The sequence below is a fragment of the Mytilus galloprovincialis genome, chromosome 2 (genome assembly GCF_965363235.1).
Source record: "Mytilus galloprovincialis chromosome 2, xbMytGall1.hap1.1, whole genome shotgun sequence".
NCBI lineage: Eukaryota > Metazoa > Mollusca > Bivalvia > Mytilida > Mytilidae > Mytilus > Mytilus galloprovincialis.
In genome coordinates, this window is record NC_134839.1 from 78,208,199 (window position 1) to 78,352,377 (window position 144,179).

Below are 144,179 nucleotides of genomic sequence, written 5' to 3' on the forward strand. Positions count from 1 at the left end.
ATTTCCTTTCTCAATTTTATTATTTTATAAAACAAATGAAGGATTTTTAATCTGTTTGTTTTAAATAAATTTATTATATTATATATATATGCTGGGTTTTTAAGAACACATTTATTAGAAACGCTGAAGTGATTGTATGTTACACTAGGAACTGATTTCCTTGTACTATGACTTAGAATTGATGAGCTTTGATATGGTTGAACTTCTCTCAAGTAAAATATTCTTTGAAAAGGGTGAAGTCTGTTGTACGCTAAATAATCCAGTGCTGCAAGATTACTCTCACAAAGCCATTTTGTCACTGGCTTGATTTACCCTAACAGTGCAGTGAGATGACCATTCCTACCCTTGTCAAGCAATTTATTAATATTATATAATCAGATATTCAAGTTATAAAGGATGTGTATGTGAATAACCAAACTTGTAAAAGAAAATTAATATATTTATAATTGCATAAGTTGCAGAAATAGTGCATGGAGTATAAATTTATCTGTTGAACAGAGGAAAAAACTCCAATTCTATATTTTGCTTAACATTTAAAAAAAAAAAGGCTAATATTAATACAATGCAAGCTGGGGAACCGTAGCTCTTAGATCCTTATATTATTTTTGACTATTTACGGACCATAGACTATACAAATGAAAGCAATTTTACCCCCAAGTGCTCAGTTCTAGACTGAATGGTCAAAACTTTCTTTTAATTTGTTAAACGTCAGAGATTATGGTATGCCACAGATATTTAAAATCATTGTCAGAAGAATGAATGAAGTGAAAACCTTTGAACTTTTATGTATGAATTAGGTGAGGAGTGGAAAAGATAGTAAGTTTTCTCTATTCAGGCTCGAATTTACAATAATATGGTAAATCTAACACATGGAATATGCCACTAAAGATCAAGATTTGCCCTCCAAAATTCAAGTTATGTGGTAACATTAATATTAGTAGCTCCCTTAGGTAGGAATAGGTAATGTAACTGTAGCAAACATTGTATAAGTAGTTCAACATCTAGGTCAATCTTAAGAACTAATCATATAAACCTCTTCCTTTCGTTGATTATAAAAAATAGATTTGATATACTCCATGGGCCATGGGGATTAAAACCAGTACAAGTATTTATAATTGAGTACAAAAGATTGCAAATGTCCAATTAATAGTAAAAAGGAAGACATGCTAATTTTCGATTTGATATAAAAAAAAGTTCATTTCTTTTCTATTTCTTCAATGTTTTAAGTAAGAAATAGAATTTGGTTTGATGTATGTAACTTATAAAGAGTATATATAGATCCAATGGATAAATCTGTTGTAGAGTTGTCACTGCTTCAGACATAGTTATATATATAGACATGTATATAATGTCTATATATACTGTGTGAAAAGATGACATTCAAACATTCTGTCCTTTAAAATGAACATTTCCTTATGTATTTACTGATTTACTGGTTAGAAAAATTATGATGTGGATTTCTGCTGTTGAGGCTCTTAACAAAATTTGAAATATGTTTGTTTAGGGTAAAGATAGAATGATATGTAATCAACACCCTGTAGTACTGACTATTTTAGTTGAGGTTATCTTATTTTGTTCATGATTGTTCATTTGTAGTTAAACTTATGGTACAAGAATACAAATACCTTTAGATGATTATTGTCATATCTTCTAAGAATCAATTGTAATATAATTATGGTATTTAAAGAAGTTAATTTTATACATTTGTAGTATACTGTAAGTTATTGTCAGACAACTGTAGTATACTATAAAGTTATTGTCATACATTTGTAGTATACTATAAAGTAATTGTCATACATTTGTAGTATACTATAAAGTAATTGTCATACATTTGCTATAAAGTAATTGTCATACATTTGTAGTATACTGTAAGTTATTGTCATACATTTGTAGTATACTATAAAGTAATTGTCATACATTTGTAGCATACTATAAAGTAATTGTCATACATTTGTAGTATACTATAAAGTAATTGTCATACATTTGCTATAAAGTAATTGTCATACATTTGTAGTATACTGTAAGTTATTGTCATACATTTGTAGTATACTATAAAGTAATTGTCATACATTTGCTATAAAGTAATTGTCATACATTTGTAGTATACTATAAAGTAATTGTCATACATTTGTAGTATACTATAAAGTAATTGTCATACATTTGCTATAAAGTAATTGTCATACATTTGTAGTATACTATAAAGTAATTGTCATACATTTGTAGTATACTATAAAGTAATTGTCATACATTTGTAGTATACTATAAAGTAATTGTCATACATTTGCTATAAAGTAATAGTCATACATTTGTAGTATACTATAAAGTAATTGTCATACATTTGTAGTATACTATAAAGTAATTGTCATACATTTGCTATAAAGTAATTGTCATACATTTGTAGTATACTGTAAGTTATTGTCATACATTTGTAGTATACTATAAAGTAATTGTCATACATTTGTAGTATACTTTGAAGTTATTGTCATACATTTGTAGTATACTATAAAGTAATTGTCATACATTTGTAGTATACTATGAAGTTATTGTCATACATTTGTAGTATACTATGAAGTTATTGTCATACATTTGTAGTATACTGAGAGTTATTGTCATACATTTGTAGTATACTGTAAGTTATTGTCATACATTTGTAGTATACTATAAAGTTATTGTCATACATTTTAAGTATACTTTGAAGTTATTGTCATACATATGTTAGTTACTATGAAGTTATTGTCATACATTTTAAGTATACTAAAAAGTTCCTCGTTTTATTTTAAGCAGCAGCAGCCAGTGCCTCTCCCACCTTAGCTAGAGCTTTAGCTGCAGTTCAGCAAACACAGAAACGACCAAGAAGTGAAAAGAAAGCTATACCAGATGAGCAGAAAGACGGCAAGTATTTTGAAAGAAGAAAAAGAAACAATAATGCGGCCAAAAAATCTAGAGATGCCAGAAAATCAAGAGAAGATGAAATTGCAATAAGAGCAAGCTTTTTGGAAAAGGAGAATGCCATTTTACGAGCTCAAGTGGGAACATTACGAGAAGAGGCATCATCATTAAAACATCTGTTACTACAGAAACGTGGAAGAACATAACATATGTATTAAAACATTCTATCTAAGAAGAATGTGTTCTGATATTCCGGTGTTCTTATATATTATTGTATTTTTATTGATTTCAATATATTAGAATTTTTTTGTTATTAATTTTTGGTATATTAGCCAGACTAAGAATTACAAATTTTTAATTCAAAAATAGAAATGTATTTGAAAAAACAATATAGTGTGTATAAACCAATGTTATTAAATATTTATGAATCAAAATAATATGCAATGGAAAGAAAGTAAGGTATTTTTATTCTTTATTTACTAAATTAACTACTGTCTATGGACTATGAGTTATGTAATGAGTTGAAAACTTGATATATGTTTTAAGAAAAAACATTTCTTGTCGGTTTTTAAATCTTCTTTTGTCAAATGTAACAAAGAATTGGCATCTGACTGATAAAATGGTAATATATTTAAAGAGCTCCTCTCCAAAACTTAACGCTCAGTAATATTGAAACAACCAATTTACAAAAGATTTTTCTTGACAGGGGAAACACATTTTTTAAATGATGTTAAAAAACGGAAGATATAACATACAATGTAGGACTTTTAATTAAGTTTTATTACGGTTTCCCCTTTGAAATCAGAGAATACTGTTTTATTTGACATTAAAAGTAACTTCAACCAATAAATATAATGTTGAGATCTACTAATACAACATCCTTGCTGCAAATTTCTGTTTACAAACATAAAAGTAATTTGTACATTTTGAACAGGGTATTTATATATGCTTTTAGGTCATATTGTCTGTGATGACATTACTTTACAACAAATAACCTAATATAAAAAAAAAATACAAAACCATTTTTTTTTTAATTGAATAATTTACATTCATTATTATAAAGAAACCTTGATTCATAGACATTTAAAACTTATATAGCTCAAAAGATGATATGCATGAACTTTATTAAATGTTAAAGTATCCTAAAATACTAAAAGATTTCTCGTCTTCCTGAAACTATGTCCAAAAAATTAATTGCTGCTAAAATAAATTGAGGATTGTGATGAAGGATTGTTTACCACTGGTTTTACTGTGGGTTTAATGCTGAGAGACAGTGATGAAGGATTGTTTACCACTGGTTGTGGGTTTATTGCTGAGAGACAGTGATGAAGGATTGTTTACCACTGGTTTTACTGTGGGTTTAATGCTGAGAGACAGTGATGAAGGATTGTTTACTACTGGTTTTACTGTGGGTTTAATGCTGAGAGACAGTGATGAAGGATTGTTTACCACTGGTTTTACTGTGGGTTTAATGCTGAGAGACAGTTTTCACATTGGATCTCACAATGGTATTCTCCAATTAAAAATTTAAAAAGGGGTGTTTATAAACCGCCCCAAAAAAGAAGAACATTCTGAAACTTTGAAATAAATATATAATAATAATCAAAATGGTGTTACTTAGTCTACTGTCTTATAAGTTTTATCTATGTATGTGAGAAGTATCTAATCATGAAAAATTGAATTAAGCTATGCAACAAAAAGTCAATATTAAAACCAATCAAAATAAAAATGCACTCCATGCAAACTTATTTCCTAATACTATAAGTTATCATTATCTGTTTTATAATGTTATAAAGTTAAAAGCAAAAGCAATATTTGTTATGCATTATATGAGTAATAAAAAATAGTCCTAGGTTTTATCAAATGTTTATTGTTTTGTTTTTGATCTCGGTGATATCATTTCATGTTTTGTTACAATTTAGTGATAGGAATTGTTAATATTTTACAGTTTGTATTGTTATACTGTGTAAAGAAGTTTCCATGGTTACTACTTCTATTATACAATGTAAAATGGTTTCCATAGTTACTTGTTCTGTTATTCAGTTTTAAGCAGTTTCCATGGTTACTAGTTCTATTAAACAATGTAAAATCGTTTCCATGGTTACTTGTTCTGTTATTCAGTTTTAAGCAGTTTCCATAGTTACTAAATGCTATACTGTCTAAAGCAGATACGTTGGTGATTATTTGTGTCAAATTGTTTAAATCAATTCCCATAGTATCAGATTTATTACATAGTAAGGTTGTCACCTACTTTCTAAAATGAGGGTGATTGAAGGTTTCCGCTCCAATTATTCAGTTTGTTTGTTTAAAAGAGCACTTTTCCTGTCAGGGCTTGCAAGTGCTTTATTTTGGTCTTCTCTTAAAGAGGGTGAATTGTCATTAACCTTAAATTGCCCCAAGCAGTCTACTGGTGAAACATTGAAAAAAAGTGTTTTGATAAACATTCAAGCACATGAAAAAAAAATATTAACAATAATCTGATACTGTATGCAGTTTTGGTGAAAACAAAAACGTTGGCTTGAATGTTTTTTTCAGTAAATATGTTAAATTGTATATTTTTATGTAGATTTGTAGTTTGAAATAACTTAGTTATATATATTCTTTAGTAATTGTGTTAATTTACATTTATTGTACTTTGTTTTTGATATGTAGTTTGTCCCTGCTGTTTGATTTTTCACCTATAAATTGACAGAAAAGATTTGATATGTTAACAGTATCTTCAAATAATCATTTTACAGATAAGATAAGATGTGCAATGATAATTTCCGGTGATTTTTATATCTAACAGGGCATTTTATATTATACTTAATAAGATAATGATTATTTTGAAAATAAGATAAGTAATACAGGTTATATTTTTTTGTTATATAGTGTCAATTTTGTAATGGGAAATTTTTTGGTTTAAATAATTGCTCAATTTACCATCAGGTCATATAAACATAAAAAAAAACTAAATTCATAGTTGGGTTATGGTTGAAAAACCAATAACTGAAAATTAAAATTTAAAATTATAGTACATGGATAGCTTGTTTTGGTCCTATAGACAGCATCTTTTTATAAATGTGTATTATAGTGTCCTTTATTGTGTGTGTGGGATTTTTGGTCAGTGTTTTAGATTGAGATTGTGTTTTTCATGTTTGTTAAATGATTTTGTTAATACTGTTATATTTCAAGATTGAAATAATAGTGAATTGTTGATTTTATTGCATTTAGCTATATAATGTAAAACCTTAGAGGTATAAAGCCTCAAAATAATCGGTATAAGGTCAAATATGTACATCAAAATTGTTAGCTGAACTGGCCCTTTGGACCAGTGTAAAATATTGCCATTTAATTTTAATTTAAGTTGTCACATTGGAAAATTTAGAGTACTGGAAAAGCACAATAGTGCTGCTAAATGTTTTGTGCTAATTCAAATTGTATGATATTTTAAATGTATTTATCAAAAATCAGAAACATGTTGGTTTTATCCTGAATGTACATATACTCTTTAATCCTTTTTTGGAAATTAACATCTTTTTAATTTAAGTAAATTATTGTGGTATTAAAAATTGAGTTATGTGGGGGGATGGACATAAAAATGCCTGATTTCACTTGAATTCATATGTTTAAAGTATTTTTTATGCATATAGTTTGTTATAACCTTGACATAGTTTGTGATCTTGAAAATTTTATTTTGAAGGGGAGATATTTTTACCTAAAGAAATGGCCAAAATCTATCTTTCAGTAATAATAATGATGCAAGTAAGTAATTAGTGTTTATTGATATCTGAAAAGTGAATTTAGAAAGTCACATGTTTATTGAGCAGTAGAAAATACAAAAAACTATCATCTGTTTTATTGATTTTAATATAACAATAAACCAGATCTGCATAAACCATACATAAGTAAGACATTTTTTTTAATGAGAATTTCCGAATTTAACTATTTTCAAAGGAGATGGAATAAAATTTTATACAACTTTAGAATATATGCTTACTTTGCAAGTTCAATAATATTAAATTTATTTTTTGCTTTAAGATGTCTAAGTATTATATGTTATTCAGGTCTCAGACAGGGTATATACTGTGACATTCCCGGCTTAGAGTTTATATCCCCTGAGCCGAAGGCGAAGGGGATAAAAGCCTTAAGCCGGGAATGTCACAGTATATACCCTTTCTGAGACCTGAATTACACATATATTACGGATTACCCAGTGCAGGTATTTGTTGACAACACATATATATTGAAAAACCCAACCTGATATATTCGGCATACGTGAAGGATTTTCTAATTTGCTGTGAACATAATTTTATCGTGTATGTAATAATTTATAATAACACTTTTAACATCAAATTAAAGTATTAAAAGTGTTAATTGCGTGATTTTGTATCAAAAATGTATTATTGACTGAAGCACGTCATTATTTTCCCTCTGGGAACCTCTGACAGTCTGATAGCTTATGACTACGTCACATAGTAACCGGTGTTATGATGACGTTTTTGAGGTTCCAATTGGGGATAAAAACGTCGTATATACCCCGGCAGTTTCCTGAATATATACTGACATCTCTGTGTTGTTATCCAATCAGAAACCTAGACACATTTGTAATCCGTAATATTTAATGTTATACCAAGGGCACATATAATTTAGCCCACATTTTTCTTTACCAATGCAGGAACATATCAGTTATTTTATCTTGAAGAATTAGTGTTTCATCTTTTTTACTATAACCTCACAATATTCAGTGACAAAATCTTCAATATCACAAACTTCATATATTTCTTTTACATAGGTGTTAAACATATATTTCATGATTATTCAAGATCATTAAAATCAAGTTCAGATTACGGGTAAAGATGTAAAATCCATAGGAGTGATTACATTTGTTGATTCCTGCCTTGTAAATATGTTAATGTTTTGTACAATAATGATATTTTTATTATATATCGAATCAATGATCCATCAAGTTCTTATACAGCTTGAAATACATCTTTTATACAGAAATTTTGAAAGAATTTTACAAGATAAAATGCATAAAGAACTATAATGTTCATTTAATTTCTATCAGAAAAAAATTGTGCATTGCAACATTTAAAACTTTATATTAACAATATTACGGGAAAGTTTATGCAATTATTTACTCATATTGCAGCGTAATGATAAAAATTAAGTTGCTTTAATCCTAAGTATTAAAGGGAGATAATTAAAATTGTTTCCCTTTCTTCACATGGTTAAAATAAATAAATGACAATTATATCTTACTATAAACTTAATTTTATAATGGTAAATAGATTAGTACGTGTCATTTTTCCAAGATTTCTGTATAATAGATGTAAAAGGATTTATGATTCGTTGATTATACAAGTTCTACCTCAGGGATATGATGTATAAATTTCTACCTCAGTTTGACCATTTATGTGCATGTTGATAATAAACAAACTGCAGGTCAATGTATTTGTTGTTATTATATTTTACAAATAATCTATCTGCAATGACCAAATATAAGATGCTTAGAAGAACAGTTACTAGAGGCTTTACTGAACATCAATTGCTCAACTGAATCTATACCCAATAGAGACTATCAAACTCATTAAACTGAATCTATACCCAATAGAGACTATCAAACTCATTAAACTGAATCTATACCCAATAGACACTATCAAACTCATTAAACTGAATCTATACCCAATAGAGACTATCAAACTCATTAAACTGAATTTATACCCAATAGCCACTATCAAACTCACTAAACTGAATCTATACCCAATAGTCACTATCAAACTCATTAAACTGAATCTATACCCAATAGCCACTATCAAACTCATTAAACTGAATCTATACCCAATAGACACTATCAAACTCATTAAACTGAATCTATACCCAATAGACACTATCAAACTCATTAAACTGAATCTATACCCAATAGACACTATCAAACTCATTAAACTGAATCTATACCCAATAGACACTATCAAACTCATTAAAACTGAATCTATACCCAATAGACACTATCAAACTCATTAAACTGAATCTATACCCAATAGACACTATCAAACTCATTAAACTGAATCTATACCCAATAGACACTATCAAACTCATTAAACTGAATCTATACCCAATAGACACTATCAAACTCATTAAACTGAATCTATATCCAATAGACACTATCAAACTCATTAAACTGAATCTATACCCAATAGCCACTATCAAACTCATTAATCTGAATCTATACCCAATAGCCACTATCAAACTCATTAAACTGAATCTATACCCAATAGACACTATCAAACTCATTAAAACAACTGAATCTATACCCAATAGCCACTATCAAACTCATTAAACTGAATCTATACCCAATAGCCACTATCAAACTCATTAAACTGAATCTATACCCAATAGCCACTATCAAACTCATTAAACTGAATCTATACCCAATAGCCACTATCAAACTCATTAAACTGAATCTATACCCAATAGCCACTATCAAACTCATTAAACTGAATCTATACCCAATAGCCACTATCAAACTCAGTGCTCAACTGAATCTATACCCAAAAGACACTATCAAACTCATTAAACTGAATCTATACCCAATAGACACTATCAAACTCATTAAACTGAATCTATACCCAATAGCCACTATCAAACTCATTAAACTGAATCTATACCCAATAGACACTATCAAACTAATTAAAACAACTGAATCTATACCCAATAGACACTATCAAACTCATTAAAACAACTGAATCTATACCCAATAGCCACTATCAAACTCATTGAAAAAACTGAATCTATACCCAATAGCCACTATCAAACTCATTTAAACTCAAAATTTAGTAGAAACAAACATCTATAATACTAAAATAACGAGGTCCAATTTGTCAGCCGTCATGGGGTAAAAACGACAAATCAAAGAATTTAACTTTATATATAGCTAATATAGGACAATTGTATAATTCGGACGTACATTATCACTGAACTAGTACATATTTGTTTAGGGGCCAGCTGAAGGACGCCTCTTGTCCTAAAAAAATACACCACTCCAGATCCTTTTGTTTTCTACATAATTAATATTGCCAATAATTAACAAGTTCTTGGTCGAATCTGATACCGATACCAATAGTATATTCACATGTTACCTATTACCTTATCTGTATGTTCTGCATCTGACAGGCGCACCACCAAACGATGTATTTAGGATTTTTGTCGCGCCTGCAACTTTTGTTGCAGAAAGCTCGACATAGGGATAGTGATCCGGCGGCGGCGGCGTTAGCTCACTTCTTAAAAGCTTTATATTTTAGAAGGTGGAAGACCTGGATGCTTCATACTTTGTATACAGATGCTTCATGTTACGAAGTTTCCGTCAGTCACATGTCCAATGTCCTTGACCTCATTTTCATGGTTCAGTGACCACTTGAAAAAAAAGTTCAATTTTTTTGTAATGTTGAATTCTCTCTTGTTATAAGTCATAGGATAACTATATTTGTTATGTGCGTAGCTTGCAAGGTCCTCATGTCCATCAGACAGTTTTCACTTGACCTCGACCTCATTTCATGGATCAGTGAACAAGGTTAAGTTTTGGTGGTCAAGTCCATATCTCAGATTCTATAAGCAATAGGGCTAGTATATTCGGTGTATGGAAGGACTGTAAGGTGTACATGTCCAACTGGCAGGTGTCATCTGACCTTGATCTCATTTTCATGGTTCAGTGGTTATAGTTAAATTTTTTTGTTTTGGTCTGTTTTTATATGCCCGTCGTCTTTTAGACGGGACGTATTATTGTATACCGTTGTCCGTCCGTCCGTCGTCCACACTTCGGACAATAACTCAAAAACACTTTCACCAATTTCCATGAAACTTAAGTGAATTGTTTATATCTATTGACGTAAGCTCCCTTTCGTTTTTTTTTTAATTTCAGATTTTAAGAGACATTCTCTGTAAGCATCAAAGGATAAGGAATATTGATGGCCACTAATATTTTCAGATTTAAGTAATTTTTGTTTTATATGTTGGTCTTAACCTAAATATAAAAAAAATAAATTAAATTTGAACACATTCTATGTTGTTGCCATGGTTACGCATGTTCATAAATTTTGCCCTTTAAGCTTGCTTAGAAATGGTCAAAAAAGAAAAAAAACTGGTATTTCTGTGATGAAATTATCATATTTTATTGATCTGAAATATTAATATACTGTTTGCACATGAAAAGAATAAGATAAGGTCTACTCAAATATGCAAAAACAACAAAAAATATGAAAAGCTAAAAATGGGAAATTATTCAGTCAATTTTGCATATTTTCCAAAAGTATAAAGAACCTCCAAATTCCAAAAATAACACATTTTCAAATTAAAAAAAAAAATTTTCACGATTTTTCCAGCCAAATTGTTAATAACCCAGTAAAAATTAAGATATTCAACAATTATATGTTAAAAATTTAGAATGAGTAAATTTACTGATTTTTTTTTTACAAAAATTTGAAAATTTGAATTTTTCATGAAATGTGAGAAAATTAAGTCAAATTTTATCTCTCATACCCCATAGATTGTCTTAAATTACAGTAAGCATTGACATGCATACTATTATAACTTGTGAAACATAAGCAGTTTAAAACATTATGCAATTAGAATGAATGAAAGCAATTTATAAAAAAAAATATTTCAAGGATATTGTCTTTAATTCAAGGTCATTTAGCATAAAACTTCATGCATTGATTTTTTTTCATATTGTAGGATATAAACGTTATAAGCTAAAACGTGTCTTATTTTTGTGAAAATATGAAATATTTAATTAGCATTATTTAAAAAATAACAGTATTACTTAGAAAAACAAGAAAAACATATATCTGCTTTTCTGAGGAAAATTAGTTTTACCACCAACGTACACAATACAAACTTCCCCGATGCTTTTCCTTAAAAACCACAATTTTTTTTAAGAAAAAAAAAACCAATTTAAATCTAAATAATCATTAAATGAATAACTTTTTCTTTCTATTAACATTTGCTTGTTTATTCCAATGCCTTAATTAGTTTTGGATAACTGAAGGTCCCCTCCATCTTTATTGCAAATACTTTATGGACCAATCAAAACGTATGGTTTATATGAAATGTTGTCAAATTTAAGTTTATACAGACATGACAGATCGAAGGGACATTTAAGTGCAATTAAGATTAGCAAAATATACTGACATAGTGAGGACATTAAAAAAAAGTTTTTGATTTATGGGGCTTTATTCATAAAAAAGGGGGGATTTTCAACACTTCGGACAATAACTCAAAAAGGCTTTCACCAATGTCCATGAAACTTTGGTGAATTGTTTATATCTATTGATGTAAGCTCCCTTTCAATTTTTATAAATTTCAGATTTTAAGTTTTGGATTTATGGGGCTTTATTCATAAAAAAAAAGGGGGATTTTCAACACTTCGGACAATAACTCAAAAAGGCTTTCACCAATGTCCATGAAACTTTGGTGAATTGTTTATATCTATTGATGTAAGCTCCCTTTCAATTTTTATAAATTTCAGATTTTAAGTTTTGGATTTATGGGGCTTTATTCATAAAAAAAAGGGGGATTTTCAACACTTCGGACAATAACTCAAAAAGGCTTTCACCAATGTCCATGAAACTTTGGTGAATTGTTTATATCTATTGATGTAAGCTCCATTTCAATTTTTATAAATTTCAGATTTTACATTTCCGTGTTATGAATTTTTATGCTTAAAAAAGGGGGGATTTTCCAATTTTGGGACAATAACGAACACTTTCACAAAATTTTATGCAACTTTGATAATTTGTTTATATCTATTGACATAAGCTCCCTTTCCATTTTTATAAATTTTAGATTTTACGTTTTCTTAAGTAATACATTTTTTTACTTAAAAAAGGGGGATTTTATGAAACTTTGGTGAATATATTAATGTAACATCCCTTTTGATTTGTATATATATTTCTAGTTGATCATATAAATTCATTTAAAGCATAAAAGACGAGTTAAAAGAGCAACGGGCGTATCATGCGCTAAAGCGCAGCCCTTTATTCTCATACTATATGCAATAGGTCTACTATATTTGTTGTATGGAATGATTGTAAGGTGTACATGTCTAGCGGGCAGATGTCATGTGACCTTGACCTCATTTTCATGGTTCAGTGGTCAAAGTTAAGTTTTTAAGTTTCGATCTTTTTATCTAATACTATATGCCATAGGTCAACTATATTTGGGGTATGGAAATATTTTATGATCTTTATGTCAGTCACACAGGTTTTATTTTACCGTGACCTCTTTTTCACGGTTCATTGCACAGTGTTAAGTTTTTGTGTTTTGGTCTATTTTTCTTAAACTATAAGTAATGGGTCAACTATATATGTTGTATAGAAGCATTGTTAGCTGTACATGTCTGTCTGGCATGGTTCATCTGACCTTGACCTCATTTTCAAGGTTCATTGGTCTTTGTTTAGTTATCTTGGTTAATGTTAAGTTTATGTGACAGTTGTAATAAAGCTTAGCTTTATACTTAGGACTATCAACATAATATCAATGATAGTATAGAAGGCGAGACATTTCAGCGTGTGCACTCTTGTGCTATATACACGGGTCATAATCATAGGGTTGACACTACTACATTCAATCATTGTCAAATTGTTCCCTATTGTAGTATTTTAATTAAACATGTTAAAGTATGACTTTCTAAGATGACCATATCAATACTAAAAATCTGGACTTAAAATAATGCGTATAGATACAGTTTTCAATTTTTTTGGCATGACATAAAACATTGAATCAAAGAATTCAACTTTATTTATAACTAATACAGGACAATACTGTTGATTAAAAAATACTCCATTCCAGGCCCTTTTGTTTTCCAAATAATTAATATTACCAATATTTGATAAGTTCCAGGTTGTCGGGTTCAAACAGAAAGATTTTGAAAGAAGAGAAAACTGTACATCTTATAATCGGCATGACTTTATCAGATGTCAATACCAATACTAAAATAAGGCTTGCACATATTTATATTCTTTAATTCAGTCACAGACCTGTGATATCACGGGTGTGTTCTAGTATCACTTATAAGTATAATAGAATAATATCTTGTTATAATAATTGTGAATTGTTTTTTTTCTGATTGGAATGAAAAGAGTATTATTGTAATAAGACAATGTGTTAGTCCTGCCAAGTTCTGTCAACACAATCCATAGGTTCAGAGAAAAAGATGAAAAAGTTATTTTCATTTGGTTCAATAATCTGTCAGGCATAATTAGAACTCCCCATGGTTTTCTTTGCTTCAGAATAAAATGAAATTATTCTGATTAATGACCTTTCATAGTCCATTTAATATTTCTGGTAGGATTGAATCTCAGATTGAATTGGTCATTAAGTTGCAGAAAAAAATGAAAAAGGTACTCCCTGAAGGTTCAATGGAACCTTTATGGCATCATTGCCTTTCTGATAAATACAAAGTCAGGTTCCTATAGAGGATCTCGCAGACATTGTTGCCTCCATACATGCCTTTAGGTCAAAACAAAGTTGAGTTTCTATATAGAGGATCTCCAAGTCATCATTCCCATGCAATTTAAAAAAATCAACCTATCATAATGAAGAATTTCCTAGTGTGAGAGAGGATGTTCTTGTTTTTGTCCAATCATGGGATTGATACATATATATATATGTATGAATTACTTTCCATGCATTTATGATACAGATCTGATTGGTCATGTAGTAAATTGTTACCATAGGGTTCTGTAGAACTTATGTGGCACCAAAGCCATAATCTATGCCATCCAATCTGTATATTATTAAAAAAAGATGAATCAATTTAAAACATTAAAACACCATGGAAAAAATGACTAAAAGAATAACAACAGCCAAGATAAACTACATGGAAACCTGACTGTTTGAGCAATAGAGACACACCGAAACACTGGGTATGAACTCAGGTGTTTAAGAGGTGAACAGAAAATTGAAAAGAGAAAATATGTATTATGCATTTCAAAGTTTTGGTGTGTATTGCTGTATACCTTAAATGGAACAGACCAATAACTCTATTCCATTCATAGCAAAATAGGACAGAAACAGTTACCAGTCATAAAATAGTGGTAGGGAAAGAATCAATCACAAGTTTCTGTGTTATATTACCAATGTCATTTCAACTGATCGGGCGGAGCTTACGTTTTAATTTGCATAAGGACAGCCCATTTGAAGATGTGTGTGATAAGGATGATAGCCGTTATAATTATTACTGATTTCTAATCACCTATAAGTGTCATCAAAGGAATTTAAAAAACAATGACTGGACACTTCATTGATGAGTTTATCCTAAAACACCTATCTATAGATGGACTGGTTTATTGTGAGCGAATCGGTTAAACCCGCCCAGTCAATTGCAAGTGAAATAAATTGAGTAATAGATGAATAGGACTAGGAAAATTGTTACCTTATATGGTATGGTGTATACTTAAACATGACAGAGAATGATGAATTTTAAGTAACAAGTCAGAAACCTAGGTGGCTTGTTCAGTGACTGCTTGAATTTTTAGGTAAAGATTGCATGAAATGCAATCAAAACCTTATGGGACTGACTTGATAACTAAATGTTCCAAGGCTGATCACTACCTTTTTGATACAAAAAATATAGTGCATTGATCATAACATTCTAAACATACTGTAAATGAACATTTCCAGAAATTAATTGATGTTATATATGCTCAGATATTCAAGGCACAAAATGAAGCTTCACTTGTCAAGAAAAATCTTTTGCAAGGTGAAGGAATCTAATATCTGTTCTAAAAATATAAATTATGTCATTGTTAACCATGTTAACCACATCTTTAAAACTGAAGTTATCTTTCTTTGTCTAGAATAGCTGTTAAATCAACAACCAATGCAATATGTATCTTTACCGTGCAGTGCTTTCAAGCACTTTGAATTTTATGGTGTGTGTCACATTTTCATACTTTATGAATAATAAAAGGATAACTGACTTTATTATTTATTTGTGATATGGGTTCCTAGCAAGGTTTGCATGTCTGTCAAACATGGATCAGTGATCAGTTTGTTGTCAAGTCCGTATCTCAGATATTGTAAGCAATAGGTCAACTATATTTGGCATATGAAATGATTATAAGGCGAACATGTCTATCTGACAGGTTTCTTATAGCCCCGACTTAATTGTCATGGTGTCTTAAATTTTAAAGGTTTTGTCACTTTTGGATACATATAATAATATATCCTCTATTTTTGGTATATGACATGATTGTACATGTCACTGTAGCAGGGTTCATATGACCATGACCTCATTTTCATGGTTCATTGGACAATTTTTAGTCTTCGTGGTTTGGTCTCTTTCTCAAGTATTATAAGCAATAAGCATATGACATGATTGTACATGTCACTCTAGCAGGGTTCATATGTCAAGGACCTCATTTTCATGGTTCATTGGACAATGTTTAGTTTTCGTGGTTTGGTCTCTTTCTCGAGTATTATAAGCAACAGGATCACTATATTTTGTGTATGGACTGATTTTAAGGTGGACATGTCTGCCTGCCATGGTTCATTTGACCTTGAACTCATTTTCATTGATCTTTAATAATGATTTGTGTATGTAATACTTGTAGTAGAACCTTCATATGACCAGACTTATAGTATTATTTCACTCAAGAAAAGTAAGGCTGGGCGAGACATTTCAGAGTGTGAACCATTGTTTTCATATTAAAACCATGATTGCTTATGAATGTGTATTGGATCATTTTAAAAATCAACTTCTAGAAACTTTACATCTACGTAATTTGGTTTAATATATGTTAAATTGTGCTGTCGAGCAGATTTATAAATTCACAAAATAATGAAAAAATTCAATCATTTTCAATTTAGGGAGCTACCATTTGATTTTTATGGGGGGGGCTAGGATGAAATTTGAAAAAAATAGGCAGGACAGGAGTTTTGAGTGAAAAAAAAGGCAGGATGTGACACTTGCAAAAAAAAAGTCAGGACGACAATTTAGGTAAAAAAAAGTCATAAAAATCAAATGGTAGCTCCCTTAATTCTGAATTAAATCATCAAATTGTGACAGCTAAGCAGGATATGTCATTGTATGTTATACATGGTAGTTCACAACATAGGCGGATCCGGGATGGGCACCTTTTTGTTGGAAACATTTGGTTGGTTATATAGGTCAATCATTGCCCCCATTATAAAATGTTCTTAATCCGCCACTGCACAAAACTAAAAGCTTTTACAAGTATAAGCTGAATAGGAGTCATATTGAAAGTCATATTTCTGATAGACCCTGCTAAGGCTCTAGGGTGTTAGCAACTATAAATAGTCACAATACGGCTTCAACGATAATTGTGATACTTGTAGTAAATCTTTATATTTAAGGCTAGCAAAATAAAAATGTAATCAATAATAGTAAAGACAGTAGGCAAGACATTTCATCGTATGCACTCTTGTTCTTAAATTAATTACCAAAAACTGTATATTAATGACAGACCGTAACCAACCACAACTACCACAGGCACTTGTCTGAGATTTTTTTCTCCTATATACCTTTATATTAAGGTATATAGGAAATTTTTTTCTGAGACAAGTGCCTGTGACAACTACTCCAGTACAGGCTACTGATAAATAGATATATGAAAGAAGAAGTGGTATCAACAAATTGGTGCCGATGAGACCACTCTATCCAAGCCACAATTTTTCAAAGTGAACCATTATAGTTCAAACTACAATCTTCAACACGGAGCCTTGGCTCATAACGGACAGCAAGCTAATAAAGGGCCCAAAAAAATACTAGTGGAAAACCATTCAAACGGGAAAATCAACGGTCTAATCTACATAAAAAAAACTAGAAGAATATGCAAATTTTGGGTTTTAATTTGTTTTTGAGCGCAGAACCATCCCATAACATTGGACAGTTGTGGTTCGGAACAACATAAGATCAAACTGTAAAAATCAGGTAGAAAAGTGTTGACCCATTGGTACCTAGCACAAAAGCAACAAATGAATAGATGAAGGACAAAGTACCTTATATGTATATACATATATGTTACAGATGTAAATATACCGTCAGTTTACAGCATAGTGTATACTATAAAGCAGATGAATGAATAAATATTTATTTAGAGTTGGTATGGTTGGTGTATTAAGAGTTAAGATTCATACAAAATTATAAGATAATATAATCTTGATTTATCTCAAAACTCAAAAGGGCAATACATATATATATAAATACATAACACGAATTTTTCTGTCTAAACAGGATAAAAGGTTCAAATATTTACATTATCAATAATAAACAAAAGGTATACATGAATGTTTTGATAAAAAACGGGGGTCATTTTTTTGTTTATTTTTTAAAATTGTAATTGCCGTTTTTGTCGAGCCTGTAACTTATGTTGCAGAAAGCTCGACATAGGCGGCGGTGGTGGTGTTAGCTAACGTCTTAAAAGCTAAATATATTTTAGAAGATGGAAGACCTGGGTGCCTTATACTTTGTAAATAGATGCCGTATTTTACAAAGTATCCGTCTGTCACATGTCCGTTGTCCTTGACCTCATTTTCAGGGTTCAGTGACTACTTGATAAAAAGTTAAAAATTCTTGGTGATGTTAATTTCTCTCTTATTATGAGTAATAGGATAACTATATTTGGTATGTGCGTACCTTGCAAGGTTCTCATTCACGTCACACAGTTTTTACTTGAATCTCGACCTCATTTCATGGATCAGTGAACATGGTTAAGTTTGGTGGTCAAGTTCATTTTCAGATTCTATAAGCAATATGTCTAGTATATTTTGTGTATGGAAGGATTGTAAGGTGTACATGCCCAACTGGCAGGTGTCAGCTGACCTTGACCTCATTTTCATGGTTCAGTGGTCAAAGTTGAGTTTTTAAGGTTTTGTCTTTTTTCTAATACGATATGCAATAGGTCAACTATATTCGGTGTATGGGAATATTTTATGATGTACATGTCAGTCTCGCAGGTCATTTGACCTTGATCCAATTTTCACGGTTCATTGCTCAATGTTAGGGGACGACATTTGATATTCTGGCGGGGGCTAGGAGGATTTGTTTTGGATCGGTTATTTATTTTTGTAAACTAAGAGGATAGATTATTTATTTTCTGCACTGTTGAAGCAAGATTTCTTATTTTCACTAAAACAAGGGACTGATTATTTATTTTCACAACTATATTTATAATATTTGAAAAAATACAATTTTTTAATAAAAAAAAATTATAAATATAATACATGTATAGTCAAGTCATTATGTACCATTTAATCAGAATTAATCCTCCTCCTCTACGGAAATAAATTTTATGCATTCCCAACTGCATATATACATGTATTGCATACATACATTGTATTCAAGTAAGGCAGTAACTGGCATCTTTTAAAGGCATTGCCAAAATAAATTCGCCGAGCGGAGCGAGGCAAAATTTGGATTTTGGAGCCACTGGAGGCCCAAGAAGCTATAGAACAAATGATGCAAAATCATGCCTTCTGGGTGTTTCCTTTACCCTTTTTTAATCTGAAAATGCAAGTTCTGTTTTAATCATTTTTTGACAATATTTTGGTCTCAAAGCAAAATGTATAGATTCAGTGTAAGACTTATGTTTCTAGGGACAACATCAAAATACCAATATGTATAGGATAAAGCAAAAATGTAATTCACATAGTTAAGTATGGGGTTGCTGTTTTTATCTAAACTCATGATCAAGTCAATAACAAAATCACTAAACAGGGGCTACGTCCGAGAGAGAACAGAACTTTCTTCTTGCAAGACACTCGCCGTGAACACAATTTGATATGAACATGATGAAGACAAGAGTTTGGTTTTGAAATTTCTTTCATGAGGCATTTGCCTCAAAGTTAAGTTACGGCCCTGTTAAATAAAAGTAAGTTAAGTGTTCCTGAGACAATATACCTCAAGTTAAATGAAACCCATTTCAGATATTTTAAGTATATCTAAAAAATATTTGTACTTTTATTATTAAAAGATTATGGAAGTGTTTCCCGAATTTTTTGGAAAAAGGATGAATTTATGAAGAATCTGGTGCCATCTTCTACTTTCGATTACACCTGCCGAGTAATTCATTTTCAATACATTGCAAGCGAGATTGCAAGTCAGATTATATATTTTCAAACTACCACAGAACAAACCATTTATTTTTGTGATTGTCAAGGCTGAGTTATTTATTTTCAAAATCCTCCTGCCACCCCACCCACCCCCCCAGCATATCAAATGGTCGTCCCCTTAATTGTATGGGTCTGTTTTTCTTATACTATAAGCAATAAGTCAACTCGATTTGTTGTATGGAATGATTGTAAGCTGTACATGTCTGCCTGGCATGGTTCATCTGTCCTTAATCTCATTTTCATATTTCATTGGTCAATGTTTAGTTTTCTTGGTTAAGTCTGTTTCTTGGTAATAGTTCAACTATATTCAGTGTATCAAGTTAGATGATTATAAGGTGTACATATATATTTCTCGTTTGGTTTATATGACCTTGACCTCATTTTACTGGATCATGTTTTAAAAGTTTATGTAATACTATAAGTTGTAGATAAGCTTTCTTTTTAGGACTATCAACATAACATTATGGGTATTAAAGAAGGCGAGACATTTTAGCGTTAACACTCTTGTTCCCTATTTTTTTTATGGATCCAATGATTAATTTTCTATAAATCTATTGACTTTGTTTTCAGGAAAACATAAAATTTTGTCCAAAAAGTTTCCGTCAACCCTGTTCATTTAATTTAATAGAAAATGAGCTTCAGTTTATTCTAGAGTGCCCTCTATATAGGCTAGGTATTGATCCGGTTTTTTTTTTAAATCCAGATCAATCAAACAGGAAAACGAGACAAAAGTTAAGACAAATAAATGGAGTTATTCCTCTTTGTACTAGCTCTCTCCTATCCTATGTACATATTTTTTTATAATCATGTTTACATATTTGTTCTAAAACACATGTATTTATTAACAATCAGTATAGATTGCATGAGTTGTTTGTGTGGATATTGTATTCATGAACTTTGTGATTTGTGTTGATGTATATATGGGCCCATTGATTAGGAATAAAGTACCGACCGTGCGAGGGCTGTATACTTTAGAAGCCAGTCAAGTTCGTTAAAAACTTCCATTTGTAATAAAGATATTTGAATTTGAATATTGTTTTGATAGAAAATAAACTTTCTTGTCGTGCTAATATTTTTCTTCTTGTCGCTTCTTTACGCTTCTTGTACCTATTATCTAATTAGTGAGACCGGTACGAGTTGGTAAAAATAAGGTACGCGTTTGTTGAGTACGAGTTGGTGAAGTTACGAGTTGTCGTGTAACTTTTTATGGTTTTCTCTATCTTTTACCTTAAAATGAAGAAGTAATCCGAAAGGCTACGAATGGACAAATAAGAGATGGAATCTCCATCTGTTAATTTTCGGTCGTCTATTCATTCTGTCATAAATAACCTACCACAAGGCCATGATAAGGCATTTAAACAAGCCATTTATACAACAGCAGCTAACATTTTTGTTCTTTTAGCAGGTGCTGCAGCTATTGCAGTATACTTTATCCTTGAACCGTTTCTTGGACCATTATTATGGTCGGTGCTATGTGGTACATTTTTGTACCCCTTCAAGCGCTCCTTGACGAATTCTTTGAGGAATTGGTTGTCAGGGCTTCGTAATTCTGGCACCCCTATCGTTGTCGGAATAGTAACGTTACCTTTCAGCTCAGCAAATCAGGCGTACGAGTCCGTATACTCTAAGATTGTTGACCATCTGAAGGTGTTGGGAGGAGGACTGTTGGCTATTTTCTCTGCCTACTTATTATGGCACTTTGGTCCAGTATATTCTATATTTGGTGCTTTACAGTCCATTTTGTATTTTGTTTATGATGCACTGGGATATTTTACATCCTTTTGGGTAAGTTTTGCTTGAAATGAAGTCTATTATTAATAGTAATATGTTAGTCCAAATAATTATGACGTCTGGCAAGGCTATTTTATTTTTTTCTGGGATGCTTCCTACGATGGAATCATAGAAAAATTGGTCTGAACTAACCTCCAAACCATCAATAATTCTGTAATGAGGAGTACCCAAATTGCATCCATACTTAAATTCGTGTCGTCAAAAGTCTAATAATAGAGCTTTTGTTTAATTTCTTCAAATATTTTGAATAATTGGATATTAGTCCATGCTTACTCTTCATTTTTTTAAGAAATCGATACTTTTAACATATTGTATTTGCTAATTTTAAAAAGATGACGTTTTGATGACGTTGCATGGCGATGTTTCCATACATTTTGCTTTGTCAGTAAACAGTCCATCTATTGATAAATACTGTGAAAGTTTTGTGTATATCTAAGTATTTTTACCTATGTTGAAAGACATGTATTGTATCAAATCATAAAAATACAAATTGTTTAGTCTGTAGGGTATCCTGTAAGATTTCCGTTGCTATTTTTGATAAATAGGTGCAATTTGGGTACCCTCACGTTACCCCCGAAACCCTCCCCATGATCTGCTACTGATTATGAACCTACTATTAAGCTGTGTTTACTGACTATCACTACCCATGTCTGTCTCATAGTCATACGGTGGGTTAATTCAGTTCTTGCTTACTGCATTTGGAACATTAACAATCTGACAATGTAATAAATTTTATTTTTTTATATGGTATTTATTTCTAATTTAGAGACAAAAATATAAAAAATAAATAAGTAAATCAAGAAAAAAAACAAGAAATAAATTTAATGATGATTAATAGATTAAATAAATGTACAAAAGTGTAAACTATATAAATAAAAAGTCAAACAACAATGAAGCAACAGGGACGTTGCTATACACCAGCAGTGAAGTAAAGAGTTTATCCCTTCAGTATTTTATTACTTTTTATATGGAGAAGACATTCTAAGTTGCAAAACTTGTGTCTTATCCTATTGTCAATGTTTTTGGACAATAAAATGTGTTTAAACTAAACTATCACTTAATATGCATGAAGGTTCAAAAACATCTTGCTACTTAACTGAAACAATTTACATTATATTTCATGTACAGTATCAAGGGATTGAATTTTGTTTAAACAAATTCTAATTCTGTATTTTTCAGGTATGGACTATTGTAGTGGCATACTTGCTGGCTGTAGGATTTCTGTGGTCCCCAGAATCCAAACGTTACTTGCGGTACCTGTCAATGCCAGTGTGGTTTGTTCTAATTCTTCATACAGCGACAGTTGCTGGATCTTTGAGAGTTCCTCTATTTATTCTCCTGCTGATACTCATCATTGTAGGTTTTGTGGCAGAAGTTAGAGAAGTCAGGAAACCAAGAAAAATAGAGGGTAAATTTGTTAATTCATTTTTGATTCAATTTATATTTCAAAGTAATAAATTTAAAAACAAGAAAATGTGATATAACTGCTAGTGAGACAAATTTATTCATCAAGGAACAAAATACAAGGATATTGACAGAATGGTTTAATGATAATAGATAGTGTTTAATGGACAAATATTTAATGAATGGCCATGCAATGTACATAGTAGAACAGAAGGGAAAATAACAATCACTGCATTAGATACATTTGTAGACACAGCTAAGACTTGAAAATTTAGTACATAATACTCATTTATTCTTGCAGGAAATATTTCATGATGATTTATATATAGAATAACCATACATTGTCTCGAAATATCAATGTTATTTGTACAACACTTAGAAACAGGTAGAAGGCGAGGCTGTGCCGAGCATTTCTACCTGTTTCCAGCCGAGTACAAATAACATTGATATTTCGAGACAATGTATGGTTATTCTTTATAGACTACAACTCTTATAACTGATCTAAATGAATTATTTAGGGTAAAAACCATCGATTTTTAATTTAGAGTGGACGACGTTAAATTTCTGCGAACCTGTATGTTTTATTGACGTCATAAATAAAACTCTACGGAAACATATTGTCAATGTCATAAAGAAGGTGATATACGGTCAGTGACTGTATATCACATATGAATATACGGTCAATGCAATTTGACTGCTCAAATAGCACAGCTGCAGTATATAATGTAATATATATATATATATATACAATTTAATTATTTATGGTTTGTCAAAGCTAAGCTAGTTATTGTAAAACCAGTACTGACTAAGTTATAGGTAAACCATCGCTGACTGAATTATAAGTAAACTTATGACTATCTTTGACTGAATTGTAGGATAACTATTGACTCCAGTACTGACTGAATTATAGGTAAACTGGTGACTCCATCTCTGACCGAAGTAAAGGTAAACTTGTGACTCCATTACTGACAATGACCGATAGATAAACTTGTGACTCCTTCACTGACTGAAGAATGAATTGTAGGTAAACTGGTGACTCAATCACTGATTGAATCATAGGTAAACTTAAGTTACTTTATTACTGACTGAATTGTAGGTAAACTTAAGTTACTTTATTACTGACTGAATTGTAGGTAAACTTAAGTTACTTTATTACTGACTGAATTGTAGGTAAACTAGTTACTTTATTACTGACTGAATTGTAGGTAAACTAGTTACTTTATTACTGACTGAATTGTAGGTAAACTTGTGACTTCTTCTCTGATTGAATTGTAGGTAAACTTGTGACTCCATCACCAGTAGAAACAGCTTGGATTGTAATTACTGGTGACTATGACAGTTTAAATACAGAGAAACAATCAGAAGAATTAGCTACCACTTCAGAACAAAATGTAGCTGGTGGGGATAGTCAAAAGAAAGAAAATAAAACAGGTAAAACGTAGCTGGTGGGGAAATCAAAAGACAGTGTACTATATGTACATTTTGACTAATAACATCTCTTTAGTGGTACTTAACATGCTTAAGGCATCAGAGTTTTATAATTTGAAAACTGACAAAAATTTGGAAAAGTTCAAAACAAACAAAAAGGCTGGGCATAGTAAGCTGAAATTAAACCTTTTCCAATGCACAATATCGGTACTAACTATAAAGTACACCTTTTGTAAACCATCAGATCAACACTAACTATAAAGTACACCTTTTGTAAAGCATCAGATCAGCACTAACTATAAAGTACACCTTTTGTAAAGCATCAGATCAACACTAACTATAAAGTATACCCTTTGTAAAGCATCAGATACATATTTCAACAAATCACATATTTTTTTTAAAATTTTGGTGAAAGATTTGCATTTTATCATTGAATTAGAAATGTTGTCATAAGTATAAATAAATTTACCTGGGGTATTGATGCAGAGTATTAATTTTTTGTTAGTTTGTAGAAACAGAACTAAAGAAACCAAGTAGTCTACCAGTAAAATTAATTAGCACTGCCCCGCCACAACCAAAGTATGAAAAGCAGATAACATCCAAACTGAATGTGTCTTGGAAAAAAGATTTAAAAGAAACACCAGAACCTGTAGCAACCAAACCTCAGACATCTGAAACAACAACAAAACAAGCACCGCCTTCCAAGGAACCAAACAAACCTAAACCTACTGTTTCTGTGGAGGCAACAGGTTCTGATAGTGACAAATTCTTTCTGATATTATTTTGGATGTTGATCTTGACTAGACTATGGATGAACATGTGGATATTACAGTTACTTTTACCCATTGGCTTCATTATGTGGTTGTTCAAATTTTTAGGTATTATAAACATTGATAAATGAACATTTCAAAATTTGTGTGGAGAATTTTCTGATTTGTATGGCTGTAAATTTTTCAGATGCTATTGAATTTGTATAGCAAGAAGATGTAGGATAGATACATGTATGAATGTAACAAATTTTATTGTTAGAAAATATATGATCTTGTTTATTCTCAGAAACAACTGAAACAAATTCAACCGCAAAATGCTTTTTTTGCAATTGCATTATGTACCTAAAAACCAATTAAAGACAGAGAGTAACTGTAAGAAAAAAGTACTGACAAGATCTGCAAATAAATGAACTTGAAATAATCATCAATTGCTATATACATGTAAGATTTATGAAAAGGCATATGTATCTGATTGCAATACATGTAAAGATTGCCTGGTTAAGATTAAGGCAGTTTGGAGTCACTTGTTAAAATTATAAGGAGCCATATTCGAGCTGGATGTATTGAATTTGTTTTGCAGGATACCATTTAAGTAGTGAAGGTATCTTGGGTGATAAGGTGAAACCATTGAAAGGTAAAGCAGAGGAATGGTTGATGAAGAGAAAGGATGCTTTGGCACCTAGATGGATTTGTGGGCTCTTCCTTTTGATGAAAAGGGGTGATGCTAAGGTAAATAATGAGTGAGTGTCAGGAGATCTTAAAACACAGCTTCTAAAAATGAACAAGCTACAATTTGTTAAGGATGTTTCAGAAATGTATGCTATAAATTCAAACTAAAAGCAAATTTTATTATTTAAAAAAATGAATAGTATTTTTGGTTACACTTTTTATAAAGGATGCTTTTTTTTCCTTATGAAAATTTTAGTAAATAAGAATGTAAGAGTCCTATTCATTAGGACACAAGTGGTTCACAATATCAAGTGTACAAATATATATAGACCTACTTTTTGGGGTAGAGATTCATGAATCTAGTAACTGTTCTAAACATTTCTGACAGTGAAGTAGTTTAGAATTGGAGTTATCTTCTTTTGTCCATAATTGTATTTAATTCAAATACTTTGATAGAATTTCTCTCTAATGCTTAGTTTAAGGTTTAAGAAAATAATTAAAATCTTAATCCTTCAGTGCTCATAAGCAATTTTAATATAACTTTTGTTGAATTTGATAACAAACAACTTCAACAGTAATGTTCATTTTGATCAACAAGGTCGTTTGAAATACAACACTCTTAAATTCAATTGGGACCTCAACCATGTAAACCTGGGAGATAAATGTATCTTTATGCGCCCAAAAAGTAACTCATTTGTGCCACAACGTAATTGCGCCAATACTTCTTTTGCACCACCTAATTTTCTAAACTATAGGTATCATTTGCGCCAATAAAATAATCATCTAATTGCGCCAATTTTATTTATTTTTATTTATATATAACAACTAAATGGTTGACTTCCCTTTTCCTTTATCTGGGCTTGGGACTGACAGTTCATGCAACTTTCGACAAGTCAGGAAAACATTTTCTTGTAACAAGCTTCTGATTTTGACGGCAACAGACAAAATACTAAGGGAATATAAGTCCATTCTTAAAGTCATGTATAGTATAAAGTTGTTTGAAAATATTTTGGACAACATTTATATACCATCAGCAAAAAATTCCTCTGACATTGTACATAGAAATTTTAAATAAGCCTTGCATATGCATCCTAATAAAATTATAGTGCTTTCAAGATCGTTACACTATACAAAGTCATCATCTTTGTTTGTAACAACACCAATATCATCCAATATTCTGTGAAATTCTGCTTGAATTTTAAGTTGACACAGATGCAGTTTTCTTCTCTCTCTATAAGTTGACTGACGCACATATTTTAAATCTTTCTTTTCTAAACTTTCTTCTTCAAATTTGAAGAGCTCTGAATTTATTATTTTTGAAGGTCGCTCTGACAACATATCGGTTACTTTTTTTTTTCAGACATCTTGAATTGTGAAAAAATATTCTATTACTAAACAATTTATTTGTTGGTGAGTTTTTAACCGGATTTTTGTGACAAAAATGTAGGTTATTGATTTGGGGATGTACGGCGGGCGGGCGGTTGGGCGGCAACCAAATGTTGTCCGTGCATTTACTCATGAACGTTCATCCAAAGCTTTTAAAATTTTAATATGATGTTACTGACAACAAAATGAAGGTCAAGTTCAAGAATGATGATTTTGACTTATACCGTTCAGGAGTTATGGTTCTTGAAAGATTGAAAAATGGCGTTTCCAGTCGTGTCCGTGCATTTACTCATGAACTGTTCAAACAAAGCTTCCCAAATTTTAATATGTTGAAACTGATGACAAAATGGAGGTCAAGTTCAAGAATGACGATTTTGACTTTTACCGTTCAGGAGTTATGGTTCTTGAAAGATTGAAAAATGACATTTCCAGTCGTGTCCGTGCATTTACACATGAACTGTTCAACCAAAGCTTTTCAAATTTTGATATGGTGTTACTGATGACAAAATGGAGGTCAAGTTCAATAATGTCGATTTTGACTTTTACCTTTCAGGAGTTATGGTTCTTGAAAGATAAAAAAATGGCATTTCCATTCATGTTGTTGCATTACCTCATGAACCATTCAACCTAAGCTCTTTCAAATTTTAATATGTTGATACTGATGACAAAATGGAGGTCAAATTTGATATTGACGATTTTGACTTTTACCGTTCATCAGTTATGGTTCTTGTGATATTGCCAGGACACAAATAAATGTTAATAAATCCGGTTTGCTGTCGTTGTGACAGCCTCCTCTTGTCTTAAATTTGAAATGAGTGTTCAGTTTAATCTCAAGTGGATAGGTTAATTATAGTACATGTATAATATAGGTAAAACATGTACAGGTATGATATAGGTAAAAAATATTTACAGGTAAAAGTGGCGCAATTTCATTTCATTTATTGGCGCAATTAATACCATCAAAATAAAAGAGAGTGGTCTTTTTTAAAACTGCCATTGGCACAAGTGGATTCTGCCCGTGTACCTTATGTTATGTCGAAATATAAATATGGCTTCATTTACAAAGAAGAGTGTCATATATTAGAAAACATATTTTGCAGATCATAAGAATTTTGGAATTGTCCTTGGATAAAGCTACTAGTATCCTGTTTATACTGTTACTGTTAGTAGGAACCATTCTAGTAACTGTGTTCTGTGCGGCACAGGTAAGTTACCAATATGTTATTAGAATTGTTTATAAGATTGCTGAATTTAAATAAATACTGTAAACCAACTAGATTTTGGTATTGATTTATTCACAGTTAATCTTACCTGAGTTATTGATGCAGGGTTTCCCCTAGATCTATTTTCTTTTGTTGTCTAATCAATTATAATCTTCATATCTCTATCTTAATTTTAGTGTACATTGTTATAACAGTCATTAGCAACATTTACTTTTTAAAAGAAACTGTACAATTGCAATATAGATCAGGAAATCATCATATTCAACTTCTGGGGACTACACAGGATTCATCTTCATAAGTTTATCAGGTTCTTCCTGTCTAATTGAACAACAAAGGCTTAAGTCAGATGATTTTCTTTTCAACATTTCAAAACAACAGTTTTTGTTTCCTAAACCATTGTTAAATATTGAGATGTAAATCTATGCTCCAAACATATGCTTGTTAAAATGTACCCACTTTAAAATATTATCTATATTTCTAAGTTGAAAAAATTCTTAAGGTGAAGCCATTTAACCAGACAAGTTTTTTAAACAATACCATCAACTACTTACGGTAATTAATAAATCCATTGTTGTCGATAGATATATAAAAATACAATATTATTATTATTATCTATCAAAATTGTTATGTGTGATGAATTATAGGTGAAATCCCAGTATTGTCTTATCAGAGAAACGTGAAAAATATAAACATGATGAACCGTTGTATTTCTTTTGCCATAATATTTTTTTGTAAAACATTAAAATGGCAAGAGTCAGCAGAAACCCTGTGATGTAAGCCTCTTCTTATCTACTTTTTAGGTTCAACAAGAAAGCATGCACCTGGCACAAATGACAAGTAATTTATTCAACAACACTCTTCATCCTGAAATCACAAGGTAATATTAGCAATTATATGTTGAATGATCATTATTGAAAACTAAGTCTCAGCCTTTGAATATTGTGATGGTTCGCTAAAAAAAAATGTAGCCTTTCATATCTTTAGCAGTCCATATAATTTCATTGGTCAATAAAACATGTATAGATGGCACCACTTTAAATGGATAATACGTTTTCATAATTTGTCTTCTTCTTCAGTATGATTATATTCAAAATATTTTAGCTCACCGGTAAAACGTAACAAATGTATGAACCATTTCTACTATATTATATATCTTACAGAAATAATATGTCATTGAATGCATATCAGTAAGTGTGAATATACACCAACTTACATATCCTATCACTATCCATTTGAAAATATATTATTTACAGTTCAAAATGTATAATATCCCATCACTATCTATTTGAAAATATATCAACTACAAACTAAAAAAAATCAAAATATTCCATTTCATTTTTTTGTACTAATACTATTCTTATAAAGATTTTTGATTTGTATTCACATGAGATTGTTGATAAATTGCATTCGAATATTAGAGAGAACATTGTTGAAGGACATACAGTGACCTATAGTTGTTAATTTCTGTGTCATTTGGTCTCTTGTGGAGAGTTGTCTCATTGGCAATTACACCCCATCTTCTTTTTTATATAAAAGTTATCATGATAACTGTTGACTAATTAAATTGAAAACGATACATATATTTCTGAAATTTCAATTTGAAAATGACAAACTAAACTTGCTTTGGAGGAATTTATATAAGTTTATAATATTGTACATATATAGAAGTTTCTTATGCTTTCACTTTTGCACAGATATGAAATTGTTACACAATTATAATAATTGCTATGTATAAAAGAGCTTTACAGAACTTTTAAATTGCCACCATGGGAGGACATTTCACATGTTTTTTCCTATTAAATGTTTTACTCATGATAGAACATATTTGACATTACAGGTGAAAAGTTATTGTCTTTCGGGGGTCATCGGTGAAAACTTAAGTGCATTTTTAAAAAATGATAAAAAAATGTGAAGTTCTTCAAGTCTATAAATTTTGTAAATGTTTTATGGTTACTAATACACTGCTTAATATATGAGTTTGATTCTAGATATTTTTTTTAATTAAAAAGGTTCAGTAGTTCTACTGGTTATTAATATAGTCTTGTGTTGGGTACAAATGGTGCAAATGTATTCTAACATCATTCATAGTTAAAACTGACAATAATAGAATTGCACCAATGGATAAAAAGTAAACATTTTTCTTGTGTAGTTAGGTTGCTGTTTCATTTGCATATCTGACATCTCCTTTGATTCATACCCTTATACACAAGTGAATGAACTAGTTTTTGTTGAGCCTGCAACTTTTGTTGCAGAAAGCTCGACATAGGGATAGTGATCCGGCGGCGGCAGCGTTAGCTAACTTCTTAAAAGGTTTATATTTTAGAAGATGAAAGCCCTGGATGCTTCATACTTTGTATATAGATGCCTCATTGTACGAAGTTTCCTTCAGTCACATGTCCAATGTCCTTGACCTCATTTTCATGGTTCAGTGACCACTTGAAAAACAAGTTCAGAATTTTTGTAATTTTGAATTCTCTCTTATTATAAGTAATAGGATAACTATATTTGGTATGTGCGTACCTTGCAAGGTCCTCATGCCCGTCAGACAGTTTTCACTTGACCTCGACCTCATTTCATGGATCAGTGAACAAGGTTAAGTTTTGGTGGTCAAGTCCATATCTCAGATACTATAAGCAATAGGGCTAATATATTTGGTGTATGGAAGGACTGCAAGGTGTACATGTCCAACTGGCAGGTGTCATCTGACCTTGTCCTCATTTTCATGGTTCAGTGGTTATAGTTAAGTTTTTGTGTTTTGGTCTGTTTTTCTCATACTTTATGCAATAGGTCTACTATATTTGTTGTATGGCATGATTGTAAGGTGTACATGTCTAGCGGGCAGATGTCATCTGACCTATTTTAAGTTTTTGTCTTTTTATCTAATTGTATATGCCAAAGGTCAACTATATTTGGTGTATGGAAATATATTATGATCTATATGTCAGTCTTGCAGGTTTTATTTGACCATGACCTCAATTGCACGGTTCATTGCACAGTGTTAAGTTTTTATACGACCGCAAAATTTGAAAAATTTTTCGTCGTATATTGCTATCACGTTTTAGTTTTCGCACTCTAACTTTAGTAAAAGTGAATGGAAATCTATGAAATTTTAACACAAGGTTTATGACCACAAAAGGAAGGTTGGTATTGATTTTGGGAGTTTTGGTCCCAACATTTTAGGAATTAGGGGCCAAAAAGGGCCCAAATAAGCATTTTCTTGGTTTTCGCACTATAACTTTAGTTTAAGTTAATAGAAATCTATGAAATTTTGACACAAGGTTTATGACCACAAAAGAACGGTTGGGATTGATTTTGGGAGTTTAGGTTTCAACATTTTAGGAATTAGGGGCCAAAAAAGGGCCCAAATAAGCATTATTCTTGGTTTTCGCACAATAACTTTAGTTTAAGTAAATAGAAATCAATGAAATTTAAACACAATGTTAATGACTACAAAAGGAAGGTTGGTATTGATTTTGGGAGTTTAGGTCCCAACAGTTTAGGAATTAGGGGCCAAAAAGGGACCCAAATAAGCATTTTTCTTGGTTTTCGCACCATAACGTTAGTATAAGTAAATAGAAATCTATGAAATTTAAACACAAGGTTTATGACCATAAAAGGAAGGTTGGTATTGATTTTGGGAGTTTTGGTCCCAACAGAATAAGGGGCCCAAAGGGTCCAAAATTAAACTTTGTTTGATTTCATCAAAATTGACTAATTGGGTTTTTTTTGATATGTCGAATCTAACTGTCATGACTGTGTATGTAGATTCTTAACTTTTGGTCCCGTTTTCAAATTGGTCTACATTAAGGTCCAAAGGGTCCAAAATTAAACTTAGTTTGATTTTGACAAAAAATGAATCAGTTAGGTTCTTTGATATGCTGAATCTAAAAATGTACTTAGATTCTTGATTATTGGCCCAGTTTTCAAGTTGGTCCAAATCGGGGTCCAAAATTAAACTTTGTTTGATTTCATCAAAAATTGAATAAATGGGGTTCTTTGATATACCAAATCTAACTGTGTATGTAGATTCTTCATTTTTGGTCCTGTTTTCAAATTGGTCTACACTAAAGTCCAAAGGGTCCAAAATTAAACTTAGTCTGATTTCAACAAAAATTGAAATCTTGGGGTTCTTTGATATGCTGAATCCAAAAATGTACTTAGATTTTTTATTATGGGCCCAGTTTTCAAGTTGGTCCAAATCAGGATCTAAAATTATTATATTAAGTGTTGTGCAATAGCAAGTCTTTTCAATTGCACAGTATTGCGCAATGGCAAGAAATATCTAATTGCACAATATTGTGAAATAGCAAATTTTTTTTTAATTAGAGTTATCTTTCTTTGTCCAGAATAGTAAGCAAGAAATATCTAATTGCAAAATATTGTGCAATAGCAAGATTTTTTTTTAATTGGAGTTATCTTTCTTTGTCCAGAATCAACTTAAATCTTTGTTATATACAATATACAATGTATATTCACTTTTTACTACCAACTGATAAATTATAATAAATAACATTCAGTGATAACAAGCAGTTTTTTTTACATCTTAATATTTTATGATGTATTTAAATGAGTAGTTATTGTTGCAAACTCCATTAGAAATTTTAATTGAGATTAGTTTTGGAATAAGGGAAAGGGGGATGTGATTAAAAAAATTGGGTTCAATTTTTCTCATTTGAAATTTCATAAATAAAAAAGAAAATTTCTTCAAACATTTTTATGCCCCACCTACGATAGTAGAGGGGCATTATGTTTTCTGGTCTGTGCGTCCGTCCGTCCGTCCGTCTGTCCGTTCGTTCGTCCGTTCGTCCGTCCGTCTGTCCCGCTTCAGGTTAAAGTTTTTGGTCAAGGTAGTTTTTGATGAAGTTTAAGTCCAATCGACTTCAAACTTAGTACACATGTCCCCTATGATATGATCTTTCTAATTTTAATGCCAAATTAGAGTTTTTACCCCAATTTTACGGTCCACTGAACATGGAAAATGATAGTGCGAGTGGGGCATTCGTGTACTGACGACACATTCTTGTTTTGAGAGGATTAATATTCAACAGCATAGTGAATTGCTCTAAGAGAAAACAAAAATTTTAAGTTCATTAGAACACATTCATTCTGTGTCAGAAACCTATGCTGTGTCAACTATTTAATCACAATCCAAATTTAGAGCTGAATCCAGCTTGAATGTTGTGTCCATACTTGCCCCAACCGTTCAGGGTTCAACCTCTGCGGTCGTATAAAGCTACGCCCTGCGGAGCATCTGGTTGTGTTTTGGTCTATTTTTCTTAAACTATTAGTAATAGGTCAACTATATTTGTTGTATGGAAGCTTTGTTAGCTGTACATGTCTGCCTGGCATGGTTCATCTGACCTTGACCTCATTTTCATGGTTCATTGGTCTTTGTTTAGCTATCTTGGTTAATGTTAAGTTTATGTGACAGTTGAAATAAAGCTTTATACTTAGGACTATCAACATAATATCAATGATTAATAAAGAAGGCGAGACATTTCAGTGTGTGCACTTTTGTTAAGATTAGTTTGAGTTCCATACCACAACTCTTATTCTTGGAGGATCAAAAGGTTTAAAAAACAGATGATGCACTTATTTTAAAAGATAATTTATTGTCCATACATATACATTCCAGCAGTTTTATTTTATATTCAAGATACTAATTTAAAGTAAATCATAGCTTAATGTCTCCATAACAATAATGAACACAGCCATTAGTTTTGAAAACAATTAACAAGAAATTTCCATATGGAAATTAGATTTGTGTAAACATACAATGAAATGTTCATGAGGCCGTAAGAAAAATGTCCCTAGATGTTTTACCATGTTTTATGATTGAAGCTGGTTGCCAGATGGAGAAGAAATGCAAAAAGCTATGGACTCAATGGTAGGGAATGCTTATCTGTATGGAAGGAACTGGATAGCATCTAAGGTAAGCTATGGACTCGATGGTAGGGCATACTTATCTAATATGGAAGGAACTGGATAGCATCGAAGGTGGGAATTTGTAAAAATTTATCTTGCTATTGCAAAAGGGAATTCTGAAAAAACTTGTTCAGTTATAAACAAACAAAACTTTTCAGGTTCTTGTTCCTAACATATTAAGTTAAATTCAAATCTTTTATATAGTTAAATATTTAGCTTGTTAATTGTAAAGATTGAAATAGCCAGCTGTATGCTGCACTCAATTTTCCAGAGATTCAGATAAAAGATCACTCAATTATTTGTGTCGGTTCCATTGTATTAATGTAAAATTAAACATCACAGCTTACGACCATAAATATCTGTATCAATTTCTGAAAGTTACCAATAGTGCTTTTTTAAACATTTTTTAGCTGAAATATAAGATATTAGTGCATCATTAATTTAGAAATTAGTATATTTATATTTTAGGTTCGTGACCTTGTAGATGGTGAAAAAGCCACAAGTAATAATACACAGTTAGAGAACCAAGTGTTGGAAGTATGGGACAACTTGTATGAGAACTGGCTGGCCAGGGTATGTATTTATAACATTGTACAGGTTATACATTGTATATCAATTGTTTTGAAGCTGTTTTAGTCTTGAATTTTGAGAATTCTAATTATTATCTTAAAAAATTATGAATTTCTACAATTATTTATTTGAGTTTGCTCCTGTACTTACTTCAGAATAGTTGGTGAATTTAGATTTAGTTAAGTTATTTACTTTTGTAATAATGGTCCAAATAAGGGTTATGGACATATGATATCAGAGTTCAATGGAGGAAGATATATAATCAATTATACAGAAGAATGGAAGAAGAGGGTGTGATTATTTTTATCCTTAGATAAATTAGTTAACTATGAAAGACTGATTAATATGTTCTATGTCGTATGTTCATAAATGACCATATCACTGTAGTTTTTCTCTTGTAAATCTTTGCCATAAATTTTTTATTCAATAAATGATTCAATATTTGTAAAACTTAATGGTAACTGCTTTTCTACATTTGTACAAATATTTATTTATAGTTTGATGTAAGATCATGAAATTGATGTACAGATATACATAGAATTTTGTAAATATTTCGAATGATCTTTAGATCAGCAAGTATAAACTTTGTGCAAGTACAAAAAATGTACCAATTAAATAATTTAGCAAGGTGTTTGTCTGTATGAACATGAAGACGTGCAGCTCTCATCTAAATATTTTTGGAACTTTCTTGTCTTCCATCTTTTATTTGCACAAATATGTTTCATAATTAATGATTTTTGTCATATTCGTAGCAAATTAAATTTTTCTTATCTTTTAACCAGTTATTTAATCCCTAGGATGTAATTTGCATGTGTGTATGCAAAGTTTTCATTAGCTTTATGGTTGGTTGTTACAGGTTTATATCATAATGTTGTTAGAACCCATTGATAGTGTCTTCAGTCTAAAATCCCAATGTTTTAGATTATGCTACATATTTTTATGTATTATTTATCTTAATGTTAAGGAATAATCTATTAAGTTATGTTTGATGTATTTTTATTTTAGAATAGCTCAAATGTAAGTTTGAAATATATCTTGTGGTGATTTTGTCTATATGGATTTTCTTAGATTTTACTGCAAAAGTATTAGTTTACGTATAACCTTGATAATAATTCAAATATTTTGTTTGTTTTCAAATTAGCATTGATTTATCTTTAAAAGTAAAAACAAATTACCCTCAGTGTTCCACAAATTTGTATTTCATTTCCGCATTTAGTTTCCTTTCTATGATTCTTTTACTCATATGTAATTCATTTGAATAGATTGGGGATTTTTTTTGCACACATATTTTAAATTCTCCTAATATATATATATATATGCAGGGGTCGAATTTAAGCTTTCTTTTGTACTGGCCAGCCGGACCAGTGGACTGAAAACTCTACTGGTCCGGCTCCAAATCTACTGGTCCTGCAAACATTCCGATCTACTATATAATTCCACCATTTGCGATCTTTTTCCCATGATTTTTGGTATTTGCGTTTCCTTTTGTCAATTTCATATACTTAATTTCGATCTTCCTCTTGATTTTCACTTATTTAAGTCCTTCCAAAAATTGTTGTGAAGGACGCTCACCCGAGATATTAATTAACTTGATCAATTGTAATACCCCTCAATACTGTGTAATTGATTTCACAGGTAAATTGTTTTGTAAACAAACGGAGATTGCGATGCAATCAGTGATTTTTATCGACAAATTTCTACTGGTCCGCCGGACCACCAGCTGACAAAATCTACTGGTCCAACGCACATTCTACTGGTCCCGGACCATCGCTAATTTCGACCCCTGTATATATGTAAGAATTTACATATAACTCGTATATTAACTCAAGCTTAAATTAGTTTATGTAATGGGTGTTAAAAATGATGATTCCAACAAAATGAATTCCTTTAAAGTACACCTTTCATATCAACCCTTTCTGTGGTCTTGTTTCATAGAGAGGAAATATTTCAAAACCAACCATTAACCTTGAAAGTAGAAGGGAAGAAAATTGTTTAAGCTGAATTTCATGTTTGTATTGTATGATAGGTATGTAACAGACTTCCCTCCCTTTGGTTACTCTACTTAGTGGATGTAGAAAATACTTTAAGGTGTTATCTAAAACCTTAAAAACAATGTTACAAAAAGCTGTCACCATAAAATTTTGAGTTGAAGCATAGACCTTTCCTTGTCTAATCTTAGTTTTTACTGATTAACATAAAAACCAAATGATGAAATGAAATACTAATATGCTGTGAAAATGAACTATTAAATTATTTTCATTTTTTTATGTAAATAAAATGAACATGGACATTATAAATTCTTACAATATTTTAAAAATGTGAAAAAAATGTATACTTTGTTGCAGTACTTGATGTTTAGCTTCAATGTAGTGAAATTGTATTCTTTATTAAAGTTTAACAGTCACAATATAGAGGCTTATTTCCTAATGCTTGTAGATTTAGACTTTGGTTGGCTTGCTTGCTTTTTATGTATAAATGTTTACTCAAGCATTGTGTTTTTAGGATGACATATGCAAACACTAAAGTATGCACAATTGGGTGTTCCTAACCCCAGGATCACATCCAATCAAATTTGAATATAAAGTATACAGGTTTTAATTGGCCTATATATATTGTTTGCAGATGTCAATCTTGATTACAATGCATGAGCAAATGTTTATTCAAACATGGTAAGCATGCCAACCAAAGACTTAATCTACAAGCATTAGGAAATTAGCTCTAACTACAAACACTTATAAATAGTTGTAGATATTTGTAACTTGGTAGTTGTAGGTAGTTGCATGTATCTTCACATATCTATATTTATAATGGCTCTAACTTTGTCCTTATATATGATAACAGATTTCCTATACAAGACTTTGGTTATGGCGAGCGGTAAGATTTGAAAGTTTGTGGTGAGATGTGGTGAAAACATCATGTCCAGTGTGTAGTGTAGTATTCTTAACCTTTCTTTTCTTCATGTCTAAAACACTTGTCATTATTAGCACTTTATACAGCTGTGACCTGTCTAAATAATAATCTGTCATTTCTGTTCTTTAAAGAAGACTTTGTAATTTAAAGTATATATATAGAGCCATAGAAGATCATGTTTTAACATTCATTATCAATCTCATTGCTCTTTAACTTCATACTTTATTTGTTCTGTTTAATTGTTTTGATTCGAGCTTCCCTGATGAGTCCTTTTGACAACAAAAAGCCTGTCTGTCACTCAAAATTTTAATCCCGATATCTATGATGAGATTATTGCTTGGGGTTAATATAGTATCCATTCCAAACAGAATGTTCCCACAAACACTTTTCTATTGAAGAAATTAAAAAGAAATGAAAAATAAAAAATAAAAAGATTTTGATATAGTAATAAAATGTTTAATATGTATATGAAAATAAGACAGGACAGTCATTTTGGTAAATTAAATCAAATCAAAATATTATGGCATGGCATTGGTATAAATTGGTACCATTAAAAAATAAATATGAACTGTTATTTACTACCAACACTGGACAAGGATGTATGATGGTAATGGGGAATGATTTAACGTTGGAGAGTATTCTTCAATATCTTTTTTTATATATATAAACAAGAAGAGCTTAATCTATTTGAAGAATTTATTGGTAGACAAGGGCAGAATGAAGCAATGTATTCCAAGATAGATTTTTTTAGATAACAGGTTATGTAATTGTTTATACAAGACAAAGTGAAGGATATTTATAGTTGATCAGAAACATACTAATAGTGCTACCTCTCTGAAAATGACAGAAGAAACTCCTCCCTTACAGTTTATTATTAATTCTAATATGACGTTCTTCTTTAGCTTTGGGTACAAAGCCATGTTCTAATTCGAATAGAACATGGGCTGCACGTGACTGTTGTCACAATTGAAATTGCAACGTCAGATGAATTTTGAACAACGCCAGAGATCAAAATGGACATTTTTGTTGGTGTTGCTCGCTAGGAAATTACATAAAAACATTCTAAAAGTAATTTTAAATGTTTCTGTTCTTTTTTTATTGATAAACTTGATTTTTCTATGAGGTTTTTGTTCATCAAATCAAAATGGCAACATTTTGAGCATCTACTATAGGTCCGCTTCGAAGTACAAAAGTTCAAAATATTCCTATTAGAATTGAAATAATTCTATCATGCCATGCTCTATGCTCATTTTAACATGGGTAGGCATTATATTTGTAAACATTTAATACCTTGCTAACGCTCGGTATTAAGATATTAACAAATATAATGCCTACCCATGTTAAAATGAGTGTAGAGCATGGCATGAAAGAATTATTTCTTAATTATTACATATTTTTAACACTTAGCTGTGAGATTTTATGGCCCTACCACTCATTGGCAGGGTTGCCGCGATATAACCTTTTTGTGCTGATGCTGTGTAAAGCAATCTACAATCAATCAAGCTCATCGGCGGGGACATTTAGGGATACTTATATCTGCACTTTCATCTTTTCAACTGGTCACTTCATCATTGTCAAATCAACAGTTCTCAGGACTTTTTTTATAATTGATATTGAGCAGATTTTTTCTGCATAAATGTACAATGATTTTATGATTCTTTTTTTATGTACTACTTTTCACTGAATTTAAGTTCTTAAACTAACAATATTTTATTAACAGTGTACATCACTTATTTTGCTATGCCTGTCCAATTCCACTTGGAAGCATATGGTAGTATTTGAAAGAATCTGTACATGAAATATTGATATATGGAAGGGTTTAATGTTGTGTAGTTTCAGTTCAGTAATATTTGTATTTTGATGGTACAAAATGTACCAAAGAATCAGCTACTAAATAAAATCAGTATGCCAGCAACCTTCATGTAAAAGAAAAAAAAACATTTTCAAAATAGTAATTTTTTTTACAGATACCTTCATCAATACTTTTTTAAACATTCATGTGGAACAAAATCTTATGATTTATGAAAATAGTTGACGCCAGCATACCATTGATTGTTAAGTTATGTCCCTTAACTAATATTAACAGTAAAATGATTGTGTTTTACAGAATGCTAGTAGTAACACACAGGAGATTACAACTGGAATCCAGACAGCAGACTTCATGAATCTACAGTCACTATGGGAATTTGTTACCAATGGTGACCGTTTCAATCTTGGACAAGTTATTCCTTTTGTCAAGGAAAATATTGGTACTTTTATGTCCGTGAGTTAAATTTCAACACTTTTATCTTTTTAAGATTGATAAACCAATGAATTGAAAGCTTGTCAATTTTCATTTTGTCATATTCATCAAATTTGTCCTTTTTTGCTGAATCTGTTTTAAATGGAAACATTATATTATAACTATGAGTAGGTACACTATAAAATTCTATTACATGTAAACTGAAAAGCTTTCTTTACTATTTTGTAAACGGGTTGCTGTCTCAATGTTTATATCCCACATAATTTGTTCATATGAATAGAAATAGAAGACATTAAAAAGAACCCAGATACTGCATATTTTTGCTAATTATCACAACAAAATTCCTCCAAAACGGATACTTTTTTTGGTATGTTTATTGACTCACGAAAACGTGTATTCAGGGAATAAGAGTTCATAACATAAGACACATTAATGTAATAAGCCGTATTGGCTATCAGACAGATGATGTTGGTTGATATTTTATTACACCAGGTCTATATACAGGGTTTAAAACAGAATACAAATCATGGGTAGCAAAGAGATGTCAGTAATTCTCAATGGACATGAAGGATGTGTCGTGTTCAACATTTCAACAGTTTGGATTGTTTATGATGTTTTAGCAAACATGGTCAGCAAAATAGATCTATTTTAAGTCAACATAGCTGAAATGGTCAATTAACCTCAGAACTATCATGGATACCCTTGGAAATATAATTGATATGGAAAATTTACATTATAAGCTCTCTTGCCAACATTTCTCTTGAGAACAAATTGTATCAAATCTCTATATAAATATTGTTCATAATATTGCAAATACCTCCAATTTTATGTGTGAAAAGAAATTTAAGTTTTTTAATTTTGCAAAATATAATTTTCTCAATAATAAAACCTTCCATATATGTAATGTTTTCTTGTTTTTTATATTGTAGGTATTGGAATCAATATGGTTAGTCCTGAAAGGTAACATGAACCTGGTATTTAACCTTTTAACAGCTACTTTGTCATTGGTTTTTGGAGGAGGAACTGCAATTCTCAATTTCGTACTGTCTTCTGTATGTATTAACACATTACAAATTTTTCATATTTCTAATTTAAAAGAATGTTATATATTTGTGTTTTCTACCACTTATTAGATATATATAGAATAACCATACATTGTCTCGAAATATCAATGTTTATTTGTACAAGTTTTAGAAACAGGAAGAAAGCGAGGCTGTGCCGAGCATTTCTACCTGTTTCGAGCCGAGTACAAATAACATTGATATTTCGAGACAATGTATGGTTATTCTTTATATACTGCAACTCTTATAACTGTTCTAAATGTAGTATTTCGGGGAAAAACCATATTTTAATTTGGAGCAGACAACGTTAAATTTCCGTGAACCTGTATGTTTTATTGACGTCATAAATAAAACTCTATGGACATGCATTGTTAACTTTATAAACAAGGCAATATACGGTCAGTGACTGTATATTACATATAGAATAACCATACATTGTCTCAAAATATCAATGTTATTTGTACAAGGCTTAGAAACAGGTAGAAAGCGAGGCTGTGCCGAGCATTTCTACCTGTTTTGAGCCAAGTATTAATAACATTGATATTTCGAGACAATGTATGGTTATTCTTAATATACTGCAACTGTTATAACTGTTCTAAATGTAGTATTTAGGGTAAAAATCATCATTTCTTAATTTTGAGTGGAAGACACAAAATTTCCGCGAACCTGTATGTTTTATTGACGTCATAAATAAAACTCTACGGAAACACATTGTCAACGTCATAAACAAGGTATTTATGTAATAATACTGTCATTGACTGTATATCACATATGAATATACAGTCAATGCAATTTGACTGCTCAAATAGCACAGATGCAGTATATATATGAATATACAGTCAATGCAATTTGACTGCTCAAATAGCACAGATGCAGTATATATATGAATATACAGTCAATGCAATTTGACTGCTCAAATAGCACAGATGCAGTATATATTAACTATAAAAAACTTTTGGATTACCTTCAGTTAGCACATATTTTTGCATCTTGACCCACATCTCAAAAACTCTTTAAGAACATGGATTAACTTTTTTTATGCACACACAATTTGCAATAAAGTTATGTTCCATACAAAATAAAGCTAAGAATAGCATTTCAAGAATAACAAATAATTTAAGTAAAGCATTTCAATTTTTTTCAAATAGGCCATTTTCCTTACAACCCTTTTCTACCTGCTGGCATCAAGTGGAGATCAGTATAAACCAGTAGAATGGTTTTCTAGTATCAGTGTAACACACCAAGGAAACAGTTTTGGACAAGCTGTACAAGAAGCAGTAGGGTAAGTTATATTAAAAGAATGTATAAATTCTTCTGAAAGGGAGATATTTGTGTCACATATATCTGATTATGTTGTAGTTAACAGCTTATTGCCTAATACAATAATGCTACCATAACAATAATTATTGTAACATGACTTCTGACAAACTGCATTATCCACACTAATATTACTTCACTGTTTGTTTGCATATGTATACTTGTCCTGAAGACACCAACCTTGATGGGGATACATGTCAACCAATAAAACAATTAAAATGCTGTAATTTAAGAGTTTTGTTGTCTTTAATGTTGGTTAGTGCTTACTGGTACTTTTTCAAAGAAAACTGTGAATACCTCATGACGACCACTTATTTTTACTCTACTACACAACTACTACCTTAGGTTTTGAATCACCTTATAATTACAAAGAATGATAATGTTAATTTTTAAATCAGTTATGTTTCTGTCCTATCTACTGTGGATTCATTTTTATTCGTGGTATACCAATTTTCGTGGGTTTCGTGGGTCACAGTGAACCACGAATTTAAGAATTCAACGAAGAATAATCCCGAGAAATGTGTATGGAGTCGGATGTTTATTTCCGGTTATGTTATGCAGTTCTGGTATAGTGTTGACTAGCGATAAACATTGTAACATAACACATGTTTTTTTTTATTGAAAGAAGATACAAGTATTTTAATTAAATCAATAATAAATATATCGAATATCAGTGATAATTTACTTTTTAAAATCGATTAAAACTGTTCATGGAAAATAACTGCAAGTTGTTAATTACCGTGTCATAGTTTGGTTTACTAATGATTAAAAATCATTAGGATTAAGTACGTGGATATTGCCCGTAGGTAATATTGTTTATGACAGGAACATTTATTTTCACACCTTTTACTTATATGACTGTTTATTATATCGTGATTAGGGAAATGAGCTTTCAATCATAAAGTTTTGAATGCCTTATAGAATTCCGACAAGAATTTATAAATTGTAAAACAAACAAATAATTAGTTGTCTTTGTCCATTATTGAAATAGAAGTTTTCAATGAACACGTTAACCTAGAATGACCAAGCGAGGATTTTGACAATTCAAAACTATTTCAATGAATTCCTTCTTTTTTGTTTGTTTTATTATTGATCAAACCAAGGAGGTTATATGATCTAAATCAAAAAGAAATCCACAAATTATGTATCTGATTTTTTTTTGTAATCAGCGATCCACGAATTTACATATACCACGAAACGTCTTTTTTTCTCTATCCACGAAAATTGATATCCACGAAAATAAATGAATCCACAGTATTATAGTATCACCTGTAGCGATACACTTTTTTCACCTTTATGCATTCGTCTGTCAGTTCTTCACTCCCACTTCAGCTTAAGTTTTTGTAAACTTACCATGGAGCTTTGGTCACATAAACTTAAAACAGAGTTTCTGTTTAAGTGCCAAAAAAATTGAAACTTTTTTTCTTGTGCTTTACTAAACAGTCCTTTCCAGTTGATTCATTTTCTTGCTCTATCCACAAAGTCTACTTATACTATTAGATGTATTTTGCTAGGAAAAATAATCCAGCAAATAATAATTTCAAATTGGTCATATAATATTTTTGATAAATAGGCTTTGAAAATAAATTTGGTCCATAAATAATTCTGTTGAAACTTATTTACTTATTGGTGTGTCATGGTATCAATGAATACATATTCTTGTTACAACTATATTTTATAGATATTTATGTAAATTTTTTGCTTCTATTTTAGTGGTGTGTTCATGGCTTCATTAAAAATGGCAGTGTTCTATGGTCTGTACACATGGTTAACACATTCTGTCTTTGGTGTGAATATTGTCTTCATACCATCAGGTAAGCTGATTTGTTTTAATTAAATTCGCCATGAAATTTGGTATCAAGCATTATTCGAGCATGCTATGTAGTTTAATTTATTGTCATATCCATGGCTTAATAACTTTCTGTTAACTGTATTCCTATAGAGGGAGTGTTATTAGTGGTCAATAGCACCTGGTTCAACTAGTTACATATCTGTATTTTTAATTTACTTGTATATTATGTTTGAAAATTATATTGTAATTATTCTGCTCAATTTTGGGCATCCAGGAGTGGCAAATAAAATATTTGAGTATTTTTCAATTGTTTTGTTTTCAGCTCTTGCAGCAATATTTGCAGCAGTGCCATTTCTTGGAACATATTGGGCTGCAATTCCAGCCGTCCTTGAACTGTGGCTAGTAAAAGGTCAAGGAGTATTATCTATATTGCTGTTTGTACTTCACATGTTACCAACATATGTTGTAGATACTACAATACTCAGTGAAATTAAAGGGTAAAATCTCTAAGAAGGATCGAATACATTGGAAATAAGGCAACACTCTGTGAATAAAACGGGTTTTAACATCCTATAAATACTATATTCATGGCCAAAATGTAATGTTGGTTCTTATAAATAAAGCTCTACAAATTTACTATCCAAATATAAAATATAATATGTCTGACCATAGGGCCATGGTCATAGATTTGCTTTAGAAAATGTTACAAAGGTTTCAGTAATTTCATCACTGTACAAATGTTATCAAGATTTGCTTTTATTATTATATAAAGAGTCATCTTTAACCATTTATATTCTTGAATAGATATAAAAAAGATGTGATATGAGTGCCAATGAGACAACTCTCCATCCAAGTCACAATCTGTAAAAGTAAACCATTATAGGTCAAAGTACGGTCTTTAATAAAGAGTTTTGGCTCACACTGAACAGCAAGCTATAAATGGCCCCAAAAATTACTTGTGTAAAACCCTGCAACAGGAAAACCAACGGTCAAATCTATAAATAAAAAAAAAGAGAATGGAGATACACTTATGAACCACATAAAAAAAAAAACCACTGAACATCAGGTTCCTGACTTCGAAAAAGTGCAGTGGGTTTAAATGGTTTAGTAGGTACCAACCTTCACTCTCACCTGAAACAATAGTGTAACATCACAACATAGAAAGAAGTCTGAAAAGTCCATTGAGCTCTAAATGAACAGCACCTGGTATATGATTTATTCTGTTTTCAGTGGTCATCCATACATAACTGGTCTTGCCATTGCTGGTGGTATATTTTGGTTGGGACTGGAAGGTGCTATTATTGGTCCCATACTTCTTTGTTGCCTAATTGTAGCCATTAATGTATACAGCAACATGCTACAGCCTGACACCCCTACAGCTGGTAAGTAGGATAGAATGGTCCACTATTTTAAGAAAGGTGAAGGAAAATGCTTACTTGGCATATCTTGATTCTATATTTAAGAATGATATTAGGTAATTGTTTTGATACAATGGTTTCGCATTGTTTGGATATGTAAAAGAAGACTGTTTTAAATTCATTATGAGTTTTTATGTTTTAATTTTGCATGACAGATATTTTGCTAAAGTAATAGCTTTGCTTTATATGTCTGTTGGTTTTTTTTGTATTAATTGTGGTTTGCATGCTTGTTATAATTTTTTAAAAAGACGTTAGACTTGATTTTCCTTAATAAAACAATGCACTTATGCTAAAAATCACGCATTACCACATTGAATAACATGAAGAATTTAAGGAAACACTGGAAAACAGTTTATATTAAAAATCATGAATTTAGGACTTTATAAAAAAAATATCATTTTAAAACTTACATTAGGCCTAATAAAAATACAGAACTATAAAGCGTTAAGTACTTAACTAATCGCTAAAAGCATAATAAACTTTTGTTAATATGAATGGGTGTGCTTGTGTTTATGAGATGAAAGAATGATATAGACAAAAGTCTTGATCTAATTAATGAGTAGAGATCTCTCTGTGAATAACAATATCTGATTAAATAACGTAGCTGTTGTTACTATAATTAGGCTATAACACACAAGAACCAAGAGTACACAGAGTAAGCCTTCCATCATTGTTTCAGAGGTATGTTACAAGTTATCTCCCTTACAATTCAAATTTCTCTGTATAGTAAAATACTCTGTTTAGTACAACAAAAGCATTCCTCAATTTTTTATTGCAAAATTATAAAGGAGTATATGTAGTTGTGTTCTAATGAGGTCTGACACAATAAATATGATGTCATGAAAAAGACCTTTCTATGTGTTTTAGTGAAAAATAATATCAACTCACCTATCAAAGACAAAAGGTATGATGGTTAAATCTGTCTGTCTGTCAATCAACATAGCATTTAACTTGTAATGTGTAAAAAAGAGTTTTCTCTCTTTAAGCATAACAATCACTTATTTTTGTGCATACTGATGATGGTGCATGATATTTGTAATGTTGTCAAAAGGAAATTAGCAAGGGACACGAAAGCGTATTATTTTCTAAAGTACCGGTAGCAATACATCTTCTTGTTTTCAATTTTGAAGAAGTCAAACATGTTGAAATATCTACTTTAATTTCATTAAACATCAAAGATTGAAGATATTTCAAATACAATGTAGATACATATATACACAAAAGAAAATTATATATTAATTCATCTTAATCAAAGTGGCACACTTTTTATATTAGAAACCTATCTTAATAGAATATGATAGACATAACTTTAAGTCCATCGGAAAATCACATGTGTTGTAGAGTTGTAAATAATTCACTGTAAATATCAAACCGTTAACGGAGAAAACAGATATCCATAAAATAAATGTAATATGCAAATGTAAATTATACTAATAATGATGAATATACAGTATCGTCCAAGTCAATTCCCTGTTCATTTCATGATTAACACACAGGGATAAACCTATATATGATAGTTTGTACTATATAGGGTAGACTGATTAACACACAGGGATAAACCTATATATAATAGTTTGTACTATATAGGGCAGATGTTAACAACTAGATACTAGTGCAATCAAGAATTTGTAAATGTTAAAAACAAAAATAAAAAAATAAATTTCTATGTGTTTTAGTGAAAAATAAAAAAGATGTTTGTCATATCAACTCACCCATCAAAGATGAAAGGTATGATGGTTAAATCTGTCTGTCTGTCAATCAACTCTTCAAAAGATAAATCAATAGAAAACCAATTGTCATGAAATTTTAACACAGCATTAGGATGAAAACTCACTTTCCATTTTGAGTTTTTTCTATTATGTTCTTTAGGAGTAAAGGTACTTAACCAAGACATTTTTTCACATATTGTGCGCTTTTTCAATTATGCTTATTTGATTTCCTCAAAACTTTTCACTATTGTTTGGATTTATAAAAGAAATTGCCTTCTTAATTTAGAATTTCTCTGTTTGTCTTGCCAGATTTACAGGACTTTAACTGTCAGATAAAGCAAATTTTTAGATGATGCACCATAACTAAAGCATGCTAAGAATCATATACAAGAAACTTTATATAATTATTGGAATTGGTGAAAGTAAGACAGGATATGTTTTTGGAAATTTTTTGTTTTCATTCCAGAGTTTTGGAACTTTGACTGAAAATGGCCCTGAGCACCCCTCCCTCTTTCTCCAATTATATTCATATTGCTATGCTTAAGCTATATCACACCCATTTGCTGAAACGCATTGAATTAGCCTTCTACCAACTGAGCAGACTTTTTAGATTTTGTCTCTCAAAGAATTTTGCAAAAATATTTGATGATTCGTTGTCAATTTCCTAAATTATACTTTAAAACTTCTTTCAGGTATAGGTGAGTAAACTGCAAATCTTAGATGGTGTTTAATGAAAAAGGAATTGTATGCTATAATTAATTGCATGTAGGATAATGGTGGAAATTGAATATGTACTTGTCTTAAAACTATCATTCATTAGTAAAACATGGTGGAAAGAATGTGTAATGTCATTTTCAGTAATGTTGCATGTGTTTATTTACCACTTAACATAAACAGTTGAACAACTAAAATAAAGAAGTTAAAGCATAATTAAATTGGTCTCTCAGTTGTAAGTCATGCTCAGTACACTGCACACAGAAAGCAGGAATGATTTTAACAGCTAGTTATCAAATTGGATCCTCATACAATCATTAAACAAGTTTCATCATGAATCATAAATTTTGAAATTTTTAATGAGAATTGTTTATATAAACAGTAATTTCTATATTTTTACTTTTCTCTACTTGTTGTTCAATACTATAAAAATCAAAAGTCTTTAGATAAGTTGTGCAATAAAGGAACTTGTGAGGTTTGAATGCTGCAATAGGGAGTACAATTTATTTGTTGTATATGGATGGGTTATAAGGAATAGGACTAATGTTGCTAAGGAATTATAGGCTACAATGTTTTTGATGAAATTGAAGTCCAATCAACTTGAAACTTAGAACACATGTTTTCTATGATATCATCTTTCTAATTTCAATGCCAAATTAGAGTTTTAACCCCTTGAAACTTAGTACACATGTTCCCTATGATATGTTCTTTCTTATTATAATGTCAAATTAGAGTTTTTAGTTCAATTTCACAATCCACTAAACATAGAAAATGATAGTGTGAGTGGGGCATCCCTGTACTATGGACACATTCTTGTTTTTTTATAGGATAGAGAGTAAAGTTCTGCAATCTAAATCCCTGCATTTGTCATTTCAGGTCCGTTAGCAGTACAGATGTGATGAGGCGGTGATTCAGTGCAATACTTATACTCAAGTTAGCCATATTGGAGAGTTACAAGGCTTCATGATCTCAGTTATTGATTGTTTTGCTTGTTTATGGCATGAAATGCTATTTGTATTGTCTTATTAGTTGATATTGTATGTGTCTTGCTTCAGATTGTATGAAATAATACAACTATGAATAATCTATGCAGTTTATGATGTGATAACTATATACTGGTAGTTAGTTTTATGTGTAGTCATGTTTATGTATAATGATATTAAATAGGAGATAACTGTGATGAGAGACCAAGTTGTGTCTTGAGATAAATTCAACTTTACAAATTATTACTTCTGGGACATGTTTATTTATAGAAAACCTTTATCAGTAGAAGGCTTTTTTTTACACCATTTGGGATAATAAAAAATGATAACTAAAATTCAATCATAAAGAAGGTTTATTATGAAGGTGCAAGATTTTGCAATTTCGTTTTTGTCAGTTTGTTTATGTACTGTTACAATTATTATCACCTGCATGTTTGATAATAAATGCATTCATAGAAGGTACCATCAAAAATGATGTGGACTTTAATTTTAATGATTTTCGCTGAGCTTTTGTAGTAAGTCAAAATGTGCACCTTCTAATAAACCTACCTGCAATGTTGATAAAAGAAAAATGTTTTGTATTATATGACCTTTTTACTTGATAATTGATATTTTTTATATTAACTGATAACTGGACGGGTGTTGGTTTATTCTAAAATAATACCAATACATTAATTTTAATTTTTTTTAAATAGAAAGAACACTAAATTCAAGTTTTCAAGCTTATTTGATGGTGAAATTTTGTATAACTACTAGTAGGTTTAACAATTTATATCATAAAATCTTTTACAGGAACTGAAACATCTTCTTTATAGAATGAAAATAACAATACATAAACTTTCAATACACGTATATGACATGTTAGAGGATAATAGGAGATAAGATCAGATGTAGTTACTAATACGAATGAAAACTTGTCATCTCTTCTCTTGGAACTTTGATAGGCATTGTGATTCAAATAGAAAATTATTGGTAAATATTTTATACCTTTTTTTATTTGGTGAAATTATTATCTCTTACTCAAAAATTGTTTATTTTTGCAGTGTTTAATTTTCACTTATTTTTGTCTGTTAGATTACAAATAAGATGTGATTAAAATAGCAATGGTAGTCAGCTCTTTTTTCCTCCATCATATCAAAGTCCAAATATTGGTAGGCAAAGGAAATCTGTGCACCAAAATAGCATACAAAAAATGTGACAGAATTATTGAAATAATTTGTATTTAGAAACTGGGTTAATATTTATTTGTTCATTAATTAATAGGTGAGAGGAAGAAAACTCAATACCTCTTTTTTCAGTTTCTTGTTTACAATTGATGAGTGTAATAATTGTATTTAATTGTCTCATACTCTATAGGAAATATTCTGACAAATTCATCTCTCATCTATTTTGCACGAACTGGCATCCTCTTCCTTGATATAAATCTAATTAAGAAATGTATTATAGATTGTGTTATGAAAGACTGTTATTGTGAAGAAAATATTATTTTTAACATTTTAAAATTTACTGATTATTGTCTTTTAAAAGTAAATATCACTTATTGTTACTGGTAGACTAAAAGTGCTTTCTGTATTATGTGCAATTTATAGATGTTGTCAGTCATTTGTTGTAAGTGTCTTATTGTTTTAATCTCTTTAACTTTTTGCAGTTGCTCTGATAGTATCTTTCTATCTTTGTCAATTGTTATTTGTATCTTTTGTTAAAGTAGGAATAGTGGATTATGCAAGATAACCATTTCTTAAAGATTTGTAAGGAAAGTGAATTTGTCAAATAAAGATTGGAGACACATGATATGAAGACTTGCCAACATAAATTGTGATGTGATGGTCACAAGTGCAGTTCTGCGTCAGTTCTAATTACTAAACAGAGCAAAACCAATAAAATTAAAAGATTTTTTCATCTCAAACTGACAATGATGACTTCAAATACAGTACTCCCTGTCTTAAAATAACATGCAAAATATGATTTATAAATATCTTTGAAAAACTGACTTAGATTTCATAACATTGTGGAGTATGCCTCTTACTGTCTACAATGAAAGTGATGAAAGATGCCTTTAAATCAAAAGGGGAATTACACATTATATTGCATTAGAATGAGTAATTGATATTTATGCAAAGTATTCAATGACTTTATTAAGCTGCCTTCACCAATTCAGAACGGTTGATCTATGCATACCTGTTTATTTCTGTGAGGTTGTTGTAGTATCTATAAATATTCACAAACAACTTCCAATGATTATTTTCTTTTACTGCTTTGGGTTGATAGGCATTGGTAAATGAACATCTAAATTAGATGTAATTGGATGGAAAGTGGCATATGTTTTTATTTCATTAGTTTTCAATGTTTTTAAATAGTCAAAATTAGAAATTGTTGTTGCCTTAAGATAATAAAACAATTGTTTTAAACTTGTAACTGTGTTATATAGATGTAAAATCTAAGAATTTTTCTGATTTGGCCAGAGATTTTACATTTGCAAAATTATATCAATTCAGGGGAGATAATGTTTGCAATTTCAAAATTCAGGGAAGATAATTGTTATTGTACAAGTCAAACAAATTTTCTATTATTGTATAATTTAATTTTGGATGTAACACGTCTTCTGATTGGCTGAAGTAGTTTTGTTTATCAGCTCATAGACATAATTTTGTCATGTGACCGTGATGTCATCAATGTTTTTTCATGATTTTCATGATTTACTCCGGTTTAAAATGGAATTAAGAATTAAATTATAAGAAATGACTGTAATATTTTTTCTGTCTATTTGAAATAACATTAAAAAAAATGTGGCTACGCGGGTTATTCAGTGTGCACCACATTTTTGATGTTATTTCTTCATAGACAGAAAAAATATTACAGTCATTCCTTAAATAGAATGGAAAGAAAACAAAAATATTTACTTAATATTTGCTTTAAGTAATTGATATGAATTATGGGGAAACTAAAAATGATCAATTATTTTGGATAAGTTATTCACCCAAAATTGTCCCTCAATTAAATAATTAAGTTTAGAAACCAAAGTTTCTCAAACCCAGGTTTTATAATAGTGTCTATAATTGAATTTTTAGTTTATATATACATTTATCTTTCCTTTAGATAATAGAAAAAATTAATCATGAAAATGGAAAGAGCTATCGACTTTGACTATTTAAAAATATGTTTTTCATATTACATTATGTTATATCATTATTATGCTTGGATTGTTATGATTTTTTAAGCGTCATATATATTACTTGTTATTTATATTTTATTTGCCTTTTATTTATTTTTACAATTTTAATAAAGACTGAATAAAAGAGTTTTTGTGTGTACTTTATTATCTCTAATCCAAGCTGTGAGAGAATGTCTAGACATTTTTAGTTACTGTGGGTCCATTATTATTCAGGGGATACCAATTTATGTGTTTTTTTTTGGTACAGATTTACCACAAATTCAAATGTTCAACAAAAGCACATTTTCCATACTTGATAGGCTTTGTATATAGAGATTGGCAAAACCACGAAATCAGTTTATCCACGAAAATGTCAGTTTTCCTCAATCTAAGAAAATTGATAGCCACAAAAATAAATGAATCCAGTTTCTGAATTAGAAGGATATCGCTTGGTCTGTACCTCATACAAAACAAACTGTAAGGATTTATTTTAGTTGATTATACCATCTTATAGACTACTTCTAGTATAATTGTAGTAAGCCAACCCACTAAGGTCCATACCAAAGTGACAATTTATCATAGTGAATATTTCTGCCATTTTATATTTTTAGTCCCCTATCAACAAGGTCGAAAGGGACTTTAAGTTTTCACTCCATCTGTCTCTTTGTCTAATTGTCAGTCCAGCAAATCAATTTTCCACTTTTTCTTGGTGCTTGAAGATATTAATTTGATATTTGGTGTATTGTTTTATCATGACAAGTTGCAGATCAAGTTTTAATCACAGGGACTCGGTTAGCAGATTAAAATTTTGTAAATCAATGTTTTTAATTTATTTTTTATTATTTCTTGTCTATTTGCATTACTTTATTAATGTATTTAACGTTGCCATCACTATTTCTTTGTTTTCTGGCAATGTGCAGTTTACTATCCATATCCGGATACTGAAAAAACCTTTCAGCAGAATTAAGCAGTTATAGGTCACTAAATGGCTTTTAACAATGAGCAAAGCCCATACTGTATAGTCAGCTATAAAGGGTTCTGACATGACAAAATGTGACACTATTCAAACTAAGAAGAAAAGGAAATCTAGTTTATGACAAATCAATAAAGAACAGTTTCCAACGAACCATAAAACCATAACCACTGAATTGCAGGCTCTTGATTTGGGACAGACACCTAAAGAATGTGGTACATGTATATATTTGTAGGCATTCCACCCTCCTTTAAACTGTGACAGTGAAATTAAACATAAACTTAAGATTACTACAGACCACAAAAAATAACTCGTGAAGACAAGACACAATTGGTATTACTATCTGTCTGCACCGCTGTAATCAATTTGTATAAAGCTTCAGAAGTTCCCCTGAATATTTGTACCTTGTACGCAGATACCTTAGTTTCTGTCTGTCATCTGTTCATTGTCCTTGACCTAATTTTCATGGTTTAGCAAATGCTTGAAAATAAATTAAGGGTTTTTTTGTCATGTGAATTTTTTACTTATGAATTTATGAGTACATAAGATAAAGATAAGATAAAGATATTTTATTTCCTAATCATAGGGCTCATAACAAGCATGTAATCACATAAAGTAAAAATAAAAAGCTTTCTCCCCCACTCGCGTACACTCACACATACAACTATTGTTCAGATTAAGGATGATTGATTTAACGTACAGTACAACATGTAAATGAAAAATAAAATACAGATAAAAATACAGACACAAATGTATTTTTATTTTTTTATGAGGAGAGTTGCCTACATTGTATATGTGGAACGAAGGATAATGTAGTAGGATAATGTAGTACATGTAGTAGGATAACAATATTTGGTATATGGATTCCTTGTAACGCCCATGTGTCCACTAGACAGATTTCACCTGACCTCGACCTCATTTCATGCACAAGTGTTCAATGTCAAAGTCAAATGATTAATACAGTTACTCAGATCCTATAAGCAGTAGGTCAACTATATGTGGTGTATGGAATGATTGTTAGGGTACATGTCAGTCTGGCAGCTTTCATCTGACCGTGACCTCATTTTCATGGTTCATTGGTCAAACTTAAGTTTTTGTGTTTTGGTCTGTTTTTCAAGTGCTATAAGCAATAAGTCAATTGTACCTGGTGTATGGAATGAATGTAAAGCAAACATGTCGGTCTAGTCCGTATCATCTGACCTTGATCTCATTTTCAAGGTTCATTGGTCAATGTTTTTCCAAATACTAATAGCAATAGTTCAGCTATGATTGGTACATGGGACAACTAGAGGCTCTAAAGAGCCTGTGTCGCTCACCTTGGTCTATGTGACTATTAAACAAAGGAAGCAGATGGATTCATGACAAAATTGTATTTTGGTGATGGTGATGTGTTTGTACATCTTACTTTACTGAACATCCTTGCAGCTTACAATTATCTCTATCTATAATGAACTTGGCCCAGTAGTTTCAGTGGAAAATTTTAGTAAAAATTTACAATTTTATAAAAATTGTTGAAAATTGACTATAAAGGACAATAACTCCTTAGGGGGTCAATTGACCATTTCGGTCATGTTGACTTATTTGTAAATCTTACTTTGCTGAACATTATTGCTGTTTACAGTTTATCTCTATCTATAATAATATTCAAGACAATAACCAAAAACAGCAAAATTTCCTTAAAATTACCAATTCAGGGGCAGCAACCCAACAACGGGTTGTCCGATTCATTTGAAAATTTCGGGGCAGATAGATCTTGACCTGATAAACAATTTAACCCCTGTCAGATTTGCTCTAAACGCTTTGGTTTTTGAGTTATAAGCCAAAAACTGCATTTTACCCCTATGTTCTATTTTTAGCCATGGCGGCCATCTTGGTTGGATGGCCAGGTCATCGGACACATTTTTTAAACTAGATACCCCAAAGATGATTGTGGATAAGTTTGGATTAATTTGGCCCATCAGTTTCAGAGGAGAAGATTTTTGTAAAAGATTACTAAGATTTACGAAAAATGGTTAAAAATTGACTATAAAGGGCAATAACTCCTATATGGGTCAACTGACCATTTCGGTCATGTTGACTTATTTGTAAATCTTACTTTGCTGAACATTATTGCTGTTTACAGTTTATTTCTATCTATAATAATTTTCAAGATAATAACCAAAAACAGTAAAATTTCCTTAAAATTACCAATTCAGGGGCAGCAACCCAACAACGGGTTGTCCGATTTATCTGAAAATTTCAGGGCAGATAGATCTTGACCTGATAAACAATTTGACCCCCGTGTCAGATTTGCTCTAAAGGCTTTGGTTTTTGAGTTATAAGCCAAAAACTGCATTTTACCCCTATGTTCTATTTTTAGCCATGGCGGCCATCTTGGTTGGATGGCCGGGTCATCAGACACATTTTTTAAACTAGATAACCAAAAGATGATTGTGGATAAGTTTGGATTAATTTGGCCCAGTAGTTTCAGAGGAGAAGATTTTTGTAAAAGATTACTAAGATTTACGAAAAATGGTTAAAAATTGACTATAAAGGGCAATAACTCCTATATTGGTCAACTGACCATTTCGGTCATGTTGACTTATTTGTAAATCTTACTTTGCTGAACATTATTGCTGTTTACAGTTTATTTTTATCTATAATAATTTTCAAGATAATAACCAAAAACAGTAAAATTTCCTTAAAATTACCAATTCAGGGGCAGCAACCCAACAACAGGTTGTCAGATTCATCTGAAAATTTCAGGGTAAATAGATCTTGACCTGATAAACAATTTTACCAATTGTCAGATTTGCTTTAAATGCTTTGGTTTTTAAGTTATAAGCCAAAAACTGCATTTTACCCCTATGTTCTATTTTTAGCCGTGGCGGCCATCTTGGTTGGTTGGCCGGGTCACCGGACACATTTTTTAAACTAGATACCCCAAAGATAATTGTGGCCAAGTTTGGATAAATTTGGCCTAGTAGTTTCAGAGGAGAAGATTTTTGTAAAAGATTACTAAGATTTACGAAAAATGGTTAAAAATTGACTATAAAGGGCAATAACTCCTATATGGGTCAACTGACCATTTCGGTCACGTTGACTTATTTGTAGATTTTACTTTGCTGAACATTATTGCTGTTTACAGTTTATCTCTATCTATAATAATATTCAAGATAATAACCATATAACGGCAAAATTTCCTTAAAATTGCCAATTCAGGGGCAGCAACCCAACAACCGGTTGTCCGATTCGTCTGAAAATTTCAGGGCAGATAGATCTTGACTTAATAAACAATTTAACCCCTGTCAGATTTGCTCTAAATGGTTCGGTTTCAGAGTTATAAGCCAAAAACTGCATTTTACCCCTATGTTCTATTTTTAGCCATGGCGGCCATCTTGGTTGGTTGGCCGGGTAACCGAACACATTTTTTAAACTAGATACCCCAATGATGATTGTGGCCAAGTTTGGTTAAATTTGGCCCAGTAGTTTCAGAGGAGAAGATTTTTGTAAAAGTTAACGACGACGGACGACGGACGACGCCGGACGACGACGGACGCCAAGTGATGAGAAAAGCTCACTTGGCCCTTCGGGCCAGGTGAGCTAATAATAAGGTGTACATGGCCATCTGAAAGGTATTATAGACCTTGACTTCATTTCATGGTTCATTCATCAATGATAAGTTTTGGTAATTTTGTCAGTTCATCAGATACTATAAACAACAGGCCAACTATATTATGGAATGATTGTAAGGTGTACATATCTGTCTGACCTGGTCCATCTGACCATTACTTCATTATCATAGAACATTGCTAATGTTAAGCTTAGGTGATACATGTAGTAAAGTCTTCATAGTGAAACTGTGTATCAGGATTTTTTCTAATTTTTCCTAAAAATTTATAAGAGACACAAGTTTTTTGTATTCAACTCCTCCTAGTTTTCATACCAGACTCCTGAAGCTTCACATGACCAAATCGCAAATATGTTGAAGGTGTACACCTGCTATTATGGAATGGTTTAAAAGAATTTTTACATTTCAAATCAAATATTTAAATGTTTAATTTAGAGCATTCCTTATTGTTTAAGAAACATTGACATTCTAAGACTGGATTTTGTGTTTCAGAACAAATTTTTTACTCCCCTACACTGATTTAAGTTTTAAAACCAGGAACCAGATCATGACAAAGATGTTAGGTTGTTGTCTCATCGACATACATACTAACCAGGAACCAGATCATGACAAAGATGTTAGGTTGTTGTCTCATCAACATACATACTAACCAGGAACCAGATCATGACAAAGATGTTAGGTTGTTGTCTCATCAACATACATAGGAACCAGATCACAGTGGCGGATCCAGAAATTTTCATAAGTGGGGGCCCACTGACTGACCTAAGAGGGGGCCCGCTCCAGTCACGCTTCAATGATTCCCTATATAAGCAACCAAATTTTTTCCCAAAAAGGGGGGGCCCGGGCCCCCTGGGCCCCCCCTCTAAATCCGCCTCTGGATCATGACAAAGATGTTAGGTTGTTGTCTCATCGACATACATACTAACCAGGAACCAGATCATGACAAAGATGTTAGGTTGTTGTCTCATGGACATACATACTAACCAGATCATGACAAAGATGTTAGGTTGTTGTCTCATCGACATACATACTAACCAGGAACCAGATCATGACAAAGATGTTAGGTTGTTGTCTCATCGACATACATACTAACCAGGAACCAGATCATGACAAAAATGTTAGGTTGTTGTCTCATCGACATACATAGGAACCAGATCATGACAAAGATGTTAGGTTGTTGTCTCATCGACATACATACTAACCAGGAACCAGATCATGACAAAGATGTTAGGTTGTTGTCTCATGGACATACATACTAACCAGGAACCAGATCATGACAAAGATGTTAGGTTGTTGTCTCATCGACATACATAGGAACCAGATCATGACAAAGATGTTAAGTTGGTGTCTTATCGACATACATACTAACCAGGAACCAGATCATGACAAAGATGTTAGGTTGTTGTCTCATCGACATACATACTAACCAGGAACCAGATCATGACAAAGATGTTAGGTTTTTGTCTCACCAACATACATACTAACCAGGAACCAGATCATGACAAAGATGTTAGGTTGTTGTCTCATCGACATACATACTAACCAGGAACCAGATCATGACAAAGATGTTAGGTTGTTGTCTCATCGACATACATACTAACATGGGTCTCATCAACATACATACTAACATGGGTCTCATCAAACATACATGCTAACATAGGTCTCATCGACATACATACTAACATGGGTCTCATCGACATACATACTAACATGGGTCTCATCGACATACATACTAACATGGGTCTCATCGACATACATACTAACATGGGTCTCATCGACTTATATACTAACATGGGTCTCATCGACATGCATACTAACATGGGTCTCATCGACATACATACTAACATGGGTCTCATCGACATACATACTAACATGGGTCTCATCGACATACATACTAACATGTGTCTCATCGACATACATACTAACATGGGTCTCATCAAACATCATTTTCATTGCTCATTTAGTTTATGTAATGTTGTCAGTTTTTCATTAATAAGTAATAGGTTAAGTATATTTGGTTTATAATAAGATTGTAGGTTAATTTTGTCTGACTTTCAACTAATTTTCATCATTCATTCATGATTGATCTATGTGAAGATCTAAAGATGAGATAAGTTTATCAGATAATATAAATAAAATATAAACTATATTTTTAAGATATAAATCTGATTTTGATGTGTACATGTCCTTCTGACCACATTAATTGTACCATTAATGTTTTGTGATTGAGTCATTTTCTCTGCTTCTATTATTTATAACTCTAACAATAAGGTTGAGTCAATATAGCAGGTGACTGTTTGTCTTACAGTGTTAGTTTCAAGATTAAAATGAATGTTATTTGATTGTTTATTCAAGCATAGTTTAAAAGTAACACGTTTAAAATGTTTGATAATTGCATCTCTACATTTTTTTCAACATTATTTACATACATAAAATAACTTACCACAAAAACATATACACATTATTTTTTTTTTTAATTAATTGCTTAAAATGCAACATAAGAATGCATGTAAATTTACAGTGGCTTTGTAAATCAATAACTGTTTGTCCAAATAACATGACTTCTTTCTCATAATGTTTTAGTCAGAAAAATGACTCAATAAATGGGCAAGATATAAAATAAATTCTATGAAACACAAATAAACTATAGATTCAAAAATCTTGCAAATTCACATTTAAAACATGTACACCAAGAGTAATTTCAACCGTACTAACTTTTAATCAATAGTGTGGTAACAACATAATTCAAACTGAAAAAAATATTCAATTAACTGCTGAGAGTTTCTGAAATAGAAGTTTCTAAAACCCTTTCACTTGTCAACATATCTCAACATTAAGCAAATTCAATAAAATAAATCTAGGAAATCTGATATTCCAGTATCAAATCTATTCGTCTTGCATCCAGAATCCATATTACCAGTATGGAAAAACCCATAAAATAGAGAAAGCATGTGATCTACACAATGAAATCTTAACCTCCTTAAAAACAAATAAGGTATATGGTCATAATGGAGTGTGATCAATTATCTGTCTACAATGACAAATATCTCAGAAGTTCTATGTTAACATAACATTGTTTCAAAATTAACACTTAAAACTTAAAGCAAAATATTTGTAAATGACATCCAAACATTGGATGTCATTTACAAATATTTTGCTTTAAGTTATTTCTAAACAACATACATGTATATATCACAGGCAAGGCATAATTGTAGTTGTATTTTTTTAGAGTTATCTGCCTTAGTTAAGTCGGTAACTAATATGAAAATTAAAAGTATATTGAACACTTTTCAAAATACAATATGAGGTTTAATTATATTTCCTATCACTGCCTTCACACGTCAGACCATGGTTATACATAGTTCCATAATCTAAAATAATTTCATCACATACAGTAAATTCTGTCAAAATGCCACGACTTATTGAAGCTTTAAAGAAACCATATTTATCTTCATTCAAAACCAAAACTGATCATTTTCTGACTGTTAACTCTTTAAAATAGCTGTCTGATGAGAGACAAAAATTACAATTTATTATCTTTTTCCCCATTTTATTGCTCCATCTCCAATATTAAAGTATGTCTTTAAAATATGTCTAGCTGACTGTCCAATTCCTATAGCTGCAAAACTCATAACAATTGTTCCTTGAACAGCCAAACGTGTGTGAATTAAATACATAGGAAGGTCCAGTTTTCTCGTCCTCAGTCCCCACATGGCATAAATAAACAAACCACCTGCTACAGGAAGCCCTTAAACAAAAGAAAAGTCAAATTGAGGAATGTTGAAAAATTCCATGATAATATATTTAACCAATACAAGAACAAGAAATGTAAATGAGGTCCAAAGGGGCACATAAACTTAATAAATATAATCCTTCACAACACACAATATTGTTAAAAAAAAAAAATATCAAAGGGTTGCTATTTCAAAGGCAAAGATATTGTATATGTCCTATCACATAATTTTATCAGCAATTTTATTATTATTGTTTTATTTTCCACCTGTAAATTATATACATGTTTACAATCAATGGAAATATATCCATAAAATTAACAGACCAACGGGAAAACATCTTCTTATTGTAAGAGGTGCACAAAAAGATGAGGTAGGTTAATAATTTTAAAATACTTCATGGTTTTAAATGAATTCTTCATGTTTTTGTTGGGAATAGGTTCTTTTTACAACCATAGAGGAGTAATAGAAGCTATGCAAACAAAATCACAAGAAAATTACCCCTCTATTGTAACAGCTATGTTGTAAACCCTAATTAATCACACTGATATTTTGGTATGATGAAGAATTGACACCCTGATACTATGTGAACAAGATGTCTTTTGGATTATTACTGGTGTTGGTTGATGGTTACATAAACTGTCTTGTTGATGTTTACCATTTCTAACACCTTTCTACATAAAAATCTTAGAATAATGTTCATAAATATAATTTTTCAACCGATTAAGTTTTCACATAATCCACCAGTCTATAAGTGAGAGGCCAGAATTAAATTATAAAGAACTTAATTTTTTTCTTCCTAATCATTTGTTCATACCATACAAAGATCTTACCTACATACGGAACCATAAATTCAATTGGTCTACTGTTTGGCTTGGTCAACTCTGGAAACTCTTTCTTTGCTTCCTGGTATTCTAACCAAGCTTTTTCCCGTTCTTCAGCCATCCATTGCTCTATAGGTGGGCGATCCAGATAAACTGGTTCATACCTGGGTTCTGAAATGGAGCAATATATTTTGTTGTTTATAAATATTAGAAGATTTGGTATGAGTGCCAATGAGACAACTCTCCATTCAAGACACAATTTGTAAAAGTAAACCATTATATGTCAAAGTACGGTCTTCAATGCAGAGCCTTGGCTAACATTATGCTTACTCAACAAGGAATGGCTAAGGTAACTGATAAAATGCATTCAATGAGCATATCAAAATATAATGTTTACTACCTGTGCCATACCAAAACTTACATTATCAAACTCTTTTACTTTGAATAATTCAATGATTACATGAACTTGACTGTAACTTTGTTTTACTCTGAGTACTGGTGATATATATATCGGATCCATTCGCCCTGAGTTCATTCACCCATAGACTGCATAGAGTTCCTTCACCCTGGATTCGTTCCCATTACTTTTATCAAAGGTTTGTATCTTACTATACAAATCCTTGCTTTTATTAAAAAATATTAATATTACAGTTATCATGGTTATTAATTAAAGTTTACTAAATATACTCAGATATTTATATGGTATAAATTCTCTAATTCATGAAAATACATGGAAATATTTTTAAGTTAATGGCAGAATATTGGCTTGTTTTGAGCAATTAGTTGTTCATAATAATAATTCTCACTGATTGTAATAATCATAATTGCATGTCTTTGATGAATTAATAATAAAACAACATGTTGTTTTGATGAATTAGTCACCTTGGAAGTTGAAATGAGAAAAAAAACAATCATGTACGTAAATCATGAAACGGATTCATACATTCATTTATTATTATAGTGCATAAATTGACTGACCAGACTAATTCAAATTGTTAAAAATATGAATAAAGATAAATAACAATTCATAAATACATTGCCATTCCTGTATTCTACTATATATGCAGATGAAAGGAAATTATAATTATTGACATTGTTTGGTAGCAGCAATACAAATATTAAGCGACTTTTAAGCAAACTTTAATGTACTCTGTTTAAATAATGAACACTCTGCAATTAAACTGAATGCAAAAAAAAATATATTAAATAAGGGCGAATGACACCCTGGCCATAGGAGAACAGGTATCAGGGAGAACAGGTATCAGGGCGAACATAAATCAGGGTGAACGGACCTAGATTCAGTAATATCTACTATTTGAACAAAATAATGATGTATATATCATATATTGGACCTCTGATTGGCTCTGAAACATGTTACATACAATATACATATTTTATCACAGTTCTTTGATTTTTTAGTCCACAATAACAAATGTACTGTATGAGGGTCGTAATAGGGGTACCTTCATGACTAATAACAGTCAAAATTCTAGCCAAATGACGTTAACAGTAATTTTTGGAGCATGACGATGAAATAAAAACAAACCTTAATTAGTCTCCTACCTGTCAATTCAAAGTTGACAAAAATCACAAAAATTAACAAAAGATTATAATTCAGGGTTAAAGAAAAGTATTACTTGAATATATAACAGTTATTATCAAATATTAATATGAAGATCATTATAAAACGATGAATATACATGTACGTACTACGTACAATATCTTTTACCAAGATAAAAGGTAAATAATTGTATTATATATATATGTCTCTGCTTAGGCTAATGGTGACTTTTCAATACTGTAACAGTTTATTTTTTTTACTGAAGTAGACATGCTTAAAGTAACCAAACCATTTTAATATGTTTAAAATTTATCAAATATGAATAACAAAGAGGTTCATTTAATGACCAAAAACACAATTTTAGATTTTTTTCATTGTAATCAGAATGTAATCATGATTACAGGGTATTTTGAAAAGTAATTGATTAAATTAAATTACATGTAATCAGATTTTTGGCTGATTAATGATTACACTGATTACTTGAAAAATTGTAATCAATTACAGCTGATTAACGATTACAATTACAATTACCCCAAGTCTGCTGTTTGATGCCTGAAGTTAAAGGGCATTACTACCCTCATGTATGTTACATTTTTCTAATATCCTTGACTGATGTGGGAAAAATCCAGAGGAATCCTATCTGCATCACCCCTTGAAAAATTTAAATGCCAGGATGTCTGGATCTGAGAATTGGGGTTTAAGTGTGAGCAGGATTGCCATTTTTTTGAAAGCATGACATGTGAAATACAAATTATTGTTCTGTGAAAACAGAAAATGAAGTCTAGCGGGACACTGGAAATTACAAAAAAATGAGAATTGCTTACGTAAATAGTATAAGCAGGATATGGGAATCTGACAAAACAGTAAGCGGGATCCAGGATTAGAATCCCCCAATGAGACCCCCTCTGATGTCTTATAGTTATAAAAATTAAAATAGACTTTTCAACCCACATCATATCTAATGAAAGTTTCAAAACTGCTTTTCATGGTGGGCTAGACTGTTCTTACCAGGCTTCGTGTTATTTTCCGCCATCTCGATCTCCACTAGGACTCTAGAATGTTTAAGTTTTGTTTGTTTTTTATATACCGACAGCGTGTATTACGAAATCATCAACAAATCATCAAATTGACCTTGACCCTGAAATGATAAATCAAAACATTAAAGAGATCCATAGGAATCTGTATCGGTTAGACGCATCAAAATAAATGCAAAACTAAGATGTCACATGCCCTTAGAAGTGGATTTTTAAATAGCTTACATACTATTACACATCACACTCAATTAATTTATTAAAAAACACATATTTTACATTTCATTAACATTGTACGAGAGTAAACTAGAAGAATAACAACCTGACAGGATATTAGATTGTCGTAGCGGTTACACTGTACAGACAAACTTCAAATGTACATTTCCTGAATAATATCTGGTATCCTCATAAATATATATAAACATTACATTTCTCCACATTACGCAGCTTTAAACTCAAGATCAAATGTGCATGTATTTCCCTTGAAGAGATGCAAGGAAAAGAATATGAATTAGTCAATCAACTGGCTTTACTTCTCAGAAAAAATGGTAATATACTATAGATAGTGTTAATAATTTTGTTTCTTAGTTATTGTTGTTGAAGTTCTATTGGACTGATTATATAAATTTGATTTTAATAGAGACATTTAATTGTAACTGGAGATCATGATTGTTATTCATGTTATTAGAAAATCAAATCTTCTCTTCCGAGACTCGACCTTTAAGGACATCTGTCTTAACTGTTTCAAGTTAGTGCAGTAACCTAATCAGCTAAAAAAAACTTAAAGTCCTTTCCTTGCTCAACTACTTAGGACTGGCTAAGTATCAACATTTAAATAGAAGCAATCCAGTCACATATCTCTCAGGTCATCATACAATGTACATGACATGTACCCAGTCTGCACGGTTAACCACTAGTCCGATGCCCCAGACTAGTAAAATTTCATTTGGACTAGTAAGTTTTTGCAAAACTTTGTTTGGACCAATAAGAAAAATGTCAGGATATTGATCTTCGGACTAGTAGTTGAAAAAGTTTTTGGTGCAGACTGTGTACCACTATGACCCTCACAATCCTCTCTTTAATATTAACATGGGATGTTAAAGATGAGTGACATATGTAACAGAAGAGCAAGATTCTTATTATGAAATCGCATTGTCTACTAATTTAGAGAAAATTATCAAAACTGTATTTATTGTACTCTCATATATAACATATATACTTTTGTAATCCTAATTTCAGGTGACAGAATTTTAAATGGTGAAAGTAAATTAAGCCTTACTACACAGTCCTTGTCTTTACTAAATGTTTCCTTCAGACGATACAGCGATGCCAAAAATAATGAGCCCAGTCGTAATAGGTCACACAGAGACCAGATGCAGAAATGGAAGTTTAACGTTCAGTACCTTCATGATTTTATTACAAAGACTATTTCACTTAAGGTAATACAATGGATGCATTCAGTATGTTCATTATATGTATTTTGCAGGACAAATTTCATCTTAATCTAAATGTATCTATAATATAGATTTTATTGCTGCATCGAGGGTGATATTTATCCAATGGAGACAGTTAAATTTCAAATTTAAAACACAAGGCTTGCAGAGCGTTTTAAATGTTTTATATTTAACTGTTAGAAGTGGATGATAAATAGTGTTGCATGAGATTTAGTGGTGGAATCTGTTTCTCTAAAGATTTTTAGACGATATGCGCACAATTTTAATCCTTCTTTTCTAACACCTGCAAAAATATGTGTTCTTCTATGTGAAGTCATCAGGCATTGTTGCCTGTTTTCTTTGCATCACAATAGAAAGTTTAACATCATGATAGATTTCTTACCAATGAAGAACTGAGATCAAATGAACCACACTCAAATTAGTTAAATATAAATAATCAATGTGTAATTTTAATTGAATAAGAATTAGGGAAATATATGTACATGTGCCTTTATCATATACATGTATCAAATCTGTACACTCCAAACTAAACCTTAGAGATAATTAAAAAGAATTAAGATTCAGATTTTTTCTCAAATAATAATTTCAAGCTTTTATATCCTTCTGACAAATAAGTTGAAGACTTTCTGCTAATTCTGCTTTCTAGAGCTATTAAACAATTTATTGTAGATTAACTCTTAAGTTTTATTTATTATGATCTTTTTTCTTTTTATCAAGTTAGAATATCTAATCCTGTACTAATAGAAAAAAAAAGGATATGGGATATCTTATCATACATGTATCTATCTATCCATGACTCAAAATCAGTACATATAAAACAAAAAAGCAAACAAAAAGGAACAGCGCTTTTACTTCTGTTCTTCATTTCAAAAATAAGTATGGTGAAAAAATGTGCTTGCTATATGTTTGCATTCAGTAATTTTAATATTTTGGCATCTGTCTCTACAAATATGAACTTTAAAAATTCTTCTAAATGATATCTAGTTAGTAATTTAGCATAAGAAAAAGGTTTATGTAAAAATGCTTGGTCATACAAACTGTGTTGTTCAGTTACATCTGGCACCAATTCAAAATCCTAATAAATAAATTCAACCAAATTTGTGAATTTTCACAGCTCTCTTTTAACTACAAAAGAACTGTGCATATTATGAATTGTACACTTATATCACCTACATGGCAAATGTCAACCAATGTTGAAAGTCTTGTACATGTAGCAACACATAACTCTCCGGTATTCACCGACTTCTAAAATTAACACTTGTTTTCTAAAAAAATCTGCATAAATAAGCATACTATGTGCTCCACGACCCTTAAATACATGCATATGTTAATTTTGGCACAAAATGGTCAAAATATATTTTTCATTCAACAACAAATTTGCTCATGTAAATTCATTGGCTAGTATAATTGCATAAAAAGCTCTATTTTTGGTCACGAGTAGAACTTCTTTTAAATATGTTCTATATGTTATTGTGTGACAGCTACCTAAGGATGAATAAATTGTTTTCTTTATTTGGTGTCTTTTTAAACCAACGGCAAATATATTTCAACATTTTATACCCACACTATAGTCATGGACCATGACTTGTAATAACAAACAATAATAATTATTTCCTTTACAGATAACACACAGTACAGCAACTATGCAAGGTCCAATATTGATATCCAGGTTTCGCAGTGTTGAAGTCCTGGAACTGAAGAAAGTCCCCATTCATATGTTAGAAGGACTACATAGGCTACGGGGACAAATAAAAATTATTATTGTTTCAAGATGCCTTAATTCCTTACAAGTAAATATATTGTACATTTAGATAAATAATAATTCAATGTATAACAATAATTTCAAAATCATATTTTTAGAATAATTGTAAACTATAAATTGTATGTTTAAAAGAAGTTAATTTTACATCATGCATAACTGTTTTCATGCCAAGTAGGAAGATAAATTTGATAGAATTTAAAATATTTCTGATTCATTTTGATATAAGGGCTATTCCAGAAAAAAATGTATGGGGGAGGGGTTGGAAGGCACATTGTATTAATAATACATGGGTGATGGGTATCAGAGCAACTTTTCACACTATAATGCACTATTATTCTCAATTACAATTGTCTGGGTGGCGGGTGCTGACAAAAACTGCCTTCCAACCCCCCCCCCCCCCCCCCCCCCCCCATACATTTTTTTCTGGAATAGCCCTAATTTAGATCAATAAAATTTTAATCCTGTGAAAATATCTTGTAGTGATTGTCACAGAAATAATTGTACAATATTTTTTCAGGATCTTTTTGAAGCCTGTGGAGGAGATCAAAGTTCACCAATGTCCTGGCCGTGTATAAAATCTATATTTTTAAGTTATAATGGAATAAGGAAATTAGACTCATCTTTGGTAAGTTAACTTGATGGCATTTCTCAAATTAGACTCATCTTTGGTAAGTTAACTTGATGGCATTTCTGAAATTATTTCGTATCCATGACAAAATACAGATGTTGGGTAAATGTCAATGAGAGAGCATGACAACAATACTTATCAGAGAAAAAAATATCTAGGGGTCAACAGATGTCTTCAACAATATTAGACATATTTCTATTGTCATGAATTCTAATTTCATATTTTGCCCTCTCTCTTGAAGCCCCTTTAGAACAGCCCTTTCTGTTAATTTGCTTTAGAATATCAAAGCAAACAAAACTGAAAGTCTCTACTAAATGTTCTTTTAAAAACAGAAGGTTAAACCTTTATGACATTGAGAATCATTATGATGATGACTTCACCATCGTACATACCAGAACTGTGCTGAATGAAATAAACATTAAACTCTTGGGGCCACAGGATAGATTATTTCCTTGGTATATTAACACAAAAATACTTAAAGATACAGAAAAGTTGTAGGAACTCAACGCTACTAGAAAAAGAGCATGGAAACAGGATTAGTCTTTCAGTCTGATTGCGGAGAAGTAAATGGGCAATAGTATGATATTTTATGAAATCTTGCAAGCAACTAAAGCATGTGAAACTGCATACATTTGTATATGAATTAAAAGAAAATGTTTTAAATTACTTCTTTTATTCATCCCAATTTCCAATGTATAGCAGATAAAAAAATCATTTAGATGGATGTACAAATGTATAGAATGCATGCAGTCATAGCAAATAAAATGACTTGAAATTGATATTCCTCTATTGTGTCCAAACAGCTTCTAATTCAAATTTTTGTTTTAGTGATACATTATATAAAAATTGTTGTAATCAAAACGGTACTGATTTTTTTCTCTGTTTCATATTCTATTGTTGTAATCTTATATGATATTATATATATTCTGTTGGATTTCTTTGATTATATTTACTGTTAAAGGGAAACTTCGCAAAAAAATCAAAAATTGATATTATGTTCATTCAGTATAAAAATGCCCAAATTCATAGTTATTAAAGTTTTATTCCCCTAGATAAGCGATCACCATCGATTTTAAATTTAGAGTATCAATTCTCTGCGTTCGGCCATTTTGTCTTCTTTCCTGATTAATAACAACGATATGTCTATAAACCACAAAGGAACAAAACTACAGTAACCGATGTAGTCGTAATTGCGTGTCGATATCTTGTCAATCGTACGGTTGTTTTATCCGACTAACTGACTTGATACCGAAAATATTCTTATTTTTTTAAATTACCATGGTCTGTTGTTTTTAAACTGTTGATATTGGAATTAGGTAAAAAGTCAAAGTTGAAATCATAAATAAGTGTTCCGTGAAAATTGTTTTCGAAAATCTAATTTGTTCATAATTGTTTAAAGTAATAATCTTTTTTCAAATAAATTCTGATCTTCCCTCATCTGATCACCAGCATGGCTAAAGGTATTACTTCCAAAGGTATTGTGAGGGGTGTGAGGTGACACGTCCAGGTATTCAAGCGATTTCCTGTCGGGCTTGCAAGTTCATGCATCGTTTCACCTCTGCAGGTATTGATCAGTGTACACGGCGGATAACTTATAACTTTCCATTTTGAACTATCAGATGTATAATATACAACTCTGTCTAACTTGTCTAAACTATCAGATGTATAATATACAACTCTGTCTAACTCTGTCTAAACTCATACGCTTGTTTATAAATAACATTTTTAGTGTAAAGAATATTATTCATAAAAATATAAATAATACCCAAAAATTAAGATTTGATGAAATTAAAATCTATTTAAATATTTTTTCCAAGGGTGAATTTGGGAAAATGTAATATATACTCATTGTCAATAGTGAAGGACAGATTGGAACATACCAGAAAAATTGATTTAAAAAAATGTACGCACTTGTCGACGATTCGTTTATACGACTGGGTAGAAAGTTACGGAACTATAGCGCAATTTAAAATATATACATGTATACATTGAACATAAGAAAAAAAACATATATTTTGAATAAATTTGGGTAAAAGTTTTGTAAAAAGACTAGTCCACGTATGCCAACAGTATGTAATCATCGAATATCGATAGACTATTGTATACAAGAAGAAGAAGAAGAGAACCAATTTGATTTAAATACAGGTCGATGTATAATTTGCTTTGGTTCATCGAAGTTGTGGACATAGTAAAATCACAGATTTATATTTCAATAAGATTGTTCTCGAACAAAGGAAGGAATTCGTCATCACAATTGTTATATATGCCACTGGACGAACACTAATTATCCCCAAGGGATGTGAATATTTTGCTGGGAAACTATTAAGTATCAAAGTTTCAAATTAATTTCGGGATTTATTTTCTTTCTTGGTATTCAAGGGAAATATGACATTAAATTAGTTCTGTCATTTTTTTAAACATCGTTAAAAAGATGTGTGTCTAAGGTGGACGCCACAAGAACCCTGTAATACTAGTATGAGAGTATAGCATGTAAACATTCCTTCTCAATAATATGGTTGTATTGGAAATCTTTTCATACAGATTGACAACTCATGGTCCGATATGCATGTAATATTTGCCACATGACGCCCATAGTTCTTTCTACCATCATCATCTTATTCTTTGATATTGCTGTAAACATGGATGGTTCACATCCAAACAAAATGGGAGTAATGTACCTTCAGAGCTTCTCCATGGTATACACTTGTGAAACTTAATATATAGACGAAATTTCTGTATTGAAATGAATCTACATCTTCAAATAACGATTTTGAGTAATCACCTTACAAAACAATATAAACGTATGGCAAGATATAACCATGAAGGAATTTAGTTTTTGTCAGACGCAAGAACTCATCACTATCATAAACGTATACGTATATATGCATGCAGTTTCAAATATCAAGAACAAGCGGTCGATGTCGATAGTCCGTTTTCTAACTGTTCAGAGTTAGACATGTCACTTGTTCATTCTTGGAAGCCTTCATATTCCCCGTCCAACGATGGGAACTCTTTCTGGTTGTGTTGACTATAAATGCTTGTATGGTAATTCTGTCGTTTATCTGTACAAGTGGTTGCATTTCTCTCCTTTCCCAACAAACAAACTAACAAAACGCTACTAGTCTGCTTTCTCTAGAGCTCATCCTCAATGGCGCTTATACGTCAGGAAACTTACATGTATACTAATAATGATTGTTTCAAGAACAACGATGTATGGACGAACTATTCTAAATTCGTCAATATCAGTTATGCATGACTGAAATATGTTTTATTACAACTACTGTATTACTTATTTGGATTAATGACGGCTATCATGTTCAACATTGCACAAATGTTATCATAGAATTTAAAAAAAAAAATGTACAAAAATCCTCAAAAAAAATAATACCTTAGCTTAGATCATTGGTATTCTTTTCACAAAAACACAAAAAGTTCGTGTAAATGATTGTCAAATGAATTTAATTATGTAAGAATGAAATGTTAAAAAGAAACTAAAAAAAAATCATGCATGTTGTATGTTGTATTTTTTTTCAATTAAAAAACTTTAAAATTGCCATAGTTTTATGAGCATTAAACAGCCAGATTTAAATACAAGTTAAGAGATTCCGGTAAAGTCAATGATATCAAACAGATGTGCAATGGTATATCAAATTGGGAAATATTGCATTTAGTTTTTATTAAAGATTAAAACTACTATTTTTACTTCAAATTTGAATCTTTACGCCAATTGCCGCTAAGAAAGTAATCCAAAATTGTTTCCTTTTATTTTTATACACTTTCGGAATTATGAATCTGAATTTTATTTTCACTTAATTTACACAATTTAATTATTGTATCTTTATTCTCATCGTGTATTAAATCTTAGTGTATTAAATACAGCATACTCTTTCTAATCCTTTCTGTTTATCCTTTCCAAATAACAACATTCATACCTATGTACGCTTGAACTCACACCTGCGGCTAAATAGCTACAAGGTAAACGAATTGACCTCAAGCCGAGAAATATACAGTGACCTTTACAAAATAATATACACACTCTGCTCACACATTAGTTGCATTGAAATGATTATCAAAACAATAACGGTAAATAGAACTGAAATATTTTCAGTTCAATATCAGTAAAAATGTTCAATAAATATTTTATGAAAAAAATCTCAATAATAATTAATGAAATTTATTCGAAAACATTTACTAGAGATAATTTTATAGGAGTTTAATTCAATCAATACAAAACGGTATATGCATATTCATTTTCGTTCATTCTTATATTGTGGTTAATAACTACGACCATTCGTCAGCTGTGCGCTTTTAATTACGTATATTGTCGATAAGCTATAAGAGTTAAACAGTTTTTATTTTTTCCCAGAATTCAACAAATCGGGCTAAAACGTCACGATCCACTCGAGAATTCAACCAAAAAATTTACATATACTTGATTTTCTCTGTTATTAGAAGGAATATAAATTTAAAACTTTGCAAATGTGTTTTTTATGTTAAGATGAACATAATTAGATGATAAGTCAAAAATCGCGGAATTTCCCTTTAAGGTAAATACAGAAATTTTAAAGTGATTCTATGAAAATTGTGACAGGATATGAGTTGCATTAATATATTTTTAAAACTCATTTAATTTCAGAGACTGTTACCTGTATTAGAAGTAATAGACATAAGTCATAATGATTTAGAGAGAACAGAAAATTATTTAGAGGTAATTCTTATTTAAGATATAGAATGTTTCATAGCTATCGTACTGTCATTGCAGATTTTAACCATAAAATGTATAATTAAGAAAATGTGGTATACATTGTATATGAGACAACTCTCAACAAGAGACCAAATGACACAGAAATTTACAACAATAGGTCAATGTACAGCTTTCAACAATGGAAAAAACCCATACTGCTTAGTCAGCTATAAAAGGCCTGGAAATGACAACAAAAAAGTCTCCCCTAAAATGGGGTAGTGGTGAAACAGTGCAACATAATAACAGACTTTAAAAATCAGTTGAAAAGAGTTTATCTCAATAAATCTATACAAAGCAGAAATACATCTAACAAAAACACAAATTGGTTTTTGCAGGGTACTCATACATTCCAACAAACAAACAAAAAACACTAAATACAGATCTGAGTGTACTCACAATTACTGAAAGCTAGTTCAAAGCCAATACCAACTATTTAAAATAAATCATGCATCTAGCACTAAAGGTTCATTTGATCTGATAAGACAAATAAATATGTTAAAAGCTTTTTGGTTAAGAACCTATCTTCACAAATGTATATATTTGAGTTTATTTTTAAAATATTTTCATTTAATGTTAATGTCTTTTTGAAAGCAAATGTAATAATGAACTACATTTGTAATCATAGATCAGAGGATGAAATTAATTAACTATATATTCACATATTTTATACATGTATATTGACCTTTGAGTTGTGTAAACTATTAAGGTAATTCATTATAATTTCATTGATGGTATTAAAACATACATTTTTAAGCTGTAATGTCATTTAGTGATGTTCAGCAATATTGACTCTCCATCTAAAAATTTGTTAATGTTGAGCCGCTTTGACTAACACAATGCATGTTTTAGATGTCTACCATGTATGATATTTCCTATATTTTTCAAAATTATTAATGAAAATAGAAATATTGTTTATAACAAGTAATTTTCATATCCTGTATTTCTAACAGCATTTGCCAGACATTACAAGAGTAAATTTAGGATTTAACAGATTAGATAGCATTCCATCTTTTTCACTGACAACAAAATCAAGAATAAAGACATTAGTTCTACGAAATAATAACTTGGATAATATAGAAGGTATTGTATCTAGTCATAGATTATTTGTAATGCATGCAAAAGGGGTAGTTGTCACTTCTTAGTTATAAACGTGTGTGTTTAACAGTTGTTTTTGGAATGAGCCACGTTGAAGTTGAAGTAATTAACATTTGAATGATTAAGCTGAAAATAAATGACCAAAAGGCACTGAAGGAGAATATTCAAAGCCCTTTAAAGTCAACTTTGCCTGAAAATATATTTTACTCCTTCAGTTTCCATATTGGTTCTTTTCTATACCTAACTTTTTTTATGGAATTTAACTGTTCTGTAAATGTCAGAATTGTTAATCCAGCATGGCAGGTTTTTCCAGTGGATTTGTTTTGTCACATTCACACTACATGTATATCATTCTTAATGAAAGACTTTAAAAAGGTATTTTGAAGTTGATGATAAGTGAATGATAAAACAACTGCAACAGTATGGACTTCATGGTTTAAATTTCCCTGATAATACAAAAAACTTGTCACAAACCTTCAATAAAATGGTCTAAAAGCGAAAAGTATATCCCCTCTAAAATATTTTCCCTTTAAAATACATCCTTTCAGAAACTCCTCAATATAAGTAGAAATCTCTGTCCCAATTTTGAGCAATCACAGTTTCTACTCTGGCAGAATAACTTTAGCATAAGACACTTTTTAAGATATTTTCATTTTTATCACCGTGGCAGGCAATCGAAATTTATTTGATTAACAAACCTACTTTTATGTAAGGTAAGAATTTATATGTACATACATGTATATACAAATGAGCGTAAATATATTGCAGGTATAGATGATTTAAATAGCTTAGAAGAACTGGACTTATCTGAGAACTGTCTTTGTGATCATTCATGTTTGGTTGGCCTGGCAGAGCTTAATAAGCTGAGAATGGTAAGTCATATCTGAGAACTGTTGGCTGCAAAAGAGCCTTTAGAATGAGCTTTATGAAATTCATATGTTCCTTACAATTATTAAATATATTTATTGCTATTTTACGAAATTTTCCTTTGATCTAGCTGACTGATAGTTTCCTTTCTCAGCGGAGTCAAGTGATATGAAAATTTATTGCTAGAAACTAATACCGTGTTCACACTTTAAAATCTGCACAGGGTCAAACCCAGGTTAATTAACCCGAAATTAATTACCCCAGTTCACACTTGAAAAAAATTAACCCGGGTTGGGATTTTCCCTTTTAACACAAATAGAAATGTTAGCAACAATATTGTAACACGCATCTGTCCACTGTACATACTTACATTTTTAGCTTCGGAACCGTGAGCTTTAGCCATCACTTGGCGTCCGTCGTCGTCAGCGTCCATCGTCATCCGTCTGGTGTAAACTATTTCAAACATCTTCTCCTCTGAAACTACCTAACCAATTCAAACCAAACTTAAGCTGAATGATCCTTATGGTATTTAGAATAAAATTTGTGTTTTATTTTCTATTTCGTCAAAAAACATGGCCGCCATGGCTAAAAATAGAACATAGGGGTAAAATGCAGTTTTTGGCTTATATCTCAAAAACCAAAGCAGTTAAAGCAAATCTGACATGAGGTATAAGTTTTCTTAAGGTAACATTCTATCAGCCCTGAAATTTTAAGATGAATCTAACAACCCATTGTTGGGTTGCTGCCACTAAATTGGTAATTTTAAGGAAATTTTGTAGTTTTTATACGACCGCAAAAATTTTAATTTTTTGGTCGTATATTGCTATCACGTTGGCGTCGTCGTCGTCGTCGTCGTCGTCGTCCGAATACTTTTAGTTTTCGCACTCTAACTTTAGTAAAAGTGAATAGAAATCAATGAAATTTTAACACAAGGTTTATGACCACAAAAGGAAGGTTGGGATTGATTTTGGGAGTTTTGGTCCCAACATTTTAGGAATTAGGGGCCAAAAAGGGCCCAAATAAGCATTTTCTTGGTTTTCGCACTATAACTTTAGTTTAAGTGAATAGAAATCTATGAAATTTTGACACAAGGTTTATGACCACAAAAGGAAGGTTGGGATTGATTTTGGGAGTTTTGGTTCCAACAGTTTAGGAAATAAGGGCCAAAAAAGGGCCCAAATAAGCATTATTCTTGGTTTTCGCACAATAATTTTAGTATAAGTAAATAGAAATCAATGAAATTTTAACACAAGGTTTATGACCACAAAAGGAAGGTTGGGATTGATTTTTGGAGTTGAGGTCACAACAGTTTATGAATTAGGGGCCAAAAAGGGGCCCAAATAAGCATTATTTTTGGTTTTTGCACCATAACTTTAGTATAAGTAAATAGAAATCTATGAAATTTAAACACAAGGTTTATGACCATAAAAGGAAGGTTGGGTTTGATTTTGGGATTTTTGGTCCTAACAGTTTAGGAATAAGGGCCCAAAGGGTCCAAAATTGAACTTTGTGTGATTTCATCAAAAATTGAATAATTGGGGTTCTTTGATATTCCGAATCTAACTATGAATGTAGATTCTTAATTTTTGGTCCCGTTTTCAAATTGGTCTACATTAAGGTCCAAAGGGTCCAAAATTAAACTTAGTTTGATTTTAACAAAAATTGAATCCTTGGGGTTCTTTGATATGCTGAATTTAAAAATGTACTTAGATTTTTAATTATTGGCCTAGTTTTCAAGTTGGTCCAAATGGGGGTCCAAAATTAAACTTTGTTTGATTTCATCAAAAATTGAATAAATGGGTTCTTTGATATGCCAAATCCAACTGTGTATGTAGATTCTTAATTTTTGGTCCAGTTTTCAAATTGGTCTACATTAAGGTCCAAAGGGTCCAAAATTAAACTAAGTTTGATTTTAACAAAAATTAAATTCTTGGGCTTATTTGATATGCTTTATCTAAATATGTACTTTGATTTTTGATTATGGGCCCAGTTTTCAAGTTGGTCCAAATCAGGATTCCATATCAAGTATTGTGCAATAGCAAGAATTTTTCAATTGCACAGTATTGCACAATAGCAAGAAATATCTAATTGCACAATATTGTGCAATAGCAATTAATTTTCAATTGGAGTTATCTTTCTTTGTATAGAATAGTAGTTGATAATATATGTTGGAAATTTGCCAGACATGACTATGATGTCATTTTCTATTTTTATTTGCCAATAACTTTATGTAAATAACTTCATTGGAAATTTGCCAATATAAAATGTTGCTGATGAAGCTTTTTTTTCCTTATCTTATCTAAAATGTTTTTAGATAATGTATGTTGGACATTTGCCAGACATGACTATGATGTCATTTTCTATTTTTATTTGCCAATAATTTTATGTAAATAACTTCATTGGAAATTTGCCAATATAAAATGTTGCTGATGAAGTTTTTTTTATTGTTTTATACAATAAACAATGTATATTCACTTTTACTACCAACCAATCTTAACCATTCAGTGATAACAAGCACTATATTTTACATTTTAATATTTTATGATGTATTTAAAAGAGTAGTTATTGTTGTAAACTCCATTAGAAATTTGAATTGATATCAGTTTTGGAAAAAGGGAAACGGGGATGTGAAAAAAAGGGGGGGGGGGGGTTTAAATTTTTCTCATTTCAGATTTCATAAATAAAAAGAAAATTTCTTCAAACATTTTTTTGAGAGGATTAATATTCAACAGCATAGTGAATTGCTCAAAGGCAAAAAAAAACTTTTAAGTTCATTAGACCACATTCGTTCTGTGTCAGAAACCTATGCTGTGTCATGATCAACTATTTAATTTTAGATTTAAAAAGTTTGAAGAAGAAATCTTTAATTGATTTGTAAAATCTTGACATTTGTTTTGTGTAAAAAAAACCCATGTAATGTCAAAAATTTGATCACAATCCAAATTCAGAGCTGTATCACGCTTGAATGCTTTGTCCATACTTGCCCCAACTGTTCAGGGTTCGACCTCTGCGGTCGTATAAAGCTGCGCCCTGCGGAGCACCTGGTTGGTTATTATCTTGAATAGTATTAATGGTAAAGATGAACTGTAAACAGCAAATATGTTCAGCAAAGTAAGATCTACAAATAAGTTTAATATGACCAAAATTGTCAATTGACCCCTGAAAGAGTTATTGCCCTTTAAGGACAATTTTACGCAATTTGTTTATAAATGTTTTCTAACTTTAAAAAATCTTCTCCTTTGAAACTACTGAACCAATTCCAACCAAACTTAAGTTGAATGATATGATTTTTGCTGTTTTTTATAATCTTGAATTGATTAACGATATGCATACCTGCCAACATTTCAAAATGCCCATGGGGGTTTAACGTGCAAGATGGCTGTCATAGTCCTACAAAACCTTTAAAGGGGCTTTCAAAACTGCATTTTCAAACACTTATTAATATACATTAAACCAAAAAAATAAACTATGATGAAATTGGACACTTAAACTCTTAAACGAAAGATAAATGCCAAAAAATGAAGGTGAGCGATTCAGGCTCTTGAGAGCCTCTTGTTTCATCACAGATGCATTATTTTAAAGTCTGAAATTTTTTACTGCACTCCTGACCACTTTGGATGAGTTCAATCACCATCAACCACTTTCCTTGATTTCAAATAACATCACTTTATCAAAATTGCACCCATTTTTCGCCCAAAAAAGCGATGGAAATGAGGTAGGATAAATCGTTTGTCAACATAGATTTATAAGATTATATTCTTTTTGCTGCCACTAATTTAATGTGGGTTATATAATTTGTGACCCAGTGAATACGGTCACTGGACATCTATCAAAATATGACGTCATTTGATATATATGACGTCAAGTAATAGTAACGTCACATTGAAGAGTCTTATTAAGCAAACATCACTATAGCAACAACCTCACATTAACTTCACTGTGCGTTCACATTTAGAAGTGAGGTAATTATTCTGGGTTAACTAATTTGGGTCAAACCCAGTTTAAAAAGGCATAGTGTGAATGGTGTATAAGGGGGCACGTGGCGCTGCTAATGAAATTGAAGTTGTCATAGGTAAAATAGCGATAAACAGATTATCATTGGTCATCTCAACTCGATTGATTTTTTCACTTTTGCCGTACTGGCTCAAGCGAAGAATATCAATCGCGTTGAGATGATCAACGATAATCTATAAATATCATAACTTACTAGAAAAACTAAGTAGCAAATATGGAATTTCCGAGGAAAGTATTTAGTTTTTCTCTTGTATTTTTTTATGCCCATTTTATGGGCATTATGTTTTCTGGTCTGTGCGTCTGTCCGTTCGTTCGTCTGTCCCGCTTCAGGTTTAAGTTTTTTGTCGAACACTGAACACTGAACATAGAAAATGAAAGTGTGGATGGGGCATCTGTGAACTTGGGACACATTCTTGTTATAACATGTCTGCAGACAAAAGTTAGACCAGAGCATTAACTCTTTGAAGTTCTATGTATTTTTCATGGACATCAATATGCTCAACTTAGACAAAATTTAAGTATAATCATTAGTATTTTGTGAAGGTGGTACCAAACACCTTAAATTCAATTAATTTGGCTCGTTTAATTTTCCTAATAGTTATCAAAGGTACATGGATTATAATTTAATACGCCAGACGCGCATTTCGTCTTCTTAAGACTCATCAGTGACGCTCAGATCAAAATAGTTATAAAGCCAAAAAATTAAAAAGTTGGAGAGCACTGAGGACCCGAAATTCCAAAAAGTTTTAAAAAATACATACTATGATCCTTTGACCAAAATTTATAAATTCAAGAAACCACACACTTTACCAGAAAAAAAATCATTGGATTTATAGCAGTTTGACGATCACCAACTTTGATCATTGAGAAGCTTAAAGTTATATGAAACAAGTGATAGGAGAAAAATAATGTTTATCCAATTCTTGAACCAATGCATGTATATATCATAAACTTAGTCTTCTGTGCACAATTTTATAATTTTTTACGATATTATATATCGTATAATTGTCAATTTTTTTTCTCTTTGTCTGTTATGATTTAACAAATATGGCAGCTCATTAAATGCCATGTTTTGACTCCCAAGTTTACCAATTGTCACCTTTTAGTAAACAATCAACAAAAAAGCATGGATATTGAGCACATGTTTAACATGTTAAATCAGATAATAGTTTATTTCAGTGACAGATCCATGTGTAATGCTATCACCATATTTTTACGAGAAGGTTCACGTTAAGGTCACTTTGCTTATGGAAAATATGTCTGCGAATTTCTTCCTGGAAGCAAGCAATTAAAAAAAAGTAAACTTCTTCTAAATGTGGACAAATTGAAGAATTTTCTTCAGAAAAAAGTATATGTACATAAGTTCAATAATGAAAACTATTCATTTTGTTATAAAAAACATATGCATAATTTTTTTATGCCCCACCTACGATAGTAGAGGGGCATTATGTTTTCTGGTCTGTGTGTCCGTTTGTCTGTTTGTTCGTTCGTCCGTCGGTCCGTCTGTCCCGCTTCAGGTTAAAGTTTTTGGTCTAGATAGTTTTTGATGAAGTTGAAGTCCAATCGACTTCAAACTTAGTACACATGTTCCCTATGATATAATCTTTCTAATTTTAATGCCAAATTAGAGTTTTTACCCCAATTTCACGGTCCACTGAACATAGAAAATGATAGTGCGAGTGTACTTGGGACACATTCTTGTTTAATTTTAGGTTTCATATGACTTTAATATTTCCTTACAGTAACAATAGAATGTGATTAAAATGTTCAGGTGATTTTAACTGAATTATCTTCCTGTAGTGTTAGGTACTACCTTAACAGACTTATTGAAATAAGATATGTTTTAAAAGTGGAAAAAAATCTCACTTGTAAAAATTTCTTATTTCATTTAGCTTTTTAAAAAAAATACTTATTGTCCTTCAAAATAACTGTATGTCTTTTACCTTAAAACATAGTATGACTCACAAATATTTACTTATTTACAGTTAAGTTTACAGGGAAATCCATTGTCCTTTCATGATAGTCACAGACCACTGACAGTACAGTATATTTCCATAGCTTCAGGAAATAATTTAGAAGTAAGTTGTATGCTTATATATTATTGTTGCACTAGTTTAAGGGTCAGGAAACAATCATTTCCAGTCACAACTGGGTTAAAGTTAAAAACACAAATGACTGAAATAAATTTCCTTACTCCAGTCAAATTGCATTTTGTAAATGTACTTATATTATTTGAGTTGGTAAAAAATCTTTCTTTTGATTTTTTTTTTTAACCAGCCTTACAGCAGTTTCAAAATGAATACCATGGGCCTATTGTATTCTCTGGGTGTAGTTGTTTTTAAGCCGTGTGGTGTTATAATGGATGAACAAGCAAATTTAATATTGCATGAATATGTAAGAGAACAAAATTACAATAAAAAAAGCATAGTTGCAGTGTGGAAGGTCAAATAATTCTAATGTTTGTGTGTTTGTAAGTTATCAGCATAAAATTAAAAGGACAAGTATGAAATGGTAGAAACAAGCTAGATAGAAATGGTAAAATAACCAAACTTCTCTTTCAGTTTACTTTAGATGGGAAGAAAATTACAGCAACAGAACGATTAGTAAGTATAGAGTAAACATACTAAAGAACTCTAAACAACAGAACGATTAGTAAGTATAGAGTAAACATACTAAAGAACTCTAAACAACAGAACGATTAGTAAGTATAGAGTAAACATACTAAAGAATTCTAAACAACAGAACGATTAGTAAGTATAGAGTAAACATACTAAAGAACTCTAAACAACAGAACGATTAGTAAGTATAGAGTAAACATACTAAAGAACTCTAAACAACAGAACGATTAGTAAGTATAGAGTAAACATACTAAAGAACTCTAAACAACAGAACGATTAGTAAGTAAAGAGTAAACATACTAAAGAACTCTACACAACAGAACGATTAGTAAGTAAAGAGTAAACATACTAAAGAACTCTACACAACAGAACGATTAGTAAGTATAGAGTAAACATACTAAAGAACTCTAAACAACAGAACGATTAGTAAGTATAGAGTAAACATACTAAAGAACTCTAAACAACAGAACGATTAGTAAGTATAGAGTAAACATACTAAAGAACTCTACACAACAGAACGATTAGTAAGTATAGAGTAAACATACTAAAGAACTCTAAACAACAGAACGATTAGTAAGTAAAGAGTAAACATACTAAAGAACTCTAAACAACAGAACGATTAGTATGTATAAAGTAAACATACTAAAGAACTCTAAACAACAGAACGATTAGTAAGTAAAGAGTAAACATACTAAAGAACTCTAAACAACAGAACGATTAGTAAGTATAGAGTAAACATACTAAAGAACTCTAAACAACAGAACGATTAGTAAGTATAGAGTAAACATACTAAACAACTCTAAACAACAGAACGATTAGTAAGTAAAGAGTAAACATACTAAAGAACTCTAAACAACAGAACGATTAGTAAGTATAGAGTAAACATACTAAAGAACTCTAAACAACAGAACGATTAGTAAGTAAAGAGTAAACATACTAAACAACTTTAAACAACAGAACGATTAGTAAGTATAGAGTAAACATACTAAAGAACTCTAAACAACAGAACGATTAGTATGTATAAAGTAAACATACTAAAGAACTCTAAACAACAGAACGATTAGTAAGTATAGAGTAAACATACTAAAGAACTCTAAACAACAGAACGATTAGTAAGTAAAGAGTAAACATACTAAAGAACTCTAAACAACAGAACGATTAGTAAGTAAAGAGTAAACATACTAAAGAACTCTAAACAACAGAACGATTAGTAAGTAAAGAGTAAACATACTAAAGAACTCTAAACAACAGAACGATTAGTAAGTATAGAGTAAACATACTAAAGAACTCTAAACAACAGAACGATTAGTAAGTAAAGAGTAAACATACTAAAGAACTCTAAACAACAGAACGATTAGTATGTATAAAGTAAACATACTAAAGAACTCTAAACAACAGAACGATTAGTAAGTATAGAGTAAACATACTAAAGAACTCTAAACAACAGAACGATTAGTAAGTATAGAGTAAACATACTAAAGAACTCTAAACAACAGAACGATTAGTAAGTATAGAGTAAACATACTAAAGAACTCTAAACAACAGAACGATTAGTAAGTATAGAGTAAACATACTAAAGAACTCTAAACAACAGAACGATTAGTAAGTAAAGAGTAAACATACTAAAGAACTCTAAACAACAGAACGATTAGTATGTATAAAGTAAACATACTAAAGAACTCTAAACAACAGAACGATTAGTAAGTAAAGAGTAAACATACTAAAGAACTCTAAACAACAGAACGATTAGTAAGTATAGAGTAAACATACTAAAGAACTCTAAACAACAGAACGATTAGTAAGTAAAGAGTAAACATACTAAAGAACTCTAAACAACAGAACGATTAGTAAGTAAAGAGTAAACATACTAAAGAACTCTAAACAACAGAACGATTAGTAAGTATAGAGTAAACATACTAAAGAACTCTAAACAACAGAACGATTAGTAAGTATAGAGTAAACATACTAAAGAACTCTAAACAACAGAACGATTAGTAAGTAAAGAGTAAACATACTAAAGAACTCTAAACAACAGAACGATTAGTATGTATAAAGTAAACATACTAAAGAACTCTAAACAACAGAACGATTAGTAAGTATAGAGTAAACATACTAAAGAATTCTAAACAACAGAACGATTAGTAAGTATAGAGTAAACATACTAAAGAACTCTAAACAACAGAATGATTAGTAAGTATAGAGTAAACATACTAAAGAACTCTAAACAACAGAACGATTAGTAAGTATAGAGTAAACATACTAAAGAACTCTAAACAACAGAACGATTAGTAAGTATAGAGTAAACATACTAAAGAACTCTAAACAACAGAACGATTAGTAAGTATAGAGTAAACATACTAAAGAACTCTAAACAACAGAACGATTAGTAAGTAAAGAGTAAACATACTAAAGAACTCTAAACAACAGAACGATTAGTATGTATAAAGTAAACATACTAAAGAACTCTAAACAACAGAACGATTAGTAAGTATAGAGTAAACATACTAAAGAACTCTAAACAACAGAACGATTAGTAAGTATAGAGTAAACATACTAAAGAACTCTACACAACAGAACGATTAGTAAGTATAGAGTAAACATACTAAAGAACTCTAAACAACAGAACGATTAGTAAGTATAGAGTAAACATACTAAAGAACTCTAAACAACAGAACGATTAGTAAGTAAAGAGTAAACATACTAAAGAACTCTAAACAACAGAACGATTAGTAAGTATAGAGTAAACATACTAAAGAACTCTAAACAACAGAACGATTAGTAAGTATAGAGTAAACATACTAAACAACTCTAAACAACAGAACGATTAGTAAGTATAGAGTAAACATACTAAAGAACTCTAAACAACAGAACGATTAGTAAGTATAGAGTAAACATACTAAACAACTCTAAACAACAGAACGATTAGTAAGTATAGAGTAAACATACTAAACAACTCTAAACAACAGAACGATTAGTAAGTATAGAGTAAACATACTAAACAACTCTAAACAACAGAACGATTAGTAAGTATAGAGTAAACATACTAAACAACTCTAAACAACAGAACGATTAGTAAGTAAAGAGTAAACATACTAAACAATTCTAAACAAATCTCATAGAATGCATAGAGAAATTAGTCAGCTTCAGTAAATCTCAAATAAAAAAATATGTTTGACTTCCATTTAATCTTTGAGAATGAAAAATGAAACCAGTAAATCACAAAGAATGAATAAAGATACTCATTAAACCTTTTAGTTTCTCATAAAATGTATAAAGAAAATGTTAGGCCTACAGTAAATCTTATAGAATGAATAAGAAAACTTTTAAGGCCACCTGTAAATCTTATAGAACGAATAAGAAAATTGGTAAGAGTTCATAAATCTCTTAGCCTGAATAATGAAATATGTAAATGTATTTTTAAAGCCCGAGAGTTGCAAAGGGGGATAGGGTTACATACTAGTCTTATGGATCCATCAGTGTGTCTGTCTTTTGATTTCCAGATGAAACTTTTATGAAATTAAGGTAGATAAACCACCAACTTGGATTGTAAAATAGCAGTTCACAATAGGTCTAGTTCTTTGCTTAAATCTGTAAATTTTGAGACATATTGCCAATTAACAGGTTAGACTGTTTAGTGTAATTAAGAAACAAAAGAGGGATTTATTGCATTATTCATGCTGATTATATATATATGTACCAAATATTTGTGTTAGTAAAAATCATTGTCAACTTAGCCATTTAAGGGGAGATCAATCAAATAGCAAATTTTTACGGAGGCATGATAGAGAAATTTTCAATTTGTACTTGTAGCAGGAAAACAAGTCCGTGGCACCATTTTTTATTTTATTATTTTAAGGCATATTTTAAAACCTTTCTTATATTTATTTCAAAATTCTATCTTGTTTATTTTTTTTTATTAAAAAAAAAAGTGTTTTTTCATGAAAAAACTAATCTATGCAAATTTGGGGGAAGTTTGCATGTCTTGTAGCGTGCAAAATAGCATGGTGACCCATACTTTTTATAAGATAGTTTTAAAAAGCATGGAAAAATCTACATTCTGGCAAAGTATAAGAAAATTGTATCCAAGGCTATAAATACCAATGTTCCACCTTAATTGAAATTTTAATGGAATGCCTGGTACTAAAAGATATCTGAACTGGATCTTATCATTTAATTATTAATATTGAATAATTGAACTATGGTGGTAACATTTTTAAAGTTTTTGATTTTCAGAAAATTTAGGGAAGGACACTTTCTTGAAACTCATTAAAACTTTTAATAATTTGATTTAACCTACTGATACCTGCTATGTGACTTTATCAATTAGAGATGCTGTGTTATGTATCTTTTATATTCTTCTTTTTGGGGAAAGACGGCTTCAAACCGTCATTCCCCTATGGGGTTGACCAGAGTGACATTCCCTCACATCATTCATTTTGTTTTTATAGTGTGGAAAACCCCCAACAAATCTTACTGAGATTGATGACAAGGAGGCACACAAATGAATAGATTGACTTTAAACACTTTTTTTTTACACATAGATTGACTTTAAACACTTTTTTTTTACACATTTCCCTTCTGTTTCTAACGAAATTATCACATTTTGAGCTCTCCTTTACACTTTTTACGTTTCTTTTACAATCCGGAAAAATCAGTATGACGAGATAGTCTAAATATATCCAACCTACATTATATTTTATAGTGAAGTCATTCTTGGAATGCCACACTACGCAGAAGCAGGGATATCCTTCACTGGTTATTTAAATCATTCAAAGATTTCGTGCACTAATTATAAATTGGTATTTGTTAAATTTAAACATAATTATGTTTGCTGTAGATGATTCAAACATCTACCTGCAATACTTTAATTTGTAGATCTACAACTTTCAAAATAAACAAAGTCCGTGTAGATGAGATTGGGGAGAGAAATGATTTTTTTCATTTTTTCTGTAAAATTCTGTTTTGTGAATCTTCCTCCAATTCAGGAGCACCTCAATTGATGAGTAATTATCCACTAAAAATAAAACTAAAACTTAAAATGTGACATTTTGTATATGATTAGTAGTCTTCCATTAAAACTAAATTGTGTGTACCAACAAATAAATCATTGTAATGGTAAAAAGAAAATGTTGCATTTTATAGTTTAAACCTATTTATTCATGAAATTTACAAATATTTCAAAATGTAGGATCTGGAAACGAGCTTCACACAGTTTACATCAATCATATTGTTTTTATTAGTACCTGTATCCCTGTGACAAGAGTTGTAACTTGGAACTTTATCAATGGAAATTTAAAACTGAATAGATTTTTCAGTCATAACTTTCTTAAGAAAAGTTAAAAATCTTAAGAGTACTGTCACAAAAACTGGAAAATGGCCTAGCCTGCAGTTCAGTAGTACAGAATTAAAATTTCAGAAAATATTGTAGTTGTTGTTAAATGACACAATTCAGTTGAATTTTACATAATTAACTATCAACTTTAATCAAATGTTTAGATTTAGAAGATGCAGATCTCTTCCATCGGTCCAAATTGAATCCTAAACTAAGGAAACGAAATGACATTAAACAACAATTGATTTCAATATTGTCAACCTTTCTACATGTTCTAGCTGTTCTTTTTTTCATTCTTCATATGAAGACTTTCAAAAGATACCCCCTCAAAAAAAAAAAAAAAAAAAAAAGAAAAGAAACAAGGGCCGTCTTTCCCCTCAGAGCTATTCAGCTCTTTGATTACCTTCCTTTATTCCAGTTGTGTGCATAGTGTGTTTCCACAAAAAATGGAATACTAATAGACTGTTTCAAACACTTTAGCTAAAATTGTTTTAACTGAAACTGCCTTCATAGACTTTTTGCACTGATATACTTCATTATTTAGCATGTTTAGAGATCTACCAAGTACTTTGTAGGATAAGGTTGAAAATATTTATGTGTGAAATTAACACCTTAAATTGATTTACATTTTTTTTTTATATAAATTTAGCTTACCCAAAGAAGTGTGTTGAACCTTTCAAGACGACCATCATGGGAATCACAAAGCTCTACAATAAATGGTACAAGACAAAAGGAAGTTGTCTCGTCATCTTACACATTTGATGAGTCTGATGATATAGCTACAAATTTAAGGAGAGGATCTCCAAGGGGATCAAGAAAAAAGAAAAAGGCTCGTCCAAAAACAGCCCTTATTTCTGATGAAGAAGTAATAGGTTCTTCAGTGAATGAATATTCTTCACCAGAAAGTTCAAGAGGTGTGTAATATGAAAAATCCTTTTGTTATAAAGAACTACTTGTTAGTCATGATTCATATAGCTAGTATGATTACCATCAACTTTTGCCTTATCTTTTTTGGTAGGGGCGGGTAAAAAGAAGGTTAACAATCTGAAAATGCTTAGAATTCTTTACTACTGTGGATTCATTATTATTCCTTGGATACCAATTTGAGGGAATTTTGTTGGTAAAAGTGAACCACGAAATTAAATGTTCAAGGAATGACATAATTTTCTATAGGTTTGTATACAGACTTCAGCAAAACCATATAATTGAATATCCACAAATATGTAAGTTTTCCTTAATCCACGAAAAAATTGGTACAAACAAAAAATATATGAATCCACAGTAATTAAAAGTTAAAGATAAAGGAATATATCATGTCTTACATACATTGATAGTATAAATTACAGAAATTCATCATCTTTTGTATTTATATTAAAAGTCTGAAATAATATTATGATTTTAATGTGTATATTTAAGCCCCTTCCCCAGAAAAAGAAGATGAACCTGATACAGCTCAATCAACGAAGGAGGAAATCCAAATGCTCCGTGATCATTATGGTGTCAACTGGTTACAAGTTATAGCAGCCAAAAAGGAAGATACACTTGCTTCTTCATCCAGTAGTAGAGAGGTTGATAAAACAGAGGATGACATCTACTTAAATGAAAGTGTAGCAAATCTGAGTGTATCTGGTTCACACAAAGAGACACAAAACTACACAGAGGTCACAAACAAGGACACAGAAGATGATATTGAAGTTTTACCTGAACCAACAGGTGAGTGATTATATTGTTCATAGATTATAAAATCAGAATTAATTTACATTAACTAGAGGCTCTCAAGAGCCTGTATCGCTCACCTGATTCTACTTGGGTTTTTGAAATCATATAAAAAAATGTAAAATTTGGCTAAAAGTAACAACACTTGGCCAGCACCTCATAAGGAAAGGAACATTCATGCTATGTTTGATTTCATTCAATTCAGTGGTTCTTTAGAAGAAGACTTTTGTATGCATTTCCCATAGGGTCCTATGTTAAACTAAGTCCCCCGCAGGCAGCCATCTTGGATGATGGATCGGCTACAAAGTAACAACACTTGGTCAACACCTTATAAGGAACATTCATGCCATGTTTGGTTTCATTCCATTCATTGGTTCTCTAAAAGAAGACATTTGTATATATTTCCAATAGGGTCCTATGTTAAACTAAGTCCCCCGCTGGCGGCCATCTTGGATGATGGATCGACTACAAAGTAACAACACTTGGTCAGCACCTCATAAGGAACATTCATGCCATGTTTGGTTTCATTCCATTCAGTGGTTCTCTAAAAGAAGTCATTTGTATGCATTTCCCATAGGGTCCTATGTTAAACTAAGTCCCCCGCTGGCGGCCATCTTGGATGATGGATCGGCTACAAAGTAACAACACTTGGTCAGCACCTCATAAGGAACATTCATGCCATGTTTGGTTTCATTCCATTCAGTGGTTCTCTAAAAGAAGTCATTTGTATGCATTTCCCATAGGGTCCTATGTTAAACTAAGTCCCCCGCTGGCGGCCATCTTGGATGATGGATTGGCTACAAAGTAACAACACTTGGTCAGCACCTCATAAGGAACATTCATGCCATGTTTGGTTTCATTCCATTCAGTGGTTCTCTAAAAGAAGTCATTTGTATGCATTTCCCATAGGGTCCTATGTTAAACTAAGTCCCCCGCTGGCGGCCATCTTGGATGATGGATCGGCTACAAAGTAACAACTCTTGGTCAGCACATCATAAGGAACATTCATGCCATGTTTGGTTTCATTCCATTCAGTGGTTCTCTAAAAGAAGTCATTTGTATGCATTTCCCATAGGGTCCTATGTTAAACTAAGTCCCCCGCTGGCAGCCATCTTGGGTGATGGATCGGCTACAAAGTAATAACACTTGGTCAGCACCTCATAAGGAACATTCATGCCATGTTTGGTTTCATTCCATTCAGTGGTTCTCTAAAAGAAGTCATTTGTATGCATTTCCCATAGGGTCCTATGTTAAACTAAGTCCCCCGCTGGCGGCCATCTTGGATGATGGATTAGCTACAAAGTAAGAACACTTGGTCAACACTTCATAAGGAACATTCATGCCATGTTTGGTTTCATTCCATTCAATGGTTCTCTAAAAGAAGACATTTGTATATATTTCCCATAGGGTCCTATGTTAAATTAAGTCCCCCGCTGGCGGCCATCTTGGATGATGGATCGGCTACAAAGTAACAACACTTGGTCATCACCTCATGAGGAACATTCATGCCATGTTTGGTTTCATTCCATTCAGTGGTTCTCTAGAAGAAGTTCAAAATGTAAAATGTTAACGACGACGACGGACAACAACGGACGACGGACGCCAAGTGATGAGAAAAACTCACTTGGCCCTTTGGGCCAGGTGAGCTAAAAAGGGATGCTATTTTTTTCAGATGGACCAGATCTACCCCCTTTCCATTTCTTCCAAAATTGTCATATGACATTGTAAAGCAGTTTTTGTCATTTTGCAAATGTTTTTAGTTTGCCTTTTACCTTGGAAACTATTATAGATAGACAGAAACTGTAAAAAAACAAGAATGTGTCCTCAGTACACGAATGCCCCACTCGCACTATCATTTTCCATGTTCAGTGGACCGTGAAATTGGGGTAAAAACTCTAATTTGGCATTAAAATTAGAAAGATCATATCATAGGGGACATGTGTACTAAGTTTGAAGTCGATTGGACTTAAACTTCATCAAAAACTACCTTGACCAAAAACTTTAACCTGAAGCGGGACAGACGGACGGACGAACGGACGAACGAACAGACGGACGGACGGACAGACGCACAGACCAGAAAACATAATGCCCCTCTACTATCGTAGGTGGGGCATAAAAATGATAAAAAAGCCTTCATGACTCAAACAATCAATTTATTCCTTCTAGGCCTTTCCTGGAATGTTTAAAACTGTTCCAAAAATATATTAAGTAGAAATTAACAATTTAGGATTTAAAGTAGAAATCTATGGAAACTCTTTAATAATTGAATTATCAATGTAACAGACAAGGAGTTATATGGACAGGGGTTGTTTAAAACCAATCTTAATATGGTTAATGTTTTTGACAACAAAAATACAAGAGCTGCAGTATAAACAGAAAAAATGATCAACAATAAAAGATCTACAAAAATATAATATAATTAAGACCATCAAATAACTCACCATTCTTAATATGACGAATTCATGACCAAATTTAGCATCTTAGAAACTGAAACCAGGGATACAAGATATGAATTGAAGGGTATTGATTGGAGTTATTGCCCTTGGATGACTATTTAATTCTTTTTTTTAAGCCCCTGTTGAAAGGGAAGGGCATTAAGATTTACCTTGTCCATATGAAGTTTGTACGTATTTAAAAACATAAAAAGTCATGATTTTATTTCAAAACAGTTTTGGGTAAAATTTGTATTGAGGAGAGACATAGCAATCTTGCATTGCACCAGCAGCATATAGGCGTAGCATGCCGAAAAATAATGGTACGGTTTCTGCAAATTAGACATATGGGACACGAAGTGGCCCATCCAGCCTCGCATAGCGAGGCTGCATTACGGCAGGGGGTATGGGGGCCCTCAAGGCCCCCAGAAGCTCTGGGTTTTATAGCGTTAAAATCCTGCATTCTGAGTGTTTCCTGGCACTAAAAAATGTTTTTGAACAGCAGCATTTTTTACAAGACAATTTGAAAAAAATGAATGTCTGTGTCTTGCAGGTTTTGTAGTTTGTTTTCTATTTTTGTGTCATTTACATAGCAAGATTGGTGAATGAGAACAACACTGTCATACTATACCTCGCGACAAATCATTGTGCAAAATTCATGATTTACAAGTGATTTCTGTCAGTTTATTTATTATAAGATCTTAATATTATTATTTTTAAAATAAAACAATCAAAGTGCGGCTAGCAACTTTTGAGCTATAGTGAATAGAAAAAATGAATGAGGATCGGGAATGTGTAAAAAAACTACGGCAATCCTCATACACTGCATGCATGGGATAAGCTGCAGCCGGCCTGGTAGTCCAATAATATAAGACTTCCGAGGTTCATATCATTTACATTCAACGTTTTTTAGCGGATATTTTTTTTTTTTTTTAACTATCAATGTTGAACCCGAATTCGGATAGTATCTGATTTTTTTTACTATCAAACCCCAACTCGGGTTAAACATTGATATTAAAAAAATGCATGATAAAAAACGTTGAGTGTAAATGATATGAACCTCAGAAGTCTTTTATTATAGGACTGCCGGCCCAGAAACAACGTGTTTTGGGGAATGCACACCTTTCTAGACCCCATAACACACAAAAGAACTAAAATTGAAAACAAACAAGAAAAACAAAGGCCAGAGGTTCCTGACTTGGGACAGGCGCAAAATTGCGGCAGGGTTAACATGTTAAATGTTTTAATGTGAACGTTCAAGACAATCACTTAAGTCGACACTAGGGGGTCATCTTGACCTGGTAGGATATAAATATTTGAAATGATCATGCAGTGACTGTCAAGATGAAAAACTGAAATAAATCACTGTGTTCTTGATAATTTGTATCTTGTTTATATGTATTGTGTACGATTTTGTCATATGCACATTTACTAGAGAGCCTGTCGCAATTACCATGATTTTTTGGACAACGGTTGTCTTGCAAGAAGGACCTGCTTACGCTTCTGGAGCTGCTCCAGTTTTTTTTAGGGGTCCGTGTTTCTAATTTGATTGTTATAGTTTTCAATATTGAATGGTGTTGTTTGTCCTTGTGTGTCTTATTTGTTCTCTGGTTTGTCTTTTGTCCCTTGATCGCGATTCTTTTTTAAAAATACAATGCACTTTCTACATAAATTCTACACCATTCCTACAGTTTTTCTAAATTATTGTAATAAACAATGGAAAGAGTAAATCGGTGGTCTCACGAAAACCGACTCCTGGTGATGTATAGATATGTGAAATAATGGTGATTTATGTTTGGGTTTTATGTTAACTTACGGAAGGGCACTCAAAGAAAGGCACAGTGCAGAAAGGGGTATGACGCCTTAGAGGTCTTACGAAGTCCTGAACATAACCAATCCCGACTTTTAATGAACAATTCCGGAGTCCCGATAAAGGTTATATCCCCTTTTGCAATACGGTATCTTACATTATTAAAAAAAGCTCTCCTGACCTCTGATTTCAATTGACATTATGCTTGAAATATTTGCAACTGTACGTTAAGAAAATAAACAATCAATCAACTGATTTTGAACTTGACTTGTGGTGGTTTTTAAAAAAAAAACCGAGTGAAATCATTACATATATCGGGTTGCCTGCAAACCTAAGGATATGGCATTGTGCAAACAATAATATTACTATTTCCAATTGTTTTGAATGCTATGAGGTTTATATCTACATCATCTGAAATCCAAACTTGCAACAATTAATCAAAAGAAAAACTGATGGCTTCTTCGACCTTAAAATTGTTCCCAAACTGATGCGTTAAACTTAAAGAACTAGTAACATCATGTGGAGATTTTCCGAATTAGCTGGCGATTGTTGCTGGCTATCGGCCTAGCCAAGATCAGATGTGCATTTCATATTGGGTCTATGTTATAGGCTTGTAAAGACAAGAAGATAAACTTTACATAAGTAATACATCTTTGAACTGAAGAAGAGAATGTAGGGTTTCACAATGAATATCCAATATCATGTATAGGTGTTACCGTTTTGAAAAAAAACACTAAAATACACGCTGAAAATGGGCAAAATTACACGTTATGTTGTTTCATTTAAAATTTACCTTTTTTTATCAATTGATAGTTAATAAGTGAACTTGATTTGAACTACATTATTGGTTCACTGTTATAGACAATTTATTCTTCTTTCTTTTACTGGTTGTTGCAACAAAAAATCTTCATTGGTTATAAAGTTATGATAAAAAGTTGAATACTATGAGCTCGTTATGCAATTTTGTACTTTTGTTTTTAGCTTGCTCAGTGTAGTGATAAAAGAGAAAAATAAATTAAATTTATGCTATTATGTGTTTTGTTTTCTCTTCTAGTATATACATTATCAGAAACTACCTCATTTATCAAAATTGCAGTACCCTAGCTGGAGATATATGCCATCAAAGTTGGATATACAAATAAAGTGAAAAAATGTCTTGTCCGTAGACATGCATTCCCTAGTAAACTGGAAGCATAATTACATTTATGTTGCATTGCTAAGTTCCTGTTCTTTTGTAGATATGAAAACACTACTAACATTTTTTTTACCATCTATTAATAGAGGAAAAAATTCAAAAATATGTCAGAATGTCTTGTCCGTAGACACATGTCTTGTCCGTAGACATGTCTTTTTATCAATATTGCTTAGCTTTATGGGTCTTAATTAGTCCTATGTGTTGTTTAAACTTAGAAATATCTTATTTTTAATAAATAAATGGTAATTTAAGTGTTCTCAATTTTGTAAAATTACTTTACGGGAGTGGATTTTAAAAAGTGTCAGATTATCAGTCATAAAAAGCATACCTTATTTTACTTCAATATTGTTTATTCCAGTTGATGCATACCTTAAAAGATTAACTAAATCAAATGAAGAAAAAGTATTTCTCTCTTTCTAACTTTATCTTTTGCATTTCAGTATTAACAGCAGATGAAGAGGTGTCTACGGACAAGACACTTATACATAACAAGTATTAAATTCAATTATTTGTCTACTATGGAACTTAAATCTTATTTATAGGTGATGAAAGTTATCTATTCAAATTAAAACTCAGTATTTTCAACATGAATATAGTCACAATTAATTCTAACAGATTTTTTTTTAACTGAAATTGTCTTGTCCGTAGACATTACCACAATATATTTGTATCCAATTTCCTTGATTTCAGCCTAATTTGATAGGTAAAATGTATGTTATTCTTTTAAGAGAACACATTCAACTATGTCAAAATTGAGTTTTAATAATAGTTTGTTTTAAACAATCAGATATATAGATTTCAGTTAAAAGAATGTGTCTTCAGTTTGGCTTAATCAATAAATTATTGAGATATGTAAAGAATTATGGGTACATTTTTATATTTTCAAAAATTTAAAAAACACAGCTTAAAATTTAAATAGTAACTTTTAATCTTAACTTTAACAATCATCTTTGAAAGCATTTAATTGAATATCAATAAAATGTCTTGTCCGTAGACATTATCAAAATGTATTTGTTTCCATTTTCCTGGAAGTTAAGCATCATTTGATAGATAAACCTGATAAAATGTATGTTTTTTTTTTTCAAGAGAACACTTTCAGCTATATCAAAATTAGGTTTTAATAATGCATTTCATTAAATTGAATACAATGTCTTGTCCGTAGACAAAATATATAAATTGTATTGCTAAGTTTGATTGTTTATTGTAAGAATATGCATCAAGTTATTTTAATGTTCTATACACCAAAAGAAAGGTTTTTTTTTGAAGTTTTGTTATTTATAGATAATTTTAGATACAGTTTTATCAGATAAGATTAATGATCAAAGAAAGCTACTGTTGTTTGAAATAACTGCGAGTTAAACATGTTCTTGTCATTTTTTTTTCAATTAAAATGTTAGATATTCAATAATTCTAAACATATTTTGTTGTCTTTGTCATTGACCAAAATTCTGACACTGGTGACCATGTCTTGAAGCCAACCATTAAAGAATATTATACAGTTTTTAAACACCATTTATTTAATAAAAATATTAAATATTTCTTCCAAAAACTGCATGTAATTATATAAATGCTTCCAGTGTTAGCCTAACGATAGCAATTTTTCATAATTTAAACCCTTTTTGAACCAAAATATCAAAAGAGTTTTTCCCTGAGGTGATACTCATTTTTGACTTCATGTGAAACACAAAATGCACATCTGATCTTGGCTAGGCCGTATAGCATTCTTCAGATTATCCATCAGTTTCAGTTTATTCAGTCTGTGTCAGATTGGCGCATGAACCAATAACAACACCAAACATTATTCGCAACAGCATCTTTAACAATTTCGATTAATTAATCATTAATTGCTAATCAGTAAAATGATTACGGTACTGCGGTTACGTACATTGACATGCTCAGTACTTTTAATGTTGAAAGATGTTTTTTTTTCTTTCTTTAAGAAAACAGGCAGAGGTAAATGTAAAGCATTTATTGTATGGAAGTTTGCATACTATTCTAGCATATTTTTATGCCCCACCTACAATAGTAGAGGGGCATTATGTTTTCTGGTCTGTGGCTCCGTTCGTTCGTTCGTCCGTCCGTCCGTCCGTCCGTTCGTTCGTTCGTTCGTTTGTCCCGCTTCAGGTTAAAGTTTTTGGTCGAGGTAGTTTTTGATGAAGTTGAAGTCCAATCAACTTGAAACTTAGTATATATGTTCCTTATTATATGATCTTTCTAATTTTAATGTCAAATTAGAGTTCTGACCCCAATTTCACGGTCCACTGAACATAGAAAATGATAGTGCGAGTGGGGCATCCGTGTACTGGGGACACATTCTTGTTTAATAATATTTTGATTTTTATACGCCCGTCAAAATTTTGACGGGACGTATTATGGTATACAAATGTCCGGTGTCCGTCCGTCCGTCTGTCTGTCTGTCCGGCGTAAACATGTCGCACCGTAACTTGAGAACGACTTATCCAAATTTCATGAAACTTAACATAGTTGTTTCTTATGATGGTCAAATGATCTGTATACTTTTTGGTGAAAATAAGATTAAAACTTTTTGAGTTACGGCACTTTGTAACTAAAACAGGGGTGTGTTTTTTTTTCACATGTCGCACCGTATCTCAAAAACGATTCTTGATTATGGCTTAAAACTTTAAACACTTCTTAGTTATATTAATCTTAATATCTGTATACTTTTTGGTGATGATTCAAAATTTTATTTTTGAGTTATTGAGTATTTTGTAAAAAAGGGGGAGGGGTTTTTTACATGTCGCACCATATCTCAAAAACGATTTATGATTATTGCTTAAAACTTTACACATGTCTTTGTTATATTAATCTGAAGATCTGTATACTTTTTGGTGATGATTCAAAATTTCATTTTTGAGTTATTGAGTATTTTGTAAAAAAGGGGGAGGTTTTTTTTACATGTTGTGCCATATCTCAAAAACAATTTATAATTATTGCTTAAAACTTTACACACTTCTTTGTTATATTAATCTGAAGACCTGTATACTTTTTGGTGATGATTCAAAACTTTATTTTGGAGTTATTGAGTATTTTGTTAAACAGGGGAGGTTTTTTTTACATGTCGCACCGTATCTCAAAAATAATTTATGATTATTGCTTAAAACTTTACACACTTCTTTGTTATATTAATGTAAAGATCTGTATACTTTTTGGTTTTGATTCAAAATTTTATTTTAGTGATATTTAGTTTTTTGTGAAAAAAAAAAAAAAAAAAAAAAAAAACAGGGTTGGGGGTTTCACATATCCCGCCGTGTCTCAAAAACAATACATGGTTATTGCTTAAAACTTTCTCTGAAACTATTTATGATTATTGCATAAAACTTCCAAACAAGACGTCGGGCGTATCATGCGCTCATGGCCAGTGGCGTAGCTACCCGGAGGCACGACAGCACGTGCATCCACGTCGTTTTCACAAAAAAAAAAAAAAAAAAAAAAAAAGCAATAGAGAGAGAGAGATGAGTTGGTCAATCGGAATCGGAGACTGTTGGTGTCTTTTCCGTCTATCCCGGATATTAGTTTGACAACCTAGTTACAAGTGTTGATGAAACTGTTCATTCAGAAAAAGATCGTAGCTCCGAAGTTGCGCGCACATTGATTCGGCATGCAAAAAAAGAAATGGCAAAATAAAAATTTATAAATTGAATGTTAAAGGAAACACCTATGTTGTCACTTTTTTTAATTGATGAAATATCATTAAATAACGACATTTGGTTTCAAAATATTATTTTTTTTGGAGATTATGACAAAATCGTAAGGTTACTTGTATCTTTTACAAGATTTTTACTTTTGAATTTGTAATAGTCAGTCTAAGATATGTAGTTTTGTAGCACATTTTACAGTGTACAGTTCATCAGTTTGGAATGAGATGTACCAATCGGCATTAGAATTAGCAGATCCCTTTGATATCGTTGAAAATATGCCAAGGCGATGAGGTTGACAGACTACCGGAGCCAATCACCCTGCAACCACGCCAAAACAGTATTGAAAAGTCTCATTATTTTTTTATTTTTTGCGTTCATAGACCATATGATAAGGCAACTGGAGAGTGGAGTCGCGTCAAGTTATCAGAAAATCGCTTCTTTGTGCTGTATCTGGTTCATCGTGTTGTAGGAAATATCACAAACGAACAAATCTCAATATTGTCTAAAACATACGAAACTGACCTAGCATGTAATTTTGACGAATTCAATTGGGAGGTCGCTCGATGCCGAACACGTACGCTGGTTTATAACATCTCGCGAGTGCTACCATGCCATGATGGCCCTGAGATCTATCAGTCACGGTACTACGTATGTAATTGAAAACAAATGTATGATCAACAATGAACAACGAAAGTTACATAGCATTACTGCATATTCATCAGGATTTCAGTGTGAATGTTGACAAAGTAATAGAGAAGTTTGTTAATGCCCAGACCCGAAGAGCAGATTTTGGACAATTTTGAGTAATTCTGTATCACAAATATGTATTGTTTATGTATTACTATATTCAAAAGATTTATTATTAGTTTTACATTCATAAATTTTTATCTACATATAGCTCCTCTTTTAACCATCCTATGACCGAAAACCGAAAAAAAAAAAAAAATTCTGCATAATAGGGTCCCAAAAATGCTTCCACATCGTTTCTTTCTAGCTACGCCCCTGATGGCGCAGCTGTTTATTTTGGTACGGTTTTCCGTACCTGCAGTAAAAATTAGTACGGTCGGAACCGTACCAACCGTACCAACCTTACCGTGTGCTACGCCAGTGCAGCAGGATCCAATACTTAACATTAAAGGTTCAGTCTATTGTTAAAGTTTTTTTACACATTTTAATTTTGTCAAACCTTCATAGAATTATACAAAATTTTGTTTTGATTACAGTTAGCGAAGAAGACACTGTGCAGATGAGACAAAAACCCAAAATACATAGTTTTTATAGTATTTATAAAGATACAAGTCTTCAAGGATCAGAATGGAATAGAATTTCTCAAGCAGAAGAGTCAGAATATTATGGTATTATGAATATTAGTGCTTGTTTCTTTATTTTAAAGTAAAACTAGACTGATATTATGGCCAATAAAATACAACATCTGTATTTTTCGAGATTTAGTAGAGATCATTCACCAATGTTATAGAAATTTTCTTGGATTTCTTGTCGTTTGAGTCTTTTATCTGTTTTTTCAGAGTATATATTATATAATTAGCTTTGTATAAAAATGTAACATTGTTTATTTAACAGGAGCTGAAAGTGAACCTTTTATTGTAATGTTACCCTCAGAAAAGTTAAAACAGCTTATCATCAGTGTTAACAACAGATATCTGATAGAGAAAGATCTAAATGGTCAAATTGTGGAACTTCTAGACTTAAAGTGTATGGTGTCATTCTTAATCTCCATGGAAACAGTTGATCACGAGAATATATCCCAAGAGATTTCACTTCCTGTTTGTAAGATTAAGTTCGACTATACAAGGAAGGATAGAAGAGATAGAACATATGTAATGGAGGATGCTGATATAGCTAAAGTAAGTCAAGACATTATAGATAATAAAATGAATTGTTGCTTTTGATGTTGACAGTGGTGAATCAAGTCAGAGTATTTGTAATTGTACTTTGTTTTTATCTATGTGGTTTTTGGGGAAAGACGGCTTCAAGCCGTCAATCCCCTATGGGGTTGACCAGAGTGACATTCCCTCACATCATTCATTTTGTTTTTATATTGTGGAAAACCCCCCAACAAATCTTACTGAAATTGATGAGAGGGAGACACACAAATGAATAGTTTGACTTTAAACACTTTTTTACACATTTCCCCTCTGTTTCTTGCGAAATTATCGTATTTTGAGCTCTCCTTTAAACTATTTACGTTTCTTTTACAATCCGGAAAAATCAGTATGACGAGATATTCAGAATTCTAAATATATCCAACCTACATTGTATTTTATAGTGACGTCATTGTTGGAATGCCACACTACACAGAAGCAGGGATAGTCCTTCACTGGTTATTTAAATCATTATCAGAGATCGTGTACTAATTAAAAATTGGTATTTGTTAAATGTTTGCTAAATGTTTTAAATAGTAATGTTTGCTGTAGATGATTCAAACATCAACATGCAATACTTTAATTTGTAGGTCAACAACTTTCAAAGTAAACACAGATCATGGGGATACATGAGATAGGGGAGAGAAATGATTTTTTTCATTTTTTTCTGTTAAATTCTGTTTTGAGAATCTTCCTCCAATTCAGGAGCACCTCAATTGATTAGTAATTATCCACTAAAATAAAAGTTAATGTATCTGGACACTTAAAATGTGACATTTCATTTAATATATGATTAGTAGTCTTCCATTTAAACTAAATCTTTGTGTACCAACATAATCATTGTAATGGTAAAAATAAATTGAATTACATTAAAAATGTTGCATTTTGTTGTGTTTACCTATTTATTCATGAAATTTAGAAATATTTCAAAATGTAGGATTTGGAAACAAGCTTCACACAGTTTACAACAATCATATTGTTTTTTATTAGTACCTGTATCCCTGTGATGAGAGTTGTAACTGGGAACTTTATCAATGGAAATCAAAAACTGAATAGATTTTTCAGTCCAAACTTTCCAAAGAAAAAACTTTAAAATCTTAGAGTACTGTCAAAAAAAATGGAAAATGGCCCTAGCCTGCAGTTCAGTGGTACACAATTAAGATTTCCTAAAATATTGTAGTTGTTGTTAAATGACACAATTCAGTTGAATTTTAGATAATTAACTATCAGCTTTAATCGAATGTTTAGATTTAGAAGATGCAGATCTCTTCCATTGGTCCAAATTGGATCCTAAACTAAGGAAAGGAAATTACATTAAACAACAATTGATTTCAATATTGTCAACCTTTCTACATGTTCTAGCTGGTCTTTTTTTCATTCTTTTTATGAAGACTATCAAAAGATACCCCCCTCCCCCCCCAAAAAAAATGAATAGAAACAAGGGCCGTCTTTCCCCTCAGAGCTATTCAGCTCTTTGATTGGTTCATTTTCTCAGGTCTTATTCATAACCTGAAGGTGCTTAAGATAAATATGGATATTATCAGAGTCTAGGTATAGCCAAAATATGTCCTTTCTCCATGCATAGTCAAAACTATGTATATTGTCTTCACCCCAGATATATCCAAAAGCTATGATATCCTTCCTCAGGATAGAGCTACAACTATGGATATTGTCCTTCTTCTGGGTATAGGCAAAACTATGAATATTGTCTTTACCCCAGATATATCCAAAAGCTATGATATCCTTCCTCGGATAGAGCTACAACTATGGATATTGTCCTTCCTCTGGGTATAGACAAAACTATGAATATTGTCTTTACCCCAGATATATCCAAAAGCTATGATATCCTTCCTCAGGATAGAGCTACAACTATGAATATTGTCCTTCCTCTGGGTATAGACAAAACTATGAATATTTTGTTTACCCCAGATATATCCAAAAGCTATGATATCCTTCCTCAGGATAGAGCTACAACTATGGATATTGTCCTTCCTCTGGGTATAGACAAAACTATGAATATTTTGTTTACCCCAGATATATCCAAAAGTATGATATCCTTCCTCAGGATAGAGCTACAACTATGGATATTGTCCTTCCTCTAGGTATAGACAAAACTATGAATATTGTCTTTACCCCAGATATATCCAAAAGCTATGATATCCTTCCTCAGGATAGAGCTACAACTATGGATATTGTCCTTCCTCTGGGTATAGACAAAACTATGAATATTTTGTTTACCCCAGATATATCCAAAAGCTATGATATCCTTCCTCAGGATAGAGCTACAACTATGGATATTGTCCTTCCTCTGGGTATTGACAAAACTATGAATATTTTGTTTACCCCAGATATATCCAAAAGCTATGATATCCTTCCTCAGGATAGAGCTACAACTATGGATATTGTCCTTCCTCTGGGTATAGACAAAACTATGAATATTTTGTTTACCCCAGATATATCCAAAAGCTATGATATCCTTCCTCAGGATAGAGCTACAACTATGGATATTGTCCTTCCTCTGGGTATAGACAAAACTATGAATATTGTCTTTACCCCAGATATATCCAAAAGCTTTGATATCCTTCCTCAGGATAGAGCCAAAACTATGGATGTTGTTCTTCCTCTGGGTATAGCCAACACTATTGATATTGTCTTTCCTCAGTGTATAGCCAACACTATTGATATTGTCTTTCCTCAGTGTATAGCCAACACTATTGATATTGTCTTTCCTCAGTGTATAACCAACACTATTGATATTGTCTTTCCTCAGGTTATAACCAAAACTATTGATATTGTCTTTCCTCAGTGTATAACCAACACTATTGATATTGTCTTTCCTCAGTGTATAACCAACACTATTGATATTGTCTTTCCTCAGTGTATAACCAACACTATTGACATTGTCTTTCCTCAGGTTATAACCAAAACTAATTGGCTATGGACATTGTCTTTCTTCATGTTATAGCAAAATGTTTATCCATTATATATAATTTAGGATTTTAGTGTTTTACAACATTATTTTTTAATATTTTTTAGGAATTTCAAAATTTACTTCAACCCTTTATTGATGCCAAAGATGTTGAGAGACAGATGAAAGATTTGCTACAGTGTTTGAAATGCTCCAACCAGTTTGATAAATCTGCTGCAGAGATAAAAATTCAGGTTCCTGATAAAAAACATTTTAATTCCTACTCTAGATTGAGTAAAGGTAAGTTGATATTAAGTATAATGTCAAGGAATAAATTTGAATTTTAAAAATTGCACATCATATAATATTATGATATGGCACAAAATCCACCATAAGTTTACATTTTTGAGGAAAACTTTAGTGATTATAGAAAAACCGTAAACAACAAAAATGATCAGCAAGACAAAATCAACAAATAAGATATTCGAGTGATGTGAATTTTTATCTTGACTTCAATGTTTGCGAGTGGCCATAGTTGAACATGCACATTTATCCAGATGAGAGAAACAGACTCTTTAGAGACTAGTTTAGAAACTGTATTTTCGAATGTGGTTGTTGAAAAATTGAAAAATGATGTTTCCAGTCTTGTCCATGCTTTAACTCAAGGACCATTTAACCAAAGCTTTTCAAATTTTGATATGTTGTTACTGATAAGAAAATGGAGGTCAAGTTCAATATTGATGATTGTCACTTTTTACATTTCATAAGTTATGGCCCTTGTGATATTAAAAAATGCAAGGACACAAATAAAAGTAAAAAAAATCTGGTTTGCCTTCACTTTGACAACCTCTTGTTTTCTTAATAGTTTCATGCTCAAAATGGTATTTCTCATTCCATCAAAATACTGTTATTTATCTGCAAAACATTCAAATAAAACTACCCTTTTTATACAATTTTCCAGGAGATTCAACAAAGTACATATGTCCAAAATGTAAAAGTGAAATGGTGGTGGAACTGGACACCAAAGAATTACCAACATCTTTACAGAACACACCAATAGGATCATATGTATCTGGTGATAATTTCCTAGGGACGCCCAGCAAAGGCTTTATAAATGGGTAACTTTACTATTATTCATCAGAGCATCATATAACCATATAATCACCAGTGCCATCAGTCATCAAACTTACCCAATACTATGAGTACAAAATTTTGAGCTTGAAAAACTATAGACTAAAATTGGTATTTGCTGCTTCTCTACTTAGCATGTGGCATTAAGAAGTAACACCAAAGACTGTTTGGCTCAGAGTCAGAATAATGTTTCCATGTTGGGTCACATTTCTTCCTGTGAACTATTACTTTGTAAACTTGCACATAAAAAAACCAGCTCTGTCTGTCTAGTATAAAGCAAGATTCATATTCATATTGCTATAACATTTTCTCGTTCTGAATATGCATTTAATTTGCCATTGAATATTAATCAGCCGTCCATTCATTATATAAACATTCCTTAAAATAACTGGGATGAAATAAATTTAGAATTGATGACCATATCACCATATATATATATAGATAACATGGGCTGAAATATCATATCACCTTATCAAAATAGACTGAAATTTCCATTAATTCTAGTTTAACATATTCAGATGGGTTGTTATACATTTTGAAATGTAAATATTAGTGTTGTCAAATTGTACACTTTTGCCTAACCGGTTACTCGGATAATCGTTCGACCGATTAACCGGTTAACCGGTAGTTTGAGTTGGTGGTTGAAAGCCTTATCAATAATACCCTACACATAGATATAACATGTGATATGAGTGTCAATTTGACAACCTTTCATCCAAGTCATAAATTTACGCTTTTAGAATTGAAGTTTGTCCTCTTTCTTATAATAGGCTTGTCTGTGAGGATTCCTGGCGAAGTTTGACTTTTAATAATCAACTACACGGTATCAACTATAGCGTTTGTACCAACTTCAGATTGAAAAATAGAAAAAAACTTCTTGATCTCGTAGAATTGAATATGTCTGAAACTGATTATTCTTTCCTTTTCACTTGTTGACTCCGAAAATGATGTGGAGTATTTCAATTTAAATGATTAATTATAGAAAAGAAGATGATTGCCAATAAGACAATTCTCCACAAGAGATCAAAATGACACAGAAATTCACAACTATAGGTCACCGTTTCTTTACTTTGTTTGCATGTTACTCGTACTATTACGTATACATTGAGTACATTCACATTGGTTTGCATTTCACAATTTTTTAGTTAGCATTTCGTTTAAAGTAAGACTAAGCCTTGCGCGACGGAGGTTGTACATTTAGGCGAAGGCTTACACAATATTAGATCAGAAACGAAATAATGAAGTAAATCGTAAAATTTAATCGCTTACTGATTTAAAGTTACTGTTAAAAAAACATGTATACTAATTATGTTTCTTTAAGATCCTGCCCCGAGCTGAGAGACAAGTTCTAATTAATTTTATGTGTATAGGATTACAATAGCAATCAATTTACTGGACAATTGATCTGTCAAATTAATTACCAAGACGACAATTTTTAAATAAAACCTAACTATTTAATGATTTCAATACAAATTGATATCAAATTTGTCAAAATTGAAAGTTAGGTTAACCGGTTAACGTTTTTGGTATTCGGTATTCGGTCGTTCGACCGATTAACCGGTTAACCGGTTAACCGTTGACAACACTAGTAAATATACCATACTTAATATAGATTTTAACATACCACATATAAATATGTTAATTTTTAATAATAAATGTCTGAATGGTTTTACACTAGTAGTTTTTTAGGCCCTTTATAGCTTGCTGTTTGGTGTGAGCCAAGGCTCCAAGCTGAAGGCCGTACCTTGATCTATAATGGTTTACTTTTATAAATTGTACTTGGATGGAGAGTTGTCTCATTGGCACTCATACCACATCTTCCTATATTTATCTGTTATTATTGTTCTTTGATTATTAATTTTTGTAATGCCAGTTTTCCTTTCATTTGCTAATACATGTATGAGAATTTACGATAAATAAAGCTAGCCATGTGTTACGATATAAAAGTTACCCTTGTATTAACAAATAAAAAACTGTCATTTTAGGAAATAAGTCTGATAAAACATTACATATAGTTTATAATTCATTGTATGAATGTTGTTTTTCAGTAACATAATATCAGGTTCTCCTGTAGCCAAATCTTCACTGAAAAAGGAAAAAGATAATAGAAATATTGGTATGGATGAATTAGATGGAACTACAGGTATGTTTTATATTTATTTTCTACTCTTTCTGCTTAAAGACTAAACTTTCTTCCAATGGTGGAAGACTGGACTGTACTGTAGAGTGTTAGATTGGACTATTCTTTATGGTGTGAGAGGCATCTTCTTCCTTGTGATGATGACTTGACCTTCTTCTTTGGTTGATGGAACCGATTTTTTATTCCAATAGATTCAACTCTCTTAGGGTTAAACACTTGTCTTTCTCTTTTCAAATTTTCATTCTTGGATTCAACTTTCACTCTAAAGGGTTTGACATCTCCTTAGGATAAAATTAGTTTCTTCTAGGGGTGAAGGACTGCTTTATTATTCGACTGCAAAAAAATTTTGGGGATCATATGATGGTATGATGTCGTCGTCTTCGTCCGAAGACACATTTGGTTTCCAAGAGGGTTCAATACCACAAAGGGAAGGTTGGGATTGATTTTGGGGATGATGGTTTTAGCGTTTAGGAATTAGGGGCCCAAAACAAGCATTTTTCTACTTTAAGGATAATTACTTGTGAATAAGTATTTCAATTGAACTGAAATTATACCACAATGTTTAATACCACAAGTAGAAGGTTCGGATACATTTTGGGGGTTATGATGCCATCAGTTTAAGGAATTAAGGGCCAGAAAGGGCCAAAAAGAAGCATTTTTCTAGTTTTCAGACAATAACTTGTGTTTAAGAGTATGGATCTCTCTGAAATTGTTCTACAAAAGAAATGCTGGGATTGAGTGTGGGTGTATTTGCTAAAAGGGGGATTCAAAAAGTTTAGGGGTTCAAATTTTTTTTTCAAAATTTTTCTAATTTCAAATTTGGTAAAATTTCAAGAAGAGTCTTTAATTGCACATTATTAAATTTGTAAGATCTTGACATTTATGTTGTGTAAGAAACCTATACTATGTCAAAAATTTGATCACAATCCAAATTCAGACAGTATCAAGCTTGAATATTGTGTCAAAATTTGCCCCAGCTGTTCAGGGTTCAAACTCTGCGGTCGTATCAGACATTGCTCAGGGAAGCAATTTATTTTTAATTTAGGATACTAAACTTTCTCCTTTGGATGTGGAACTTGAAAAATGAAATTAAGCAATTAAACGCTACCCTAGGGCCTTCTAATGAGAAAAAACCATACCCTGTAATCTTATAAAAGTCCCATCATGAAAATTTGAAACAATTCAAACAAGAAAAATAACAGCCTTTTTATAACCAAACAATTTACTAAAAATAAATATGAAAGACCGAGGAAATCCACAGTTATACAGACTCCTGTCTTGGGACAGGCACACAAAGAATGCAGCAGGGTAAAACATGTTTGTGAATGCTCAATCTTCCCATTCACCTTGATGGAACAGCATAACACAAGAACAAAATATGGATATATATTGAAGGTTGCTTACTTATTGTTCTTTATTTTTCAAGTACATGTCATTAAGATAACATGTGTTTATCCCCTAGTTCTAAAAGTAGTTATTCTATATTTATACAGAAGGAGACACAGTACAGCTGAGAACAAAAACAAAGGAACAAAGTTCTCATAATGTCAAAAGAAATAGAAGTTTCCGGCTACCAGAATTGAAGGGAACTTCTGATGCTGAAGATAATGTTCAATTGAGACCAAAAACTGAAGGACATGATTTATATAGGAAGAACAGAGAGAAAAGTTTCCAAGAATTGGAACAGAAAGGAAAATATGATACTGATGAGTCAGAATATAATGGTAATTGTCCTTTTTCCCAACACCATTAACAGATTAGGTTAATTGTAAGGAAAGCAACAATCATGTTACTTTTATTGTCTTGCAGATTATATGGGAAATATTATTTCTATATGTTTTGAAGTAATCTGTTTATATATGAATATTGTCAAAATTATAGACAGCATGGATTATGTATATAATACTTAAAATAAAATTCCATAATATACCAGGTTTTATATTAGTGTGTACATCAGTATGTATGTACATAGCACCTATCTATTTTGGTAATAGTTAATGATAAATTTGGTTTCTGTTGACCTGTATCATTCTATTTTGGCATTAAAACAATTAATGAGGGGCCTGATGGGTTATTTTCTTTCTGTGTGATCGGCACATTTTGGCTATCATGATCCGTTTTTCTTCAGATTTATTTATTTTTTATATTTTCGTGATCCATGATGATGGAAATTTATTTTCTGTGATTGTGATTGACAAAAAAATCAACTTGTGAATCGTGATGAGAACACAGGTAAATTTGCTTGTCTGCTAGCTCTCCATTATAAATGAAAATTAATGTCCCTCATAAGGGAGACAACTGAAAGAGGGATCTCTAATTACAGGGTCAATTACGGGAATTGGCAAATAGCCTATTGATTTATGGAACATTTTATGATTTGGTAATTTTGTAAATATTGACATCAAATCAATACCATTAATTTATTTAGGTAACAAAGAACCCTCTGCGGTGATGTCTAACTCAGCTATGATCAGTGGAACAGAGAGAGAAACAATTATACAGAAATCTTACTCGACTGGAACAGCAATGTGTGATATGGACAGACTACAGGCAGATGATGAAAATCCAGAATATATAAGAAATAGTTCGTGGTCAGGAGTTAAAAAGTCTAACTCGCACCGGGTTTTAAAAAGATCTTCAATAGATAGTGATATCACAATTTTGACTAATGACAGTAGTAGTATAGGAGTCATTTCTGAGTCGACAAATGAAAGTAGTAGTATAGCTGTCATTTCTGAGTCCAGTAATGACATGATAGCTGATAGAATTCTAGATGTGTTCAGTGATAATAGTGAAGCTAAGTCTGCTCATAATTTGACACTTCCAGTCAGAAAAACTGGTTTGAACTCTAGTCAAAATTGTGAAATAGATATTGTCTCACGGAAACTAACTGGGATATCTGAGGAAGCAGCAGTGGTTACTCCAATGGGGTCTCCTCTGTCAAGTAGTATTTGTTCTAGCATGGTTTCAAGTGTTTATGAAAATACTGTTACATCTCCAAGTACTGAAAATATACACCAAGAGACTGTTGACTCGTATAAAAATTGTGATAATGGTTTCCATGATAACCATAATGGAAATGAGGAAAGTATTTATGATGTTTTTGTAACGAATGATAATAAGAAATTTAATTTAATGCACACAAAAGGAGAAATTGACAACAGGGAAAGTTCATTGACTGTAGATGTATTAAATTCAAGTGAGACAGCAATGGATAATTCAAATTTAGACTATGGTTCTGGAGATGTTTCCATGGAGGCTGATAGTGTATTAAAGAGTTTCTGTGATACAGATTTTACTAACATTGATCATAGATTAAAGCTGTTTTTAACCATGACCTATCTAGAAGAAAATGACATAGAAAAGCTTCAGTGTGCTCTTAAGGTAATGATTATATATGTTTTTATGGCAGTAGCCTATCAAGAAGAAACTGACATAGAAAAGATGCAGTGCCTCTTTTTCTTCGAATTTCTTATTTTTTTTTTATTAGTACTCATTGTTCTGTGCTTTGTAATAATTTACATGTAGGGTATCAAAAGTTTTGATATTCCTGTTACAGGTCGATATAGTACAGTATATGGAGACAGAGGAGTTCACAGGATACTTGGTTGTGTCTACTGACAGAATTTTTATCTTCAAGTTCACTGACAAAGAAGACTGGTAAGTAACTTATGTTTATTGTTATGTTAATATAACTAGATTGGCTAGTTAAGTCTTGTCCAGCTGGATCTTGTTGTTAAACTATATTGGCTTCTAAAGTTAAGTCTTGTCCAGATGGATCTTGTTGTTAGAAGTGTATTGATGAAACTTTGCAGCTTCTGTTAAGATGATGAACAGTTAATTTCTTGAGATTTTAATCTTGTGTACTAAAATCTCGTGAACATCCACCAATTATTAAAAGTTATAAAATGTCATATAACTTATGTCTCACTTTTTTGACAAAAATGTATACATTTAATAAGATTTATTGCTTCCCCATGTGTATTTGTCCATTTTTGTCTTGTTGTAAAATTTGAAAAAAAAAAAAAAAAAAAAAAATTGCCGAGACAAAGGAGAAGAAGCAATTTTGATTTAGCAAATTTGCTGAACTTAATCTTGAGTTCAATAAGATATAGAGCTATTTTTTAAATGATTTCCTACCAGCTAAACAACCATGAAATAACAGATAATAATACTGTTATTCCAAAAGCAAGTACAGCTTATAGGATATATATACAATTTTTGACAAATTAATTAAACATGCACCATATCACAAAAACAAACATATAATAATAAAATGTTAACTACATTTAAAGACATTAAATCACTCTTACACAGTACAATTTTAAGTATTATAAAAGTATGCATTTGTTTTGTCTTTTGATTTGTTTAATTTGGGATGCTTATATATTTTGATTACTATGGAAGCCCAGCTGAACAAGTGACACACAGGAAATCTTTTGTTTTAAGAATTTCCAAGTTAATATTTAAAAGAATTTAATTCTATAAATAATTTTACATAATGTAAACTCTCTTTCAGTGATGATTATGAAAGCTGTTTGAAATGTATAGAAAATCAACCAATCACAGAACTGCAGTACATTGACATCGGTCTTGGTTACCAAAGTTTGAGGTTTGAGTTCAGCACTGAATGTTCCAGTTTCACATTTTTGATACGAGATGAAGGAAGGTGTAAATACTTCATCAATCTAATCACTAGTATGTTTTTTCTGAATTATTCATTTTTATACACCTGCTTTAAGAAAGTGGGGTATACTGTTTTAACTCTGTCTGTCCGTCCCTCTCCGTCAGTCCATCTGTCCTTCCCATAAATATTTTCATCACATCTTTCTCACATTAAGATTTGATTTTTAGGTTTCTATAAGTCAGCTAAACTGTGTGATCCATCACTGAACAACTTCTTGTTTACTGAACACTTGTATCATTTTACACATGATAGGCAATTGAAAAAGTTCATTACATTATTCTTAGGAACTACAATACAAGGATTTCTGAAATTTGGATTTAGGGTTTATATAAATTTTCAGATGCATCACTCAACAACTGAACACTTGTATCATTGTAATGATTTTTATATCAGCATTAAGTTTCAGTCTATGATTATATTTTTTATACATCTAAAACCTTGTCAAACATTCACAAATTTTATCAGAAGATTCTCATAATGAAGATCTTGCATATAGAGTCAAATTTGGAGCCTCACAGAAAAAAAACCAAAGTATTAGTAAAGCAATGCTGTTATTGCAAACCCAATTGAACCTTTCCATAGATTCACCTGATAGTTACCTGTCCATTTAAACTTTTGGCAGTTCTATTGTCCCATTGAACAAATACAACAGGTATTGTTCTCTGTATAGTTTATTCACTCAGACCTTTAAATTTCTTCTAAGAGGAATCTATCACTCATTGAAGTAAAAAGTTTATCTGCTAAATTGATGGAAATTACATGTTTCACATAAAAAAAAATGACTGTGATTTGATGTTTATTAAAATAAATTAAATATTTTTTTCAATCTTTTCAAACTAAATAATAATTTAATCATAAAAAGTTTGTTTTTAAAAAAAAAAGTATTGTTCGTATGAAAATTTGCATCTTTTAGTTTTTGTTTAGTTATAGAATACTTTTAAGAAGGCCTTAATATATAAACATCAACATTTTTAGGTTTTTTTTATCAATTTTTTTTTCGAAATAGGAATAATGTTGAATTTTTTCAGAAATCAACTTTTATTAATGTTTGAATCAGTGTAAAAAGGTCTGAGTGAATAAACTATACAGAGAACAATACATTTTGTATTTGTTCAATGGGACAATAGAACTGCCAAAAGTTTAAATGGACAGGTAACTATCAGGTGTATCTATGGAAAGGTTCAATTGGGTTCGCAATAACCTTACAGAAAGAACAAAATGTAGGTGAACCGTGAAACAACACTATACTGCTACCCCCACAGAAAAGACAAAGTATTCATACCCATACAGAAAGAACGAAATAAAAATATATAGGTGAATTAATATTCTTATCCTGAAAGCTATATGTGTACCCTTGTAGTAAGAACAAATCATGCAAAACACGACTACTCTATATGGTATTTAGAAAACTATTTTGCCAGTGCTATGACTAAAAAGTTGTTCTTTTGGGTTGCAGGTATTGTACAGGACACAGCATTTAGTGAGAACAGTAAACTGCAGGGAATCAGTAAATATAATGCTGAAACCATGGAGAATTTGACATCAACTATAGCAGAGAGTGATGAGGAAAAGGATGGACAATTTGAGTTAGTCAGATATCTGTGTGGTATTTTGGTTGAAGAAGGTATAAATATATACCCTTTATAATACTGTTTGAACAAAATAATCACTTAAACAAAAGAATACAGAGATGTGATTTGAATGAGAACTACTCCGCAAGATAAGTTTCAAGATATCTATTTAAGGTAGCATTACTGTTACTATCAAATTACTGATAAAGTTGTATATTATGAACACCCACACACAAAACAAGATAATGAATATTCATGCACAATAACATCACTATAAATACTTTCAAGCAGAGCTACAACATTAAAGCATACAAACTGAACTAAAACTTAAAAAAAATATGCAAAATTCACACGAAGTATAAAAAAAGTAACCCTATGATATGATAATTAATAAAAACTCATCCTTGATTCCAAGAATAATTTTTGTGTCATACAATTTCAGAGGATATCAGAGTCTCAGTTGGTTTAGCTATCACAGAGGATGAATTAATACTTGTCACTGAAAACTACCAGTGGCCATTGCCTAGGTTACAGGCTCCCTTAGATGCAGAGTTCAAAGGTCAACAATTTACGATAAGAGATTGTCAGAAAATCAACAATATTGCAACTGTGGTATGTTTTATTATATATACCTTGCCTTGAATTTCTTTTACACTGAATATTGTGAAATGATCACACAAAAATACAGCCTCTTTAACACCAATTTATCTACAATTAATTACACTTTGTTCCTCCTTGAAAAAAAAACAAAAAGTAAGCAGTATTTCTACCACAACTGTCCCGATATGTAAAAAGTTGGTTCCCGGTATCTCAAATTCAACCCTAAAAATCAACACTCAATGTCTTCATCTCATTGCACTATTTTTTTTTTTTTTTTATTATTGACCAATATCTGATAGCTGAGATCATCTGTTTAGTCTTATGCCATTAGGGAACTGACTATGTTATAATGGCCTCAATGGTGTAATTAACCCTCTCACTTTGTTAGTCAGCATGGCCTTCAAAATGACTTGTCATAATTCAACCAAATTTGCACAGATTCTTCTACAGGACATGAAGTTAACTCACATGCTTTTTAAATTTCTGATTTGAAATGGACTTAGCTTTAACTGTTTATATCAGTTCAATAAACTGAAAGTGTTTGGAAACAGCTTATATATTTCACATTTTAAGGTAGCATCTTCTTTTGAAAACTATTGAAATTTTTTTTTAAATAAAATGTATTCAGATATTTTTTTTGTATTGAATAAAAAAAAAACACAGATGATCAGTGGCGGATCCAGAAATTTTCAGAAACAAAATGACGAGAAACTTAATAAATGTTAGGATGAAAACAAAATCAAAATATGAAAATGTTGTGTGAAGAAAATTAGTTTTTTCTGTTCAAAATGATTTTTTTTTCAGGAGACTTGTGAGGACGATACAACTCAAATAAGATTAACCTTCTTCAATGAGGAATCCCAGCAAGAGGTCTGCTGGCACATAGCTATGACAACAGATTCAGGAGTGCTTTCATTAATTAATGCAGTCAGAGAACCATGGAAAAATGCATTTGGAGTAGATCTTGATGTTACTCCAGTGTCGTTTTTATCAAACAGTTTATAATTTACACTTTTTATATTTTAGTTAAGTTTCACGATACAAGATGTTTGCTTATATTTTACTGGTGCTTTGTAACTTAATGTTGTTTTTTTTAAGTTTGTAATACCTTTGATGGCAAAGTGTATGCTTTTTGTGGTCATACAGTATATTATATGTTATTATTTAGATAAGTTTAAAGGCTTGCCTAATCATTGTTTTACTTATCAATGGCTAATCATTCAAATCTTCATATCCAGTTAGTTTTCTTTCATTGTACAGTGAAAATCCATTATTGTACAGTGAATTTCCTTCATTGTACAGTAAATTTTCTTTAATTGTACAGAATTTCCTTTAAATGTACAGTGAGTTTCCTTTAGTTGTACAGTGAATATTTTTAAGTTGTACAGTGATTTTTTCTTTATTTTGATCTAACACATATTCTTTTAAATATTTTATTTATGATCAAAAGGCATATTGGTGGTACCCTTAATATTTTGCTCTCAGGTTTTATTTAAAATATAATTGTTATGTTTATTTGGTGTATTTTTATACGACCGCAAAAATTGAAATTTTTTGGTCATATATTGGTATCACGTTGGCGTCGTCCGAATACTTTTAGTTTTCGCACTCTAACTTTAGTAAAAGTGAATAGAAATCTATGAAATTTTAACACAAGGTTTATGACCACAAAAGGAAGGTTGGGATTGATTTTGGGAGTTTTGGTCCCAACATTTTAGGAATAAGGGGCCAAAAAGGGCCCAAATAAGCATTTTCTTGGTTTTCGCAATATAACTTTAGTTTAAGTAAATAGAAATCTATGAAATTTTGACACAAGGTTTATGACCACAAAAGGAAGGTTGGGATTTATTTTTGGAGTTTTGGTTCCAATAGATTAGGAATTAGGGGCCAAAAAAGGGCCCAAATAAGCATTATTCTTGGTTTTCGCACAATAACTTTAGTATAAGTAAATAGAAATCAATGAAATTTAAACACCAGGTTTATGACCACAAAAGGAAAGTTGGGATTGATTTTGGGAGTTGAGGTCCCAACAGTTTAGGAATTAGGGAACAAAAAGGGGCCCAAATAAGCATTATTCTTGGTTTTCACACAATAACTTTAGTATAAGTAAATAGAAATCTATGAAATTTAAACACAAGGTTTATGACCCTAAAAGGAAGGTTGGGTTTGATTTTGGGAGTTTTGGTCCCAACAGTTTAGGAATAAGGGGCCCAAAAGTCCAAAATTGAACTTTGTTTGATTTCATCAAAAATTGAATAATTGGGGTTCTTTGATATGCCGAATCTTACTGTGTATGTAGATTCTTAATTTTTGGTCCTGTTTCAAATTGGTCTACATTAAGGTCCAAAGGGTCCAAAATTAAACTTAGTTTGATTTTAACAAAAAATGAATCCTTGGGGTTCTTTGATATGCTGAATCTAAAAATGTACTTAGATTTTTGATTATTGGCCCAGTTTTCAAGTTGGTCCAAATGGGGGTCCAAAATTAAACTTTGTTTGATTTCATCAAAAATTGAATAATTGGGGTTCTTTGATATGCCAAATCTAACTGTGTATGTAGATTCTTAATTTTTGGTCTAGTTTTCAAATTGGTCTACATTAAAGTCCAAAGGGTCCAAAATTAAACTAAGTTTGATTTTAACAAAAATTGAATTCTTGGGCTTTTTTGATATGCTGAATCTAAACATGTACTTCGATTTTTGTTATGGGCCCAGTTTTCAAGTTGGTTCAAATCAGGATCCAAAATTATAATATTAAGTATTGTGCAATAGCAAGAAATTTTCAATTGCACAGTATTCAGCAATAGCAAGAAATCTTCAGTTGCACAGTATTGTGCAATAGCAAGAAATTTTCAATTGCACAGTATTGTGCAATAGCAAGAACTCTTCAATTGCACAGTATTGTGCAATAGCAAATATTTTCAATTGCACAGTATTGCCCAATAGCAAGAAATATCTAATTGCACAATATTGTGCAATAGCAAGAAATTTTCAACTGGAGTTATCTTTCTTTGTCCAGAATAGTAGTTGAATCAACTTAAATCATTGTTTTATACAATATACAATGTATATTCACTTTTACTACCAACTGATAAATTAAAACAATCTTTACCATTCAGTGATAACAAGCACTTTATTTTACATTTTAATATTTTATGATGTATTTAAATGAGTAGTTATTGTTGCAAACTCCATTAGAAATTTGAATTGAGATCAGTTTTGGAAAAAGGGAAAGGGGGATGTGAAAAAAATGGGGGGGGAGGGGGTTAAATTTTTCTCATTTCAGATTTCATAAATAAAAAGAAAATTTCTTCAAACATTTTTTTGAGAGGATTAATATTCCAAAGCATAGTGAATTGCTCAAAGGCAAAAAAAATATTTTAAGTTCATTAGACCACATTCATTCTGTGTCTGAAACCTATGCTGTGTCAACTATTTAATCACAATCCAAATTTAGAGCTGAATCAAGCTTGAATGTTGTGTCCATACTTGCCCCAACCGTTCAGGGTTCAACCTCTGCGGTCGTATAAAGCTGCGCCCTGCGGAGCATCTGGTTTAAAACTTGATATATATTGTATTTAGAAATATTTAACATGCACTTATGGTTATTGTTAAGTGACAGGACATGAACATTACATTCAAAACTATTGTATTTATCACAGTAAATACAAGTATGACAAAGAAATAGGCAAACCATTACAGAAAAAAACAAATTATTTAAAGAACCTGGTATGCTTTATTGTAAAAATTATGCAAAGTTTTTTTTTTTAAATTGAAGGGAATTTAAAAATCCTTTTTTATGCATTCCACTTGTATCACATTACAATCAAATATTCTATATCAGCCAAAGCTTGCCTAAATAGTGCCTAAATAGTGCATTATCAATCTAACATCTGCATAAATTTACAAGTATAGCTACGTTTATTTGTGTTAAAATCCACTAAATAGCGAAATGGACATCTTATATTATAAAGTTATTAGCATCGTTATTAATGGTATGAACCATTCCTTCTATGAACAAGAAGTGACTCCATTTAACAGGCTGTTTGGTCTTGTGATAGCAATAGATTCATTAAATTTCTGAGTAGCCTCTAATTTACTGTCATATTTGTGACCTCGTTACTTGGATGTGTGACCTATTTATTTCTTATCTACTTAAAACATCTGTATATTTTTTTAATCTTTTGTTTTTACATCATTTTTGTCATTATTTTTAACCATATTTTTTGCCAAGTATAGACACTTGGGTGAAAGTTTACAAGATTTTATGGATTCCAACCACTTTTAGACATTTGAATTAAAGAGTGCAGTTTTTGACTAAACTTAGATATTCTAGTGAGATATCTTACTTGTTGTAACCAAAATATATATAGGTGACGTCATAGTTTATTTGTAAAAAGATCTTTTCTGATTTTTAAAAAACCAAAAATTTGCCAGTTTTTTTGTTTTTTTTTTAAATTTTGGTGGAAAATTTAAATCTGTAAATTTTGAAGTCAGAAGAATACCTAGATAATAAAAAAAAGAAATATTTTAAATCAAGTCAATGGTTTAGTAAACTATGATACATTGTGAATCACAATTTGTGATACTGGCTATTAAATATATAGACAATAATAGTGCATTGACTTGACATATCAACGATATAAGGATGAGGCTTAGAAACGGGGAAATGCGAGGCTGTGCCGAGCTATTTCCCCATTTTGGGCCGAATCCTTATATCGTTGATATGTCAAGTCAATGCACTATTATTGTCTTTATACTGCTATCTAAAAAAACATTTTCAATTGCTGTTTAATGCGTTAAGGTTATTTATTTGATTTAAATATTTGGGGAAATCCCCTTTAAAAAGGCCTGATATCATGCTCACGGAGAAATTTTCAACACAATGAAATGTACATTTACCTGTTGAAACCCACACTCGATGGTGAACGAAATCATTTGAGTATGGACTAAAATATCAACCATAAGCATAACAAATTAATGGTTTATAGGTTGCAAACAAAAAAATATTAAATAAATGAAATATGTTTTTCCAATTATTGCAAAAGAAACAAGGTTGAGTCGTTCCACGCATCGTTGTATGCATTGGAAACAAGAACAGGTTGAAGAGGTCGTATGAATAATTAAATGTTATTTCGGCAACTTCTATTTAAATATTCATGAGGAAAAGTGATATCGGGTCAGTGACTGTATATGACATAGAAATATACAGTCAACGCATTTTGACTGCTTAAATAGAACGAGTGCAGTATAAATATATATACTTATATAAAAGTATGGCTAAAATTTGAGGCCATATATAAGTATTGCCATATTAACCCTCCTCTAATTCTTATTGCTAATTTCTTTGTTCTAACATTAAATATGCAAATATGTTAATATGTGTACAGCAATATCTGTATATCTGTTAAACATTTTAGTATGTCTTCCTTATTTTTATAATTTCATATATTATGTTTTAATGTCTTTTTATATACATTCAATGCAGTTATGAAAAATATCTTTTTATGAGTTTTGTTAAATAAATGGATTATCATTTTACCTATTGAATGAGTTTATTTTTATCAATTTCATCAGCAAATTGTGATATCATTGCTTGGTAGAAACTTATGTTATTTAACATTGAATATTTATCAAGTAACATACATTCATACAGAGTTCATGTCTTTAAATATACAAATGCCCTAGACATTCATCTAACCTGGTTGTTATACACAAAATTAACTTCGTGGGTATCAATTTTGAATTTAAAACCATCAGAAAAGATGATACTTAAAAAAATCACATGTTTTATAATGATTTATATATAATTGCTTTCAGAAATAAGCTGATTCATCTTTGCTTACAAATTGACAATAATTGAAGGATGTTGCAAAGTAAAAAAAAATATGTGTTGCACATGTGTAATCAGAAGTGCAATAGTAAGGCCTAAATTAATATTTTGTTTGTTTCCCCAATCCCGACCCTGCCAAGCAAGGTGTGGGTAGGTAGGTAGGGAAATAATTTTATTTTTTTCCAAAAAGCTTGAACAATATTGAATGATGCAGCAAGCCTGAAAATCAGAAAGGAATAAAATAATTTTCTACTTAGTTTTGACAATAAAATTTTATGTGTAGCTCGGTTTTTGCAGGATCGGTCGGGATTGGGGAAACAAACAATATTTTATTTTAGGCCTAATTGAGATTGAATAACCCTCACACATCAGAGGAGAGTCTTCCATTTCTATTGTACATGTATATCCCAATAAAGCAGGGTTCAAATAGCATACTGTGGATTCATTTATTTTCATGGGATGCAAGGATATTTGAATTCATGGTTCTGCTTATCTCTGTATACATAGCCTATTGAAAATATGTGATTTGTTGAACATTGAATTTGTGGTTCACCTGTTCCCACGTAAATTGGTATCCAACGAATAATTATGAATACACAGTAACTAACTATTAATGTATCAGATGTAGTATTTATAATCACCAGGAAAGGAGGATGATCTTAAACAAATGTCATGGTAAAGTGATCAAAGATCCAAGTAAAAACCTTATCAACTTATCAATCTTCAGCAAGTGGGATGGGTTCAAAATAGTTTGATTAAAAGTTAAACACTTTGTATTATAAAACTCAAAACTTGATACTTGGAATTTTTGAATGAATCATTTAAACTCTCAAACTTTTAACTGGATATTTTTAACTCTCAAACTTGGTACACATAATGATTATGAAGGTGTATCCATAAAATATTGTGTTGCACCATCATCTGTTTCTAGTTGTTTTAGATGATTTCCATTTCATGTTAGGGATTATATAAGGTATCAAATTTACATACTGAATCTACCTTGCCATATAACCAACTGTTAATCTAAAATATTGTGATCAAATCATATATTATTTACACTGCTTCTGTTACTTGTGCTTTGCAGTTGTTATACAATAAATGTATTAACTATTATTATAGTTGTTCTTTATTGACGCATCAAGTGTATAAGATGGTAGAGTGGATCAGTATAACAAGACTTGTCAGTGATGTCAATGAACTATTTATGATGGTTGTGTTTCTAAATATGGATTGAAATAATGTTTTCAATGAAATCTTTCCTATTCATGAACTCGCCTCTAGATGTCTTTTTGTTGTTTGGATGTACATGAACTGTTCCACTACTACTCAGAGATTTTTTTAGATGTATTTCTATTTGTATTTATCTGATGATTCAGAGGATGTTTTTTGTTACTGTGTTAGTTACATATTTGTTTTTAAGATAAGAAATAAGAAGCTGCTGAACCAACGCCTTAGTGGTGAAGTGAAGGTAGAATCACTAAAGAGGATACCCGATGGTATACAGGGTTGTCAATAAAAATAAATAAATAAAATACCGCTGGATTGACAACAACACTTTAGTGAACTGAAAGTTTATTGTGCCGACTAGTTTCACCGATTAGATCGACATCTTCAGGACAAATTTTATATAATTTACAATAACTGAAGTACAAATAAGTACTGTAAATGTTGTGAATTTCCTTGACTGTTTATTGTTTGTTTAATTCCTCCTCACATACGTCCTGCATACGTTGTGTAGCTGTCCATAATTCTTTTTTCTCGACTAAGTAACTATAACTGTTGGTGTGAAATCTAGGTGGTCCCGTGTCAAGTGGACACCACCGGTTGAAGCTCGCACACCTAAATTCAAGATAGTAGCAGGACGGTTGAAATATATGTACCCAACTCCGGCCAAACCGCAGTGTGAAAATAAACAAGAAGAAATTACAGTTGACATCCTCAGTGAAGACCTATATATAAATGAATCAGAAGATTCGGATGAGGAAGTGATTTATATTAAAACTACAGGACCACCCAGATTTCACACCAACAGTTATGGTTACTTAGTCGAGAAAAAAGAAACACCAGCAATTACCGACAGCTACACAATGTACGAAGGCTGTACTCAACAGATAAATCTGTGTGAGGAGGAATTAAACAAACAATTAACAGTCAAGGAAATTCACAACATTTACATTATTTAAAAACAATTGACAATAACATTTAACTTTTTATTTCAAATTATTTCATTAATTTACTACCTTTATGTACTTACATTTGTAATTTTTTCATTGCATTCATATATTGGTAACCAGGAACAACAAAGACAATGGAGTAAACTCATTAGGCAGCAACCATTTGATTTTCTGGGGGGGGCTATGGTTTTTTTTTCTGTGCAAACTTTTTTTTTCGCCTTCGGCGAAGAACAAACAATTTTTTTAGCGACAAACCGAAAACAATTTTTTTCTTTCAATTTTAGCATTACATATAGTGGGAGCTGAGGGTGAAACAAACAATTTTTTTTTCTCAGGGTCCAAAACAAATTATTTTTTTCACCAAAACCTGGAAACAAACTTTTTTTTCCAAAAAAAACCATAGCCCCCCCCCCCCAGAAAATCAAATGGTTGCTGCCTTATGATGTTATAATTTAGATACCATTTTTTTGTGCTTCAGTTATTGTAAATTATATAAAATATGTCCTGAAGACGCCAATCTAATCGGTGAAACTAGTCGGCACAATAAACTTGCTGTTCACTAAAGTGTTGTTGTCAATCCAGCGGTTTTTATATATTTGTTTTTAGTTCATTTTTATGTACATAAATAAGGCTGTTAGTTTTCTCATTTGCATTGTTTTGCGTACGTCATATGGCGGCCTTTTATATAAGACTATGCAGTATGGGCTTTGCTCATTGTTGAGACCATTGAATGACCTATAGTTATTAATTTCTGTGTCATTTGGTCACTTGTGGAGATTTGTCTCATTAGCCATCTTTTTTTGTCAAGCCTGGGACTTGTTGCAAAAAGCTTGACATGGGGATAGTAATCTAGGGCTGGAGGCAGTGTCAGATTACTTCTTAAAAGCTTTATATTTTAGAGGGTGGAAGACCTGGATGCTTCATACTTGTATATAGATGCCTTATATTATTTAGTTTCCATCTATCACATGTCTATTGTCCTTGGCCTCATCTTCATGGTTCAGGGACTACTTGGGGGAAAAAAAAGATTTTTTATATTGTTAATTTCTCTCTTACTATGAGTAAAGGACAACTATTTTTGGTATGTGCATACCTTGCAAGGTCCTCATGCCTGTCAGACAGTTTTCAATTGACCTCGACCTCATTTCATAGATCAGTGAACAAGGTAAAGTTTTGGTGGTCAAGTCCACATCTCAGAAACTATAAGCAATAGTTCTAGTATATTTGGTGTACCCAGTATGGAAGAATTGCAAGAAGTATATTTCCAACTGGCAGGTGTTATCTGACCTTGACCTCATTTCCATGGTTTACTGGCTATAGTTAAGCTATTGTGTTTTGATCTGTTTTTTCTGATACTGTATCAATAAGTCTACTATATTTGGCTTATGGAAGGATTTATAGGCATACATGTCCAACTGGCAGGTGTCATCTGACCTTGACCTCATTCTCATGGTTCAGTAGTTATAGTTTTGAGTTTTTGGTCTTTTTTCTAATACTGCATGCAATATTTGGTATGAGGAAATATTTCATGATATACATGTCAGTCTGGCAGGTTTTATTTGACCGTGATCTCATTTCACAGTTCATTGCTCAGAGTTTAGTTTATGTCTTTCAGTCTGTTTTTCTTAAACTATAAGCAATAGGTCAACTTTATTATTATATTAGTATGGAAGGATTGTAAGCTGTACATGTCTGCCTGACATGGTTCATTGATCATCTTATTCGGATGTGGTTTAGAAGTTACAATAAGGATCATCCTATTCTGATGTTGTTTATGAGGTACAAATAGGATTCTGATGTTGTTAAGGAGGTATATTAAGGGTCATCCTATTCTGATGTTGTTAAGGAGGTACAAAAAGATCAGAGCATTCAGATGTTGTTTAGGATGTACAATAAGGATCTTAGCATTCAGATGTGGTTTAGGAGGTAAAAGAAGGATCATCCTTTTCTGATGTGGTTTAGGAGGTACAATAAGGATCATCCTATTGTGATGTGGTTTAGGAGGTACAATAAGGATCACTCTATTCTTATGTGGTTTAGGAGGTACAATAAGGATCATCCTATTGTGATTTGGTTTGGGAGGTACAATAAGGATCATCCTATTCTGGTATGGATTAGGAGGTACAATAAGGACTATTCTATTGTGATGTGGTTGAGGAGGTACAATAAAGATCACTCTATTCTGATGTGATTTAGGAGGTACAATAAGGATCATCCTATTGTGATGTGGTTTAGGAGGTATAATAAGGATCACTCTATTCTGATGTGGTTTAGGAGGTACAATAAGGATCATCCTATTGTGATGTGGCTTAGGAGGTATAATAAGGATCACTCTATTCTTATGTGGTTTAGAAGGTACAATAAGGATCATCCTATTGTGATGTGGTTTAGGAGGTACAATAAGGACTATTCTATTGTGATGTGGTTGAGGAGGTACAATAAGGATCATCCTATTCTGATGTGGTTTAGGAGGTACAATAAGGACTATTCTATTGTGATGTGGTTGAGGAGGTACAATAAGGATCACTCTATTCTGATGTGATTTAGGAGGTACAATAAGGATCATCCTATTGTGATGTGGTTTAGGAGGTATAATAAGGATCACTCTATTCTGATGTGGTTTAGGAGGTACAATAAGGATCATCCTATTGTGATGTGGTTTAGGAGGGATAATAAGGATCATCCTATTCTGGTATGGTTTAGGAGGTACAATAAGGATCATCCTATTCTGATGTGGTTAAGGAGGTACAATAAGGACCATCCTATTGTGATGTGGTTTAGGAGGTACAATAAGGATAATCTTATTCGGATGTCGTTTAGGAGGTACAATAAGGATCATCCTATTGTGATGTTGTTTAGGAGGTACAATAAAGATCATCCTATTCTGATGTGGTTTAGGAGGTACAATAAGGATAATCTTATCTGGATGTGGTTTATGAGGTAAAATAAGGATCATCCATTTCTGATGTGGTTTAAGAGGTACAATAAGGATCATCCTATTCTGATGTGGTTTAGGTGGTACACTAAGATCATCCTATTCTGGTATGGTTTAGGAGGTACAATAAGGATAATCTTATTCGGATGTGGTTTAGGAGGTACAATAAGGATAATCTTATTTAGATGTGGTTTAGGAGATACAATAAGGATCATTCTATTTTGATATGGTTTAGGAGGTACAATAAGGATCATTCTATTCTGAAATGGTTTAGGAGGTACAATAAGGATCATCCTATTTGATGTGGTTAATGCCCGCGTCACACTGTCCCGATTTTTATATACGATGGACACCCGAATGCGAAAATTGTAAGTTCGTACGAAGTTGGTCCCGATCTCGTTAAAATACAAAAAAGTGACCGAAGCAAGTACGATGAATAACGAAGTCTATAAGATGGTGCCGAAATTATATACGATAGCAAAAGATGGACATACGAAGGTTAACCGAAGACGGGTATTTAAGCTTCATATCTCAGCCGAAGCCTACACGATGGATCACGAAGGCTACACGATGGGTTACGAAGGCTACACGATGGATTACGATGTCTAAAAGACGTCGTGTACAGCTTACGATGCATTTAAATTATATGCCGAAGGCATCACACGTTTTAAATTGTTTGATCAATATTGAATATATATTATATTGTACATTTAATTTCTGGTTTAATCATAAGACGGAAGATCGTGGGCTTGAAGGGTAAAACAGAATTTCGACAACATATCGTTTCTGTACAAGTCTGCCATGCATGGCGGGAAATCGATCTTTTTGTCTAATTCTTATAAAACTTAGTTTATTATCCCCTCGCCTACTACATGTAAGTTGCGTATAGATAAAATTGTTATGGACACTCTAGAACCAAAATGCTCAAAACTTGATATGGTGCTACTCGTTAATAATGTTTTAAGCGCTATTGACTTTAAAGTTCAAAGGTCAAGGTCACAGTGGCAGTTGTAATACAAGGCAATATCACTCTTGTGGACACTCTAAAACCAATATGCTTCAAAAGATTTTAACAACATTTGGTATATTGTTCCTCCTTGTAATGATCTGACCTTTTTTACGGTCAAGGCCAAAGGTCAAGGTCATGCAGATGGACTTGTTTTTTCTCCTTGAAATAGCATAATACACAGGAAATTGGTTGCTCATTTTTTTACCTGCTTGTTCTAAAGACAATATTAAAGGTATTTCCAGTTACTGAATGTTTTTTTTTGATTTCTAAAAAAATAGTTTATGTATCAAATATGCATATTCAATTTACCATTTGCTGCATGTGTCATATACAAATATAGTGTCCATATTTGTCCCCAATATGTTACATACGAGGGGATGCCACGCTCGGCATTGCCTTGTTTGAACTGTAAAATGTGTGCACTAGTCTGAATAATCACCCATAATTATGCCCATATTTACTGATCTATCTTAAAGGTAAGGTAATGGGTTCGTTGATCCCTTTTATTCAAAAAGAGCTCTTTCCAGGAGAATATCATAATAATATAGACAAAAGGAAGGATGTTGGGGAAAGCAACAAATGCGGCAAAATATGACATATAGAAAACAAAACGGTTATGGAGTAAACATTCGTGTGACGACAACTCAGACGATACATAAAAAATCAGAATAATGAAGAAAAAGTTGGTTTCCCTATATACGTGTACCTGTAGTGTTGGTGTACGAGGCGCGTTTATGATTTTCATTATGTTACTTGATATGAAAAATTGACAAAAAATAATATTTTACTTGTAAAAGTAAATCCTGAGCCTGTAATAGCTGCTCTTCTTGTTCCATTTGAATAAATAGAAACAACGCTGTCGCCTTTCTTGTTCTCATAGAATCATATGATATGAGCTCCATGTTTTGTGAACGTCTTTCTTAACTGTCGTATTAGACTGACCAGTGCATATCGCGCATGGCACTTTAAATGTATTTTAGTGCGAAAATTAACTTACATTTAGCTGAATTCATTGCCGTCGTAGTTCCATCTTGTCGCCTTCATACTTTTATTCGATGGCAACACGACGGGATTACGAGGTCTTTACGAAGTCGTGTTGCCATTGTAAGACCTTCGGGTAGCTTCGTGATTCATTCGTGTAGACATCGTAATGTCAAAACTGCCCGATGGAAACGATGGAAACAGGAATGCAATACGATGTTCAAAGATGCATTCCCGGTGACATTACGATGGTGAGGATGGTGATACGAACTGAATACGAACCCTCAACATCGGACGCACCTTCGGGAATTTTTTAACATGTTAAAAAATTTAGAACCCTTCCCGAAGTTGTCCCCGAAGGCTAGAAAAAGTGGCCGATGGTTCTACGATGGTTAAAGATGGCACTACGAATAGCCCGATCTGGATACGATCAGTCCCGATTTTGAAAATTTCCATAATCGTGTTGCCATCGGCGTAAAAATCGGGACAGTGTGACGCGGGCATTAGGAGGTACAATAAGGATAATCCTATACTGCTGTTGTTTAGGATGTACAATAAGGATCATCCTATTCTGATGTGGTTTAGGAGGTACAATAAAGATCATCCTATTCTGATGTGGTTGAGGAGGTACAATAAAGATCATCCTATTCTGATGTGGTTGAGGAGGTACAATAAAGATCATCCTATTCTGATGTGGTTTAGGAGGTACAATAAGGATCATCCTATTCTGATGTGGTTTAGGAGGTACAATAAAGATCATCCTATTCTGATGTGGTTGAGGAGGTACAATAAGGATCACTCTATTCTGATGTGGTTTAGGTGGTACACTAAGGATCATCCTATTGTGGTGTGGTTTAGTAGGTACAATAAGGATCATCCTATTCCATGTATTCTGATGTGGTTTAGGTGGTACAATAAGGATCATCCTATTGTGATGTTGTTTAGGAGGTACAATAAGGATCACTCTAATCTGATGTGGTTTAGGAGGTACAATAAGGATCATCCTATTGTGATGTTGTTTAGGAGGTACAATAAAGATCACTCTAATCTGATGTGGTTTAGGAGGTACAATAAGGATCATCCTATTCTGATGTGGTTTAGGTGGTACAATAAGGATCATCCTATTCTGATGGGGTTTAGGAGGAACACTAAGGATAATACTATTTTAATGTGGTTCTTATGGACAAATTGACAGATAGAAACATATTTATTGTTATTATATCCTGGGGACAACAATAAAGGTAAGATAAGTCTATGATGAACTACATGACGCTTTGTCTTAATGTTCTGATGACACTTAATGTAAAATTTTTTGAACAGATATTTTAAGTTTTTTATTCTTTTAATTCAAATATAAATTAACCAGTGTTACTACAAATACACATGTAATTACACGTTTTTCATTTATTCACAAAAATCATGTCTAACTTATAGTTATACAGGCATATTGCCATAATTTGTACCAAGATCTTTTTTAGGTGGGCTTCTGAAATCTTGTAACCCTGGAATTTTCTCAGGTAGTACTTCCTCATTCAACTTCAGCATTTCTCTTTTAGTGTGATGTATTCTAGCACGAGAAAAATAACCTATAGGTGGCCTTTCCATATTCATTTTTTCTTTCATGCACTGGTCAAAAGGGGCTTGTGGTTTTCTACACCTGTAAAATAAAGTAATGATGAAATTTAATCAATTTAACAAAATGAAAATAATGTCCATATCTCACATGTCTCACAGCATATCATTACATCTACCTTTTCAAAAGTCACTTTGAATTGTGAACACAAAACTATAAAGGTATTCATTATTAATTTTATTGATACATGTATATAGTTTTTACATGTCCTGTTTGTCTTATTATCTTAATGTATGAGGGATCATCTATAAGTTTAATTATAATAAATTAAATAGTTCCTTTATATAAAGTGCCACATGTGGAGAGGTATTTGCTTACCCTTCGAGAGCAACTGATTCCAGCTCAAGTTTTTAGTGGGTTTAATGTTGCTCAGTCTATAGTTTTTAGTGGGGTTAATGTTGCTCAGTCTATAGTTTTTAGTGGGGTCTTCTTTCTCAGTCTATAGTTTTTAGTGGGGTTAATGTTGCTCAGTCTATAGTTTTTAGTGGGGTCTTCTTTCTCAGTCTATAGTTTTTAGTGGGGTTAATGTTGTTGCTCAGTCTATAGTTTTTAGTGGGGTTAATGTTGCTCAGTCTATAGTTTTTCGTGGGGTTAATGTTGCTCAGTCTATAGTTTTTATGGGGTCTTCTTTCTCAGTCTATAGTTTTTAGTGGGGTTAATGTTGTTGCTCAGTTTATAGTTTTTAGTGGGGTTAATGTTGTTGCTCAGTCTATAGTTTTTAGTGGGGTTAATGTTGTTCAGTCTATAGTTTTTCGTGGGTTAATGTTGTTCAGTCTATAGTTTTTGGTTGGGTTATGTTGTTCAGTCTATAGTTTTTCGTGGGTTAATGTTGCTCAGTCTATAGTTTTTAGTGGGGTTAATGTTGCTCAGTCTATAGTTTTTAGTGGGGTTATGTTGCTCTGTCTATAGTTTTTCGTGGGTTAATGTTGTTCAGTCTATAGTTTTTGGTTGGGTTAATGTTGTTCAGTCTCTAGTTTTTAGTGGGGTTAATGTTGTTGCTCAGTCTATAGTTTTTTAGTGGGGTTAATGTTGTTCAGTCTATAGTTTTTTGTGGGTTAATGTTGTTCAGTCTATAGTTTTTGGTTGGGTTATGTTGTTCAGTCTATAGTTTTTAGTGGGGTTAATGTTGCTCAGTCTATAGTTTTTAGTGGGGTCTTCTTTCTCAGTCTATAGTTTTTAGTGGGGTTAATGTTGTTGCTCAGTCTATAGTTTTTCGTGGGTTAACGTTGCTCAGTCTATAGTTTTTAATGGGGTTAATGTTGCTCAGTCTATAGTTTTTTAGTGGGTTTAATGTTGCTCAGTCTATAGTTTTTGAGTGGGGTTTAATGTTGCTCAGTCTATAGTTTTTCGTGGGTTAATGTTGTTCAGTCTATAGTTTTTAGTGGGGTTAATGTTGTTCAGTCTATAGTTTTTGGTTGGGTTAATGTTGTTCAGTCTATAGTTTTTCGTGGGTTAATGTTGCTCAGTCTATAGTTTTTAGTGGGGTTAATGTTGCTCAGTCTATAGTTTTTCGTGGGTTAATGTTGTTCAGTCTATAGTTTTTCGTGGGTTAATGTTGCTCAGTCTATAGTTTTTAGTGGGGTTAATGTTGCTCAGTCTATAGTTTTTTATGTTGTGTTTTGTATACTGCTGTTTGTCTTTTTTTGTGATTGCATTTTCAATGTATCTTGGTGTTATAAGTTTGAATGTCCCTATAGGCAACATCAAGTGATGTAAAGAGGTACACCTACACATCAGGAGGGGGTCAGTGTTTAACATCTCCCTGGCATGTAGTGGTCAATAATTGATCCAAATTCGATCATCCTGATACCTGATATCAAATTATGCGAAACAGAAACACAAATCCAAAATTTTATTTACAAATGAGCAACAATGAAGTCTGATTAAAAGCACCCCCACTGTCCACTTGGGTTTGTAGTCAAATAAACGAAAGTGATAGTTGGGGTATTAATCAGGCTGACAACAATGTAGAAACAAGCAAAATATTGACTAATGAAATCAGAAACAAAAGTAATGCAAAAGTAAAGTACAAAAGTAAAATAATTCTGTAATTCCCATTGTGCTTTTAAGACTTTAGTAAATCATTCCTATGTACAATGTAGTTACTGATCTATGGATTTAAAGTGAGAACTAGCCTTATTTAGGCTGAAAATTAACTGCTGAACTGCCTGTTGTTCATGCAGATAGTGCTGCATTATTAAAAGTGTGTGTTCCCATTGTCAAATTTACAAGAAATGTTATCAACCTCTCAACTAAGTAAACCTGAAACTGCTATCTTGTGCTATGTACATGTTTTCTCACCATAGTATTACCATGATTACCACATGCCCCTTTTCACCCAGAAAAACAATTTATAATCACAATGAGTCTTTTTTTAAAATTCCATTGCAATTTTTTCATAGATCCTAGCTATAGACTTTGAAAATTGCTTATACTATTACAGTTTTTACTACAAGTATACCGATATATATCCATACTGGAACCGCTCCTGTCCACACAGTCATGGTACACATTGAATTCCTCTTGACAGTTCTTCTTCAGATTTCTATAAAATTCCCATCCACACCTTGTTACTTCCTTCCCTTCATTTATACATTTTCTTGGATCTTTCTCCTCTGAAACACACAGCATAAACTCCTGAAATGTAAACAAAAAATCAAAAATAAATTAATTCATCAAATACAAGAGGTCTTTTAATCAACAGCAAAATCATACCGTTTAACAAATATTATTTTGGTCTAGCTGCTTTGGAGATATATATAAGCAAGGCCTAAAATAAAATATTGTTTGTTTCCCCAATCCTGACCGACACTGCAAAAATGGTGCTACTCATACGCCTTAAACTTTTTTAAAAAATAGTGTAAGACGACACACAGACTAAATACTTTTTCAATTAGAGTAGTGGATAAGTGGAATAACCTGTCAGATTTAACTGTGACGGCAAAGACTTTGAATAATTTTAATTTTTAAGTCTGTGTTAAATGTCGAAAATTTGAACCTGTATAAATTTATATGTTCATGTTAATTGTTAGCTCACCTAAATAATTTTTATCTTTATCATATGATAAGTATAATAAAGGGATGAAGTCCCTTATTACGGTAGAAAAATTAATTAAAAAAAAAAGTTAAAAAATCAGGAAAATTTCGCGAAATTTTCATTCTTCTAATGAACTCAAAATCGTTCACCTTTTTGTTTTCAGACTTTTTTAAATTCCCACATTTGTGAAGAAATCTACATCCTTTTTCTGGTCTCTTTGTCAGGAGACTTTGAGTAAAATATATATTTATCAGTCTTGTAAAATATAAGAAGGAACACAATACCAATTTCATTTTTAATAATTCTTTGATATGATAAAACATTACCTGATGATAGCTTTTCTTTGTTTTCAGTGAATATGATGTCATAACATAAATAACGTCACCTAACAACAGAACCAAAATCAGAAACGTAACGGCATTTCCGAGTCTTTTTTAACCATTTAGAAGTTAAAATATGATTGAATTGAAAAACAAATATTCATACTTCATCCCCTTTCACAGGTAATGCCTGTCTCATATTATCATTATGTGATTAATATGAGGTAGGCATTACCTGTGAACACTGCCTGTGAATGGGGACAAAGTCTGTATGAATTTTTTTTTGTAACTTAAATATTTGTTTAAAAAAGAAACGGAAATACCGTAACGTTTCCGATTTTGGTTCTGTTGTTAGGGATTTTACTTGTGACGTTATTTAAGTTATGACGTCACAGTCAATGTAAACAAAGAAACGCAATGCATCAGGTAACGTTAATTCATATTAAAGACGAAACATTATTAACTAGAGGCTCTAAAGAGCCTGTGTCGCTCACCTTGGTCTATGTGAATATTAAACAAAGGAAGCAGATGGATTCATGACAAAATTGTGTTTTGGTGATGGTGATGTGTTTGTACGTCTTACTTTACTGAACATTCTTGCTGCTTACAGTTATCTCTATCTATAATGAATTTTGCCCAGTAGTTTCAGTGGAAAATGTTAGTAAAAATTTACAAATTTTATAAAAATTGTTAAAAATTGACTATAAAGGACAATAACTCCTTAGGGGGTCAATTGACCATTTCAGTCATGTTGAATTATTTTTAAATCTTACTTTGCTGTACATTATTGCTGTTTAAAGTTTATCTATAATAATATTCAAGATAATAACCCAAAACAGTAAAATGTCCTTAAAATTACCAATTTAGGGGCAGCAACCCAACAACGGGTTGTCCGATTCATCTGAAAATTTCAGGGCAGATAGATTTTGACCTGATAAACAATTCAACCCCCGTGTTAGATTTGCTCTAAATGCTTTGGTTTTTGAGTTATAAGCCAAAAACTGCATTTTACCCCTATGTTCTATTTTTAGCCATGGCGGCCATCTTGGTTGGATGGCCGGGTCACCGGACACATTTTTTAAACTAGATACCCCAAAGATGATTGTGGCCAAGTTTGGATTAATTTGGCCCAGTAGTTTTAGAGGAGAAGATTTTTGTAAAAGATTACTAAGATTTACGAAAAATGGTTAAAAATTGACTATAAAGGGCAATAACTCCTAAAGGGGTCAACTGACCATTTCGGTCATGTTGACTTATTTGTAAATTTTACTTTGCTGAACATTATTGCTGTTTACAGTTTATCTCTATCTATAATAATATTCAAGATAATAACCAAAAACAGTAAAATTTCCTTAAAATTACTAATTCAGGGGCAGCAACCTATCAACGGGTTGTCCGATTCATCTGAAAATTTCAGGGCAGATAGATTTTGACCTGATAAACAATTCAACCCCCGTGTTAGATTTGCTCTAAATGCTTTGGTTTTTGAGTTATAAGCCAAAAACTGCATTTTACCCCTATGTTCTATTTTTAGCCATGGCGGCCATCTTGGTTGGTTGGCCGGGTCACGCCACACATTTTTAAAACTAAATACCCCAATGATGATTGTGGCCAAGTTTGGTTTAATTTGGCCCAGTAGTTTCAGAGGAGAAGATTTTTGTAAAAGTTAACAACGACGGACGACGACGGACGCAAAGTGATGGGAAAAGCTCACTTGGCCCTTTGGGCCAGGTGAGCTAAAAATGAAATATTGGTATTGTGTTCCTTGAGTTCCTATATTTTACTGAACTACTCAAAGTCTCAGGACAAAGAGACTGGAAAAAGGAAGTAGATTTCTGCAATCTGCGCAAATGCAGGAATTAAAAAAGCGACAACATTTTTTTTTTCCCCGATTTTGAATGTTTGAGTTCATTAGTACAATGAAAATTTGGAAAATTTTCCCAATTTTTTATTTTTTTTTACTTTTTTTTTTATTTTTCTACTGAGGTCTCACTTATTAGCGACTAGAAGCATCAAGAAGCGTCAAGAAGAATAATTTTAGCGACAAGAAGCGTCAAGAAGAATAATTTTAGCGACGAGAAGCGTCAAGAAGAATAATTTTAGCGACAAGAAGCGTCAAGAAGACTATTAAGCCTTTACTTGGGTTTTTAAATTCATATAAAAAATGATAAAATTTGGCCACAAAGTAACAACACTTGGCAAGCACTTCAAAAGGAATATTCATGATATGTTTGGTTTTATTCAATTCAGTGGTTCTCTAAAAGAAATCATTTGTATGCATTTCCCATAGGGTCCTATGTTAAACTAAGTCCCCCCCTGGGGCCAATCTTGGATGATGGATCAGCTACAAAGTAATAGCACTTGGTCAGCACCTCATCAGAAACATTCATGCTAGGTTTGGTTTCATTCCATTCAGTGTTTCTTTAAAAGAAGTCATTTGTATGCATTTCCCATAGGGTCCTATGTTAAAATAAGTCCCCCGCTGGCAGCCATCTTGGATGATGGATCGGCTATAAAGTTACAACACTTGGTCAGCACCTCATAAGGAACATTCATGCTATGTTTGGTTTCATTCCATTCAGTGGTTCTCTAAAAGAAGTCATTAGTATGCATTTCCCATAGGGTCCTATGTTAAATTAAGTCCCCCATTGGCGGCCATCTTGGATGATAGATCAGCTACAAAGTAACAACACTTGGTCAGCACCTCATAAGGAACATTCATGCCATGTTTGGGTTTAATTCCATTCAGTGGTTCTCTAGAAGAAGTTCAATGTAAAACGTAAACGACGGACTACAAGTGATGAGAAAAGGGATTGTGTAGTTTTTATTATTATGTTGATAGATAAGTAGGTAATGACTGAAGAAATTAAACATTTGTAAGGAAGAAAGGGATTGTGTAGGTTAATGCTATGATGCTATGATTTAGTCTTTTCCCATATTATTTTCTTATTTTTAAATATTTGTAGTGGGTGTTTAGATTAACATCTCATGTTTTGCTCCTACAAAAGAAATATTTAAAAAATTTCGAAAGATTTGGAAAGGTGTAAAAGGTGAAGGGTAACATAAACAACTTCACAAAATGTGTGAAACGATGAAAGACAACCTTTTGCACATTTTCAAAATTTCGAAAAAGGTGAAAGGTGATATTTAAAAATCTTTTTTCAACAACAAAAGTTAAAAGACGACATTTTTTACCTTTTGTAACATCAACATTAGCAAGATGACATTATTGCAATGACAAAAGAAGAAATACCACCTTTTGTTCTACAAAAGGAAAAAAAATGTAGACTTCAAAATGGATCACCTTTTGTGCACATTTTGGCTCCTGAAAAATATGATCAAAAGGTTTGTTTTCATGCAGTGCCATAAGTTAATAACGGTACACACGATGTGAAACATCAAATGAGATTAATATTTATTTGGAATAAGTAATTTTAATAAAAAAAAAAAATTCTTGTCACTAAATAGTTTCTTGTCGCTTCTTTTCGCTAAAATCATTCTTCTTGCCGCTTCTTGTAGCTAAAATTATTCTTCTTGTCGTTAATTAGTGAGACCGTTCTACTGTAATAGGGGACTTCCTCCCCACATTATATGATGAGAAATTGCATAACGACATTCTAAGATGAGGGGTCAGTAGAAGCCATTGGGGATCTCCTGTAGTTGGTGATCGCAATACTGGTATACTAGTATTGTGCACAATACTGGTATAAAAATTTTGTACCAGTATTGTATTCCAGTATTGTACCAGTATTGTGTTTTTTTTTAAATAAACAATACATATAGCATGTATAGGTAATTAATTGTTTATTAAAGGTGTCACATATATATGCATAATGAAATTAACATATGACATGACAATTTTATAAGGAATGATTGCATGTTTAACTGATGTTGCCATTGACTGTGATTCACGGTGTAGTACGTTGACGGTTGCTATTCGGAAAAAAAACGCGTCCACTGTTGCTATCCGAAACTTTTACGGTTGCTATCCGAAAAAACCCACGAGTAAACATGGTAAGTGTTTGAATTTCATCAATATTATGTATTAAAAAAACTTTGATCTTGTATGATATCGTCTTCACGGAATATAAGACATATTTGTCTAACGATTTCAGTTCAGTTTGATATTTTATATGAATTACTTTTCCAAATAATAAATAAAACAATCTAGATATTCAATTGGGAACGTAGGAGTGAACGAATTTATCGTCTAATTATTGCCATTATTGTCAAAAAACGGTAACATACTCATGATTTATACTTAGTTTAGTGCAAAAAACACATTTTCAACACATGAAATATACATTTTTCCTATTCAATTTACGTTTACACAAGTTTTTCGACAAAATGCTAGACTACGGTTACTATTGGACAAAGGCACCGGTTGCTGATTTCTATTTGACAACTTTTACAACGAGCATTTAGTAAAACAAATGCTAAATAACCTGAGATCAAATGCAATATCTTAACGCATTTTCTTTTCTATAAATAGTATGTATGGGGCGCCTGAGCGTTACTATGTATCTATATTCCAGTACTCCTTTTAACATACTTTTATTATAGGTGTAATTTTTTTTAAATATTTCTGCAAAACATACATTGCTTAATTTCCTTCGTGTGTTTCCTGGTATCTAGTGAAATGAGTCAACCGGTTATGTATTACAACGGAAAATAACCAATAGTTCATTCGAAGTGGCTACAGTTACGTTGAACAATAATTGCCGGAATGCAAGATCGGATTGGGACTTGATTAATTATGAACGTTACACTAATATTTGAGTAAGCGTAGACTCAGATATTATTGTTACGTTCGTAATAAACCAGGTCACAAATCGATCTTTTATTCCGCCAATTAGTGTTCAATGTAACAGTATTTTTAATTATAGTTAAGTTATCAAATGTAGCTTAGTTCATTTTGTATTGATATTACCGACTTTTGAATCCGGACAATATTTTTTTTCGACAACGTTTATTTACTTTGCTGATATGAAATTCTTGTCCCGAGAGCACCGAGTGAAATTTAGATTTTTACTTCTTTAAGTTGTTGTTAATTGAATGGGTAGAATAATACCGTCATATATCAGCCAAGAAGGTATCCTGTCGAAAGAAAACACTTGTACCGGATTCAAAAGTCGGTAATGTGAACATGAAATATTAAAGCTATATTTTGCAGTGCTAACATATATTCGAGTGACAAACGTGGAATATGTGAAGATACAATTTCTGATACTTTTTTTATTCGTTAAACTTGTTTTCGTTTTATAGAAAAGGTCTATAAAATAAAGGTTAAACAGTAAAATTCAGTCATAAAGGTAACATAAAATGATTTTTCCACAATTTCTACACGAAATCATTGTTTTTTTTCTTTCTTATATTCTCAAATTTCACCTTTTTATCATATTGTGAAATGCTTATAGTTTTATTTTCTGCATGTACTCAATATTCATATATAAATAATTTACAGGAGTTAAGTAAAGACATGTCCTACTTTGGCTTCAAGTTAATTACACACAGCCCTGAAAGTCATCATAATGAGTCTCAGACTATCTCAGGTCAGGTACTTGATGACTCTTTCTCAGATCCAGTTCCTCTCGATGAAGAAACCATAATACCTGAAACTCAGCTCACTCTGGTTGAATCCATCACAAGTGATGAAGAAATCATACCTGAAACTCCACAACCGAGCCCATCAATCAAGACCCAACTGGCCCAAGACCTGCTTGGTACAGTTGAAGTAACAATAGACAACAACAACAATAACCCTGCCTCAAAATCATATGTATGTGATATTTGTGATAAAACATTTGATAGGTGTACCAGTTTGAGGCGACATGTTGTGGGTCACACCGGTAATGGTCACGAGTGTCACATTTGTTCAAAGTCGTTTTACTCTAGGTATGATCTTACAAACCATGTCATGTCACATGGCAGTGAGAAAAAATTTGTCTGCACTGAATGTAACAAGACTTACAAGACTAGAGGAGGCCTGAACTCTCACAAAAAAGAACACCAAGGAAACTTTAAATATTTTTGTGACCAGTGCGGCAAAGGGTTTACCTACAAGAACAATTTTGAAGGGCATAAGGCCTCACACGAAAAAACAAAACCCTTTGGGTGTCCTGCGTGTGGCAATACATACAGATATAAATCTAGTCTAGCACGGCATGTGTGTTCGGCTAAAAGAGTTGATAAATTGTCTTGCGACGAATGTGGCAAGAAATTCAAATCAAAACGATATTTAGCTGACCATACAGCTGCTCACGCAAACCCTGAAAGGTACCAATGTGCCGGTTGTGGCAAGACATACAAATACCGGCCATCTTTATACAAACACAAAAAAGTTACAGGGCACGCCTAATTGTAATGTCTAACACATTTGTGTTGAATTTGAAGTATTTTCTTATAATAACATTAATCAAAAGAGATTCAGTATTACGATTTACTATGTTTTTTGTTTAGGTACAAGAGAATATGTGCTTTGTTTTTTTATGTGTTTATTGTTTTGTTTTATTTCATCTTACAAGGACAATTCATATTCGCCAAAAATTATGTATCAACCATTCGATTCATAGACGGATTGGTGCAGATATGTGTTTCAATGCTTTTAATTAGACTGCAGGTTATTGTCATCAAATTCAAAATTGATGGCTTAATAGTATGAAGTTTTGGGTAAATAAAATTTGTCAATATTGTTATCAATGTATTTATTTAGTAACTTAGGACTATGTATACTAGTTTATATTTTAGTTTAGTTCAATCTCAAATGAAAAAAATACCCCCCCCCCCCCCTTCCCCCGCATTTTCACATTCTCATACAGTGATGTTCTTTCCCGCATCCGTCCCTTGTCTTCTCTCTTGATATTGAGTCCAAAACGTACTAGGTAATGTTCAAAGATGAATCTTCAGTCCTGCAGTTCAATTCCAAGCCGAGTTGTTGGTAACACCTTTGATTCAATAACAATAGCATTTTCAATTTTTGATTTCTTTTTTGGACGATTGAGCCACAGACATGCCTTTGACTTTCTCTTTTTTGCTGAAAATAACAATATAAAAACTACTAGTAACCGGTGCCTTTTTTTCAGTTTATAACCGGTGCCATATATAATGTGTTTGTATAGTAACCGTAACCCTAGCAAATCATGAAGAGTCCCGTATTATTGTCCCGTGACAAATAAAAAAACACTCTTTCGCTTAATACTTTTGAAAGCTCTTAGCAAACCAATAAATGCCCCTTTTGAAATCTTTATTTCATTCAAAACAATTAGTTTTTCGTTAAAAATGAATAAATCAGTGCAAACGATAACGGGTATTTGGCATGTGTGATCTAATTTATTCATCTCGCTTTCAAAGACGAGACCTATTTTCCTTGTTAGGGGTAGACAGTATTCGTTGATAATATCTATAGTATTCCGTAAGACCAGTTTTATTATATATATACACAAATTACCTGCGCCTGTTGACGTTTCTTTGGGCTGCTCCATCCTAAATTGCCATTTTATTTCGAATAGCAACCGTAAAAGTTTCGGATAGCAACAGCGGACGCGTTTTTTTTCGAATAGCAACCGTCAACGTACTACACCGTGTGATTGTCATCAAAGAAAGATTTAAATATTTTGATGTTCTTTTCTTAAAGGAACCTGTCTCAGCATTTTAACAAACTCTTATTTTTCTTCTATGTTTTCTTTCAGGTATCTTTTTCCAATACTCATAGTATATTTTAGTGAATTTTATATTGACATTGCTGCTATAGCTTCTGTATCATCAGCATTGGCTGTGGTGTTTTGACGTCTATTTCTGTTTCAGATGGCATTTCTGCAACCCTCCCCTCTCCCCCTACCACACTTCCTATATTGATATTTAGGTATTCAGTCTCTGTGAACTTTCTCTTACGCTAACTAGATTACAAGCTTTTTCAGATACATGTAGCACCTGTATGGCTCTCTTACTGTTGGAGTGCTTGTCTGGTATTAGTGTTTGTACCAGTAGATATATCTGCTACAAATTGTATTGCCCATGGTTCTGAATCAACTGACAGTGCTTTAACTACCCTTAAAATTCATTTAGAAAAACTAGTTAATTTGATTATAATCAGCTGGTTTTCCTATTTTAAAAAAAAACTGTTTAAGTTTAATAGATAATGATATCTATTAATTATTTTCTAAAAGATTAATAAGAAAATAAGATAAATGCATATGATCTTTGTATACATGTATTAAAATATCTGTAAAAATATACGATGGTGTACATGTAAATGCTGAATTTACAGTGTTAGAGTGTAATTATTTGCTTGAATTTATTAAATAATAACTCTGATAATAAGCTTTTATTTTTTTATCTAAATTGAATTAAATAAATTATAGAAATATATCATAAAATTTTTTAGCGAATATTTATATTATGATTAACAATTGTTTGAATAATATGAGTTAATAACAATAATCCTTTGTTTATTTGTACAAGTATATATTTTAATTATTTTTCATTGGTTGTTAATAGATTTCACAATTATCCTCTATAATCTTTTTGAGTTCATTTAACCTCCCTTTGATCTTCACTATCCAATTTTGCTTAAAAATTCATTTTTCATTTTAAATCTTTAAGTATAGTCAACAATACAACTACAATACTGGTATATCAGTAATGTACCAGTATTGCTGTTGTTTTTTTTTAAAAGTGACAATACTGGTACAAAATTTTTATACCAGTATTGTTGACAATACTGGTATACCAGTATTGCGATCACCAACTACAGGAGATCCGCCATTGGTTTATTTAAGGACTCGGAAGATAAAGCTTTAAAGGTATGTATAATGTCAAGGGGAGAAACCTGTCTGTACTGTAGGTGTTATTTGGACTTCTGTTATATCAAAATTAAAAGAAGAATTACCTTCGAAGCATTATCACAGTATTTTCCAAAGAACACACCACTTGCTCTAAGGACAGACGATGTCAGTGGAAGCTCTGGAACTGTCAGTTCCTCATGACTAGGCAAATAATCTTCGTTTGTAAAGGCCATCGGACGGCCTTCCAAGGACAATCAGTGTTAAATTACAACAATATCGGACGTTTTGAACTGTAGTGGTTTCAAGAGCTAACCTGACCATGCTAATGTCAAATCCTTAAATCTATGTCAAATCGTCCCATCTTTTTACCAACTCGTCCCATCTTTTACCTTGGTACTCGAAACTTGAAACTTTTATTTCTCAAGACACCATCAAGGTTATGTGAATTTAAAAACAAATAACAACAATAACAAATAGAAGATGTTTTATTTCCATAAGACGGTCTCACAAATGACGATAATTGATAAGTTTTGTTAAGTTTTCATATTTTAACAATAAAAGAATTGAAATTTAATATTCAACTTGCATATTTTTCAAGAAAATGATTGTATTGGATATTTAGCTAAAGGGAACGACCATTTAACTTCAAAGTGTTTTTTTTGTTGTTGTTTATTTTTTTTTTTTTTTTTAGATATTCTGATCCCCAATTTGATGGGAAAAAAATATTCTGTTCAAGTAGATGAAAAAAAATATTCCGTGTTCAACATGTTCAAGTAGGTGATAAAAAATATTCTGAATGCAGATTTCCCCCATTCCTTATAGTGTTAAATTTTGAGAGAAAAAAATAATTTTATTGATAGATATTGATAGTGTCAAAAAACTAAATAAATTTAAACAAAATTCTGACTATTCCTTTAATAATTCCTGAGACAGAAAAGCCTTAATTATAGTATTTTAAAAAACAAAGATTTGTTTAATAATTAATCATGACCATATCAATTATTACAGAAGTGCTGACTACTCGGCAAGTTATGTGAAATTGGTGATGAATTCCGACGACGAACAGCAGTTCCTTAATTGGAGGATTTTGATGATGGGAATTTTTAACGACCTTGCCTGGCTATACAACCTTCGCACGGTCGGTTGCATCTAGGGAGCAGCCATTTAACTTCAAGGGGAATATGGGTTTTTTTCTCGTTAGCTGTATTTGGCATAACTTCAGTAGGATTTTTTGGTTATCAATGATCTTCAACTTCGTACTTTATTTGGCCTTTATATACTTTTTTATTCGAGCGTCACTGATGAGTCTTTTGTAGACGAAGCGCAAATACCAAATTTCAATCATGGTATCTATGATGAGTTTATTCCTCAAAACGACCTTGTTCTATTGGTGGTAAGTAAAGACCAACTTACACAAGTTTTTTACCATCTCACCTCAACTTTTCACCAACTTGCAACACTTTCTACCAACTCACCCCAATTTGTTTGCCATCTCGCCCCAACTGAAATGCCTCTTTTCTTTAGGTTGAAAAAAAAATGCAGAAAAAAATAAGTATCAGCTTTTGACGTTATTGATCATCGTAATTATTTTATATTTATGACGCATGAGTACGTTTGTTTTCTGGTTTGAATATAAAAAATTTCTTCCAACAAGAATTCTGCAGCATATTCGACGGCCAATTGAAATTGTGTTGTATTAGGGGACGACATTTGATATTCTGGGGGGGGGGGGGAGGGGGCAGGATGATTTTGAAAATAAATAACTCAGCCTTGATAATCACAAAATTAAATTGTTTGTTCTGTGGTAGTATGAAAATGAATTACCTGACTTGCAATGTATTGAAAATAAATGACTCAGCAGGTCTATTCGAAAGTATGAGATGGCACCAGATTCTTCATAAATTTATATTTTTCCCCAAAAAAATCGGGAAACACTTCCCAATTTTTTTAATAATAAAAGTATAAATATTATTTAAATATACTTGAAATGTCTGAAAATTGGTTTCATTTAACTTGAAGTATATTGTCTCAGGAAACATTACCTCCCTTTTATTTTAACTGGGCTGTAACTACATTGAGGCAAATGCCTCCTGTAGGAAATTTCAAAACCAAACGCTTGTCTCCATATCAAATTGTGTCCACGGCGAGTGCCTTGCAAGAAGCAAGTTCTGTTTTCCCTCAGATGTAGCCCTGATTTTTGGGGATCAATGTTTCTTATTTATTTGTCTTTTGGTCATTGATTGCCCTTTTGTATTCTGTAAGTGTTGCATTCCTTTTGTAATTTTGTTATGAATTTGATCATGAGTTTAAAAAAAAACAGCAGCCGCAGACTTAACTATGTGAATTCCGCTTTTGCTTTATCATGCATATTGGTCTTTTGATGTTGTCCCTAGAAACTTAAGTCTTGCACTGAATTTATACATTTTGCTTTTAGAAAAAAATATTGTCAAAAAATTATTAAAACAAAATTTGCATTGTTAGGTTATGAAAGTGTCTTTGGAACACCCAGAAAGCATGATTTTGCATCATTTGTTCTATAGTTTCTTGGGGCATCAGTGGCTCCAAAACCCTTCAAAAAAAATTTGCCTCGCTCCGCTCAGCGAAAAATGTTTGCCAATACTTTTAAAAGAGGCTAGTTACAACCAAACTTTAATACTATGTATGTATGCAATACATGTATATGCAAAATTAGATGATTAGAATCTGGTACATAATGACTTGACTATACATGTATTATTTATAATAAACAAATCATTTAAAAATTGTATGTTTTCGAATATCATAAATATAGTTGAAAATGAATAATCAGTCCCTTGCTTTAATGAAAATGAAAAATCTTGCTTCAAAAGTTCAGAAAATGAATAATCTGTCCTCTAAGTTTACAAAAATAAATAACCGATCAAAAACAAATCCTCCTGCCCCCCCCCCCCCCCCCCCAGAATATCAAATGGTTGTCCCCTTATGAGGACCATATTTTGGGGGAATCTTCACCAAGAAACAATCTGGAGATGTACAGAAGGGACAAATAAAGCCTCCTAAGCTGAGTAGAGTAAACAACAAAGCAAAAGTTCAGACGGAAAATGAAATATACTTGTTCCCTTCAAGGAAATAAGAACTCTTTCACTGCAATGCAGGTCTTTAAATGTACGAAGGAAAATATTAATTACCTTGCTATTTATTCATTTAAACTTTATGAAGTTAGACTAGATTACAAAAAGTGAAGAAAAGAACAGCTGGACAATTAAAACTAGAGGCTCTACAAAGCCTGTGTCGCTCACTTTGGTATATATGCATATTAAGCAAAGGACACAAATGGATTCATGACAAACTTGTGTTTTGGTGACGATGATGCGTTTGTTTATCTTACTTAACTGAAAATTCTTGCTGCTTACAGTTATCTCATCTATAATGAACTTGACCCAGAGGAAAATATTTTACAAAAATTAACAAAATTTATGAAAATTGTGAAAAATTGACTATAAAGGGCAATAACTTCTTAATTTGGTCATGTTGCCCTATTTATAGGGCTTACTTTACATTATTGCTTTTTACAGTTTATATCTACTAGAACACACCCGCGAAAACAGCTTGTGAACTGTTGTAGGATGATTTTTTGTAAACGATATTATGTATGAAGAATTTCATTAACTTGAAGGTACCAAAAGCCCTCTCCCTTTTTCCAAAGTCCGATATTTGTTTCCTTTCTGTTAAATTCAATTCATTTTCGTGTTTCTGGCCTCAGACCACAATTATTCTTCTCCTTTGCTACAATGCTTTATTAAATCAAATTAAAAATTTGCACCGTTTCAAACATGAAATAAATGTAACTGCTTGTATATAGACTATTATGAGTCTAACAAAATATGCTTCTAGGACAACCCATCAGTGCTTTTTCTTTTAAGAGCCTTATTAACATGCCATTGGTAGGATATGAATCATGTATAAATGACTAAGACCGACTAAGGCTATTTGAGGGGTGGTCGGAGGGGTCCTGATCCCAAAATCCCGGGCTTATAACCATGAAATCCCGAGATGCAGAATTTAAAGAAATTTATATCCCGAAATTGAAAAATATATTCCCTGATCCCGTAAGGATCAATCCCCAAATTCCGAGCTTAAAAACACCCGATCCCGATGCCCCGAAAAAGGTCCTGCCTCCCTCTAATCTCTACCTTACTTTCATTTTTGCCAAATAACTATTTTCCCTTTCAACAATATTTTGTTTTGCCCCATTTATGGGCATTATGTTTTCTAGTCTGTGCATCCATGCGTTTGGTAGTCCGTCCGTCTGTCCCGCTTCAGGTTAAAGTTTTTGGTTGAGGTAGTTTTAGATGAAGTTGGGCATGTTTTACTTATTTTAATATATATATTTAAAACGGCAAAATTTCCTTAAAATTACCAATTCAGGGACAGCAACCCAACAACGGGTTGTCCGATTCATCTGAAAATTTCAGGGCAGATAGAAATTGACCTGACCAACAATTTTACCCATGTCAGATTTGCTCTAAATGCTTTGGTTTCAGAGATATAAGCCAAAATCTACATTTTACCCCCTATGTTCTATTTTTAGTCATGGCGGTCATCTTGGTTGGTTGGCCGGGTCACCGGATACATTTTTAAAACTAGATACCCCAAGGATAATTGTGGACAAGTTTGGTTAAATGTGGCCTAGTAGTTGCAGAGGAGAAGATTTTTGTAAAAGTTTACAACGAACGACGGACGCCAAGTGATGAGAAAAGCTCACTTGGCCCTGTGGGCCAGGTGAGGTAAAAAAAAAAAGAAATAAAAAGAAGACAATATAAAATATGACAACGCGAAAACAGATGGGAGACAACTTGAACACATCAAACAAGTCCACAAAATATTTCAGACAAATTCAGATTGAGCTACATCTCGGGGTTGAACTAATTAGCAGTTCGTTCTCCGTTTACACGTAGTGTCGCATCAAAGTTGAAACGATCCCTTCGAAATGTTCACGGACGCCATCACGAGTTGGATGACCGCTATATATGGTTAGGGGACGACCATTTGATATT

The 144,179-nt window shown here is 31.7% G+C and overlaps 4 protein-coding genes and 1 long non-coding RNA gene across 9 annotated transcripts in view; 3 read left to right on the plus strand and 2 right to left on the minus strand.

The window, feature by feature from the left end:
• LOC143064470 (uncharacterized) overlaps positions 1-5,337 on the plus strand; it is a 21,740-nt gene extending 16,403 nt beyond the window's left edge. For 2 of the 3 annotated variants that reach the window (XM_076237313.1, XM_076237311.1), the window contains exon 4: positions 2,782-5,337. In XM_076237313.1, coding sequence (XP_076093428.1) covers positions 2,782-3,095 — 314 coding nt within the window. In that variant the 3' untranslated portion in view covers positions 3,096-5,337. The remainder of the gene's footprint in view (positions 1-2,781) is intronic. The other variant, XM_076237312.1, reaches the window with a different exon arrangement.
• A 15,904-nt stretch (positions 5,338-21,241) lies between these two features.
• LOC143064471 (transmembrane protein 245-like) lies at positions 21,242-52,612 on the plus strand. 3 transcript variants are annotated; one of them, XM_076237314.1, is made up of 18 exons: positions 21,242-21,786; positions 22,972-23,200; positions 24,472-24,627; positions 25,137-25,502; positions 25,975-26,123; positions 28,550-28,654; positions 29,473-29,549; positions 34,514-34,604; positions 35,066-35,170; positions 38,009-38,041; positions 40,185-40,340; positions 41,249-41,371; positions 42,529-42,662; positions 44,411-44,511; positions 44,812-44,986; positions 45,720-45,871; positions 46,531-46,588; positions 49,207-52,612. In XM_076237314.1, the coding sequence occupies exons 1-18, from the start codon at positions 21,277-21,279 to the stop codon at positions 49,238-49,240; spliced, it is 2,754 nt and encodes a 917-aa protein (XP_076093429.1). In that variant the 5' UTR covers positions 21,242-21,276; the 3' UTR covers positions 49,241-52,612. The 3 variants fall into 3 exon arrangements, with proteins under 3 accessions (XP_076093429.1, XP_076093431.1, XP_076093430.1); XM_076237316.1 differs by lacking the exon at positions 46,531-46,588; XM_076237315.1 differs by lacking the exon at positions 38,009-38,041.
• A 6,767-nt stretch (positions 52,613-59,379) lies between these two features.
• LOC143064474 (uncharacterized) lies at positions 59,380-64,535 on the minus strand. The gene is made up of 4 exons (XR_012975259.1): positions 64,517-64,535; positions 64,172-64,301; positions 61,612-61,773; positions 59,380-60,795 (listed from the first exon to the last, which is right to left on the minus strand). It is a non-coding gene; the product is annotated as an uncharacterized LOC143064474 (long non-coding RNA).
• Positions 64,536-64,604: 69 nt separating this feature from the next.
• Positions 64,605-119,384, plus strand: LOC143064473 (uncharacterized). The gene is made up of 23 exons (XM_076237317.1): positions 64,605-64,742; positions 65,434-65,633; positions 67,271-67,438; positions 67,928-68,035; positions 72,675-72,746; positions 73,733-73,862; positions 74,646-74,749; positions 80,744-80,836; positions 81,320-81,361; positions 87,358-87,622; positions 88,125-88,421; positions 98,744-98,875; positions 99,102-99,385; positions 102,440-102,611; positions 103,273-103,429; positions 105,491-105,585; positions 107,076-107,306; positions 108,011-108,966; positions 109,142-109,242; positions 110,102-110,280; positions 111,726-111,893; positions 112,283-112,452; positions 113,245-119,384. Exons 1-23 carry the CDS (start codon positions 64,685-64,687, stop codon positions 113,443-113,445), a joined length of 4,383 nt encoding a protein of 1,460 aa, XP_076093432.1. The 5' UTR covers positions 64,605-64,684; the 3' UTR covers positions 113,446-119,384.
• Positions 119,385-126,689: 7,305 nt separating this feature from the next.
• LOC143064475 (NADH dehydrogenase [ubiquinone] 1 alpha subcomplex subunit 8-like) lies at positions 126,690-139,475 on the minus strand. Its single transcript, XM_076237319.1, has 3 exons — positions 139,248-139,475; positions 129,465-129,640; positions 126,690-127,027 (listed from the first exon to the last, which is right to left on the minus strand). Exons 1-3 carry the CDS (start codon positions 139,374-139,376, stop codon positions 126,805-126,807), a joined length of 528 nt encoding a protein of 175 aa, XP_076093434.1. The 5' UTR covers positions 139,377-139,475; the 3' UTR covers positions 126,690-126,804.
• Between the last annotated feature and the right edge of the window lie 4,704 nt (positions 139,476-144,179).

Excerpts from the sequence above, each read along its gene's own strand:
- LOC143064471 (XM_076237314.1), top strand. The coding sequence starts at position 21,277 with ATGGAATCTCCATCTGTTAATTTTCGGTCGTCTATTCATTCTGTCATA. Across the intron at positions 23,201-24,471 it reads GAAACCAAGAAAAATAGAGG|GTAAACTTGTGACTCCATCA; the intron begins GTAAATTTGTTA and ends ATTGAATTGTAG. Across the intron at positions 25,503-25,974 it reads GTGGTTGTTCAAATTTTTAG|GATACCATTTAAGTAGTGAA; the intron begins GTATTATAAACA and ends TTTGTTTTGCAG.
- LOC143064473 (XM_076237317.1), top strand. The coding sequence starts at position 64,685 with ATGCAAGGAAAAGAATATGAATTAGTCAATCAACTGGCTTTACTTCTC. Across the intron at positions 80,837-81,319 it reads CTTCAGGAAATAATTTAGAA|TTTACTTTAGATGGGAAGAA; the intron begins GTAAGTTGTATG and ends CTTCTCTTTCAG. Across the intron at positions 88,422-98,743 it reads AGTTTTACCTGAACCAACAG|TTAGCGAAGAAGACACTGTG; the intron begins GTGAGTGATTAT and ends TTTTGATTACAG.
- LOC143064475 (XM_076237319.1), bottom strand. The coding sequence starts at position 139,376 with ATGGCCTTTACAAACGAAGATTATTTGCCTAGTCATGAGGAACTGACA. Across the intron at positions 129,641-139,247 it reads ACTGTGATAATGCTTCGAAG|GAGTTTATGCTGTGTGTTTC; the intron begins GTAATTCTTCTT and ends TTTACATTTCAG. Across the intron at positions 127,028-129,464 it reads TCCAGTATGGATATATATCG|GTGTAGAAAACCACAAGCCC; the intron begins GTATACTTGTAG and ends TTTATTTTACAG.